At 44.6% G+C, this 132,136-nt stretch overlaps 1 protein-coding gene across 1 annotated transcript; it reads right to left on the bottom strand.

Annotated features, from left to right (window-relative positions):
- Nucleotides 1-19,730: 19,730 nt before the first annotated feature.
- On the bottom strand, nucleotides 19,731-113,824 carry FOXO1 (forkhead box O1). The gene is made up of 3 exons (XM_070380379.1): nucleotides 112,708-113,824; nucleotides 23,432-24,788; nucleotides 19,731-22,968 (listed from the first exon to the last, which is right to left on the bottom strand). The coding sequence occupies exons 1-2, from the start codon at nucleotides 113,377-113,379 to the stop codon at nucleotides 23,454-23,456; spliced, it is 2,007 nt and encodes a 668-aa protein (XP_070236480.1). The 5' UTR covers nucleotides 113,380-113,824; the 3' UTR covers nucleotides 19,731-22,968; nucleotides 23,432-23,453.
- Between the last annotated feature and the right edge of the window lie 18,312 nt (nucleotides 113,825-132,136).

The raw sequence follows: 132,136 nt of genomic DNA, 5'->3' as shown, positions 1-132,136 counted from the left end.
CAGGGTGCATCATGGTTGAGTGCAAGTGGCTTCAGATGAAAACCCGTGTTTCCTAGTTATCAAAAGCAACAAGTCCAAACAAGAACAAGGTGGCATTCTCAGTCTCACTGACCGTATCAGAGGGACAGTCATGAAACACGAGTGATTCTTTTATTCAGGGAGATCCAGGAGGCCATTTGCTCAGCCTGCTCACTCTAATCTTCATTCCCCCTGGCCTCACCTCCACCATTCCATTCCAACGGAAATGAATCAGAGTTGATCAAGACTCCAAAAAGTAGGAACTATCACTGATCATGAAACATACAAGAATACTTCTGTTTCACATTACAAGCACTAGTCATTTCCTTGTGCTCTTAAAGCTATATATTTTTAAAACTTTAAAGCTATTGCTATATACCTACAATCTTTTTTTTTTTCTAATTTTATTTTATTTTTAAACTTTACATAATTGTATTAGTTTTGCCAAATATAAAAATGAATCCGCCACAGGTATACATGTGTTCCCCATCCCGAACCCTCCTCCCTCCTCCCTCCCCATACCATCCCTCTGGGCCGTCCCAGTGCACCAGCCCCAAGCATCCAGCATCGTGCATCGAACCTGGACTGGCAACTCGTTTCCTACATGATATTTTACATGTTTCATTGCCATTCTCCCAAATCTTCCCACCCTCTCCCTCTCCCACAGAGTCCATAAGACTGTTCTATACATCAGTGTCTCTTTTGCTGTCTCGTACACCAGGTTATTGTTACCATCTTTCTAAATTCCATATATATGCGTTAGTATACTGTATTTATGTTTTTCCTTCTGGCTTACTTCACTCTGTATAATAGGCTCCAGTTTCATCCACCTCATTAGAACTGATTCAAATGTATTCTTTTTAATGGCTGAGTAATACTCCATTGTGTATATGTACCACAGCTTTCTTATCCATTCATCTACTGATGGGCATCTAGGTTGCTTCCATGTCTTGGCTATTATAAACAGTGCTGCGATGAACATTGGGGTACACGTGTCTCTTTCCCTTCTGGTTTCCTCAGTGTGTATGCCCAGCAGTGGGGCTGCTGGATCATAAGGCAGTTCTATTTCCAGTTTTTTAAGGAATCTCCACACTGTTCTCCATAGTGGCTGTACTAGTTTGCATTCCCACCAACAGTGTAAGAGGGTTCCCTTTTCTCCACACCCTCTCCAGCATTTATTATTTGTAGACTTTTGGATCGCAGCCATTCTGACTGGTGTGAAATGGTACCTCATAGTGGTTTTGATTTGCATTTCTCTGATAATGAGTGATGTTGAGCATCTTTTCATGTGTTTGTTAGCCATCTGTATGTCTTCTTTGGAGAAATGTCTATTTAGTTCTTTGGCCCATTTTTTGATTGGGTCGTTTATTTTTCTGGAGTTGAGCTGTAGGAGTTGCTTGTATATTTTTGAGATTAGTTGTTTGTCCGTTGCTTCATTTGCTATTATTTTCTCCCATTCTGAAGGCTGTCTTTTCACCTTGCTAATAGTTTCCTTTGATGTGCAGAAGCTTTTAAGGTTAATTAGGTCCCATTTGTTTATTTTTGCTTTTATTTCCAATATTCTGGGAGGTGGGTCATAGAGGATCCTGCTTATACCTACAATCTTGCTTCCTGTTGCCATCTGAAAATTTGCCAAACCGATCCAGTTCTGCATCTTGACGTTGAACCATTTAAGTGTTTTTATTTCCTAATATTTCCTGAATGTTTTTGATATATTATTGTTATTAACATCTAGTTAACATTATCATGGACAGAAACATATATTTTGTATTATTATTATTTCAAGCCTTTGAAATTTATTGAGACTTGTTTTATAACCAGTAATGAGTGACTACCAAGTAAAAGTAAGGTGCCCGCAAGGATGTACATCTAAACCAAGACACTTTGGAAAGGGAAAGAGGATGCTATTAATAATGACAACAGGGTGACCAGTGTAAGTTGAGGCTACCCTGGAGGAACTGGGATGTATCCTCATTGTATGTAAAACAGAATCTCTCCCTTAAAGCAATGGAGACTGGTAAACCCTTACTGAAGGCATCCGCATCTTCGGGAAAGCCAACAGCAATCCTCAGGCAAGTTTGCAGGGAAGACAGATTGTCTCATAATGGATTAAATGGGCCAAAGGGATAAAAACTGCTGGCTATGTGTAAGATATTTTTGTGGAAGGGACTCAAGGGCAAGGAAACAGAAGGAGAAACAAGCAGTTGAATACACAAGAAATAATCTCGCTCCTCAAAACAAGAAAGAGAATGCAAACCTCTCTGCCTAGGAACCAGCTGAATGGTGCAGCCCAGGACTGCCATGTAGCATAAACTCATTAGTCTTTCAAATCTTAAAACACTTTCGTCTTTCAAGTCAAACCCAGTTTTAAGTATTCTGTTTAATAATTTCCTTCAAACATCTAGTCACTTAGATCATTTCCTCTTAAAAGACATGAAGCCATAAAGAAGAGAAAATGGGGATTCTCACCAGGGAAGGTGTTTTCTCTGGGGGTGTTTTTCTATATTTATTTGGGAGCAATTACAGACTTCACCATCTACCCAAGCTGTCTCCAGTTGGTCTCTAGTAGGAAACACCTCTTTGGCAACAAGTCATGATCCAGTATTATTTTTTCCCATTCTACCAAGAAGGAAATGGAGCCTTTGTGAGGGGCAAATGATGTGTTTAAATTTCTGGCTTGAATCAGTAAGCAGCCAGAGTTGAGATTACTCATGCTGTAAGCCACAGCCCTTCTCTTTCAACTTTAATGGGAATAGTCAACATCTTATTATGTGAGTGTTTGTCCCAAGTTCATATTTCTTTCACACAGGGAAAGGCATTTAATGATATAAATCATTTCAAACCTATAAAATTAAAGGAGCAGGAAAGTCTTTCACATGTCCGTAACAGAGATAGTGGCCTGGAAGAAACCCCGAGAAGATCAGAGATTATGAGATAAATCTATTATCTTATGGTAGAAGCCATGAGGATCTATGAGTAATAATTTCCAACTCAGAATATCTGATGAGTGAAATACATTGAGTGCCTAAGTTAGAACCTGCTCCCAAAGTGCTCAGCATAGAATGATTATTATTGCTGTTGCTGTAACTATTTAATAAGCAATGACTTCAGCCTAAGGCTGTGGGGAAACTTAAATCTAGGGATGGAAACAGATTAATAACTCTAGAAACAGTGGCGTTCCCAGAACTACTCAAGATAATGTCCATGGGACATCCAGAGAGTTGTTTTAAATATACCCTAGCATATATAAAATAGATAGCCAATGGGAATTTGCTGTATATACTCAGGGAACTCAAACCACGGCTCTGTAACAACCTATAGGGGTGGGATGGGGTGGGAGATGGAAGGGAGATTCAAAAGGGAGGGGACATATGTATGCCTATGGCTGGTTTGTGTTGATGTATGGCAGAGGCCAACACAATATGGTAAAGCAATTATCTTTCAGTTAAAAATAAATCAAAATAAATAAGCAAAAAGAGTTGTTTCAGGGAAGTCTCTTTCTTCATTGAAGGTTTCAGCTGTTGAATTTAGAAGAGAGGATGAAATATCATCATTTTATGACTCTAATGAAATAATAATAACAATTGTCAATGGCTGCTAACATTATACAAAAGAGAGAAAGTCAAACACCATATACTTCCAACCCTATATATTCACAGAATACTATGAAATATTCTTCACAAAATTTGAACCTAACTATGATCATGCCTCTAGACCTAAGTATTAGTTTTCAGGATAAATAGGGGACGAGAAATATAATAAACAACCCCATGAAGATATGATCTACAAAATCCAAACCATAGGACACTCTACAAGACAAATAACCCAGTTTCTTCAACTGAATACAAAAAACAGGGCAGGTGGATTGGGAGGTGGGAGATACATAGCTAAGAGAGCTTCTCAGAAACATCAAAAATAGCAATATATGGATGCTATTTGCATTCAGTTTACATATTAAAATCTATAAGGAAAAAATACTTGAGAACATACTTGAGAAAATTTGAACATTGTGCTGAGTGGATATTTAATAATACTAAGAACTTTTTAATTCTTTATGTGTGATAATGGTATTGTGGCTATCTCTTTGTTATTGTTTTAGTTCTTGATTACCTATATAAACGATAAAGTGATTAGAAGAAAACATAAGAGAATACAGAAATAGGTAAAGATTTCTTGGTGAACACACAGGAAGCACAAACCATAAAAGAAAAAATGAATATAAATTGAACTTAAAACTACTACTCAAAGAGACTCAAAAGACACTATCAAAAAATAGGTAGCAGGGGTGGGAGGTGAGAGGGAGGTTCAAGAGGGAGGGGACATACATACCTATGGCTACTTCATGTTGCTGTATGGCAGAGACCAACAAAATATAGTTAAGAAATTATCTGCCAATTAAAAAATTTTTAATTAAAAATGTTTCAAAAAGAAAAAATAAGTAGTGGATTGGGAGAAAGAATGTACAACACCTATATCTGAAAATATAGAGAGAAAGAATAAACAACACCTATATCCTTTTTTAAAATAAGGTATCTTTAAACAGACACACACAAAGTAGGGTTATGTATGATTGGTTGAAACACCTATGCCTTATATCCACAATATATAAAGACCTCCTACAACTCAATAATAAAAAGACAAACAATTCAATTTTTAAAATGAGTAAAATATCTGAATAGACACTTTTCAAAAGAAGACATAAAAAAATGATCAATAAGCACATGAAAAAGGTCTCACCATCATTAATCTTCAGAGAAATGCAAATTAAAATCATAAGGAGATACCACCAAACATCCTAGAACAGCTAAAATTAAAGTGATGAAAAATACTAAATTCTAGAGAGAATGTGAAACAATCAGAACTCTTCACACATTGCTGGTGAGAATGCAAAATGGTGACAGTCACTCTGGAAAGCCATTTGGCATTTTCTTATAAATGAAAATACAGAATCTGAGAGAGAACATATATATTCACTTTGCTAACTCAATATTGTAAATCAACTATCAGTTCAGTTCAGTTCAGTTCAGTCGCTCAGTCGTGTCTATTTGCGACCCCATGGGCTGCAGCACGCCAGGCCTCCCTGTCCATCACCAACTCCCAGAGTTCACTCAAACTCATGTCCATCGAGTCGGTGATGCCATCCAGCCATCTCATCCTCTGTCGTCCCCTTCTCCTCCTGCCCCCAATCCCTCCCAGCATCAGAGTCTTTTCCAGTGAGTCAACTCTTCGCATGAGGTGGCCAAAGTATTGGAGTTTCAGCTTTACAATCATTCCTTCCAAAGAACACCCAGGACTGATCTCCTTTAGAATGGACTGGTTGGATCTCCTTGCAGTCCAAGGGACTCTCAAGAGTCTTTTCCAACACCACAGTTCAAAACCATCAATTCTTTGGCGCTCAGCTTTCTTCACAGTCCAACTCTCACATTCATACATGACCACTGGAAAAACCATAGCCTTGACTAGACGGACCTTTGTTGATAAAGTAATGTCTCTGCTTTTGAATATGCTATCTAGGTTGGTCATAACTTTCCTTCCAAGGAGTAAGTGTCTTTTAATTTCTTGGCTGCAGTCACCATCTGCAGTGATTTTGGGGCCCAAAAAATAAAGTCTGCCACTGTTTCCACTGTTTCCCCATCTATTTGCCATGAAGTGATGGAACCAGATGCCATGATCTTCGTTTTCTGAATGTTGAGCTTTAAGCCAACTTTTTCACTCTCCACTTTCACTTTCATCAAGAGGGTTTTTAGTTCCTCTTCACTTTCTGCCATAAGGGTGGTGTCATCTGCATATCTGAGGTTATTGATATTTCTCCCGGCAATCTTGATTCCAGCTTGTATTTCTTCCAGCCCAGCGTTTCTCATGATGTACTCTGCATAGAAGTTAAATAAGCAGGGTGACAATATACAGCTTCGATGTACTCCTTTTCCCATTTGGAACCAGTCTGTTGTTCCATGTCCAGTTCTAACTATTGCTTCCTGACCTGCATACAGGTTTCACAAGAGGCAGGTCAAGTGGTCTGGTATGCCCATCTCTTTCAGAATTTTCCACAGTTTATTGTGTTCCACACAGTCAAAGGCTTTGGCATAGTCAATAAAACAGAAATAGATGTTTTTCTGGAACTCTCTTGCTTTTTCCATGATCCAGCGGATGTTGGCAATTTGATCTCTGGTTCCTCTGCCTTTTCTAAAACCAGCTTGAACATCTGCAAGTTCACAGTTCACGTATTGCTGAAGCCTGGCTTGGAGAATTTTAAGTATTACTTTACTAGCGTGTGAGATGAGTGCAATTGTGCGGTAGTTTGAGCCTTCTTTGGCATTGCCTTTCTTTGGGATTGGAATGAAAACTGACCTTTTCCAGTCCTGTGGGCCACTGCTGAGTTTTCCAGGTTTGCTGGCATATTGAGTGCAGCACTTTCACAGCATCATCTTTCAGGATCTGAAATAGCTCAACTGGAATTCCATCACCTCCACTAGCTTTGTTCGTAATGATGCTTCCTGAGGCCCACTTGACTTCACATTCCAGGATATCTGGCTCTAGGTGAGTGATCACACCATCGTGATTATCTTGGTCATGAAGATCTTTTTTGTACAGTTCTTCTGTGTATTCTTGCCACCTCTTCTTAATATCTTCTGCTTCTGTTAGGTCCCTACCATTTCTGTTCTTTATTGAGCCCATCTTTGCATGAAATGTTCCCTTGGTATCTCTAATTTTTTTGAACAGACCTCTAGTTTTTCCCATTCTGTTGTTTTTCCTCTATTTCTTTGCATTGATTGCTGAGGAAGGCTTTCTTATCTCTTCTTGCTATTCTTTGGAACTCTGCATTCAGATGCTTACATCTTGCCTTTTCTCCTTTGCTTTACGCTTCTCTTCTTTTCAAAGCTATTTGTAAGGCCTCCCCAGACAGCCATTTTGCTTTTTTGCGTTTCTTTTCCATGGGGATGGTCTTGATCCCTGTCTCCTGTACAATGTCATGAACCTCTGTCCATAATTCATCAGGCACTCTATCTATCAGATCTAGTCCCTTAAATCTATTTCTCACTTCCACTGTATAATCATAAAGGATTTGATTTAGGTCATCCCTGAATGGTCTAGTGGTTTTCCCTACTTTCTTCAATTTAAATCTGAATTTGGCGATAAGCAGTTCATGATCTGAGCTACAGTCAGCTCCTGGTCTTGTTTTTGTTGACTGTATAGAGCTTCTCCATATTTGGCTGCAAAGAATATAATCAATCTGATTTCGGTGTTGACCATCTGGTGATGTCCATGTGTAGAGTCTTCTCTTGTGTTGTTGGAAGAGGGTGTTTGCTATGACTAGTGCGTTCTCTTGGCAAAACTCTATTAGCCTTTGCCCTGCTTCATTCCGTATTTCAAGGCCAAATTTGCCTCGAATCAACTATACTGAAATCAACTATACTGAAATTTAAAAAGGATAAAACTACAACAAAAAAGGAAAATATATCTATGACCCTGCAATTTCATTCCTAGATATTAATTGCAATGAAAATATATGTCCACAAAAAAACCTTCTATAAGAATGTTTATAACAGCTTTGTTACAGAAAACAGTCTAGATGTCCATTAACAGAAGAATGGATCTGTACAGTGGGGCACTCCTCAAAATCAGAATGGTTCAAGTCACTGAAGTAAGCAACAGCATGCATGAATCTCAATGTAATACACTGAGTGAAGGAAGCCAGAGGCAGAAACGTAACATGTAAAAGCCGATTTATATGAAATTTTAGAATAGGCCTGGTGGCTCAGACAGTAAAGAATCTGCTTGCAATGCAAGAGACCGGTGTTTGATCCCTGGGTGGGAAAGATTTCCTGGAGAAGGAAATGGCAATCCATTCCAGTATTCTTACCTGGATAATTCCATGGACAGAGGAGCCTGGCAAACTACAGTCCATGGGGTCACAGAGAGTCGGACATGACTGAGCAACTAACACTTTCACTAGAATAGGCAAAAAATAACTGGTAAACAATAGAAATCAGATCAATGGTTGCTTCTCCATGCAGGGAACTGGCTGAGAAGGGGCAAAATGGGATGGGATGATAAAAAACATGCTATTCCTTGATTTGCAGCTGTCCAACTGGCTAATTACACAAGTTCTGAGGATCAGAATGCATGGAAACTATGCGGCAATAAAAATATTTTAAAACTTAAAAGGATTCTAATCTACATAACTATATATTTTAAAAATATATATGAAATTATATGATGTATGGGGTTTTCTTCAAAATAACCCAGTGTCAAGGGTGAGTATACATGAAACAATTCTGACCATGAGTTGATAACTATTCAACCTGGGTGATGAGTATGTGGAGGTTCATGATACTTTTTCTTCTCCCTACTTTTATTTATGCTTGGAATTTTCCATGAAAATAGTAAGAGAAAGAGCAGTGAAGGGGTGAGGGGATGAGGGAGAGAGAGATGGAGGCAGAAAGAAGAAAAAATGGATCCAACCACAAGATCCACTTCACAGCACTGAGGACGAAACCAAAGGACTCTGTGGGGCTCCTGGGAATGGAAGCCTTTCTGTTCCCCATTTCTTGTCTGTAGGGAATAGACTCCAGCCTCCATGACCCTTCCTGAGTTCCAAAGGGCAGATTCAAACAGTTGCTAGTCAGGGAGCAGAGGGGACCCAGAGACAAGGGAGAAGAAGCCAGGAAGCAATGGGGCTGCCTTGGAGCAGGGTCCTGGTTCCACCTCAAGCGAAAGCCACGGTATCTTTGAGCTCTTCTACAGGACTAGAACCCAGTACTAGAAATCGCCTCCTCCCCTCCATACACACACACACCACAAACGGAAGATATTAGCATTCTTCTTTCTAGAGAAGATCAGTTTGACAACCTCAAGAAATTCATCAGGGGGCCACCTGAGGCCAAATTAAAGAAACCAAAGAAACTCATCAAGAGACCGCCTGAAGCCAGGTTAAAGGGCCACAGGCCCTGCATACACTCTGATCCTTATCAGCAACCTCATTCTTGAACCATTGCTGTAAAACTCCTCACCAAATCTTTCCAGGTTGGGACACAGTTTTGAGAGCATGAGCCCACTGTGTCCCCCTTTGCCTGGCAAAGAAATAAAACTCTTTTCTATTTCACCCAAAACTCTGTTTCCAAGATTCAATTCAGCACCAGTACACAAAGTCCAAGTTTTCAGCATCAAGGACACCTCTGGACATCAACGTGGCTTAAATATAGATATGTCTGTGAAGACCCCGAAAAGGTCAAGCTGAATTGGATACAGTTCCTTTGACTTCCCTGGTAGCTCAGATGGTAAAGCGTCTGTCTACAATGTGGGAGACCCGGGTTCGATCCCCTGGAGAAGGAAATGGCAATCCACTCCAGGACTATTGCCTGGAAAATCCCATGGACAGAGGAGCCTGGTAGGCTACAGCCCATGGGGTTGCAAAGAGTCGGACATGACTGAGTGACTTCTCTTTCTTTCCTTTTGCAAGAGAGATTTATATCCTACTTCGGGAGATATTTTACAAACAAAATAGAAAAAATCCAGGCAGCCACAGAGGTGGAGACTTCCCATGATTCTGGAACGTTCCCTTGTCTGGGGCAGAGCTCAGCCTGAGGACACCACCCAAATGAGGTGTCAAGGTGCTATCATCATGGACGATTGACCCTGCCCCAGGGCCAAGGCTGTTGCTCCTCACTGGGGTTTGGAACAGAGGCTCTCCACCCTGGAGCGTTCTGCCCAGGAGCTGCACAGGCTTGACCCAGGGGCAAGGCAGTGCCTGCCCAGCCTGGACCTCAATGCTCAGTATGGTAAGCTCATCTCAGAGGCGGGACAACGGGGTCCAGCTTACGTTCCTTCAAAGCTGTTGCAGGATGAGCTGTTTCTCTCACGAAGCTCTTAAAAATAAAATTAATTGGAAAAAAAAAAAAAGCTTCATTTCCAATGGAAAACAGACCCTACACAGACTGGGTTATTTTCCTCAGTCCTGGATGCACTTAGCGCTGCCATTTGGTCAGTAGGGATCACGTTGGCCGTGTTTCCAGGTCGGCCTCTTGGCTGAAGCTGCTTTAACGCCACTCCATGGTGTTACTCAGGTATGGAGCCCGGTGCTGGCAAGAGGCCAGCCCAGATCTGGATTTGCTAGCACCTCGAGGACAAAAAGCCAGTCTGCTCAACTAGTTCACTTGGCATGCCCAGCAGGTTAGGCACGGAAAAAGCCTTTTGATGGATGATGGAAATTTTAGAGTTTCAGGACCAGTTATCAGCCCAGTATTTATCTGATCCTAGTAGCCTATTTTTTTTAATATTTTATTTATTTTTCCTATGCTGGGTCTTCATTGCTGCACAGGCTACTCTCTAGCTGCAGTGCACAGGCTTCTCGCTGTGGTGGTTTCTCTTCTTGCAGAGCCCAGGCTCTATGGCGCATGGGTTCAACAGTTGCAGCTCCCGGGCTCCAGAGCACAGGCTTAATAGTTATGGTGCGCGGGCTTAGTTGTTCTGTGACATGTGGGATCTTCCCGGACCAGGGATCGAAGCCGTGTCTTCTGCATTGGCAGGCAGATTCTTTACCACTGAGCCACCAGGGAAGTCCCAAGTAGTCTATGTTTAAAAGAATACTTCGTGACATCTATTTGGTACATGTCGCTACACATCTGAAGAGGATAGGGGACTGAAAGCCTCCTGAAGGGAGATGATAAGCCTGTCTTGTGCACCACACAGGGCATTCCAGTCCTCTGCAGAGGACCGGCTACACAGGTGGCACTCAGGAGGTATTTAATTGCTGAATGAATTAATATCTGTAAACCAGCATCTCCATAGACTGGTGGTAGCTCTCAAATTCTAGTGTTCACAAAAATCACCTGGAATAGTTAAAACACAGATTTCTTAGCCGTTACCCACCACGGCTCATCCCAAGTTATTAAATCCATATATATAGATAAGTATGGGGAGAAACCCAGGAATTTGCTTTTTTTTTACAAAACTTCCCAATTATTCTTTTTTTAAATGATCAATTATTTAATTAATTGGCTGTGTCAGGTCTTAACTGTGGCAAGTGGAATCTTTCATCGTGGCTCGTGGATTTCTCTAGTTGTGGCATGCCGGCTCTGGAGCAAGCCCAGGCCCGCTGCTCCTGCTCCACAGCGTGTGGGATCTTAGTTTCCTGACCAGGGACTGAACCCATGTCCCCTACACTGCAAGGCAGATTTTCAACCACTGGACTCCCAGGGAAGTCCCCTTCAAATTATTCTGTTGCCCACGGTCGGTAGTGTACGCTTGGAGAAACACCGTGTCTTACTTCAGCAAGCTTCCCCAGGGTCTCTAGGAACTAAACTCCGCGCCCAGGGAACATCTTCCCTAGTGCGTGATCCGTGCAGAGTGGGTTTGCTCTGCTCATCTGAATTCAAAGGGAGGCTGAGGAAGAAACTTCACCAGATGCCAGGTAACCTTTCACGGAAAGTATGACACATGTAAGATGCTACTAAGATCACAAAACCTTTTGAAGAAAAAACCTTTCCCAATAATCCACCCACTTTTCTTAATTATAGTTTTTCCTCCACGAGTCTTAGAACTGCCCTGGAAAATAACATCGACTCATTCCTCAGAGAAACACTCAATTTCAACACTTTCTTTGTGCTGGGCAATGACCAGCTCTACCGCTTTCAAACATTCTGTATGTGGAACATTCCCTCTCTGGACTCTAGAAGGTGACAGGAGGTGTGCCCCTCACCCACGTGGGCAGGAGGGCTGCAGGTGGGGACATGTGAGCCAGAGCCAGGCTGCGTCTCATGATAGCATCTTTGGGACCCAAAGCTGATTCAAACTTCTCTTTGCTCTCAAGAATATTAAAAATGTCTAATCCCAGAGGGAGTATTATTGTCCATAATAAAGACTTGAGTTTTCATTCATCAAATTGATAATACTCTCTTTGACACTCAGATCCAGGAGTGGGGGATGATGGCTGAGTTTTGAGCCAACTTCTAGAGCAAACTAAGGTAACTCAGACTCCAAAAAGTATTACACAACCAAATGCCCAAGCCTGGTAACATTCCGAAGCCCTTTTTTTAGTTACCCAGAAATGACAAAGGAAATTATTTACTCCAGGAAGGTTTGCAGATTGGTGTGGCTGAGGGATCCAAGAATGCATTTTTCTGATGTCTTCCTCCCCATTTCTACTCCTGTCAGCAGCCAAGTGACAACAGAATTATTGCTAGTCATCTATTTTTTTAATCATGTGATTTTTCTTACAAAAGACAATCGTTGTTTCCAAAAAAAAGGCCCCATGATGGTTACATGAGATTCCGTACAGCTGTTAAATGCCTCCAGCCGGTCCAATCCAAGGTTTTGAAAATTATTCACGCTTTTAATGGAATTTCAATTAAGACAGAAAAAAAAGAAATCAAAAGGGACCTGAAACTTTAAAGATAATACTAATTTAAAATACAGCCCACAGGGCTCTAAGAACTGCTGAGATCTCATAAGATACATTCCTAATAAATGAAATTTTCTCTTCAGGGAGTGTTCTCTCGCAACTTCACAAGTATTTCTAAACAGAATTGTCTGACTTCAGGAAACGTCTCCTTTTTACAAAGCCATTGTTTTAGTAGGTGTGGTGAATTGAGGTAGGAAAAGAACTGTTATCTTGTAAAGGAGAATAATTACCTTCCTTTCAAAATAATACTGTATTTCAAAAAATATTGGAATATTTCAAATTAATTTCAAAAATATTATTTAAAAAGTCAGAATTAAAAAAAAAAAGCACACACCTATTTTATCTGATTCCATTCATAGGGGAGATGTGGAAATAACCCAGTGACATGACAGTAAGGCAAAGATTACAAATGACAGGGTCTTTCTTGGGTGAGGTTCTGAGAAAACAAATCAGCAACTACCTCGGGGTGACCAACTGTGTCTTTTTTTTTTTTTTAATGGAGAAGCTAGGACTGTCCCAGGATTGGCACAACCTAGCTGTTTCTATAGACATGCAACCCCAGTGTGACTGGTACATAGGGCGGGAGAGATGAGAATGCCAAAGAAGGTAGGAAAAGGCTGTGTACATTTTAGGTTAACTTACGCTGTTCAGACACCAGGCTAACATTCCTTTAGAAGCAAAACCCTCCAGTTAGAGCCGGTTCTTCCAGGAGGGCTCTCGGTAGGTCCACCGTGAAGCAAGGACTCTAGCTAAGCAGCGAAACTGACATTTCAGTCTCTGTGTTGGAAATTTTCAAGGTAGGAAGTGAGCAAAAGGGGCCTGAGCCTGGCCCAGGAGCCCTGAGAAGAGCTATGAGGAGAAAGGATTGAGCAGCCCGTGGGGATGACCAGCTGGAAAGAAAGCCAGACGTCCCTTTAAGGCATTTCATCCTTGGTCCCGTCCCCTCTCTTGCCTTTGAACTTCCCTTGGTTGAAGAAAGTGAATAGCAGCTCCAGACTTGTCCAAATACCTTGGGCTCCTTGGTCTGCTTTTAATTTGTTGGAATGTTGGCAGACGCAGACTGGCACACCCCAGAGGAATGCCTTTGGCTGTGTCCAGTGGCAAGCACTGGCCAGTTGCTTTAGGCTCACTGGGAGCTTAGTGATGACCCGTGCCAGCCAGGCCTGGTTCTCAACTTCGTGGGCTGGCGAGAGGGCTGGCTCGGAAGGACCATTGAGGAGGACTGTGATGGAGCCAGAGCTGAACACACCACCCACATGCCTGCACTTGGGAAAGGTGTCCTGAGGGGCATCCAGCCCACCTGTGCAAGGAATGACTCTCGTACGAGGGGCCTAAAGGATAGGAGGAGGTTAAGCTCTCCCTTGTTGACAAGGAAAGGAGGAGAAAGGCATTCCAGACAAAACCTTCCAGCCTGTGAAACAAAGGGAAGCATAAAAGGGAATGGTTGTTGGGTGTGACTGGTACCTAGGGCAGAAGCAACGAGAATGCCAAGGAAGGTAGGAAAGGACAGCTTAGGTTAACCTGTACTACTCAGACACTAGGCCAACATTCCTTTGGAAGCCAAACCCTCCAGCCACAGCCAGCTTCTCTCAAGAAGGCTTTTGGTACATCCACTCTGAAGCGAGGGAGTAATTCACTGGAAAGCAGTCATTTGCTGATAGGGTGAACATATCATTAACCACCCCAACGCTTGACAAGACCAGCTAATGATTGTGCTGGGCGCAATTAGCCCAAGCCTGTCTTGGCCAAACCAGAATGTCTGGTCACCATTATTTCTTGAGACCTTTCTGTGTGCCAGGCACCATGATAGGGTCTTAACACAGGTCATTTGTCTCCCTCAGTAACTCCAGTTGAGTAGGTGTCATTATTTCCATTTGACAAACCATGATGAGCCCCCGAAGCAAAATTGGCATCATTTTTTTCTTTCCCAACTCCAGAATCTTCCCCTTCTATTCTCTTGTTTAAAAAAAACCTCTGTTGGAGAATTCTGTCGGTTCAGTTGTTAGGATTCCATAATTTCATTGCCAAGAACCCAGGTTTGACCCCTGGTCAAGAAACTGAGGTCCCACAAGTGTGGCCAAAAAAAAAAAAAAAAAAAGAGTAGCTATCCCTCCTCCTAACATGTTTATTTTAGTCATTTATACTTATCAGTATTAACTCAAGAATGCTTATTTTATATAAAGTTAATAGTAAATATAATTATACTATATACTACAATGCAGGATATATGATTATGCTAAATTGTTATTGTTCTGTCGCTAAGTTGAGTCTGACTCTTTGCGAGTTCATGGACTGCAGCACTCCAGGTTTTCCGGGTCCTTCACAATCCCCACAGTTTGTGCAAACTCACATCCATTAAGTCAGCGATGCCGTCCAACTATCTCATCCTCTGTCGCTTCCTTCTCCTCCTGGCCTGTCTTTCCCAGCATCTGGGTCATTTGCAATGAGTCAGCTCCTCGCCTCAGGTGGCCAAAGTATTGGAGCTTCAGCTTCAGCATCAGCATCAGTCCTTCCAATGAATATTCAGGGTTTTCCTTTAGGATTGACCAGTCTGATCTTGCTGTCCAAGGGACTCTCTTCTCCAGCAACATAATTCAAAAGTATCAATTCTTTGACGCTCAGCCTTCTTTTATATTCATTATAAATTAGGTAAGGAATTCCCTGGAAGTCTAGTGGTTAGGACCTCACCCTTTCACTGCCAAGGACCTGGGTTTGATCCCTGGCCAGGGAACAAAGGTCCCACAAGTCATGCGGTGCAGCCAAAAGATTATAATTTTAAAAATTAAAAAGTGAAACCTCTGTTGATGCTGAGGGCATTCAGCTATTCCCCTGGGTACCTTTCCTAGGCAGGTACCCTACCTGCCACTTGGTTGGTTCCTCCCCTCAGGTAAGATTTGGGGCCCTTGAACTTGAGACTTCCTCTCCACGCCATCCCTGCTATGCCTTTTCTCGGCTCTGACATCTATTTTGCACCCCCTATGCAATCTTCAGGCTTCCTCTTCCCCCATCTTCTACCACTCTAGGGCCCCATCCTGCTTGTCAATCACTGACTATCGTGACCACACCCTAGACCTTGACACAACTTCCTGTCTCCTCCCCTCCCTGCCAACCCATCTGTTCTAGGTCATCCAAACTGCCAGCCTTTTCATGCCCTCGTTACACCCGTCAGTGGTGCGCTGGTCAACGTTTAACATGCTCCATCAGGCAGCAATATATGCTGGCATGTATGTCCGTAAGTTTATTATGAGTTTATTGATATAAAAAATACGTAGCACACAATCTATAGAGAATAAAATATACAACAGCCTCGAATTTAAACTCTATTAGGCGAATTGATTTTTGCAGCCAACATATGGTGGTCACGCAATTCAGCTGGAATTTGACAAATGCACTTGCATATCAATCCACTCTCTTCTCAAAAAGTTTAACTGACATGGGAATTCCTTGGCAGTCCAGTGGTAAGATTCTGCGCTTTCACTGCCAAGGGCTGGGACTCGATCCCTGGTCAGGGAACGAAGATCCCAGAAGCCATGCAGCGTGGCCAAAAGAAAAAAAAACATAACTGACATGATTTATTGTTAAGTCATTTCCCACTCTCGTTCAAACTGTATTTATTAAACTGAAACTTTGTTCAGCTTCAGCACCAGCAGTGGCAGCATCCCCATCATAAGATACAAGTTCAAACACCTCCAGAGTGGACAAGAGACGAGGGCATGATGAGTTTTGAGTCTTTACTACCTTTTTGTTAATTTTTTTTTGGCTGTACAGCATGTGAGCTTACTTCCAGGGCCAGGGATCAAACCAGCGCCCTCTGAATTGGAAGCACAGAGTCTTAACCACTAAGTCCCACTACTTTCGTTTTTTAATGTAACTTATTTAGTAGTAAGTTTCTCTAAGTCAATTGCAAACAACAGTGGTTTCTGAAATCAGCTCACAGGATTCCCGTAAACGTAAGCATCACTTCCTGTGAACTGGCAGTCAGGCTCCAGCACACAAGTCCCCCTCAACCTCAGCCTGGTTCTCTCTTTTCCTGTCTTAACAGGTCAGCCTATAAGGGCACATGGAGTTGGCAGTGTCTGGGTGAACATGACTGAGGTGAGGTCAAGGTCAAATTGTCTAAAACTGTCTCTCTCAATTTTCTGCATATGGGTCCACAGAGGATTTCTTGGGAAACAAATATCTCAAAAAGTTTAGACTAGGCACTTAGCAGGTTTACAACTCACTATGTATCAAGTATTTCTGGAGTTACCAAGGAGAGGTGACAGACTCTCCTGGAGTTTGGGTCTGGTAAGATGTCCACCCACTTCCTGCGTAAGAGATGGAGGCCCGCAGATGGGAATGCAGAAATACGATGGAAATGGACCAAGCAGTCCTTCTGCTTACCCTGCAGGGAGCAATGACTATGCAGAAGCCCACTAAGGAAACAGATCTCCCGAGTCCTACCGTTATCTATGCTGACACCAGCTCCTACAGGGAGGCTTTTCCAGAGAGGGGACGCCATCTGCAGACATTATCTCATCCTCCAAACCTCACATCAAACCTGTGAGGCATGTAGCAGACGGTATCCTCAACTTACCTCACCTGTGGGGAAATCGCTGCCCAAGCATCAGACCAGCTTAGTGGCCTGCCAACACTGCGAGCGCCCCGCCACCAGCACAGACTGAGCAAGTGGGCATCTCTAGTTTGTTCTGCAACCACTTTGCAAAGTGCAAAACAGAGTGCCCCCTACCCCAATTCACCAGGGAGAGAAATCCGTTTTAAAATGGCCCCCTGTGAGCCCTGTTCTAAGCAGCTAAGACCATCTTGAGGGAGTGGCAACTGTATTCATAGTGACGTTACAGCCCCGAGTGTATCTGCAGAAACTCCAGCAAGTGGGTCACCATCCTAGGCCAAGTTGAAGTTTTACGGGAACTCGAAAGTTGCTTGTCGGGGGCTGGAGCTCATGGAAGGAAGGAGAGGTAAAGAATGACTACCAAGCCCTCACCAAGCTGCCTCCTCCTTCCTGAAGGATGTAAATCTCTACTTCCCACCCATGGCTTCCAATGCAAATAAGCCTCGCTTTTTGAAGATGTGAACCTGATAAAAGTACTAAGGCCAAAAAGTTTCGTTCCGCCTTTGAGTTCATGGGCGGGAGGGAAAAGTTGTCCCACTACCAGTCGAGTTGAGGAAAGCTGGCTTCAGAAAGCTGGCCTCCATCTCCCTTTTTTTCTCCTTCACAGGTGAACTTCTTCCCAGCACAGAGCTCTCTCCTCTCAGAGCCATGTTGGCAAGCCAGGGGTCTGCCCAGAGAGCCTCTTCTCCCAGCCATCTGCAAAACTCAAAAGTTCTCTCTTCACCTTTCAGAGACCCATGCCACTCTCTAGATCCTCTGGTCAAAGGATCCAAGGGCCTACCCTTGACCTTCAGCTCACACCTCGGCTGTCTCCTTCTCAGATCCGGATGACCCCCCACCACCCAGGACTACCTAACGCCCAACAAAAACCTCCCTTTCCAGTTCCCAGTAACTTCACTCGTCTTCCAGGTAATTAAACTGGTAAATGTCCTAGGAAGCATGTATCTAAGTGATCACCGGGTGATTTCCTACACCAAAATAACGAAATAGTAAATGAGAATAAGGAAGCCTTGCATAAGCACCCTCTCATTTTGGAAGCCATGGCCCAGCCCAGCTGCAGGCTCCTAACCCACAAGGTTCAACAGATGACACAAGGTTCGATGTCTGTGTGACAGTGACTACTGCCAAGGCTGCCACTGAGGGCTATACCTCTTGAAGAGCCTTCCACCTACCTGACCACACCAAGCAGTCTAAGTTTAACCAGCACCATCATTGTTTCAGTAGGTCACACAGAGACAATAGCCAAGGCAAAGTCCTGGTGGTGTGGCAGGTTCACAGGTCAAGAAACAATCGGTCGGTCTCTGGTCACAGCAGGCGCCGAGATACTGTCCGAGGAAGGAAGTCTCTCCCTCCATGTTAACCATCCAGCTCCAACCACGCATCTGTCCCTTCCTGCTGTGTTGCTTCCTCTTATCAACGGACGTGACAACGTGGGAACCAGCCCTAATAAATGACACTTAGATGTGTGATTTGGGGTACGTGCACGGCCGGTTTTGAAAGGAGCCTGCTGGTATGCTCTGGCAGTGCAGTCAAGGCGTTTTCCTGCATTTGGACTAGATGGTTGTGTTGTGCTGGCTGCTCAGTCGTGTCCGGACTCTGCGATCCCATGGACTGTAGCTGGCCAGGCTCCTCTGTCCATGGAATTCTCCAGGCAGGAATACTGGAGTGGGTTGCCGTTCCCTTCTCCATTGGATGAGATGAGTGGTTTTCACAATGATGTGTGCACGAGCCCCAGGTCTGAGAGCAGATGGGGTTATCTGTTTTGCACTCTGGGCTTCTGACTATTGTTATTTTAAAGCAAGGGTTCCAAAGCTGGGAGGGAGGGAGGAAGAAGAAAAAAAAACCCTGAAAGCTAGACTGATCTTCCAGTGTCCACATGGGTCAACACTAGAATGACCTCAAGCAGCAGCATGGAAAGCCAGGACTTAATTCTGGTTTTAAGATGCATTTTAACCATTATTAACCTAATCCTGGATGGCTCAGCGGTAAAGAATCCTCCTGCAATGCAGGAGATGAAGGAGACACCACAGGCTCAATCCCTGGGTCAGGAAGATCCCCTGGAGGAGGGCATGGCAAATGCCATGGACAGAGGAACCTGGTAAGCTACAATCCATAGGATCACAAAGAGTCACATGACTGAACTGACACGCGCACACACAATCTAATCCTAGTTTATTCCTCGAGCATCTTCTAAAGAGAAGCAAACATAGAAACCTCCCACCTGCAGCCACTGAATGGAAGAACTGCCCCCCGCCATCCCCCTTCATGTGGCCCTGGGAAGCCACTGTTCCCACCACCACCCATCCCCGCTCGGCGACTTCCTAGCCAGGGCCCTCCCCCCGTGACCTTCAGGTATTTTTACCTTCAGCTCTGCCTACTCCAGCACAAGCTCTCCTACAACCTAGTCATTTCTGTGCTGATGCTGTGTCAGGCACGGACAGATGAAGCACTCCAGGGTGGTTTGTTATCACGGACCCAACTTGCTCTCCAACCTTCGGGGACTATAGTTTGCTTCCAGAGGGAGTGTCTCCACATCGACCCCCCTTCACCAAAGAAACACCAGATATGAATTAAGCATGGCACTGTGGCTGCCAAGGTTTTAACTCATGTGATAGCTAAACGAGAAGGGGAAAAAAAAAAAGAACCTAATAAAGAGCTTACTTTGCACAACTAAAAAAGAACGACAACAAACCATTTAAACATGATTTATGTACATTTATGGCTTTATACAATAATAGCAAAGATTGTTCTTGTGTCTGTAAGTACATCAGCATCATCAGGCACTTTTCATTGTATTGGAGCGGGAACGCAGGATCTGCACGGGTACTAAACTCGACTGGCCAAGGGTGCGGGGTCTGTCTGCGTCTGGATGGGATGAACGTGGCCAGGCCGCCAGGCTGTCACCCCCCTCAGGGAGGAGGCCAACAGTAATGCTAGGCTGTTTTGTCTACATAAACCACACTGCGTCTTTTACTGAACGATTACTCGGTAATCATTCAGCTGGGGAGAGGGGTGGGGGTGGGGAGATTGGTAACACTTATCCAGCAGCTGAATTAAGTCCAAATCATATACTTTGGGGGAACTGTTTCCATTTTGAGTGTCTTTCTCCTCCTTCTTGGGACCTTCCATTGATTTACTGCTCACTGGGATTTTAATTTAGACTTTGTCAGTTTTTCAAAGCAGACCTTTCCAAGTAACACATCGATCACCTAAATATACTCCATACGTCTATATTACGGAAACAATACTTTATATTTAAAATATCTGAATAGCTCTATAATACAATATGCTTTTAATAACAGTACAAACCAGAGGAAATAAATCAAACAAGGCTGCATAGGTGATATCATTTGCACATTTCACAAAGCAATCATGTACAATAACTGATATACTCATTACTCCAGAAAGTCAGTATTCGTACAGAAAAAGAATTACCAGAGGTCACATAATGTTTGTTTTCAAAACCGACAAGGTGCCTTTCACTGAACTTCACTGTACCCTGGAGAGCTACCCAGGATTCCTGTTAAAATTTTAACACACACACACAAAATTTGAAGGGAAAAAAAAAAAGATATTTACACAGACTCAAGAAGAAGCAACATCTTTTTAAAAGTCACTCTATGAAGTAGTAAGATTTGAACAGTGATTTTTTTTTTTTTCTTTTGTAGCTAGTTGCCTCATCAGTGAACAATGGGCCTGATGAGGCTCGGTGTGTGCTGGCCTGGGGGGCAGGAAGTGGTGGTCACAGAGGGGAACACAAGAACTGTGGCCCCAATGAGTCCGAGCGCAGGTACAGGGGGCACCGGTCAGAGGAACCAGGGTTTCTGAAACCAGACTTATTTTGGAGTGGCCAACAATGAAGATGGTTAGAGGGGTGGCTGTTTAATGAATTTTCAAAAGTGTAGAAGTCACTGTGGAAAGTAAACAATACAGCCTGCCTCCTGGAGGAAATCCATCCAGAAAACTTGTGTTCTTGTTAAACTTGGAGAAAAAACCAAGCCAGGAGAGATGCAATTCTTGGGCAAGACAAAGCCAGTGTGATGTGGGCTAGGTCCACAGAAATCAGAGCTTCCTCAAGAAGGCCAGAGGAACACTTTTGCGCACCTGTTCCTTTCCTTGTGCTGACTCTGGGCATTCCACACGACTTGAAAACACTGATGGACTAAATGGGATGCAAAGCCAGTTAACTTGGGTCTAATCAGTTATAGATAACTGGAAAATATTACAACATAATGACCATAATTATAGTTTGGGTTGCTAAAGGGGAAAGAAACTCTCCAATTCTTAATGCAATGGCTTTCTAAATAGATTCAAAGGTATAACTTACTGCTGGCTTGTCGGTTTTCAAATTTAGTGCCCGAATTTTTAAGCAAGTGCTAGTCTCTTTGGTAGCCATCTGCAATCATGAACACCAAGCACTTTAAAAATCACTCAATTTAAAAATTCCCCCGTTCAACCTCACTTTCCACAGTGCACCAAGTAATGTGCAGGACAGAAGGGGAAGGGGGTTGAAGAGTGAGTATGGACACAATTCTCCACAAGTACAAAGCCAACACCCGCCTAGACCAGGAAGAGCACAGCGTTACGAGGCAAAACTTTTGCTGAAGTTCAACTCAAAAAGGTTAAGTTGATCAAAACCCCAGCTTGAGAAAGGAGCACTGTTTTGGAGGTGGGTCTCCCCTTCTGATCTCCAAATACTACACAGCCTCCCCCCAGGAGTACTTGAAACAAAGCACATACAGGCACTGATCAGAAGATTCAATGCCGGGCAGGGATGCCTAGTTCACAAGGACAGCAGAAGCAGATGGGATTTCTGTAAAACACATACACAAAAACAAATCAAGTTCTCAACGTGAAACGCAAAATGTCCGTAACTATACATCACTCTCGTGCCAAGGTAGGGCCAGAAATGTTGGGTGTCCAAGTACTAATTACAAGGATTTTAAGATTAGTCAGAAAACGTCACCAAGGAGCATCCCCAAGTATACAAACCAGTGAAGCATGTATAAAATTAGTACTAGTCCAGTTAGAAATACAAAAGGAAAATCACGAATGCTGCTTCAAATGTCTGGGATTCCACAAATTTACAAGCAGACTATGTAACAAAGGTAGACTCGAGTTTTAAGAAAACATTACAGTTCAGTATCTATTCCAAAAATGATCTCAAGTCCCAACAGTAACATCAAAAATCATTTATATGGAAATTAGAACCATTTAAAGTGTTTGTACAAATTTGCAAATAACAAAATAAACAAACGAAGAAGAAAAAAAAAATAGAAAAGACCTGTACAAGGCTGGAGTTTAGTCTTTTTTTTCCCCCCAAAACAGTTTTGATAAGTCCGTTAATTCAGCAGATGGACAACAGGCTACTGGTTCTCCTGTGAATTATGCGGTGCCATGAACAGATGCAGAGCTGTCCAGTGGAGCTGTAGAACGGAGAGCTTGGTTCTCTGTGATTCATCAGTTCAGCAGAACACAGGTAGTACAAAACCAAAGTTTAACTTACCAAGGACATGAGACCATCACAGTATTACAAAAAGAGTATAAACTTTCCTTGGACCAAAATGAATATTAAAAAAAAAAAAAAAGCACACAGATACAATTCTGTAGCTACGGCTTATGTACAAAAGTTGAAAGCACACCAGGATCCAAAAGTCTTTTCTGCAATTATATGGTGTAGTGAGTTTGGCACTTCATTGTAATGAATTTCCAATGGCACAGTCCTTATCTGCAGCAGCACATAACCTGCAAACACTGGGCAAACATCCTGTACAGGAAGCGTCTTCGCTGCCAAGTCTGACGAAAGGAAAAAAGAAATGCGTTTTGTGTGTGTTTTTTTTTTTAAATCAAGAAAACGAAAAGGTAGGGTGAAGGACATCTTTGGACTGCTTCTCTCAGTTCCTGCTGTCAGACAATCTGAAGTACTTTTAAGTGTAGCCTAGGAAAAAACACATACACACATACAAGCATTGAAAACAACCAAATGAAAATCAATTCAACTTAACATATTAGGATGACAGACATACTTGGGGGGGGGGGTTGGGCTTTCTCAAACAGCTCTGAAATCATTCAATGGGAGAAAATTCCACTTTAAAAACCCCTTCAGCATTTGATTTGTATCAAATGTATTCATTTATTGAAGAGTTACTAAGAAGATGCAGCCTTCTGTCAAAAGAAACTCTTTAAAGCCATTAGAGGAAGCTTCCTTATGTTTCGGCTCAGAGGAGAATTTATAAGCTGCAAAAAGGGCAAAGAATGAATGATAAAAGATGCCTCTACAAGGGGCAGCCGACTGACATAAAAATAAAAAGTCCCGACCCTGGAAGATACAAGGCAAGTTACTGGGCTCCTCTCTTTAAGTCCTGTTTTCAGAAGGTCTTTTGGTATCGGGGTGCTCTTACCTGCTTGCTCGCTTGCTCACTCTCAGCCTGACACCCAGCTGTGTGTTGTCGTCTTGACACTGTGTGGGAAGCTTTGGTTGGGCAAAACGTTGTCAAAGTTAAAATCCAACGTGTCTCCGTCCATGAGGTCGTTCCGAATGATGGACTCCATGTCACAGTCCAAGCGCTCGATAAACATGCCGTCCAAGTCACTGGGGAGCTTCTCCTGGTGGAGAACGCCCATCCGGCCGTAGCCATTGCAGCTGCTCACAGAGGAGTAGCCCCCCAGGGCGCTCATCTGCATGGGGTGGGCCAGAGGCACTTGTAAAGCTGTCTTCACCGGGGCCAGGCGGTTCATACCCGAGGTGTGGGGCATGGTGTTTACCGCGTGGGGCAAGGCACGCCCGTTGACTGCGGATGTCGACTGAGCGTGTCCGGGGTGGGTGTGGGAGCTGGGGGTCATCATTTTGTTGTGAGAGGCCTGGCCGCCGTAGGCCGGCATGACCGAATTGGGGCCCATCAACACGCTCTGGCCGAGCACTCGGCTGTTGGCTTGAGCCACCCCCGGATCGACTGGCGTCATGATGTCGTTGTGCGGAGGAGAGTCGGACGTCAGCAGCTCCTTCAGGAGTCCCGGCGCACAGTACTGGCTCATGCCTCCATAACTCGATTTGTTGTCCTGCAGCGTCTGCATGGGCATCTGAGGCAGGGGGCTCATGCTGGACTGGCCGTATGTATATTTTTGGTAGTTGGGGCTGGGTGAATTCAGACTGGTGTTTGGCGGTGCAAAGGAGTAGCAGGGCGTCTGCTGCATCATGGTGCCCGGGGAAGACTGGGTGGACACAGTCAATGACGTTGGTGACGAGAGAAGGTTGAGATTATCCAAAAGGTTCTCCATGTTCTCAGGGTTACTGATCTCGGACAGACTGGGCAGAGTAGAAGCCATCTTTGCGGCAGACGGCGGGTACACCATTGAGTGCACGTCCCCGTCTCCCAGGTCGTCCTGCTCCGTCATGATGGGAGAGAGCCTCCCGCTAATGGTACTAGCGTTCGAGCTGGTTCGAGGGCGAAAGGTACTCCAGTTGTCGAAGTCGTCATTGCTGTGGGAGCCGGGACTTGCGGGCCACTTGGAAAACTGCGATCCCGGGCTGTCCCCGGCACCCTCCTGGCCCGACTGCAGGGATGCTTTTTTCTTGGCAGCTCGGCCTCGGCTCTTAGCAAATTTACTGTTGTTGTCCATGGATGCGGCTCTTCTCCTGGGGGATTTCCCACTCTTGCCTCCCTCTGGATTGAGCATCCACCAGGAGCTTTTTCCAGTTCCTTCATTCTGCACGCGGATGAACTTGCTGTGCAGGGACAGATTATGACGAATTGAATTCTGTAAAGCAGAACACCACGTCAGAAATACAAATACTGCTCTGGCTGAAGACCTAATATTACACACAGACATGTCTCACATGGAAGACACGTCTCACATGGAAGACAAGTCATGTTTTCAAAGTTTACGGTACAGATCTGTACCATCACTACAAGACAGCTCCAAAGAGTAAAGTAGTACTGTATCTTAAAAACAGTATCTGTATTTTAATTTAACAAGGGGAAAAAACTAAACAGGCATTATTATAAACACTTTCTTTTACATAGCTCTATTTTCCATGGAAATTACAGGACCTGGTTTTTAAACCACTTAGATTTGCGATGCAAATACTACTCCATTAACACAGTGCTATCAAAACCCCTATCCATCCAATCATCCCCTAGAACTACTGCAAGTTCTCTGGGGATGGTACATGCGCCACTTAACACGAAGTGAGAAGTTCTGTATTATGGGGTCCACGTGATCACCAACAAGAGAGAAAGCAAGCAGATTATATCCTCAGTCAAGACTCAAAACCCTGAAAACTAGCTAAGACCTAGGTTCATTTATGTTCTTAAAGTCCATTAGGCAGATATAGGTGAATAGAAGGAAAACGAGGCGGTGCTTGTGATTTTAATTTTAGAAAGTTGAAATACCAAGGAAAAAAAGACTTAAATTCAAGTGCTGTTCACGACCCTCTCTTCCCAGCTTCTACTCGAGCCAAAAAGCTGCCCTGGGAGGGAAGGAATGGTGGAAAGGGCAGAGAGCTGGTGGCTCTGATCCACTGAGTATGGCTCCATGACTAAGTCGTGACATATACAACCCCCAGGATGGTCAGGACAGAAAAACCAACTTTGAGCCCCTGGGTAGCTCTGCTACTCACTGGCTACAAACCTTGGGAAGCTGCCTGGCCCCCACGTGCTTTATAGCCCCCTTTGCGCTGGTTCCACGGGTCCAACGAGACAAGGTATGTCAGGAGCTCAGCCAGTGTCCACCATGGTAAATGGTTGGTGGGAAGAAGGTATCAGATCCCACCTTGGCGGGAGGGCACAAGGCACCACCCTTTCTGAGCCCATTCCCCTCCTCCTAGTCACTGGGTTGTGGGTAGGAGCTAAGTGGTATTACAAACACAAACCCGCAACTCCAAACACACTGCGACAGGAGCCAAAGACAGCGCAGGCCCCAGCAGAAGCGGTGGGGCCAGGCTGTAAGGGAGGAAGCCCGAGTGCGACTCCTGTCCTGGGTAAAGCGTGAGACTGCCGGCAGCTGGACAGCCTGCTGTGGACAAGGAAGAGGGGCTCCAGGGAAGCAGGGCGCAGCCCGGCTGGCTCGGCCCCAGCGCAGGACAGGCACGCAGCAGCCTCTCTCTCTGTGCACTCAGTGCTCTCTGTCATCAGGGCCTGGAGCAGGTTCCGGGCGTCCTGGACTCCCGGAGCAGGACTGAGCGCGTGGCCCCCACACGTCTCTGGCTTCCTCTGCCAAATGGATGCCCAGCTCCGCTGAGTGAGCCCCTGGGACCCCTGAGGCCCCTTCTCCCCGACCACGAAGCGGCTCTGGCTGGATCTGTGGTCACCCAGAGATGCAGCCACAGCGCCCACATCCTCATCGCTGTGGGACTCAGATGCTTGAGTGCCAATTACTGTGCCAGAACAGAGCCTCTGCACGTGGAGCCGGCCGGGGCTCCACGCAAACCATGAGCTCACCATCTCTCTCATTTAAAGGAGATAAAAAACAAACAAAGAGAAAGAAAAAGAAAATAAAAATCTCTCTTTCTAAAAGGAGACGCAGAAGTCAGAATGGGTCCAGACAGTCAAGGCTGAGAAATCTACATTTCAAAATGCCCTCTGACCCTCTGTCCTACATTCCACGCGAGGATTGCAACACAGCAGCCCTGGGACAGCCCTTCGGCCAGGCCCAGGCGAGCGGGGTCGGTCACGGCCCTGGAAGGGGGCTTCCAGGCTGGATGCTGGGCAGGCATGTACGTGGGTGGTGGGGTGGGGCTTCTTCTGTTCCCAAGACTCTGTCCTCTTTCTTCCCGCCTATAGACCTCACCCCAAATCCAGACTGGAGCCCCTGAAAGAGGCCAGGAGCTGCATCTCCCGCATATCCTATTCCATCCCCGTCAGATTCTCCAAACCCTACGGGGAAGGTTTCACTGACACAGACACAGACACAGACAGTGCTTCCGTGCTGGCCCCCAACCTCCACACACACACACACACACACACACACACACACACACACACAGTGCTTCCCTGCTGGCCCCCAACCTCCACACACACACACACACACACCCCCCCAGCCTCTACATTCCTCCTCAAAGAAACAGGCCTGCTCCTGGGGCAGACCTGGAACTGAGTCTGTACAGGCTGGAAGTCTGGGCATTTGCACAATATTCCATCATGACTATCTTGTTCTTTAAACACAATAGAAACACAGATAAGCTACGATGGAATCTCTGGAGGAAAGGAAGCTTGACTCCTGTCCCTGTCACATTTGGTTAATGATGAAGGGGGAAGATCTTCCTAGATAGTGGCTTCCTGGCTGTCTGTACAGCCTGGGGGGCAGGGGCTGGTGGTGAGGGACACAGCTCTATGATACATATAATTAGGTCAGATCATTTGTAACTGCAACTGGGGGACACTTCCATTAAAGATGGAATCTTTAAGAAGCTCAGGAAGAAAAAAAAAAAAGGCCAGGAAGTATTCACTAACTGGGCAAGACACACACTGGCTTACCAAAAATGGGGGAGGGGGGGCGCGCGTGGGGGTGCACACGGGGTGTAAGCAACCCCTTACTTACCAAGACTTTATGCTACATACTTTCCTAAGAGGACATTTCAGGTCACTCTTTGAGTAACAGAGCTGTCTCCTAACTTTACCAACAACTAAAAAAAATTTTTCCCCAAACAGGAAAAGGTTTGCTGTGCAGGGCTGGTTACATAAATTCCTGTTTTTCACATAGCCAGCAGGACACTAAAGAAGCTATGATAATCCAATGGGAGGAATTGGAGTGGGAGATGTTGAGTAGGTAAAGCTTGAAAAAAATACATGTCTCTAGTCATGATGTTGGGCTTCCTGGTGGCTCAGACAGTAAAGAATCTGCCTGCAATGCAGGAGACCAGGGTTCGATCCCTGGGTCAGGAGACAGAGGGCGAAAGAGGAAGAGATGATTGGATGGCGTCACCGACTCAATGGACATGAGTGTGAGCACGCTCCGGGAGATAGTGAAGGACAGAGCAGGCTGGCGTGCCGCGGTCCATGGGGTTGCAAAGAGTCGGACACGACTGAGCGACTGAACAACATCAATTCATGATGTGACGTCTGCAAATCTCAGCAGGACGCAGTGGACACGGCCGAGGTGGGGCAAGCGTGGTTCCCGTGACCTGGGCAGAGAGCCACACGCAGCCAACAGGGCTCTGAGCTTCAACTGGGAACGAGTATCACGTGAGGAGAGAGGCAGGGTGTGAAGACAGAAGCGCTCGCGCACTGCAAACAGCTCACCCAGATCCCGAATGTTCGCCCGAGACCACCAGAGAGGAGGAGCCCTCAGCAACTCCCCTGCCACTAGCTGTCGTCTCCGCTGCATGTGCCCCTCGGCTGCCTGTCCCCTGACCCTCCCTCACCATCTGCGTGCCTGGCCACCCTGAGCGTCGAGGCAAGTCTATGGGGCAGCGGCACCCTGGACCCGCTGCACCCCAGCCAGGGCGCCCCGGCTTGCTCAACCTGCTCTAGTGGCTGTTTCTAGCTCACGGGTTCATTCCGTGCCCTCTGCAGACCAGATTCCACACCTCTTGAAGGGTAAGGGTTTTTTTTTTTTAATCTTATCTCAAAGCTCATAGAAGACGCCTTACACACAAGACACACTCAATGAACGGCTGTTGACCAACGTCCCAAAAATATCACAGGGAAGGTGTCATGCCATCCACTTCTTTTCTCTGTCCATTCGTGCATCGCTTCATGCCAAGTAACTTTCATTAACACTGGGGCTGATTTATGCTGGGCACAGTGAGGGACGTCAGAAGGAGCTACTCACAGAGTCTGCCTTCTGGGTGTTCTATGATCTACCTGGGGAAGGAACCAGTCCACCTAAATGGCCACTCAGGACAGGAAATGTACAAAAGACTGTCCAGGAGCCTTGATGTTTTCCTGCCAAAGGTCACCACTCCCACCCCACCCCGCCACTTCTGTCTCAGCCCGACTGTCTCTTTCTTCTGAAAGCATTTCCCAAGAACCCATCCCATTCTGCAGCTAACACACGGCCTGGTTTGCTCACCACAAGCACAACTCTGCTCTGCCTGGCTTCCTACAACCCTGTGAGTTCCAGGAGCTTGGAGACCTGGGCTGTCTTCTTGGGCACCGTACCCTCACAGCTCTACTACCGAAGCATCTACTGGATAGATGAACAGATCTTACATTTACAGGCTGTTTTCAAGATTAAATGAGATAACAGATGCCCTTAGCTCAACCGATATCAGCCGCTGTTTTGATTAGGATAATGGCTGTGTTTCAGCAACTCATGCATATTACAAACATCGGTCTCATTCTCATTATTCCTTTATAACTAGATTATTATAATAGTTAAATTATTCCTTTATAATGAGAATGAGACCATCACCTCTCAGCCACCACTCTTCACCCCAATTTCTGCTGGGCATTCTAAGACTACTCTGGTCTTTGTGTTCAACCAAAAACAAAACCAGCAACTTAAAGCTGAATACATCCTGCTCAGGATCCCCTGGGCCTTCATATTTTACACCTGGATTTTACTTTAGCGCTTACAAACCGCTTTCAATACATCATGTCTCATTCTATCCTTGGAAGAGTCCTGTAAGGCAGGTTATCATTGGCCCCATTTTGAAAATGGGAGCACTGAGACTCAAAAAAAGAATCTCCTGCAAAATGTCTCTGCGTGCACCACCACTGCCGGCTGGAAAAACCATGTTTTGGCTTCACCATCATTAAGAAGAATCACAGGAACATATTACTTAAGACTGAGGTTACCTGTGTGCATCCTTGAGGGAGCGGAAATAATTCTGTTTACAAATACTAGTTTAGAAAGCTTGTTTTCTGCCTCAACGAGTAATAAATTTACAAAATATGATTTGTTTTTAATTCTAACTGGTTACTCTTCGTGGCAGGAAACCAGAGCAGCTTAAGTGTGAATTTCAGACGTGAGTGTTGCCTCGGGGAAAGCGTGTGCAAAGAGGCTGTGGGAACCCACAAGGAGAATGGAAAGGCCCTCAGTAGGCCGCACAGCCCAGAACTGCCCATTGCCCCCACGGGAGGGTGGGTGTGAACAACAGCCGGCCAGCCAGACAAAGAGAACTTCAAACCCAGACGCTGGGACACATGACTAAATGGACTTGTTGTTCCAGAAATTCTAGAAATTCTTTCAAAAATGCGAGACAAACTAGATCTTTCCCAGAGCGTTTTATCGAATTCCTGTGAACTCTGTCCGTGTGTGCGATGCCTTCGCAGGCTCCCGGCGTGGACGTGGCTCCTCCTCCTGCTTCCTCGCTTTTTACAAATCCCTTCCTGCACTTCCAAGAGCAAAAACAAACCAAGGAGAAAGTGGGAGTAATCTCTGTTCAGCAGAGCTCCCGTCAGAGATGAGAATAAAACAACTCTGTAAAGCAATGCATGGTGCTTGCAAACAGAAGGAAACGTGACCTTTTTGCCCATCCTTTTTTACAGGTGATGGTGACAGACTTATGTTACCAATCGAAGCATGTACATTCAATTTTGGAAAGTGCTGTAATGGTAGATCTGCTGTGGAGGGCTTGATCTACTACACGTGTTCACGTTAGGCTCCGGCACCCAGCTCTTCTTCTGGAAAGCTGGTTTCACCTCCCCGAAACCTGCCCTTCTTGCCTGCAATCAGTGGCCCCCAGTCTGCACTAGGATTCGTGCTTCCCCAGGAACCTTTGTGGACAGAGGCCTCACAGCCTCATTAAACTTGTGAGCCGGAAAGTCCTGGGAAGGTCACCTGTCCTCACACCCTTATTTTGTATTAGGGAAAATAGAGTTCGGAAAGATTAAAATGCAGATGGAAAGCTCATTTACAAAAGGCAGGAACCACGTGGTGCAGAAGCCCTAGACGAACTGTAAAATCAGAGTCAAGGGCATGCAATGGCCCTCCCCTAGACCAAACCAATCTCAGCTGCACATTCTCCAAAGGCTATAGGTGCACATTTAGCTCCAAAAGCAGCTTTATCTCTGACTCAAATCACTTCAAAGGAAGGAAAATATGACTACATTACATCAGCTTCTACTAAAAAAAAAAGCATATGGCAGACTATGCTCTCATGTGAAACAGAACCAAAAAGGCAAATGTAACATCTCAGAAGTTTCAGGTTTTCGGGGGCAGTGGGGAGGCGGAGTCCAAGGTCGGACGGTGGGCTCCAGGTCTCCCCACGTCCTGACACCCGTGACACAGCAGCGCCATGACACAGGGTCACTGGGGACGGAACGGCACCCTCTCCACGGAGAGTGCTCAAAGAGTCACCTGGCACAAAGCGGGGAAATGAAGGTTGGCTATTTTGTGATAGGAAGTAAAGGGATGTGTAAACAGGAATTTTTTTGGCCATCATGAATGGTTACAACTTGATTAAAAACCATTCATCACAGACTTCCTGTTCAACAAGGCAGCCAGCCTTCCTGAGGCTGTTTCCATGTCCTTGCAACCGAGCTGCGACCCTTCTTTGACAGAGAAATTGTTCTCGCCCCTTAAGAGGACTTTAAAGATAGAGATCTGGATCGTTTAACTAGTGTGCTCGCTCAGCTTTGGGGGTGATCCCTGTCAGAACCTGTGTCGTCTGCGAGGTTGTTCAAGGAGAGAGGCGCGCACACTGCTGGCTGATGAACAGCTTGTATTCGGGATGGCAAATAGGAGAGGGGAACTTGCTTCCTCGTCTCTTCCCACACTGGCCAAGAGGAAGCCTTGCAACAGAGAACCAGGCGATGCTCCACAACTGGCCTGATCCTTAATAAGCTTGTATTCGCCAGAAGCCTCAGTGTTTCAGGGCAAATCTTCAGCCACTAACATCAGATATTGAGGACTTAAGGAAAAATCTTCAGGATGGAACAGAAATTTTACTTGATGATATTAAAACTATGCCAAGCTTTGGCTCCTCCGAAGGTCGTAAATGAAAAGAAGCACAGTGTTTCCCCGTGCTGTGCCCTAGAGGCAAACTGTGTGTCAGAAAGCTGTATTTCATGAAAGGAAGGGCACAGCCCTTGATTTTCAGGATGTGAAGACCCATGCCACGCCATGTCCTGTGTTCTACACACAAGCAGAAACTACGAACTCCAAGAGGCAAAGCCCCAACATTCCAGGTGAGCTCGGAGCCTCAGAGGCAGGCACCTCCCTCTGTTCCAGATGCCGAGGCATGCACCTGAACCCCTGGTCCAGGTACAGTCTCCCCAAGAGCGGCTGACGTGGAGCCCTGCTTAAGCAAAGCCTGGAAAACAGAAACCACCTCCCACAGTCACACGCTTGGGCTGGAGGTTGCCATGGGAGCCAACAAGGCCAACTCTCAGGTGAACGTCATCACCCCTGGCTAACAAGGTCCCAGGGGTGGATATACAGAGACTCAATTTCATTTAGCTAAAACTCTCTTAAATACCTCAAAAAGGGGGATGGGGGTGGGGAGAGGATGTGTCGGCTACTAAGGATTTCAAAGTAGAGCTGGTTTCTCCTGGGATTAATTTAGTTCTAGTGCAGCAAGCAGGCAGCCCCGGCCCTTTAACCCACTCACTGCTTCCCCAGGGAGGCACAGGGGCCGGAGGGCACTGCCAAGTCCATGGCGGGGAACCACCACTCCCCACTTTGCCTGTCGGCTGACCAGAAGGACCCCTTCCTTTCTGAAAGGTCTTTTTAGTTAACTGCCCAGAATAGGGATTTTTTTTTTTTTGCTGCTTTTGCCTAATGACTGTTTCAAACACATAAGGCCCTACCAGAACAGAATATTAAGAGGAAACTCATTTGTTGAAGCGATTTTTCCATTTGCCTAATGAAAGTCTTTGTCTATTTTATAGGCCATACCATTTATCGAATCTGCAATGGCTTTATAAACACGCTGCTTTACAAATGCAATTAACTACCTTACATATTTGGCTACCAGAATGAGCCAAAACAAAATAAAAACCAAAAAACAAAGAATACGTTAGGATTTACTTTCTTCTGGTGAGGAATTTAAATCGGGCATACAGTGAAACCTCATATAGCATGAGTTTGATCCATCTTAAGTTCTTCTAAACAGAACTAAGTGAATCTCAAAGTATTTGGTCAAAGTTAGTGATGAGCCCATTAAACCTGTTCATGTTAAGTAAATGTTTATCCAAGGTGTGCACCTAAACTGCTTACAAGAACCAACAAAAAGCTTTACGAATGTAAAGGCGATGTTGAAACTTGGGACAGATTAGAATCTGCAGGATAATATCCCACAGATAGGATGTACTGTCTTCAATTGCCTTTTACCCTAAATATGTTAATATGTTCACTGTCTACAAAATGCTAGGAAAAGATGAATCCACTGAATGCATAATCTACTTACGAAGAGCTGGTACACACAGTAAACAGAATTACAAAGTACAAAATCTAGGTTTATATGGATTTTTTTTTCCTATTTTGGAACTCAAATATGATAAATCTATTTGAGTTAATAGATAATCTAGATAAATAGATAATCTAGATAAATCTATAAAATAGATAAATCTGATAAATCTGAGTTAATAGATAATCTAGATAAATAGATAATCTAGATAAATCTATAAAAATAGATAAATCTAGATTGCAAAATGAACAGCAAGTTGCAATAAAATATGCCACTCTGAACCACACATTATTTGCAATGGAGCTATACAGAACCTTGAAACCAGCTTTCGGGCCATCATTCTGGCTAAGGAATAAAGCAACAATGATTTCTTAAGTACACATTGTTGTGGGGCCACCCCAAAAAAATTCTTCAGAGCTTGTCCCAACTCAAATAGTTACAAATATTCACTGACTGACCCAATACGAGCAAAAACACTGGGCCCATTTACTTTAAGATAAAGCAAAATTCCACCCACCATGGGAGACTGGGCTAGCCAGAGCAGTCCCCACACCCTGCAGACGGCAGGGATCCACCTCGGTGAACAGATCACAGCCCTACTCCCCACACCTTCCTTCCTTCCAAACGACAAAGGCTTCGTCAGCACCAGCAGGACCCATGCCAGTTCAGAGACCCCAAGCTGCTGCTGCTGCTAGGTCACGTCAGTAGTATCCGACTCTGTGCGACCCCATAGAGAGCAGCCCACCAGGCTCCCCCATCCCTGGGATTCTCCAGGCAAGAATACTGGAGTGGGCTGCCATTTCCTTCTCCAATGCATGCATTCATGCAAAGTTGCTTCAGTTGTCTCCAACTCTGTGCGATCCTATGGACAGCAGCCCACCAGGCTCCTCCGTCCACAGGATTCTGTAGGCAAGAATACCGGAGTGGGCTGCCATTTCCTTCTCCAAGAGACCCCAAGAGAACCCCCAAAACACATCAGAAATGTAGCTTTCCATTAAGTTACCTAAGTGCCTACATATACGGGTCCCTCGGGGCCTTTCATAATGTGTCCACCCCCAAAGCCGCACCTTCTCACCAGCACAGCTTGTCCGTGCATGAGGCTCGCGCCCAACCTGAGCAGCATCTGTCCGAGGTGCTCCTGCCGCAACACGGTGCCGCTCTTGTCTGTCACCTATGCTGTGAACAGCATTTTCACATCGGAAAACTGTGCATCAACTGAACAGAGAAGGAGCCCCAGAAGCGGTCCCCTCACTCTGCACAGTCACTGACACTCCACCCGAAGTAACACATTTATTAAGGGATGCCTACAAGGACCTGCAGCCTAAGTCAGGCCTCAGGTCAAGATTAAGGCCAGCTCTCGGAGAATGTGCTTCACCAAGACCTTCCTGGGCTCAGGGGGCTGGAAGGCTCCAAATTGAGTCTGCCCTGGAACCTGATTTAGATGACCTGGGGACATCCTACTAGGACTTCTGTGGATTCCATTATTTTTGAGCTTAGCCTGAGTTAGACTGGTCCATATTCCAGAGAGAAGAGAGAAAGAAAGTCAAGTAGGACAAAGTGAAGTGAAAAGTGAAAGTCGCTCGGTCGTGTACGACTCTTTGCGACCCCAAGGACTCTCCATTGGGTTCCAGAGAGTTGAACACCACTGAGCAAGTGAACTGAACTGGACTATACAGTCCATGGAATTCTCCAGGCCAGAATACTGGAGTGGGTAGCCTTTCCCTTCTCCAGGGGATCTCAACCCAGGGATCAAAGCCAGGTCTCCTGCATCACAGGCGGATTCTTTACCAGCTGAACCACAAGGGAAACCCAAGTAGAACAAAAAGGATCCCCAGCTGAGTGATTGCAAACCTTGCCCATCTGGAAAGCTCTCCTTGTACTAAACCTTTTACTCTCACACTGCAGTTTGAACTCATAACCTCTTTAGAAACATGAATGACAAAGTCAAGAGTCAAGAATTAAAAGCATAAGACTATGTTTACAAACCTCCAAAGACAAAACCTCACAGCTACTTCTGAATATCATTTTTAGGAGGTGTTGATCTCTTCAACTGCCCTGGCTACACATATGCATTGTTTTGCGTTGAGAAAGCAAGGAGAGAATTTTGTACAGTTAAGCTCTATCTTAAATACTAGAGGGAAATGGACAAAGGAAGAATGAATAAATGATTATATGAACTCACTTTCTTAAGGTGAGTCAAACCAATGGAGAATGAGAACTTCTCGCCCGAGCCCAAAGTCTGTGGTGGTACACCTTAAACTCCTCTTTGGAACTTTAGTGCTCAGTTTTCAATTTTATCACTTTGAATTTTGCCCAGAACGAACTGTGAATAGCAAGCACTGTGGCTGGAATCTTGCACAGGGCACAAAAGTTTTGTATCTCTTCTGAGCTACTGAATTCAAGTTCACTCTGAACCACTGCTACAATTCACCACAGTATGTTAGTACATTCGGGGTGCCTTTCCTCCACTTTGTTAAAACTATGCATTTGCCAAAATGCTTCAGTATTAGGATCTTCGCAGAAGAGTAAAGGTTTATACTCATGTCCAAGTTAGGCCATTTCTTCTGCATATGAATCTGAGCCAGGTAGGTGACGCCCTTTACTTTACCATCATATAACCCAAAGAAGCATGGTGAAAAGGTAGTGACAGCACATTGGGAAAACACAATATTTATTATTAAAAATGTGAAAGATGCTAAAAATTTCAATTTCTAGAAATCTTTGATCATCTAAAACAAAAGCAAGATTTTCTGGATTTTGTTGGGCCCATTATTAGACACTTAAACTATGAGCAGTGAGATAAGTCTAATTTCAACTCCTCTCACTTTGTTCTAAACAACAGGTTAGTGTCTTTGATATTAGTTTATTTCCTTTCTATTTTTTTAAACTACTTGGAAAACTGAGACAAATTCTGAAAACCCAGTTAAGACTGTTAGAGAGATTAGAATTTTAAGCAGGTGAACTAAGTTTGAAACACTCACTCTTCACTGCACCTCTAACCCCAAAGGTAAGAAGCTTTGTATTTTAACCATTTTGAAAGTCCATGATACATTTCTATCAAACAGTTAATGAAGATAGGCGCCAATACATTGGGCAACTATTTTGGTCCTCGAAGTAGCCATAAATTAAGCAGGAGTAGCATGAAATTTTAGAACAAAATATTTTCTTTACAAGAGTCTTCAAGGTTGGGTTATCTGTGTTTTTATTTAATTACACAGACACCCGACTGTTTCAAAAGGACCACAAGGCCAGTCAGGGCTGGAGCAGGACGTGTCCGGTCAGCTCTGCCCTAGTGGATACCAGGGCCGTTTTGCTCTTGGAGGGATGGAGGGGGCCAGGGTACCATGGATATCACAGGACCCAAATCAGTCATTTTTATTGCGAATACAAATGGAGGATAAACTCTAACTTTCATTTTTATCATTTAAAACTCCATCCAAAATTTATCAAGAAATCAAACAAAGCTTGGTTGAAGTGGGTCTACTGCAAACTATTTAAATCCAGACCACCTCAGAAATTAACATTTCCATTTCCATATCAGTAACATAAATCAGGGTCTTCTACAATGTCATTTCCATTCAACAAGTATTTATTGGGCCTCTACTGTATACTAGGTACATGGAAAAGCAAAGTAACACATGCCTCCCAGGCTGACAAACGATAGGAGGCACACGCTCAAAACAAGGAAGGAAAGACCCTGACCTGGAAGTGGGGCGTGAAGAAAGGCGAGAGTCAGACCTCTGGATGAAGGAGAAGGGGTTCTCGATGTGAGTGCAGAAACAAATAGAAGGTGATGGGCATACTGTGTAACAGCCTCCCAGATGGCTCAGTGGTAAAGAATCTGCCTGCCAATGCAGGAGACAGGAGTTCAACCCTGGTTTGGGAAGATCCCCTGGACAAGGAAATGGCAACCCACTCTATTCTTGCCTGGAGAATCCCATGGACAGAGGCGCCTGGCGGGCTGCAGCCCGTGGGGTCGCAAGAGTTGGACATGACTGAGCAACTAAACCAGCACCACACACTACAGAACGAGCTCTAAAACCCGAGAAACCTGGATTCAAATCCAAACCTGAACACTCCTGGGCAAGTGACTTACAACCTAACAAAAGTTTTACCTTACTGAATCACAGTACTAAAATGCTCAGTGCGTAGACAAGTTTGTGAAAAGCACTAAAAATGTGTTTGGAAGAGAAAGAAGGGGTAAATGTGGCCGTATTTGAGTTCAGACGCCAAAAGAGGGGGAAACAAGATGGGAGGGGACTTGTATTAATAAAAACGAGCTAGGAGCCTGTGTTTCATCCCACATGCAATGCTCAGGAGATCAAGTGAAAAATCGGAATAAAGTTATGACATGAAACCTAGAGGAACGAGCCAACCTGTCTTCCCACGAAACGGCAGAAGAGGAGACTGTGTCCCCGCTTGAAAAGCAGATATTAATATTTTTGATTATCCAAAAACTTAAGAATGTGAGGGTGTCTGTATTTTTATGTGCACACAAATGCTTGCTGATTAGCAAAAGTATCTCGGGAAGGTGCTGTCTTTGTGTGGTTCTTCCTCACCTGGAAAACTGTCCTTGGTTCAGATCACCAAGGTTCAGATCACCCCAACCTCACCACAACCGGAGGTGGCTGACCGGAGGTGGCTGCAGCTTGTGTGGAAAGGCTGAGAAGCATCATCTCGAGGACTCCATGCATCTTTCTCTCTAAAGCTGCTGCTGGGCTTTTTTTTTCTCATGATTCTAACGCTGCTTGGTGGTTCTAAGACTCATGGCATGATCTCAGAAATATGACTGATTTTTTTTTCATAGTCAGAGAAGGGCAGGATACTGGAGCTGGGACCATTTGTTTTGAAAACAAATTCTAAAAGTCGTGAAGTCTGCTGTGTTTTCATATTTTTATCCATCGTTCACAACATTTGGCATATGAACGGCGTTCTTACTCTTTGAGAGGTTTATTTTTGTTTCTTGAGGTCATTGTCTAGGCTCAACCATAACATCTTTCAGGGTGTTTTGAAAGGCTAAAGGGAAATTAAAGGAAATAATGCCCTACAATGTAACCATGGACCGTTCAACATAAACAGGGATAAAGTTGCTACAGATCACTCAGCTATTCAGTACCCTGGTGGGTGCATGTGAGATCCAGGGCCAAGACCAACCCGTGGCTGGACGGCAGTGGTGTGAGGATAAACAGATGGCGTTTTCCCCCCAAACACACTCCCTCCACCACACATCACACATCACCTCCATTACCGTGGAGCACACACCACCACCCCCAACCCACACACACACGAAAAAGGTCTAAATCTTGGCAACTTAATGTTCAATGGCGAACTATCCAGTCAGAATTTGATTATACAAGTACATGATTCTGGATAAAAACCCTACCCTCAGCAGAGTCCACCCTTTCTTCTTCCACAGCCCAGGGGCCCTGGCCTCCGTCTGCTTCCCTTGCTCTCTGCCGCTGAGGAACACTTGCTGAGAAACACCACACCTTTCGTTATTAACGTCCCATCTATTTCACGGCACTTTCTCCCAACCGTGGCTCCCTGTGGGATCATTTTATTCTCCCCATGAAAACAAACAGAACCAAACTAAGCACTTCCACCGATTCAGAGTTTCTATCTTTTGGATTTTAAAATACTTTATGTGAACTTTCCATCTACATTCAACTCCTGAAACAGCTTAGCTGAGGTGAGGATGAAAACAGGAAGAAAGAAACTAAGACAGAAAGAAAGAGACCCAGAGAAAGCAGGGAAGGAGGGTAGCAGGGTGGGGAGAAGAAGGGGGCAGGGGGAGAGAGACGGACGAAGGAAGGAAGGAAAGAACATCGAGTATACTGCCCAAGGATCAGGTCTCAGAAGGTGGACTTGCTTCCTTAGTTTGAGATTTCGGTGCAAAATATTAAATCATTCCTGCCTGGCTGGAACAATGTCTCTCAAAACAGAAGAGTTCTGCTAAGAAGCTCTGCTTCTCCCAAAGCAGAGGGCTGACTGATAGGTGAGAAGGACGCGGAATCTGCCACTCGCACCTCCACCATGCTCCCCACACCCGCCCCCGCCACAAACGAGCAATCTCCAGAGAGCAACAGAAAGCGGCCAAGGCGAATACTGGATATTAAGGACGAGCTGGGGGAGGGATGCTGACACACAGGGCCTCCCTCGGGGAACGGGCCTGGTCCAACACCTGCCAAAAGGCAGCGGCACGCTGCTCTGGGTCCAGGTTTCTGCAGCCCGTCCTTGCCAAACAGAACAGCTGTCACCCAGGCTACAGTTCATGAATCTTTACCTAACAACCCTGACACGAGGGCCTGGGGCGCTGATCCTGGTTGCGTTATGGTTCAAGTCCTGCTCCACACAGCTCCAGCTGAACTGCTGACAGTGACAAGGTGACAGACAGGACTCCCCACGACCAGCCTCTACCCCACCCCCACCCCCAGGGGAGATGCTCTATTCCTCCAGCTCTCCAAAGGTGAGGTGTCCCTCTCCCCACAGAGGTCGCCTGGAGCACTTCCAGAGTAAACACTGGACAGAGCAGCACGTTCTGGCCAAGCAGAGCGTCTCCAACGTCTGAGCCAAAGCAAGGACTCCTCAACTTACACTGGACTCCCAACTGTAGGGTTTTTAGAGCCTTTAATATGCTAACTTCATGTTCATACACGAAAGCAACACAAAGCAAAACGCAACAGCCTTCATTAACGCGGACCTTTTGTTTGTTTTGTGGGTGTGATCACGTGCACCCGCCACGTCTCTGACACTTCCTGACAGACCATGCTGTGAAACCAATGTTTAGCGGCAGGCACACACTTTGGGAAACGCTAGTCGACTGGCAAGACAGTGGTCAAGGGAGTGAAGGTCTGGCTCTAACTCTGTATAGACGACTCTGGACAAATTTCATCTCCTGTGTCTCTCCGCTTTGTCCTAACTCCAGAGAGGAGCTGAGCCGGGTACAGCGTCTTCAGGAAGCACACAGAGGGTACTGTGCACTTGTGAGGTCTCAGGATCATGCCCAGGGTGGAAGGGCAGGCCATCCGAAAGCTGCTGAGCTGCCTCCCAAAGAGCATAGCTGTCCCAGGCGCCCCGGGAAGCCCGGGTGCTCGCTGAAGCCTCCCTCTCTGAACGATGCAGGAGACACAGACTCCCCTGAGCAGGCCAGGAGACTCAAGACTGCGGGTCCCGCACAGACTCTCGCCCACGACCTCACAGTAAGAGCCAACATCTTCAATAATACACAAGGCAGACTTACGAAGGGGCCAGAATGAGCCCACTCTAATTTCAATTCCAAATCCCTCCCACCCCTCCTGAATGCTTCTGTGGGAGGAAGGAAGGCAAACACCAGGTACAGGAGGAGGAAGAAGGGGAGGAGATGACAGGAGGAGAGCATGATAGGCCGATTGTTCAGAAGACAGGGGAATGGAAAAAATGATTTGATTCCTAAGAAGTCTCCTACGTCAGGAAAACATACCCCAGCCCTGGCCGTGACACTATACTGGGTAAGAACCATGATGTGAGCAGGGAGCCAGTTTCCAGGGTCATGGAAACACAGTCCGGAGGAGAGGGAGCTGCACACCTGCTCGCCTAGTTAGTACAAGGCGTTAGCAGAACTACTGCAGAACTAGCCTGGGCAGAAGCAGCAGCCAGGATTGGAGGGCTCATTTACATACATTTGACGAATGCCAACGATCATGTCCCTGAGACCTCCAGTGCGTATCAATGTACAGCAGCTAGTATCAACGGTGATCTTCACTGCCCGTTACATGGAATCTGTATGGTCAACTATTTCTTCTACAAGACAATCTCAACGAACATAATGATGTCTCTCAGTGGTGAAGGCAATGGGGATCTTTACTTTCTAGTTGTACATTGTCTTTTTGCTGTTGTTAAAAGAAAGAGCACATGTAACTTTCAAAATCAGAATAAAGCTACTTCCTCTGGGGGGCAAGACCAAAAAAACTCTGCCTGTTCCTCTTTCATTTGTTCATTCAAAAAAACTGATTTCATATCAAGTGTCAAGACCTGTATCATACCACACACACACACAAATATTTTCATAGTCAAATAAAGTGAAGTTCACAAACTATATCCTGGGATTTTTTATTTTTTCAGGAAACAATAGTTCTTTCCTTAAGCAGGAAGTAGAAAAAAACAAGTTCTATAACAAAACCAGTCAAATATGGTGGCTGGGCCAAAGAACCTGAGCCTGCTGTCATACAAACCAGATTCTAACAAGCCAGTCCTAGCACTGAGTGAACACGTGACCTTGGATGAGTCACTTCAGCTCTCCATGCTTCTTTAATCACCTCATCTGCAAAATGGGGACAGCAGCTGCCACTTCAAAAGACTTTTCATAGGAATTAAAATGAGATAATCACACAAAGCACTTAACAAACACAAAATGTCAAGCAAACGTCGAGCCGCTGAACAGAGGCAAGGCAAACCTCAAGTCACCACCCTGCACAAACTCAAAGAAAACCGAGCACTGGTGCGTTTTTTTAGGCAAAACACATCCCTGGGCACTGGGTCTTAATGTTGATCCAACCATTACTAGCAGCAGCAACAAAAGACGCTGTCACTTGGAGGTGAAAGTCATCCAGGGTATGATCAAGCAAAGTCAGAAGCTCAAAGACACTTCAAGCTGCCAAACTACTCCTTAGCCCTTGTCCACACACAGACACGATGGCTCAGATGGTCAAGAATCTGTCTATAATGCAGGAGACCTAGGTTCGATCTCTGAACTGGGAAATTCCTCTGGAGAAGGGCATGGCAACCCACTCCAGGATTCCTGCCTGGAGAATTCCACAGACAGAAGAGCCTGGCGGGCTACAGTCCACGGGGTTGCAAAGAGTGACTAACACTTTCACTTTTACACATAGACACACCAGGCTAATGTAGTTGGCGAGACATGGGCACCAACATTCTGAAACCCAGCAGGAGAGGGTGCTGGAAGAAATACGAAAATAAAATAAAATCAAGTGCTTGGGCATGTCCTCAGAGAATACAGAAAGGCATTTGGGCTTTTCCAGAGTATAAGAGGTGTCTGGAGTGGACAGAGCACCACAGAACATCTCTGCTATGTTTTGTGACCCCCTTCCTCCATCATGGATAAATCCGGAGGAGAAACTGCTTGGAGGCATTTAAAAAAAAATAGTGAACAAAAATAGAGTCCAACATCCCTCACACTTGTTGCTGAAACACATTCCTTCACCTTGGAAAGACAGTCAAGAAAACTTGTGGAGAGCTGTCCTCATACAATTGTACAAATTGTGTTTAAATTGGGAAGCCAGCTGCTCCTTGATCAGTCATCCTTTTTATCATCAACAGAACTTTAATTAGCCCCCATCTGCTTCCTGTTTTATACCACAAATTTTAACTTTCACCTGTCTGGAGCCAAACTGTAGTTAACTACACCCATAGTAAATAAAAACACTGAACTTTTCATACAACACACAATTAATTTTCATTAAGTTGATACTGGGCTATTCAAAATAGTGCCTGATTCAAGTCAACTATTTTCCCATAAATGACAAAGTTCTATACTAAAAATTCAACAGAAACTCTCTCCCACCCACATCTTCTTGCATTTTTTCCATTAAGAAGGTTTTCAAGCTGTCTGGCTTCAATTTCCTGATTTTACTGTTAAGTATGGGGCCATGTCAGGTCATGTAGTAACAATGGCTCAATCTCACACACACAATGCTGACTTTAAAAAAAAAAAAAAAGTTGCAGAATGATACCTACATTGACAACATTTATATAAATGTAAAGGGGGGGGGGTGACTATATAGGATTTATGGGCCCTCATACATCAGCCCAGCCAGGGGACAGGCTTCTCTAAGAAAGCCAAGAGCCCACCTCTGAAGCAGTAGCCGCCTCTGGGGAGACAGGAAGGCACGGAGCAAGGTAGGTGGCATCTGTTAAAACCGCGCGGTGGCATGAGCACTGCTGCTGTTTAGTCGCTCGGTTGTGTCCAGCTCTCTTGCAGCCCCATGAGCTGCAGCCTGCCAGGCTTCTTTGCCCATGGGATTTCCTGGGCAGGAACACCGGCCACACTAGCCTCTGTGTACTTCTAGATGCTGGGACTATTTCATACAGTTGTAAGCCAAAGCCAGAGGGAGGGAGCTGCAGTCAGTAAGCGAAGGTGAGCCGGTGCCCTATGCCTTCTGACCCCACTTGAGAGCTAGGATGGCACTGGACACAGCTTAAAAAGCTCCCCCAGATTCTCATGCCCTCACCCTTTGGAAAGGCCGAGTAACAGTCCACATGCCTCAAGGGCAGGCACCCCACTCACTCATCTCGAAACTGCCAGTGCTTACCTACCCAGTCAGGACCCGAGATGTATTATCTGAGTCAATCAATAGACAGCACAAGAGGATTTCTGTGCTGCTATTTCCTAGCCCAATAACCAAGCACATCAAGCCAATTTACCTTTCTTGAAGGAGTCTGAAAAGATGATGAATGGTTACCACTCCAGACTAATGACTGCCGACTTCTAGGAAGCATGTTGGAAACTGAAGCCCTAAAGCCCGTGGCTCAGAGGTTGGGATTCAGCAAGTTCAGAGTGGGGCCCAGGGCTCTGTATTTTAAAAAGTCCTAGTACTGGGACTTCCCTGGCAGTCCACTGGTTAAGACTTCACCTTCTTACGCAAGGGGTGTGGACTGGATCCCTGGTTGGGGAGCTAAGATCCCACATGCCTCATGGCCAAAAAGCCCCCCATAAAACAGAAGCAATACTGTAACAAACTCAATAATGACTTTTAAAACAGTCCACATCAAAAAAAATCTTTAAAAAAATTTAAAAAGTTATAATACTGAGCGTCACAAAGTTTGAGAACACTTGGACTAGCTTCATGTCCAACATTCCTTCTTTCAGTTCTAATATTCTAAGAAAATAACTCAACTGTGTCATTCCAAGAGATTCTGATTCAACAGGATGAAAAAGTGAAGCCCCAGAATATTTTTAACAAGCATCTCATCTGACAGCCAAGTCTGAGAAACACAGTGTTAGTGGTACTTTGCAGTCACTAACACCAAATAATATAAGGCAACTTACGGTATGATGTTATTTCATAGATAAGTTTAAAAAGGATGATTAAAAATATAATTATATGGTTATGGATAAAAGCCACTGTGTTCTAAGATCAAATTTTAAATCATCGTTTTTTTTTCAGAAAGAAAAACAGAAGCATCGTTAGTGAATGAGGACGTGTCAACCTCACCTTTCAATTTCCTGGAATTTTCCTCCCCCACTTTCCTCTTTAATATATAGTATTTCCTTTGGACACACACACAGCCAGCTTCACAATGGAGTCTTTACAAGATCACGGCTGCAGATACCAACAGGCCAGCCAGCGACTCTGTGGGAGGGACCCTACTGCAGCCTGATTGCCCCCGCTTCCAAGGTTTCTGCTCTGGCCGAGAAAGGATAATCACTTCTTATCAAACACTGATAGCACCTAAAATTCCTTCTCCTTTCTGACACGCCATCTGACTCCAGGGTGGGGGCAGACATCACATCTGCTCGGGAAATCACCAGTGGAATGTACTTTCATGGGAGCAAAGGTTCTGGCTCACAGCTGACCACAGGTCAGGAGAACCTCAAATTACTGCAGAAGAAAAGGAGCTGAAACCCCATCCAGCAAAGTGGATGCAAGCAGCCGCCAGTTTTCAAGGGCTGAAAGCAAAATCTAGATGACCAAGATAGCCAGAAAAGTTCAACGTTATCCTGGCTAGGATGTCACATGGACTCACTTGGCATCAAACATGTAATTTAGCACATGCTTTTAATAAGTTCATGTGTAAGATAAAACCAATCCAAAAAGGGGCTGTGTGCCCAAGGGAAGTGTGGGCCCCCTCCTCCCGGTCCACGACCAAAAGCCATGTCTTCCATATACAGAGACATCCACTTCCCCCTCTAACTCCAAGGTGACTTCAACATGAAGGTCTTTTAAGAATAAATGTGGAAAGGCCCTCAAAAATCTGGATCACAATCCACAAAGTAGTGAAACCAATCTAGAGGGTGAAGGCGAGCGATTTTTTTTAATTAACACAATAGAAAGCTTTTTTATTTTGTAGAACTCTTGTGTCACATGTGTACACATGTACACTGAGTCATACTAGAAAATGGACTTCTTACTATGCATCAGGCTTGGGGGGAAAAAAATGAGAAAGCCACAGAAACAGAAAGAAAGGTACTCCTTACCAGAGGACCCGCTTTCCCTCTCTAGGAAAGGCCTAACGACAGAGCCCAGTGAAAAAGAACACGGTTCCGTCCCCGGGGTTTCCGGGAGATAATACCCTCAAAACCTTCAGGGAATGCCCACGCGGTGCAGGCGGCAGAAGGGCCTTGTCCCCGATGTCCTGTGAGAGGTGGCTTACCATCTGGGCCTGGGAAGAACAGAGGCAGGGAAAAGGTTGTGTGCTATCATGTTTGACTTCTTTTTTAATCAGGTAAGTTCTGGCCGAGCTACTTTTTCATCAGGAGAACGAAACGGGTGCTAAGCCTTCATAGGCTGAGATTTCAAAGAAATATTACTTAAGTGTCCATCTTTCCTTCAGGGAGGTGCAGAGTCAGCACAAGAAAACCATGGCTAGGGCAAGCAAGAAAAGTGAATTTAGATTATGTTTACAAGCCAAGGGAAGGAGAAAAGAAGACGCATTGAACAAACCCTCTACTGGAAACATTGCTGAAGTGTTTTGAAACTGAAGATTATACCACCACTTAAGATATTTTTTTTCTCTACTATTTTGCCCAGCATATTACAAAACTGCATCTAGGCCTGAAATAGCAGATTGCCTCAAGAGCAAATGACAATATTTGTACCAGAAATGTTGGCAACCAGCAGCACAGATGGGTTTCTGCACAGCAATCTTCAAAATGGGGCTCCGAGAATAACTCCACCTACTGCACCAATGCTAAATTGCTGAATCCAAAGTCAGAAGGGCTCATTATTCCAAATTTTCTCCACCACCTCCTTCCCCAGCGCACGTGTACCTGCCTGACCTCCTCTGCCTGGGAAGAAGAGCGCAGAACAAAGAAGAAAAGAGAGAAAGAGCAGAGTCGAGTGAGAAGGTCCCCGGGCACCAACAGGTGGTGGATGGTCAGTTATCCACAAGCAGCAGGATCACACAAATAATGGAAGCCAGTTATTTACATGAACAGTTTTCATCTTCCCCTTCAAATGCAAGTTTTTAAACACTGTACCCAAGTTTCATCTCCTCTCCAAGGCCGGGTACCTTGGTCAGGTGATGTCATTTTTGTTAGACTTGAGAACGGAGGGAGGGACCAGAAGAATTACTAGGATGGTCCCAAAGCTACCCTTCTGCACCTACAGCATAGCTCAGTGGACAAAAACCAAACCTCCTTCAAACCCCCGAAGAAGAAGAAAACAGCCACCTTTAAACAAAGGAGCTGGCACCTCCACGTCTGCTCTGCCTGCCAACTACGACGTGCTGTTCTCTCCCTCCGTTCCTCTGCAATTTCTACCAAATGGTCTGGAAAGGCAAATTAAACATAAGTCTTCACTTAAGGAGACATTAATTATGAAACCCATCCAATTAAAGCACTGTCTCTGGCAGTCACCCTATCCTTTCCCTGTCTCTGAAAGCGCCCAGAGGGTTGGCAGTGGAAATGGGTCTCTGCCTTTGCGCTCCGTAGGCTGACCTCCAAGCAAACCAGAGGGCCTGCCGCACAAAAGAGAACAAGCGAACAGACTTTTTTTCAGGTTAGGACGGTGCTTTTCAAGTTACATAATGCAGAGGGCAGAAGACGGCAACGTGTTCCGAGTTCCCGCACGGTCTAAGGTGGGGGTGGCGCAGGAGGCCTGCGCTCTCACAGAGCAAACTCAAGTATTAACAAGCTTAGGGCTTCCGGCAGACAGAAGCCCTACATTTAAATACTTGTTAATTTAATCCTGAAGAAACCAAGAGTGGAGGATTAAGGGAGTGCTAAATCTCCCACCCTTCCTCCCCTCAGACAGGCTCTGATGATAATTCCACGGCCTATAAGCAACAGTTAGAACTGGACATGAACAACAGACTGGTTCCTAAAAGGAAAAGGACTATGTCAAGGCTGTATATTGTCACCCTATTTATTTAACTTCTATGCAGAGTACATCATGAGAAACACTGGACTGGAAGAAACACAAACTGGAATCAAGATTGCCGGGAGAAATATCAATAACCTCAGATATGCAGATGACACCACCCTTATGGCAGAAAGTGAAGAGGAACTCAAAAGCCTCTTGATGAAAGTGAAAGTGGAGAGTGAAAAAGTTGGCTTAAAGCTCAACATTCAGAAAAGGAAGATCATGGCATCCGGTCCCACCACTTCATGGGAAATAGATGAGGAAACAGTGTCAGACTTTATTTTTCTGGGCTCCAAAATCACTACAGATGGTGACTGCAGCCATGAAATTAAAAGACGCTTAGTCCTTGGAAGGAAAGTTATGACCAACCTAGATAGCATATTCAAAAGCAGAGACATTACTTTGCCAACAAAGGTCCATCTAGTCAAGGCTATGGTTTTTCCAGTGGTCATGTGTGGATGTGAAAGTTGGACTGTGAAGAAGGCTGAACGCTGAAGAATTGATGCTTTTGAACTGTGGTGTTGGAGAAGACTCTTGAGAATCCCTTGGACTGCAAGGAGATCCAACCACTCCATTCTGAAGGAGATCAGCCCTGGGTTTTCTTTGGAAGGAATGATGCTAAAGCTGAAACTCCAGTACTTTGGCTACCTCATGCGAAGAGTTGACTCTTTGGAAAAGACTCTGATGCTGGGAGGGATTGGGGGCAGGAGGAGAAGGGGACGACAGAGGATGAGATGGCTGGATGGCATCACCGACTCGATGGACGTAAGTCTGAGTGAACTCCGGGAGTTGGTGATGGACAGGGAGGCCTGGTGTGCTGCGATTCATGGGGTCGCAAAGAGTCGGATACAACTGAGCGACTGATCTGACCTGATCTGATCTGATACTTCTCAGGGATTTCTTTGGAAGGAATGATGCTCAAGCTGAAACTCCAGTACTTTGGCCACCTCATGTGTAGAGTTGACTCATTGGAAAAGACTCTGATGTTGGGAGGGATTGGGGGCAAGAGGAGAAGGGGACGACAGAGGATGAGATGGCTGGATGGCATCACTGACTCGATGGACATGAGTCTGAGTGAACTCCGGGAGTTGGTGATGGACGGAGAGGCCTGGCGTGCTGCGATTCATGGGGTCGCAAAGAGTTGGACACGACTGAGCGACTGATCTGATACTTCTCAGGAAGGTCAGGTACTGTGGCGAAAGGACCTCTTTCATTACTAGGTCTTGATTCAGCTAATGCTGGATAAGCCAAGTGATGTCACAAGTGAAACAAAGTTCTCTGCCTTCCTTTCCATTTTCCAGAGTTAACTAAAATCCAAGTAAAAATGAGGGTGTTAAAGCCTACACAACGGCCACTAGCAGAAGCAGACAATCTTCACAGAATCCCCAAGTCCCGGGGGAAAACTCTTGTAAGCTTTGGAATGGGCTTCCCTGGCAGCTCAAATGATAAAGAATCTGCCTGCAATGCAGGAGACCCGGGTTCGATCCCTGGGTATGAAAGATCCCCTGGAGAAGGGAATGGCAACCCACTGCACTCCAGAGTTTTTGCCTGGACAATCCCATGGACAGAGGAGCCTGGCAGGCTACAGTCCACAGTGTCGCAAAGAGTTGGACGTGACTAAACAAGTAACACTTTCATCTTATACTTGAATGAGTATATCAGGTTTGGAGGGGAATTTACTCCAAGGCAGAAAGACACCCAAAGACGACACTGGAGAGCAGTGTGATCATTTCCATCTAATTATCCACTGAACCTCCTCAGGTCACCCTGGTAGAAGGTAGGAGCCTCATCAGAGCAGTCCTCAAGCGGACCTGCTCTGGAGAATTCAGAATCCACCACGAAGCAACCTCCCTGGTAAAATAAAAGGCAGGTCCACCTCTGTCAACCAGACAGGGATTCAGAGATGCCATTGGCACCAACAGCCCAGGCGACAACCAGTCAGGGCGGACCATCCAGAAAAGCCACAGGAGGACCCAACACTAAAAGAACCCTCAAATATTCCCACCTGTTCTCACACACAGTTTCATTCAGTTCTCATTCACTCTAAACAAGAAAAGACTGGCGTGAAATTTACATTTTCTTCCCAATCAAGGCCATCCTCACCCACAGCAACATGGAATTTAAAAAAAAAAAAAAAAAAAAGAAATTACATAAGCAGTCAGTATTATTTTTAGAAACAACTTTCATTTCCATTTCAACGTACTTAAAATTCAAAACTTGCTAATAATAGAAAGCACTTCAGTGTCACTAAAACCGGAAGTTGCTGCAAAATAAAATATGGTATATTTCAGAGTCAAATTCAAGGATCCCATGTTGTAAAATATTTGGTCTCTGTTACTCTTTCAGCATTCAATTTGTAAAAAGGAAACATGTTCTAGTCTGGTTAATTAACCAGTAACAGAAGTCAAGTCATGAATGCTGCTGCCTCCTAAATAAATCAGAATAGATACCCTCTGAGCTCATTTGGTTTCGGAGCCCACGGTGGCTCCGCCTGAAGTTGAGAGAGAAGGCATGTACTCCTGGGTGTCAGCAGCAGAGGCGTGCAGGAGTGATCCCGCTCCCGGGACGGGGGCAGGCCACCAGACTCCTGGGGCTGGTCACGGGGGCATGGCTGGGCTGACAGCAGAAGCGACAGGTGTCTGAGGGGCGTGTGGAGACAAGGCGAAGATGCGAATGCTGGGAACCCGCAGACACACACAGGCCTTACTCTTCTGCCATAATCTGCAATCAACAAGCTTTAGTAAAAGCCTGCAATCCTACCTCTGGCAGCCTCTCTCTGCCTACTGTTCGTGGCCCCTACCCAACTCCTCCCAGTAGCAATGGTGTTATTTTACAACCCCTCCAGCAAGTCTGAAAAATGTAACAGATTCGAAAGCCATCCTCTGTCCCGGAAGAGCTATCCCAGCACGGTGGCAGAAAAGAGACTCTCTCAGGTAAACAAAAAACCTATTTTCACAAAACAAGGGATTGGATTCGACCAGAAACGGCTAATAACATCTAAGACAAAGGATGCACACAAAGCACAAGAAAGAGGAATTCACACCACGGCCTAGATGCCACACACGGGGAAATCTTCTCCTTGTTGAGATGCCCGGGTCTCTTCTTACATAATAACTCCTAGCAGTTACTGTCCCTAAAATAAGCTTTCTTTCCCAAAGAACCATCATCCAAATGTCCACCCTTTCCACAACTAAAGTCACTCAAGTTTGAGAGAAGTGTTCACCAGTCAAGGGTGCAGGATGGAGACAAGACTGCCTTCCGTGGGCTCTGCTGGCCAGGCAGCTGGGAAAAGGCACTTCGTGTCCAGCGGGAGGCCGCTGAGCTGGCAGCCAAAAAGCCCGGCTCTGCCCAGTGTCACCTGCTGGCCTGGCAACTCAGACCCAGCCCTAACCTTTCAGGCTCTTCAAGTAAACTGGAAGCCCCCAAACATCCTTCAGTTCCTGTAGTCGTCTATGGGTCTAAGAAAACTGGGCTCCATTTTGGTAATTTAGCCAATTCTCGGGAAATAGAGGGACCTAAGAAAACCCTGCAGGGTGGATGCAGACTACATGCCAAGCTTGGAGATACCGTGGTTGGGTTCCAGACCACCGCGATAAAGGGAACGTGGCAATAAAGTGGGATGTGCAAATGCTTCGGTTTCCCAGTCCACACGGAAGTTATGCTTACACTATCCTGTAGTCTATTTAAAGTGTGCCATAGCATTATGTCCTACACATATATATATATATATATATCTTCTTTTAAAAATAATGCTGTTGAAAAATGGTGCCAACAGACTTGCTCAACACAGGGTTGCCACAGCCTTTCACTTATGAACACGCACTATCTGTGAAGCGCAGGAAAACAAGGTACGCCTGTATCCCAAATGGGAACCTAGCCAGCCTTCTAAAATACAGAAACTCCAAACCGGAACTAGTGAAATCTAAAGATGAAGCCAAAACAACACAAACCCAGAAAATTCAACAGACAGAACTGAGTTTTCCATCCTCACAGCACAGGTTAATCCCAGTAGTCTCAAAGTCTCGATTTGTTACGATGGCTCAGACTGGCTGTGAAAGGAAATGCGATGAGGATGGGGAGACACGATGAAATGCCAAGCCAGTTTAAAGAACACATCCAGAAGTGGACTAATGCCTTCTGTGCAGATTTTTTTTTTTTTTTTTAAAGAAAATCAAATTGCTCTGGGGAGAGCAGTGGACTTAACGTTAACTAAACGTTTTGCCTGGCACATGACAATTTTTCATTTAACATTCCATTTTACAAGCTGCCCAGCAAAATCCTCTTTTACTTAACATCCACTCCTCCATTCTTCCTTTTATTCCCTTCAGGTTTTCAAGGTGGTGTGCGTGTGTGTGTGTTAATTGCTCGGTCGTGTCTGACTCTTTGGACCCCAAGGCCCACCAGGTTCCTTTACCCGTGGAATTCTCCAGGCAAGAACACTGGAGTGGGTAGCCATTCCCTTCTCCAGGGGATCTTCTCTGGAGATGGAACCTGGGTCTCCTGCATTGCAGGCAGATTCTTTACTGTTTGCACCACCAGGGAGGCCCCTTTCTAAGTGTTAGATGTCGCTAAAAACACCACGTATAGGTTCTAGAGCTCTGCAGGGCTGGAGCGTGGCTGATGGGGGCAGGATGAGAGTCCCAGGCAGAGAGGGTGACACTCAGTGGGTTCGTCAGAAGTCCATCATTTCTGCTCTGCAAATCCACTGAGAACCAGAGAGGTCCCTCTGCCAACAAGTATGGAGGATGGAGGGGAGCACTAAGAAGTCCAAGAGGGAACGCAGACCCTGGAAGAGGGTGGGTCGGCCCCTTGGTGCTGAGGGACGGCAGTGATGTAGACAGATTCCTTGAAGCTCCCACTTTCTGGACATAGAACACGATGACTAGGTCCAGACATGGTCCAGCAAACTGTGGCTCACATGGAGAAGGTAAGCATCTCAAAAGAAGAAACCGTCATTGGCACTGAGCTACAGCCACACTGGGCAGAGCTGCCAACCAGATGGAGGTAAAAGAATTGTGAGCAACCAAAGTCCCAGAACCAGTCAAGGGTAGAGGGGCCGAGGAGGTGAGTACTGACTCGTCCTTCCCCAGCAGGCCAACTGGGGAGAGCACCCACGACTACTGAGCATGACAGCAGAGTGCAAGACAGAAGAAATTCGCAGTTGTTGTTGCTGTTCAGCCGCTAAGTCATGTCCGACTCTTTTCTACCCAATGGACTGCAGCACACCAGGCTTCCCTGTCCTTCACTCTCTCTCAGAACTTGCTCAAATTCATATCCACTGGGTCAGTGATCCAACTATCTCATCCTCTTGTCCCCTTCTCTTTATGCCCTCAATTTTTCCCAGCCTCAGGGTCTTTTCCAATGAGTTGGCTCTTTGCAGCAGGTGGTCAATGTACTGGAGCGTCAGCATCAGTTCTTCCAATGAATACTCAGGGTTGATTTCCCTTAGGGTTGACTGGTTTGATCTCCTTGCAGTCCAAGGGACTCTCAAGAGTCTTCTCCAACACCACAAGTGCCAATTATCAATTCTTTGGCACTCAGTCTTCTTTATGATCCAACTCTCACATCCATGCATGACTAATGGAAAAACCATAGTTTGACTGTATGAAACTTTGGCGAAAAGCGATGTCTCTGCTTTTTAACATGCTGTTTGCCATAGTTTTCCTTCCAAAGAACAAGTATCTTTCAATTTCATGGCGGCAGTCATTGTCCGCAGTGGTTTTACAGCCTAAGAAAATAAAACCTGTCACTGTTTCCACTGGTTGCTCTAGCTGAGTAAGTTAAAGCTCTGCAAGTAGACTAAATGCAACAAATCACAAGGCTGAGTTCTCACACTGGCATCTTCACGCGTCAACATTCCACGTCTACACGCGTCGCTCTTCTCAGCTGGGTATATCACAGTGTGCAATCCCCATCTCATTCCATCATCATGCCACTCTCACCTCCTCTTCCAACAGCTCTCGGGTTACTTCTGCAGACAAACCAATTTAAGGACGTGTGAACCTGCCATCACTTTAAAAATAAACTTTTGTATTAAAAATCAAAACTCTGGACACAGAGCCAGTTGCTTCCTGCCCACTGCACAATTTGCTTTGAGAACTAAGCCTATAATGTCTTCCAGGGAGTTATCTTAAATGCTTAAAAGCAGCAGATCAATCTGTATTTCAAAGATCCAGAACAAAGAACAGTCTCTTTTTGAATAGCTGTGAAAGCAGAGAAGAAGCAAGACTAAACCAGAAGAGTGCCCGATGACTACATTCCCCGGGAACATTTTCTGAATAGCTCCGATTCTACAACTGGAACTGCAGCATCAGGTGACCCCTGCCTTGGATGTAAGCTCCCGGGACTAAAGCTCAGTCTGACCCTGTCTTTCTGCAGTGCTCAGCACAGTTGGGAAACCAAACTTCCAATAACTGAGGAGGATCTAAGTTACTCCCTCCTTCTTTCCAATTTCAATGGTCCTAATTTCTATTTTCCAATTCTTTACTGCTTAGCAGAGATGGCAGGTCCTTACTGTCTTGCCATGAAATATTAAATATAAGGGACATTTCCAGGTCTCACATTATTAAACATAATAAAAAGGCACATGGCTGATGATATTAACAATATAGTAATACACAATCACTTCACAACAGTTACGTTTATAAAACTTAACACTAATAAAATATCTACTACGCCTCAAGAATAGGAGGCATTTTGAATGAGATCATTTAAAATCAAAGACTTGAGGAGGAGAGGTATTGAACCTTGGATCACACACATAATACACTCATTAGAAAAGAGTTCACTTTCAGGGTCTCAAGCCCCAGTATTCAATCACTCAAAGAAGCTGCTGTTTTCTACCTACATGATATGAAAAAGCTTTTATACAGACTACAAAGAAAAGCTATTACTACTGCAATAGTGTGCTTTCAAAATATATTTCAAGTTCAGATATGAACTCTGGTAATAAATACAAACTACTGAACATCCCAACCTGGGATATCACAGGTAAAGAAAAGAAAAAATTTAGCTTTCTGTTTGTTACTTCTTCAAATGGCAATTTATTATATGAAGAATCCTCCAGCTTCCAGTAAAATCTACCCCCATATAACAAGGATTCAGGACTCTGGATCCTTCTTTGCTCCTTAATTAGATGTTTCATAGGCTTCCAAGTGAAACTCAACAAGTGGCCCTGAGATCATCTGCACATAGCCAAACAACACGAGCCGCCCTGTCACCATCCTAGAGCACTGCCTAACGAGGTTCCCTTAGACAAGCCTCACTTGACAACAAGCCACAATTCAGTTAAATACTGGAGTGATCCGAGATTTCCTGATTCCTCTGAATTTGGAGAGGATGCAGGGAACCCTCCTCCCTAAAAATGGAGGAATAAAGAGAGGTAAGATTTCATACAGGGGTGTCTTCTGTTTGAAGGGCCCCCAAGAGAAAGGGCGCTGCATCGTTACCAAGTGAGCAATAATACACACTCAGATGCATTCACGAGCTTGCCCCCGAGTCCTTGGCAGTAGATAGACAGTGCACAAAAACTCCACGCTAGTCACCTCTATGCTGCTCTGGAGTTTAAGGAGGTCCGTGAACGCGGGAGGAGCAGAGCAGAAGGCAGGGCACTTAGGAGAGTAGGGAGGATGAGCAGAAAGAAGGAAGGGGTGTTGGAAGCACGCGCAAAAGCGGCCCCGGGCCAGAAAGAGCTGGCTGGAGAGAGTGGAGATGGGCTGGTAAGGGTCTCTGGAGAGTCAGAATCCCATGCCTTCATTTCAGGGGTGAGGAAACAGGCAGTGGTCACAAAGCCAGTAAGCGACAGGAATCAGCCCGGGCTGCTCAAGTCTCCCTGCTGGAGAAGTCAAGATGCATGGACCACAAAGGAAGACGTGCAAACCACACGGTGCAGAACAGCTTTCTACATGTTCACCTCACACTCCCCTCCAAGGAAGAGCACAAGATGAAGGCAGTAGAAAAGTTGTGCCCCAGGAGGAGGGGCCGTCTGGACCATACCGCTGGTCACTGAGCATCTATCTTCAGTGGCACCTACGAGAGACATTTGTAATTGGGTTGTGGTTGTTATACTCTTAAGAGGCCAAGATCAAGTCCTCTCCCCAAATAAAGGAACACCCTAGTAACTCTGGGGCTTCCCTGGTGGGTCAGACAGTAAAGAATCTGCCTGCAACATGGAAGACCCGGGTTCGATCCCTGGGTTGGGAAGATCCCCTAGAGGAAGGCATGGCAACCCACTCCAGTGTTCTTGTCTGGAGAATTCCATGGACAGAGGAGCCTAGTGGGCTACAGCCCACGGGGTCGCAAAGAGTCAGACAGGACTGTGCCTCTAACGCTTTCACTTTCACTAGAAACTCTGAATTACAAATGGAGAAAACTGAGATGGCGTGATCAAGAGGTTTAATAAAGGTCAGGCTTTGCTAGAAATGGCAAAATGCCCCTTCGGTGCTCAACAGCTGGATTTCTGTTCTTTAGGGCCTGGCTCCAAAAATATGAGATTATATTCTTGAAACAGGCTTTGTAGAGAAGAGAAAAATCTTCATTCAACAAGCTTAACCATTAACTTTAGGGTGGCGGGGGTGGGTGTGGGATGGGGTGGGGGGTGGGGGAGAGTACCATAAAATCCAGTGCTTCTCATATTAACATGCACAGGAATCGCCAGGGAATTTGTCAAAATGTAGATTCTGATTCTGCAGGCCTGAGGTCAGGCCTGAGATTCTAACAAGCTCCTGGGTGATACTGACGCCACCGGCCCCGTCCATGAACCATACATCGAGCAGCAAGGCCATAAAACAACAAGAGGTACAAAAACCACATTTCAACGAATGTTTATCTCACAACTCAGACTGCTGGCTACAAAACAGTGACATGTGAGTCTTTCTCCTCCTGATGAGTGACAGGCTCTGCAGAAATGTCAACACAACTTCTTGGGGGGGGGAGGCGGGGTTTTAAGTCCAACAAGTATACACAAAAGCATTCAGCACATGGCATTGTGATTATTTAATACAAGAGAATTTGCTCCGGGTCTGTTGGCGGCGGGGAGGGGATCATAGCCTCTGTGTTTGTCATACAAGAAACAGAGAGTAAAGGCTGGAGACACAGAAACTGGTTTAAGTCCTCCTGGGTGGTCACATGGACCATGTGTTCATTTGCATGAAAGCTAATCCCCCTAGTCGCACTCAGAATGGGCCCTGCTTCGCCTTCCAGGAGTCCCATGGCTTCTGTTGTGACAGCCCACAGGAGAGCCTGGGCTTAGACCACGGAGCGCGGCTACTCTTACCCAGGCATTTCTAGAACACCTGACGCCACGTCTTTCCACGGTCTCATGTGCTGTAGTGGAAACGTAAAGCTTTCTGAAGACTATCTTACAGTCTTTGCGGGCTATTCCACACCTGAGGAACCCAATTTTTACAAGGAGCCTTTAGGAAGCAAAGTAGCTTTGGAGATCTGAGATTTGGAGATCTGATCCAAATCCCTGACCGTGACGAGTTACATGACCTTGGGTAAATTATTCAAAGCTTTCTGTTTCCTCGACTATAAAAGGAGGATAACAGCCACCTAGGGAGGTTTCAGTGAGCTCAGGCATTCAGTGGCCGGCCTGTGAGGGTCAATGGCACGCGGACCACCAGGACCACCTTCTCCAGCTGAGCCAGGCAATCCCAAGCTGCGCTGTAATAAACACACGCATCACTAGTGGGCTCTCTTCTCAGTGACCTTATGCCCCGGGCCAGCAACAAGTATAAATCACCTACTTTTTAAACATCACTGAGAACTCCTGATTCCTCTGCACTCATCTAACCACTGTGGTATGGTAAGAAGGAAGACTGTAATATTTATTGTCCCCAGTGCCATCTTATCATTAATCCTCCCTGCATGCCACCTTCCCCTTGCATCCTCATCCTGTCAGAAGACGGCTCAGCACCCCAAAGTGGAAGAAGAGAGGCTGTCCCCTCACCTCATCTCCCCACTATATGTCCTCCCTGAGCCAATAGCAACTGGTCTACCCAGCAGAGTGTGAGAAGGAAAAGGAACTGGCCTTTCCCTGCCAGTTCAGCACTGACCACACGGGAAGGCTACTTAAGACAGCAAAACCAGGCAGAGCATGGTTTACAAATAAATGAGTGTGATTAATACTTTAAAGAAAGCTGAAGAATTGATACTTTTGAACTGTGGGGTTGGAGAAGACTCTTGAGAGTCCCTTGGACTGCAAGGAGATCCAACCAGTCCATCCTAAAGGACATCAGTCCTGAATATTCATTGGAAGGACTGATGCTGAAGCTGAAACTCCAATACTTTGGCCACCTGATGCAAAGAATTGACTTATCTGAAAAGACCCTGATGCTGGCAAAGATGGAAGGTAGGAGGAAAACGGGACGACAGAGGATGAAATGGTTGGACAGGATCACCGACTTGATGGACATGAGTGTGACCAAGCTGCGGGAGTTGGTGATGGACAGGGAAGCCTGGTGTGCTTCAGTCCGTGGCGTCGCAAAGAGTCAGACACAACTGAGCAACTGAACTAAACTGAACCGAATGCTTTAAAGTCCACAGTATTCCAATATATATTATCTCACTCAATCCCAACAGTAAGCCTGTTAAGTATTTAAAACTGCTCTTCTTATTACCATCATGACAGATAAAGGCTTACAAACAGTGATAAATGAAACAAGTTCATGGCCACCTTCTCTCATTCGCTTAAGACGGAGGTCTCCCCAGGAAGATGGTGGGGAAGACATTCCAGAACCACCTGCGTCACTCAGTTGCACACATCCTTCTGACAGAGCCCACTGGAGCCCACTCTGTCAGCCTGAGCTGCACCCGCTCTAGGTCATCAGGCTCCGTAAACCACAGCTCACCAGCTGTGGGCCCTTAATCATAGCCTTAAGAAGGTCTCGCGCGCTGGAATGTAAATGGCAACGCTGAGTCAAGGGTGAAGCTGAAACCCTACATTTTCCCTCGGAGCAGGCAGGGCCCTGCTCTGTGAAGCACCTTCCCTTGAGCTCGGGATTCAGAGCCGAGCAGAAACAGCCAGCTGCACAGGCAAGAGGACCGCGCGGGGGCCTGTTCACCAGCGTGCGAGCTGCCTTCCCCCTCCCTCTGCCCACACACCCGGCCCAGGCTGAAAGGGCCTTTTCAAAGGCATCGGAGGTGCTAGAACATCTCCGCTAAGTAATTTAATAATGAGCATCTGGTACTTGAGTCCCAAACAGAAAGGAATGTGCCCGGGAGCTGGCGGGCTGAGCCACATTCCTCCTGTCACCCTGCGGCAGCGGGCGGGTGGGCGGGCTGCAGCCGTGCTAGGGACAAGCCTTCTGACAGCTCCGCCTGCCCAACATCAAAGGGCCAGGTCGTGTCTTCAATTTGTAACTTGGGACTTTTTTCTCAGTTTCAAATCACAGGCTGACAGAGGTTACAGGCTGACGGGGTAATAAAATCATTCTGTAGCGAGTCAAGAAAATGACAAGCAAAAGGAAACAGCGGGATAAAAGAGGAGAAGGGGATGGAAATCTACCACGCAAGAGGCAGAGCACCAAGCAGTGAAGCTGGCTCTTCAAACGGCACAGGGCACAGTGGTGGTGATTCTGCCAAGTATTGTTCACGGAACAGAGTCACAAATGGGCAAGGGCTGTGTCCAACTGGTGATATTTTTTTTTTAAAGGAAGAACATTCACAAATGATTCCAAGTTATTTCTCATTTTCATCCCCCTAAAAATTCTGGTTGGATTCACAATCATGTCCACTGATACAATATTATTTGCCAGAGGCAACAAAAATAAACACATGAAATCAACCAGTCTTGCCCACTAGCATTAAAAAAAAAAAAAAGAAAAATCATATAACACCAGAACTTTAAAAGACGAGTCAATACTTTTTTGAATGGATTCTTTCAGGAATATTTACACAAACGTGGCCCACATGGTCACTATCCACCCAAATGTGAGGAGTGGTTTTTCATGGGCTAAGCTGTTCCTGTTTGGCCCTTTATAGTGTCACATCCCTAAACCTGAATATGCCCCTGACTCTGTGCTAGTTAAAGTGTGGTTTGGGGACCAGCAGCCTTGTCCAGGCGCTGGTTACAAATGCAGGATCTCAGCTGCGCCCCAGACCTACTGAGTCAGAACTATGTTTGAACAAGATCCCGATGATTCATATACACATTGAAGTTTGCTAACCACCATCTCAAAAGATGTTTTATTATTTAAAAATCATTTAAACCCATTTTAACAGCTCTGCTAAGAAAGTCTTCCTTACACGGAGTTGTAATTTGCCCTCCCATATGTCCCATTTATAGATGCTTCCTGGTAACTAGAATACTCTTAGGCAAAGAATTCCAAACTTAAGCCTGTTGTGTGAAATACTTTTAAAATATACTCAAAGTTCTTTTTGTTTCTGTGTGCAGTGCATGAGAGAAGAAAAATCTCTCAATTCATTCTAAGCTATCCATGACACACCATACAATATTACTATTCCTATTGAGGATCAAAAATGTACCCAATAAACAAAAATAAAAGCAAGTATCCACATTAAATAAGCAGTATCAACCAAGCAATAAACACAGCAATTCAAGTGAAAAAGGTACCCAAACTGTCTCCAAGACAAAATTATTTGCAAAATTCATCTTGCCAGGGAATATCTGCTATACAGTTCAGAGTGAAAAAGACAACTTTTGTTTCCCCCCACATGCCAGTCTCTGCCCTCAGCATTTTCAACACTACTGAATTTAAGCCGTATCACAGCCCCGTAAGATGGATACCGTTTTAAGTCTATGTTTTATTGATGTTTAACCTACATATAGACGAGCCCTGAAATCTGCTGTGTACAGCTCGGTGAGTTTTTACATCTGAACACCCTCATGGAACCACCCCCCCAGTCATTCCCAGCATCAGGCTCCCGGCCGCACGCAGTCGGCAGCCCCTTCCCCACAGGTTAACCAGTCATCTGGCTTCTAGCAGATACAATAGTTTTGATTGTTTACTGAAAGTCATATAAATAGCACCAGGCAGACGTCACCTTTTGAGCCTGGTTACCTTCCTTGAACAGGTAGGTAACAGGTCTAGAAGGATCTACCTAGTGTGGCTAGGGAAGGGGAAGGCCTTGCTGGGGGAACAGAGTGAGCAAAATAACTAGGAGGGAAGAGAATGTCCTGGAGCACGAAAGCAGGACTGGTAGAGGAGTCTGCAGGAAGGAAGTTGGAAAGGTGGGCCTGTTGGATGGTGGGTGGCCGTGGATGCCAACAGAGAGTGTGCAAGTGTTTGATGGGGTGATTGACATAATTAATGACAAAACTAAAGTGACATGTCAAGGAATCTGATGTCACAGCTTGCCCAGAGGCGAGTGGAGGAGGAGGAAACTGGAGGCAGCAAGCCCAGTGTAGGGACCCAGGTACCAGACGGTACTGACCACAGGGGAAGGGAGGGAGGAGACACTCCAAGGCAGCCTCCGCTGTGGAAGCTGGAGTTGATGGGAGGAGTTTTCTCCACGGCTCCAGGATGAGACTTCTTTCAGCCAACCAATAGAGAAGTCAGGAGGGGAAACCAGTTTTAGGGAGGAAAACACCCTGGGTTTAAGGCCATTTGGTCACCTGGCTGGTGGACAAACGCGACTAAAGCTCAGGAGGAAAGATCCGAAGATGTCATGTAGGAGGTGATGAACAAGAGAGCAAGAATTAAACGCTGTCCAGAAACCATGTGTTTGAATCAAGGCAGCTGAAGCCAGTGAGAAAAGAGGACCACCCCGAAACAGCATGAGGTACAGGACTGCACCCTGGGGAAGACTCACAGGAAAGAGGAAAAAGGAGTGTGCAAAACAACGACAGCAACAGCGCGGGAGCAGTATAAAACCTAGAAGGTGGTAGAATATACTTAGCAGCAGTTCCCACAACAGCACTGCATTTAAACACTCTTTTTCTCAAGTATTTGTTGCTGTTCAGTCGTGCCCGACTCTGCAACCCCGTGGACTGCAGCACGCCAGGCTTCCCTGTCCTTCACCATCTCCCAGAGTTTCTCAGGTATACCCACTGAAAATCCTGAAACCAGATTCTCTAAGAAAACGCAAGGCACTTTAGAAGCTTCATTAACTCTTTCTAGCATCTTCAAGGTATTACTTTGCAAATTACTGTCTGGGTATGCTAAACTTAGTAAATTATTGTTTGGGTGAACTAAATAGTAGCCTAGCGCTCTGAAAGAGTTAATGGGGCTTTCAAACTATCTAATTTACTCCTGAGGTGCTCGTCATACTCAGAACTCTAACTCGACTTACGTATCACCAAGGATGATTAAATCCACTAAAAAACTGGGCATTCGCATTTCAGTCCAAATTGAAGCTAACAGATTTTTTTATTTAGGCTTCCCAGTCATCATAACAACCACAGTTCAGATGATTAACAACCAATCAACAGTGGTCTTTCATAAAGAAAATCCACTACAAAGAAAAGCTGAAGAGAGACAGGAACATAGAAAAGTGCAGAGCAATGTCTGCAAGGTGATAGTGTGTGGAAGCAGGATTCGAAGGTGGGTCTGGTCTGGGTATAATAAAATCTGCCCTGGCCTTCCTTCTCTGCACTTGTTTTCCCCCTTTCACCAGATGACAACTGCTAAATCTGTTTGTTAAAGCCCAGTCTTTGGGAAATAGTAAGTGAAAATTCCTAAGAGCAGGTATGTTTCTTTTCTCTAAATGATGACAATAGATAATAAAAAAAGGAAGAATTTAGCTTTGGATTTAAAGCTTAATTTTTACTTGCTCGAGTCACTTCCAGTTATGTTGCCAGTGATAGCATTTTATGTTATTCTCTGATTGAACTTACTTTATTAATCAGAAGCAAGTTGGCCAAGTTTATACATAGCATTAAGCGGAGATTTTTTTTAAAAATACTGCATGGAAAAGAAAAGGGGAGCATTACTAAAACATTGTTTTCTTTCATTAAAGAAATATGGCTCTTTTCCCTATTCTTTCAAATGTCTTTTATGATTATGTTTTTTTTAATTATAAATACAAAGTCGAATTAGTTCACATCAAGTCTTCAAGCAAATCTGAACAAATCAATGTTTTGAGCTGCCCAAACACACTGAACACGGATACTTCACTAAAATGTGATTCTGAAATTCCCATTAAAATTCACAGTGGTTGAATGGTTTTTTGTCAGACTGTCACTTTTTGGCACACGTTTTCAAAGATGTCATTCTTGCTTTGCTATATAGAGCAATAACTAGTCATATCTTTATAAAAACACAGTTTTATCATTAATATCTTCATTTGAAAACTAGCTTGAAATAGAAGTATCACCAAAGATTCTCAGTTCAGACCAGTTATGAAATCTGAAATTAGTACCATGTTTTCAAATATTAAGAGATTATAAAGAAACAAGGTAATCGGAACCCTATTATGAAGGTACATATATTACTGTTATATATGTAATATACAAAATTTCATTATATAGCTTTCAGAGCACACAGAAAAAGAACAACACAGACCTTAACAAAAAAGTTTAGTCCCATCGTGGTAGGAACAAATTAAATAAAGTTTTTTCAAACTTTTTTAAAAACTAAGTGCTAATCAAATGACCAACCTATCCCTTAAGTGCAGGCAGGGTTACGCTTCCTCTCTCGAACTTTCTGAAGATGAATCCAAGCAAAGGGACAGGGCCATGCACAGGCAAGGGACAGTGAGTCTGCACACTCTCTGGCATTGGTCATCTGCAAAGCCCTAAGCCTGCTGCACAGAGAAATTTTCAAAAGGAGTAGGTATGTGAGAGAAATAAAAGCTTTTAAAGGAAATTTGAAAAGCCTTCCTTCTCTTTCTCCCCAGTCTAACTCTTGAGGACAAAAAAAAAAAAAAAATTTTTAACTTTTCAAAGCATAAAACTCATTAACACAGATCCCTAAGGGATTAAATGTGGAGGATGGGGGACAATGTATAACCAATGCCAAATGTAAAAGAGAAAGAAGTCCATACAAGCAATACAAACAATTATTTCAAACACCAACGGAGTGAAAGTCGCTCAGTCGTATCCAATTCTTTGGGACCCCATACAGTCCATGGAATTCTCCAGGCCAGAACACTGGAGTGGGTAGCCACTCCCTTCTCCAGGGGATCTTCCCAACCCAGGGACTGAACCCAGGTCTCCTGCACTGCAGGCGGATTCTTCACCTGCACCAATGGGAGAGAAATGCGAGATTTCGTGCTAAGTCTATTCAGTGGTGTCCAAGTCTTTGCAACCCTATGGACTGTAGCCCGTCAGGCTCCTCTGTCCATGGGATTCTCCAAGCAAGAATACTAGGGTAGCCATTCCCTTCTCCAGGGGATCTTCCTGACCCAGGGATCAAACCTGTATCTCCTGAGGCTCCTGCATTGCAGGCAGATTCTTTACCACTGAGTCACTAGGGAAGCAATGGAGAGACACTTACCTTCAATCACTAATAGTGCTTTTTTAATGCTATTGTTTTTCTACACAAAATCATTTGAACTGGGGGTGGGGAGGACTTGTTTTAATTTCATCCTAAACAGTACATTCCATCTAGCAGGCATCGTTTGTTTACACAGCCCCTAACACACCACCTTTGGCTACTAACTGGCAATCTATCCTTTTTCAGGATTTGTACCAGAGATTCAGGAGTAGATTAACAATCTATTCTTCTTTTAGCTGACACAAGTAAAGATGAACCCAAATGCAAAGCAAAACCAAAAAACCACACTATGAAGCTCACCTACTCAATGAGCAGAATATTCTACACCTTACTCACAGTACCATAAAACTGGTACAGAGGTCAAGGTCCCAGGCTAGAGGCAGTTCTGTGTGGGATGAGTAAGGGATGAATGTGAACACTCCACCCACAAGTACCCAGCACACGCTCACTCACACACTGCCTCAGTCACTCAGCAGCTACACCACAGTTAGGGCCATTTCCCCAGTTTTAATTGAAGGCATTGGCAATAATCCTTCAAGTCTCTTTGAAAGCCTTACTACGCCTGGGCCTTTTATTTGCATTTCGGACTTTTCCTAGCACATGCCTGAGATGATCTATCATTCCAACACAAGGTAATGAAGAGAAACAAGACATATCCCTAACAATGTGGCTTTTGGTGGTCAAAGTTTTTAATACCACAGGTTAAAATACATTTGTCACCCAATACAATCCCAGATCAAAACTGGAGTTGGCCAATTAACTTTAAAAAGGGAACATTGAAGTGCACAATTTGTTAAAACTGATATACAGGCCTTAAACATTAACCTTAAAATAAATACATGCAGATGTGTGAGGTGAGGCAAAATCTTTCCTTTGAGACAGGCCCCATCTTCCTTATAAACCCACAATACACCATCACCAAAGGTTTACAACATTGATTTCTTTAAAGTGGCTTCCCTCGTGGCTCAGATGGTAAAGAACCTGCCTGCAATGTGGGAGATCTGGGTTCGACCCCTGGGTTGGGAAGATTCCCTGGAGGAGGGCATGGCTACCCACTCCAGTATTCTTGCCTGGAGAATGCCATGGACAGAGGAGCCTGGCGGACAGTACATGGGGTCACAAAGAGTCGGACATGACTGAGAAACTAAGCACAGCAAAGTGGTAGAATCTACCAGACTACTGCAGAGCAATCTAACTACAGAATTCTTCATGCTTTCCCCCTTATTTTTTATAGGGTCTGACCACACCTAATTTATCAGCAATTTATTTCCAAAGTACCCAACTTAGTCTTCCTAAAGATAGTTATTTCAATTCATATTTAATGGATTCATTTAATGTTTAACTACTTTCTTTTATTAATTGGGAAAGCGATACAACTACATAAACATGTCTGATAAAAGAGTTTCAAGAAAAATGAGACCCAGCTGGTGTACCAGAGGGTAGCGTGAGCAGCCAGAGGAAGGTATATTTCACGAGGGAATGCAGAGCATGGGTTCACGTGTGTGTTGCTCAAGCACCAGTCGACCACAAGGCCTGATCCTGCATATGCTGGCATTACCACCAAATTGTACACGTTTTTTTGTGCATCCAACTCTTTGCGGACCCATGGGCTGTAGCCTTCCAGGCTCCCCTGTCCATGGGATTCTCTAGGCAAAGATACTGACGTGAGTTGCCATTTCCTCGAACTTCAGAGAGGATCTTTCCGACCCAGGGATCGAATCCCCGTCTTCTGCACTGGCAGGCAGATTCTTTACCACTGAGCCACCAGGGAAGTCCCCTATCACCAAAGTGGACCACAGACATTTATCTGCCAGATAGGGGTAAAGACAGGGAAGAATATGGGATTTCTTTTTTAAGGCTCAATTTATGTTGATTGTGACTGAATTAATCTGAAAAGTTTCACTTCCATTAAAAAAAAAAAAAAAAACACAAAACTTGCCACCCAAGAAGCACTAATATTAACACATTAAATGTGTAAGAGTCGAATGTTACTTGTTCCTACAAGTCCATCTTCTGGAAAAGCTGAAGAGTGATACCGTATGTGTATGTGCATGTATGTGCATGCTCATTGCACATACGGCTGCATGCAACTCAATTATCTCATAATTAGCTTGGTGCCAGATAAATTGTTTTTTTTTTTAACTCTCCTGGGGTGGACATCCACGGTATGGTCTTCAGGGAGGTCTCGTGGCACAGTTCTCTTCCCTCCTGCTCTCTGTATTAGAGCTGACTCAGCGCCCTTTAGCCCAGTGTCACCCTGGGACCAGGCAAGACGTGCCAGCGCGGATGAAAAGATGACAGACACGCAACTGGATGCTGCAGACACTGAAGGGGAACGCCACTTAATCACTTTTCTTCTTCAGAAATGCCCTAACAGGCAATGTGGCTCTACACCACACAGCTCTGTATTTGCTCACACACTTGTAAAGATAACTGTCATCCCTAAAAACTGTCCTGTGTAGAACAAAAAGCCATGTTCTACCAGGTTAAGATGTGATTTTTTTTTTCCAGACAGAAATCCAAAGTGTATTTACTTAAGAGAGCAAAACAGCTGTATGTTAACTCTTTCTAAAATCCAGCTGGTTCCTATTTGATTCGAACACTTTCTCCTGGTTCTTAAGCTGCTTCAGGAATGCAGTTTCTGCTATGAATAATCACATTTATTAAACACCATAGAAACTGAAGTCTCTGTTTCCAAAATTTAAAAACTGCTAAGTATTTCTTGATTTAAAAAAAAAAAAAAAAACTGGATTGTAATGTTTTATGTCACTCAAAAAAACTATGATTCTTTTTTAAATGAGATTTAGCATTTTAAAAAATCTTTGAAATGGACATGCTGAATCTATAATAGTAAAGGAACTGACGTTCCCAAGAAAAATAAGTATGCTCAGTTATGTCAAAGTCCTCTTAATACAATTTAAGCAGACAAAATTGGTAACTCAAAATTTCCAACACAATAATTAACATATTTTTCTTGATAAATTATAATCCTGTCCTTATTTTTAGTAAGCAAAAAAATACACTGTAGGAAAAAAAAGTCAATACTGAATGAAAGCCAGTTACTGGTAGTCACAGGAGTAAATAACTAAATAGAAAAATAAAACTCTTAATAACACATGATCATATCATGTTATTCCTTGATCAAGTGGTTATTTTCCAGGATAATTCCAGTCTGTTCTCTGATGCTCAGTCATAAATCCAAGCAATCATAATTGGCACTTAAAAAAATTAATTAACAGCATTAATGTCAGCAATAATACGTATGAAATAGTTCCTTCTCGATAATTCCTGACTCTTGATTACAAATGACAGGGACGGGACAAGGCACCCACTTAGCATGATCTCTAGGACCCACCTCCAGCTACACTGCACGTCTCAATTCCCTTAACATACAGGCTCTCTCCCACCAACAGCCCTGTGTTCGGGCCGCTCCCCCCACCCGCCACCTCCTCCCTGCTCGGCCCAGAAGCCCAGAAGCGGGGTCAGACTGCTGAAATTCGACTCGCACTTCTACTCCTCCTCCTGGTGCTTCCACCCCTGAAGCCCCAGTGTTCCCTGTCACGTTGCTCTCAGGTCATTGCCCTTAACACCTGTGCCGTCAGTGGTTATCTAAGCCTTGACCCGTGGTGACCTCTGAAGGCAGAAGTTGTATCATCATCGGCTGCACAAGGCGAAGGAATAATACCACTGGTGATCCATGGAGAGGCCGGCTGGCAAAACCAACCAACGAGTGTGCGGAAGAACGCCACAAGTCACACCAACAGCGCTGTCAACACTCACCGCTCAGAGATGCCTCTTACTACCAGCTGACGAGTGCTTAAGGCCACCTAGCATGAGCCTAATAATCTAGATGTACGTGGACCGAGCAATAAAAATACCAACAAATCTGAGACACCATGAAAGACATTCTGACACGGCACTGTGGTGGAATTTACTGAAAGGCATGTTCTACTTAACCAAAATACTGTAAGAACAACTTCTCTCCCAAGTGTAAGATAGTGAGATGAAGCACACGTTAAAAACTGAAGAGCAAAATAACAGCCACTACTACAGTGAACAAGGTGTTTTCAAACACCCCAAGGAGACGTTTTAACCAAACTGCGGTGGTATCAGCCTTCAACCCTGAGACTCCGCCACACCCATCCTGTCACCTGTAGCCACCATCTAGTCTAAAACAGCTGATTTCTGGGCTGGGCCACACTTCAAAAGCAGTACACCAGCTCCTATCAGCAGAGAAAAAGGTTTTCATCGACTGCACATCATGTTCTCTATTTTTTGGAAGGACGGTGGGATGAGGCAGGGTGCCAACAGCGGTGGAGGAAGACGGTACAGGCAGCTGTCCCGGGAGACTCTACCGTGAGGTGGCCCCCTGCCCCTCCAGCCTCCCCACCCATGCAACTTCCTCACGGCCACTCCTAGTCCCACTTTGTATAAAAGCCCATCTGCTCACATCCCTGACCCTGCTTCAAACCCCCCTGGTTTCCTTTTTCCATCAGATAAGGATCAAGTTCGTGTAAGCCTCTCAGACCTGACCCTGCCTGCCTCTGCAGCCTTGTTTCACCCTGAATCTCCCTTCAGACTTCGTACTTGGACTCCCAAAATGTACTGTGTCCTTTCACGCTTCCAGGAGGCTCTCAAGAGAAAGCCCTTACGTTCCTCCCCGGGGACAGCTCCCTGTCCCTTCTGAATGCAGGGAGGGCACTGCTATCTCCTGTTTTCTTGTCCTGCACCCTGAGTGCTTTGCAAAATGCAGGAGCACAGAGCATGGAGTCAAGAGTACGTGACGTCTGAGCACTGGCGTGATCCTGGGAGTACTGTAACATTCCCAACGCCCTGAGGCGGACAACTGTCCATCCCAGTCATATGAAGGAGCACCAGAAAGCCCGTGTTCTCCTCTTAAAGACACTTTTAGGCTACACCCTCACAAATTTCCCAGTTGAGACTACAGGGGAGGCACTGTACTAGGCACTACAAATGAATGGATGGATGAATGAAAGACAGACAGACAGACAGACAGATAAGGCACTGTCTCCACTCTCAGGAAGCTGAGTGCCTACTGGGGGATTCTATAACCCCTCAGTACAGCCTTCAGTAATTATTTCACATTTTTAGTACAGTACACACAGACGGTAAGTCTCTCCACATTCGGTGCCTTTATTCTCATCCACTATTTAACCTCCTTTCCCTACTAAAGTCATCCTCTTACGCTTGGATGTTTCCCAAGTTTTACACCCTTATGACACATGGCAGCATAAAGGTGGACTGGAGGCGCCAATAAATGAAACCTGCAGTTATAGCCAGGGAATGGAATCTCAATTCTAGTGGTGCAGAGAACTACGAAGACTAGCCCAACATCTTCATTCTACAGAACAAGCAGCCCACGACAGGAGACGAATAACCCAAATGCCTGGGTCTCCCAACAGATTACAGCTAAACCTGACTTGGAATCGAGACCTCCTGCCTCAGCTCCATTCTTTTTCCCTCTGTCCGCTCTGCCCCTCAACCGACAGTAACATGTCCCCTGTGTATGTCAGATTCAGACCACAGTCACAGGAAAAGCTGAACTGGTATTTCTTGAGGGCAGAGGAAAAGACAAAAGCCAAAGGCAATGAAGTAGCACCAAAGAATCTCCTAACCAAAGGCTTCCTTCAGCTGCCAGCATTTTTCGAATTTGTGGTAAACAGAATCATCGGTCCCAATTGTTCCAATGTGGTTACTCTCATGGCCCCTTGCTGAAGTGTACTTCTCTACTCCTTGATTTCAGGCTTGGCCATATGGCTTATTTTAGCCAGCAGGGGCAAGGAATGAACTTGCAAAGTAAGGCTCCCCTCTTGTGCATCTGCCATCACCCCAAGAAGAATTTACCCCAGACGGTTACTTACCTGCCAGTGGGGGCCTCAGAGTGAGAAGCAGAGTGAGCTGCCCTAGATAACTTCATGCAGGTGAGCAAGATGTAGAACAATACATGCTTACAGGTGTACAGCTCTGAGATGTCCGGGTGGTTTTTTACACAGCAAAGCTGACTGATAAAATGTCTTATTTATCCTCAAGCCAAAAATGCTTACTTCTGGTTATCTGTCACTGCTGCATCCCCTCAGAGTATTCGCATGCTGTCAACGTAGAAACTGATTTACTCTCTTTTACTTCCATTTTGCTAATTTCTTGAGACCATCTCTTATTTGAATTATCTTCAGAAAAGAATCCTGTTTCCAAATTAAAGTGTTATCTCCAAGTGCTTCACTGATTCTTGTGGTAGGTATTATGCAAGTGGGAGAAAAATGTATCCTTTCAGCATAATCTCATGAAATGCCTTGTCTCCCTTTAAAGCAGTAAGATCTGTCATGATCACTATTAATTTAATAAAGATAATTTTCAGCTCATATGATAGATCCTACAGATAGGTGGGAAGGGAATACATGTATCTTTCAATGTAGGTACTAATAAAATTTTCAAGGCTGCTTTAAAGCCCTCACCCGGAATAAATGCTAAAAACACCAATTAAAAAAAAAATATATATATATATATATAAAGGTCCTCTAAATCAGGGTTACATTAAACAATGACATTCAATGTAAACGTCGTTTGATTTAGCCATTTTCTGATTTCAGCACATACCCTGATGTTGTTAAAACTACTCCAATTTAATTATCATTATCATTTGTAATTTTTGAAGCTCAGTAGACTTGAAATAGAATTACATTTGGATAACAAAACCCATTATGCAATAGAGTCATCTGGAGGGTAGAACACCACACTGGAATCTAGGAATCTACAGCTTATTTTGTCTTCTGCTTGCCAGGACAAGGTTAATTTGTTTCCTTTACTCTTTTTTCTGTCTTGCAAAATGAAAAGGATATTATTTCCTCTGAAAGGACATAATTTCCACTTTGTATATACATATATAACATGTCTAATATATTCATTTACTATATATGCACAGTATTATATACCTGGAATGCAGACAGAATTATGTATGAGCAACATATATGTGAGTCCACTGATGGGACACCACAGATTTGAGGGCGTCTAACTTTTGATGTCAAAGCACTTTATGATCTTAGGAAAGAGAAGACTAATTTGTCCATTTTGGACTGCAGATAGTTAACTAGAATTTGACCAGGAAGACAAAACGAAACATTCCTTCTTGTTCTGGAACCAACACCAGTAGAATAGCACTATCTTCAAGGAAGACTGGATTTGTATAGATCAACCTGATGTCTAAGGACAGCCTGCAGGAGAGAAAAAAAAATCCTCAAGGGTTCTTAACCTGGAGCCTGTGGGTAAAATTCAAGGGATTTAAGAAAACTTAGATGGGGGCGGAGGGGTGGGGCAGGGGAGAGACTTACATTTTGATATTTACTAACCAATCATTGAAATTTAGCATTTCTTTCACTTATGAAAAGAGCAGTGCAACACAGCATTAGCAGTACCTGTGACTGTGACACCAATGGAAATAGCTCTGTCAAAAATTCAAAAGACTATTTCTTACTTGCGATGAGTAATTACCTAAAAATTATGGTGCCTTGCCACTAAATCCTGTTATTTTAATGTATTGATAAAGAAGCACATGTCTTAACGAGTGACAATTCTGGTAACTGTGTTCGCTATAACTGGTTTTCTTTGCCATCACATGCATTGCACCCACCTACCACATCCCTCACTCCCCAGTCTTCATGAACGAAGGAGCCCAGGGCAGGGAGGGAGACAAGCACTCTGGGGAGAAGAGAAGAGATAACGACCTATATGTGTGTCTATAGCAGTGAAATTAAAAAACGGTAATTATGATGAGGCATCTGTCTGTTTGGCACCATCTAAAACCGGCAAGCAATAATTGTCCAACAAGGGGGTGTTTAGTGTGTGAGGTTTAGGACATTGTGCCAGAAAACCTAAAGCGTCCAAGTTGTAAAACTCTGTAATAAGCAGGTAATCCTAGGCCCAGCGTCCAAGTTTCTGCCCTAACCTGTTCCTTATGATTATGATTTTAAAACATCCCAGTGTCAGCAGGTTCACTGTGAGTCAGACCTGAAATAATAAATGGCTTATTTTCCATCCTGATGGAGGAAATACATCACGGCTCATTGTGGCTCACTTAACTGAGGCTGTTTTTACAGGAAAATATAAAAATAACTAAGTCATTCTGCCTGACCACTTTTATTTTAACTTTTTTTTTTAAATTAACAAAGCTCTTTACTACATCCACTTTAAAAAGAAAAAGCATGTTTTCAATATAAGTTGCAAAAACAATACCTCACAAACATCTAGAAGGAAAAGTAACATAAACATTCAGAAAGAAAATTAAGTTTTTGACTAAGAAATACCCTGGCGGGCCAAGACAACCAATCAGATGCATTCACTTCATCAAGATAAAGTGTTGCTTATTTAAACTGTCAACCATGTGATAATGCCATTAAATGACAGTCAAAATCCTTCACCACTATTTGCTAAGGCTGCCAGGTTTTCGAAAACTACATTTATTTATACACAAATATAGAGACACATTCCAGAACCCAAAGTCTTAGCTATTGCACCCTCTCAACTAGAAGCTGATGGAAAGGTGACATCGTCACCAAAGGTGAAGACTTATTCAATGACATTATGCTGCAAGCAGACTGCCAAACCCATCATGTCTGTGGATAAAATAACTAGAGTGAGTGAGCAGTATATTCTACGAACAATGAGCTGATTTCGTCCTGCATTTCAACACTTTCTGTGTGACCTTACAGAGTTCTAGAGATCACTGATGCCACCGCTTCAGAATGTAATCTTGTTTGCTACCCAAAACTCTGCAAGAGTAGTTCAGTACATTTGGAGGAAAAAAAAAAAAAAAGACATCATCACTGCAGCCAACATTAGGTACAAACTGCATACTTCAGGATCTGACCAAATGATTGAGAATTACATATAAAGTACTCAGTGTGCAACACATCTGAAGACAAAATGAATCCACAGCTCTGCTGACTTACTACAAGGAGAGGGTTAACTTTCATTCCATTGCCTTGAAATGGTGCTAAGAGGCAGAAAAACCCGCTGGGAGCGCCCACTGACTTACCTGCCCATTCCCTTCTCACCCGTGTCCCTGAACATGGATGGGGGAGTATGGAAAGAAGCCATGAAGGCAGACGGCAGAAGCTTCATTTCAGCATGTTGTTGCTCCCACTTTCAAATAAGTTTTATTAATAAAAGGCAGAAACTCTACATACAGTCCATCACAAGCCCTTCTGTCACTCTCCTCCCATCACTGTTACAGTGTTACCGACAGTTTAAAAAAAAAGAAATATTAAGAACTTTCTTTGGAAGGAATGATGCTAAAGCTGAAACTCCAGTACTTTGGCCACCTCATGCAAAGAGTTGACTCACTGGAAAAGACTCCGATGCTGGGAGGGATTGGAGGCAGGAGGAGAAGGGGACAACAGAGGATGAGATGGCTGGATGGCATCACTGACTCTATGGACGTGAGTCTGAGTGAACTCCAGGGGTTGGTGATGGACAGGGAGGCCTGGCGTGCTGCGATTCATGGGGTCTCAAAGAGTTGGACATGACTGAGCGACTGAACTGAACTGAAGAACTAAGGGTCTAGCTTTTGCCCTGCCTTCTGCAGGAATTACCAAGGGCAGGGTCCTTAGGTTTTATAGAGGCTTAGCAGGAAAAAAGCCTTGCATTCAGACATTCCAATTCTCCCTCTTCTGTTTATTAGCTGTCTCCCTGTGGAGACCGATAAAATCTGGCTTCACCACCTCTCCCAGGGGTCCTGTAAAGTTCAAGTGGGACAGAGCGTGGCAGGCACACAGCACGTCACACACTCAAATATTAAGAGATCGTGCCATTTACAGGGGGAAAAATGTTACACGGGTTTCATGCATCTGTAAAAGAAAAGTATCAGGATGATACCTCAGGTTTTCAAACTTCAGGGAGAAACAAGAGAAGGGATTTTTTTTTTTTTTTTTTTTTTTGACCACACCGTGTGGCTTGTGGGATCTTAATTCCCCAACCAAAAATTGAACCTGGGCCCTCAGCAGTGAAAGCTCAGAGTCCTAACCACTGGACCGCCAGGGAACTCCCCAGAAGGAGTTCCTGATAGATATATCTGCTGTGTTACACACACACACACACACACAAACAAGTGCAAGCATACTGAACAAAATGCCTTTCAAAAAGAAGGCTGACCCTACAATTTCTATAGCCAAGAATTGTTAAACTCCCAGGCACAAAATTTCTTGTTGTTCATTTTAAGTCAATTCCATGACTGGTTTATCAACCAATCTAGAATTTTAATGTCAACTTTTTAAAAAAGAAAATGACCCACAGACTCTGCTTTCCCTTTCCCCATATTCCTTTCATCATCAACATAAAGGCAAAGAACTAAACTTCTACTGGTCACAATTTTCACAAACCTCCTCTATGATCTCAAACATTTGAACCTTGAGATCTTGGGCTAAAAAGAACATCTGATGGGAATAAACTCTTATTTCCCCATCAGGATTATTACTAGGCCAATGAAACACAGCCGAGTGTAAGAGTCCTCTTCTGGGGAGTGGGGGGCCCCGGCATGTTGAGAAGGAAGAGACAGTGAAAAGGTCAGTGGCCTGCCACCTCTCTCTTCCTGAGGCACACAAGGATGTGACATGCTGACATGTGGTTAGCAAGAGGCCTCTCCTCCCTTTATGATCTGCTTCTCTACCCCATCCCCAATCTAAATCAATTTTTATTTTCAGTTAAAAAAAAAAAAAGTTGCCACACATAGAGGGACTTTAAGTAATCACATCAAAGTCTGGAACTTCAAAGATGCAGCTCCCACAGCAACAGAAGCTCGGCTCCCATCTGCAGCATGAGTGGTACTATGCACACCAGCGTCTCTGATCGAAGACCCTGATGAGTGTGTGGGCAGCGGGGCCGACACACGCACTGTGAATCTGGGTTTCCTGACCCTCGCTTGGCTGAGTTGAGGCGGGTGATTATGGGGCGTGAGCATCTGCGTTTGAAACAGGTCCCCAAAGAGGAAGCACATTCAGGTCACTTGAACAAACACGAGCGCAGTCACACCAGAACCATCTGCCGGCCTGCCCGGCAGCCCCGCCCCTTCAGTTGTACAGTCTTCCGGGCCCGCAACCAGGACCTATGCGACAGCTTTGGCAAGACTTAAAGTTGGACCCTCATGGCTTGTACCATGAAACGGCTCATTTTTCCAAGAGCCTTAACAGACAGAAGGGAAAGTAAATCAAGTAAAATCAGAAAGAGAAAAAAAACTAGCATGTGACCCAGCATCTGAACTACTAGTGGTTACCTTTCCTCTACCAAGCAACATAGTGGTTTCCAAAGGTATTTCCCAGCAATTCTACTTCCTGATTTCAGTAGCCACTGTTTCAGGAATAAGAACAAAATTCAATACAGAGGCGAATGTTGGAAAAGTCCCAGGGAACTGACCCGGCCCAGTGGTTATGGGTAAGTTCACCCGGCCATGCCAAGATGCTTCCCAAAGCCTAAGTGTTTGCTGTAGGCTTGGTCCCCGTCTTGAGTTTAGGCGGGTTCCATCTCCTTTGGTGGCTGGAAATTTTGAGGCCAGATACATTCAACTACCAGGAAATGACACGAGCTAAATGCACTTTAGGAAGGCAAGAGCACTGGTGGGAATATGACCCTCTGTTTCAAAGCACGATCCTGCAATATGATGGCACCACACTTGATTCATCTGAAAATGATACCCAGAATGTAGCCTAAGTTACTCAAGGTCACTAGAATTGCAAAAGACCTGTAAGAGACCAGTCAGTCTGGCCCACCTTATTTTGCAAACAGAAAACTAAGGAACAGAGGAGACAAATTTTCACGCAGAGGGTCTTGTTCCTGAGAGTGAGGCTAGACGATCTTTGGTGTTGTGCTGTCCGTGGAAGACACACAGGCCCTGGGCCCTGCAGAGGAAGAAGGACACGCCCAGCAGTGCTCCTCCCATCTGGTGGGCAGCCTTCCAACAACCTCGACCACTCAGAAAGCATTTCTCCTATTCAAACAACTGTGAGTCAGAGAAGCCGGGGCAGAAGGAAAATGAGGAGAGTACTAATCTGCAGAGCACAGAGACCATCTGAGACCCTCGTCCAGCACCTGCTGGATCTAAATAACCTGAGTATAAAATAAGGTCAGTTATTTAGCACACTCTATTACCCAGGTTCTCCTGAGGCCTCACTCGATCCTACGTAGAGGACCATTTTTAAGGAGCTGGGAGACCAAACAGTGCACAGCTGAGAAGAGGTGCTTCAGTAGCCCCAGAGGACACCACGACACAGGTGGAAAGTAAAAAAGTGGATGTTCCCAATGACCACCCCAGTCACACAGTTCGGCAAGAGCATATGGGCACATGAGACGTAGAGGGAAAGCACGCTCCTGCGGCAAATGGTTGCTGGGCACGTACACGTCCTGGGTTCAAAGGCACAAACAAAACACACAGGCGATGCTTGTCCTTGTGGAGCCCGGGCTCTGCAGGGTAGATGGACAGAGCAAACGCAGTGGATCAGGTAGCAATAAATGCTGCGAGGGAAAATAAAGTGGGGATGGAGGCGGCTATAATTATCAACAGAGTGGTCAGGGAAGGTCACGTGGGAAAGGCGACATCTGAGTGAAGGAGGCGAGGTGAAGGAAGTCAACCGTTCAGACACTTGGAGAAGAGCGTTCCAAGCGGAGGTGAAGGACGGCACCAAGGCCCTGAGGCAAAAGGATGCTTGGCCTGCAGGAAGGTCAGTGTGACCAGAGGGACATGAAGGAGGAAATGAGTTCAGAGAAATGACTGGGGGTCAGGCTGGGGGAGGAACACTGGAGGAACCTGGGCTTGCACTCTGAAGTAGCGGGGCGGTGGCGGGGTGGGGAGGGTTAAAAGAGGGGTTGTGAGCGGAGGACTACTCTGGGCCTTCTGGGAAGAGAAGCAGAGCAGAGCAATTCTCTGCTCACAACCTCCCCCGCCCCACCCCCCGGGGCTCCTTCTGTGCAAGCCAAGGTTCCTCCAGTGTTCCAGAAACCAATAGGTGCCATGACTGTCAAACTCACATTATCTGCATTTCTAGGTATTCCATCCAGAGTAATTCAAGACTTAAGGACAGCAGAAGTACATGTACAAACTCGTAACAAACACTCCTCGCGCTTCCAATCTCCAGAGTGGTGTTTCGTGTTAGAGGATTAGATTTTGGTGGGTGACTTTCCTAAACTGGGTGATGAGGCAGAGAGCAGAGTGAGTGTCATCTTATTGACGAGCAGAGTGACAACTGAGAACAGAGTGGGAGCTTTAAAACCAAGAGCCTTGGAGACAGACAGACCTGGATTCGATTCCAGGTTGTCCTTTTCATTAACTATGTCATCTACCTAAAATAGCTAAGCCTTGATTTCCACTCGGAAGAAGGGGAATAGCAGCATTATCTACCTTATATGGGTGGAATAAGAATTAGAATCGCACTCAGAATAAGTGGTGCTCAGTAAAAGGCAGCTATCTCATTAGCTTGTCTCCAGCTTAAGCTTGATTTTTATTTCTACTGCCATTCCAGAAGTAGAAAGCAGTACAAAAATGAAGTTGGCTGCACTCCTTAAAGTCCTGAGAGAAAGACTGGTGGTTATCTACATATGCGTGAGCCTCCTTAAAAGAAACTTGATGGATTAATAGTACTCTTTAGCATTATACAATTATTTGTATATAGTATTAAATATGATTTGTATAATTTCTCCTAATTAAAACGCTTGGCATCTCTCTTATGTAATTGCCCATATTCCAGCAAAGATTTATCCTTCATTTTAAAATCTCAAACACACAACTGTGGTTAAGAGCTAGACTTACAGATGGGATGTTTATTCAAACCAAAACCTTTGATTGAACTGGCTGAGTCTCAACATGACACCCCAAGATATCACTCCTTGGGTGATCCATGGCCTGGTCACCTATGGAGTTTCCTTCTTTTCTGGCAAAGGCAATTCTGCTTTTCCCAAGTCAAAGACACGTAAACAAAAGATACCAACCTTTCGTCAATTCCACATTAATTTCACTTTTAGCTAGCCGGTTTCCTCAACTGTGAACATGGTTAAATAGCAGGTAGTTACTTCAGGACTGCTGTGATGATTAAAGAAGGTAATTAGGTTGTATGCCAGGCACAGAGTGATGAAAAACAAAAGTGAGCTATTTGCTGTTATTACTAATATTACTCCTGTTTTTGCCCATTCTGCAAGAATTCCTAGAGCTTGTAAGGAAGCATGGAGGAGGAAGGGAGCTCCTTGTCCAGATAGGCGACTCCTCGGGGCATTATCTGCTTGGATGGTTAGAATCACAGATCTAAGCCTATGCCAATCATCTATTAGGGCTCGAGTAGGCTGATGGTTAACACATTTATACAGCCAAATTCTCAGCTGAAAAAACACCTTTTATCAAGAGTACCACTTAATCGAAACAAAACAACCTAATTTGCATTAATTTACCTTTCCACTAATCCTCCAATGGGAGAGTTAAAAAACAATGAACCACAGGTAAAGGAGAAGAGGAACAATGGAACTAAGTGGCTTCTGAAAAATAACGCAACCTTTATATTGAAATATATTTCCCCAACTATCAAAAATCTGACCAGAAAACATTAACCCGCTAGAAGACCACTCTACGAACACAGGCTTTTCTCAGTGGTAGTGGGCATCATGTGGGACATTTGTCCTTACTGGTGCTGACTTGTTAACAAAGCTCTTCACTCTATGTGTATATCTATCTATCACATGATGAAGCAGAAGGCAGACCAGCAAACCCGCTAATGACAAGCAGCAAAATAAGATAAGGGAAAATCAATAGAAGAGTTAATTTACACAGGCAAATTAGAATGCTGGGCTAAAAATCAAGGTAAAATTGAAAGTTTAACAGAGTTGTTAAAAAAAAAAAAAAAGACATGAGATAGGATATTCCTTATATGCGGAATCTGAAAAAATGGTACAGATGACGTAGCTTATTTACAAAACACCAAATTAAAATAAGTAAAACCCAGGTGGTCCAGTGGTTGAGACCCAAACTTTCATTGCTAAGGGTACAGGTTCAATCCCTGGTCAGGGACCTAAGATCCCACAAGCCATGTGATATGTCCAAAGAAAACATAAAAAATAAAATAAAAAAATTTTAATTGAGACATTTATGTAAAAAACAAACTTATGGTTACTGGAGGGAAAGGTTTAAACTGGGAGACTGGGACTGACACACACTACTGTATATAAGATACACAATAAGGACCTCTGTATGGAACAGGAAATTCTACTCAATAACCTGTGATCACCTATATGGGAAAACAACCTAAAAAGTGTAACTGATTCACTCTGCTTTACACCAGAAACTAACACAACAGTGTAATCAACTATACTCCAGTACAAATTTTAAAAGATGAGAGAAACTGGGGGAAAGTATGTTTGGAGGTAGTCAGAGAAATGTCTGATGACTGCAGGCTTCAGAGGAAGCATCGGAGTGATACAGATCCTGAATAAGCTGTTTAAAGATATAACCTGCAGAAACAAAGTATAGTTTTCAGATCACAGGAAAGTCCCATGTGCTCAGAAGAGGCCATGTAACAGCTAAAGGACCAGTGAGCTCTTTATTATCACTTAAAATGCACACGAGAGTACCTGTCAAAAGGAGAACGGAGGCGGTTCTGCAAACTCGGGTCAAAGAAGTCCTTACCTCTGGAGACAGAAAGGGACTAGGTGACCCTCTCTAGGAGATGCTGAGAGGAGATGCGACCCAGTCTCAGCTCTGAAATCATGCACCTGGGAATTGCTGCCATATCACAGCCTCAGAGCACCAACAAGAAATAGATCAGTAACGTGATCAAAGTTGACAGCCGCTAATATTGCTGCTTTTAACAGCAGACCACTCATGAAGCTCCTCTGACCACAAAGAAATGATGGAACACAGGCGCTTCCCCAAAACTTACCAGAACCCACAGCGGTGCTTTGCTTTATAACATCTAAAATTGCACCGAAGAACAACAACCACTTACGGGGTTTCTCCCACCCTATCCCACCACTGATAAACTTCTAGAACTGATTCATGTTGTATTATGAGTAAGGTACTCTGACTAAAGGAGAGGGTGGGCAACCATCTCATCATAAATTAAATGGGGGTTAGCCAGGCAAATGGCAGGAGGACATTGTGTATGAGTTTCAATTCAGTTCAGTCGCTCAGTCGTGACCAACTCTTTGTGACCCCATGGGCTGCAGCACACCAGGCCTCCCTGTCCATCACCAACTCCCGGAGTTTGCTCAAACTCATGCCCATCCAGTCGGTAATGCCATCCAACCCTCTCATCCTCTGTCGTCCCCTTCTCCTCCTGCCTTCAATCTTTGTCACCATCAGGGTCTTTTCCAATGAGTCAGTTCTTCACATCAGGTGGTCAAAGTTCTGATAGCTCATTTGGTAAAGAATCCGCCTGCAATGCAGGAGACGGTGGTTTGATTCCTAGGTCAGGAAGATCTGCTGGAGAAGGGATAGGCTACCCACTCCAGGATTCTTGGGCTTCCCTTGTGGCTCAGCTGGTAAAGAATCCACCTGCAATGCCAGAGACCTGGATTTGATCCCTGGATTGGGAAGATCCCCTGGAGAAGGGGATGCCCACTCCAGTATTCTGGCCTTGAGAATCCCATGGACTCTATAGACCATGGGGTTAGCAAAGAGTGTATGAGTTTAATACTTTTTAAAACTTAACAACTCCACTCAAAATATTTTTTGGAAAATTTTAAAAGTGTATGGAATCATCCATTTTCCCAATCTCCTTATAAATGTGAAAAGGAACATATGATTACAACTTTCAGTGAGATCGTTTCAGTAAAGGATGTAACTATCTCACTGAGTACGCCTAACAGTTTTTCATGTACATAACAAAGAATATGTCTGGCATTTCATTAGTTAGAAATTTTAATAATACCAGTATCAGCAGATTTGTGTCTATGTTCTAAAGTCCCTTGTCAAACAATTATAAAACATGGTTTTAAATGCTATTTGAAAAATAACAAAAAGTGTAGTAACAAGGTTTTGATTGGATAAATTTAAGTCAGAATTCATGAAAGTATTACTATTGTGAAAAGTGAACTGTTAGTACAGACAAAACTGATTAAAGCTCTAATGCAATAGAATTACCACGGTGAACTGAAAGAAACACAAAACAGTAAATTAATCCCACTTAAGCAAACAAAGGACTTCCCTGGTGCCTCAGATGGTAAAGCTTCTGCCTACAACGTGGGAGACCCAGGTTTGATCCCTGGGTCAGGAAGATCCTCTGGAGAAGGAAATGGCAACCCACTCCAGTACTCTTGCTTGGAAAATCTCATGGATGGAGGAGCGTGATAGGCTACAGGCCATGGGGTCACAAAGAGTCGGACACAACTGAGCGACTTCACTAAGCAAACAAAAGTGGGAGGGGGAATAAAAGCATTGCCACAGACTATCATACATATGGCATGTTGATAAACTGTTTATTATGACCGAGAACCAATATGACATCGCACAAATACACTTACGATTAAGTACAAAATGTGTCATCTGAAAACTCTCACTCAACAGGTCTCCTTTCTACTTAAGCAAAATATAAACATGGCATCAGCAATCTATACTGCTTGTAGTCTCCAATGCTAACGGATCACTTCTCCAACAAACACAGCAAATTCTGACTACTGCTCAGTTAAGTATCCACAGTTTTCCACCATTAATGCTCAGGATGGAAGAGTAGAAATCCAAGTGTGGCCTAATAGAGAATTTTGTAAGCTAGAGTTTAGAACTGATGCTTCCAAACTGTGGTGCTAGAGACACTCTTGAGAGTCCCTTGGGTTGTGATATGAAACCAGTCAATCCTAAAGGAAATCAACCCTGAATAATCATTGGAAGGACAGATGCTGAAGCTCCAATACTCTGGCCACCTGATGCGAACAGCCAACTCATTGGAAAAGACCCTGATGCTGGTAAAGATTGAGGGCAAGGGGAAAAGGGGACAACAGAGGATGAGATGGTTAGATAGCATCACCAACTCAATGGACAAAAATCTGAGCAAACTCCAGGAGAGAGTGAAGGACAGAGAAGTCTGCTACAGACCATGGGGTCGAAAGAGTCCAGCTTGACTTAGCAACTGAACAGTAACATAATACGTAAATCTACATTAACTAAGGCTCAGTTTAAAAGTCTAATTCTCCACAAAGAAAGAGAACACGGTTACATGATCTTTTGATAATTCTGCAAATTAAAGGAAAATACAGCTCATGATAGGTAATTATATGGACACCAACCTTCCCACAACCATCTGAAGACAAGTCTTCGCATGCATACCATCAAAAGCAATTCAGGACATGAGAGATTATCATCTCTATTTTACAGATGCAGAAACTGAAACATGAATGTCTAAGTGACAAACGTGACCAGGGATCAGGGACCAGGGCGAAAAGCCTTTTCCATCTTTACTACTCTTTACTTTAAAACCTAAGACTATTTTATAAAATACCTGGTTCTATATATTCTATTCAGATATAATAATAGAATCACTGATTTTAGGCATTGCCATAGACTAATGTAAGTGATAAACACTTTACCAAATGGAAAACCTAACAGTTTCTAGAGCTGCCCTGTCAGTGAGAACTCTCCTGCCCCACACCCTGCAATGTTCTTTGCATTACAAGGATTATAAAAATAACTCTTAGTTAAGATTGCTAAATTTTCCAGACTCTACTATATGGAAGATCCAGAGGTAACTCCTTGACCTTAGTGAACTATTACACACGCACAGAAATGATAACTAGACTACACAGGCTACATAACAAAATTGTAAACTCCACCTATGCCTCTCTCCGTTCAAAGCCCATCCTTAAGGTGAGGCTCTGCATATGGTCTCAGCTGGAGCTCTTGGCCTATTTTGCCTTGCGGGGCCATGCACTTCCCTAAAACTTGGTACACTAGACTCAGCCCAAGATGACACCAGCCTTAAAGCTAAGAAGACAAACCTCCCTCCACCTAAGGCTGAAGAGTTACCAGCTACCAACCTGTGCCCAAGGGTGACTTCACTGCAGAGGCCCTTCATGCAAATAACTTCAATCTGGCCACAGGCTCTAAAACTCCTAAGATTTCACAATCTCTGTCTAAACTGGAGGTGTCACAGTGTCCATCAAGTATGCAGAAATGAATACATACACCTCGGAGACATAAAAATGCCTTCCCAGTTTTTCTTTACTTCTCCCGCCTCCTCTTTCACTATTTCTTTTCCCGATCACGAGCCTTACTGGGACGCTGCAATGTGCTCTGCTCTCGTCCAGTGCCATCTACAGCCAAGTAACTTCATCAGTATTTCCTCCCCCTACTTGGCCCCTCAGAGCCAAGCAATGCGGCCACTACTCTCAACCCGCTCTGCCTCCCCCATGCATCTCACACCTGTTCATCGCCCCCAAGTCCAGAGGATCCTATTTCCCCACCTGCTCAAAACCCTCTGACAATCTATAGAAGTTGTACTCTTCCAAACTGTCAATTGCCTAAAAGATGAAAAATGAGGAACTGTTCAAATCCAAGGAGACTAAAGAAGGTGATGCTTAAGTGCACGTGTGCTCCTGCACTGGACTGTACCATGAGAAAAAGCAGCTGTGATTAAGGACGTCATTGGGAAGCTGAAAAAGCTGGAACACAGAATAAAAAATAGGATAAACAAGGCTGTATTCCTGAATGTGGTAGCTGCACAATGGAAACTAAAAAGCTTACACTTGTTCTTTGAAAATATACACTGCAACATTAAGGAATAAAGCGACACCATTTATATCAGCTACTCTTTTTAACTGGAGTATAGTTGATTTACAATCTGTTAGTGTCTGTTATATAGCAAAGTCAGTCAGTTATACATATACAAATATTCACTCTTTATATAAGCTACTCTTGAACAAACTGGGGGGAAATGTATGTCTACTATATAAATTTACACACACTCATGCATATATATGGGACTTCCCTGGGTGTCCCCAGCAGTTGTGTACAGATGTGAGAGCTGGACCATAAAGTAGGTTGGGTGCCAAAGAATTGATGCTTTTGAGTTATGGTGCTGGAGAAGACTCTGAGTCCCCTGGACTGCAAGGAAATCAAACCAGTCAATCCTAAAGGAACTCAGCCCTAAATATTCACTGAAAGGACTGATGCTGAAGCTCCAATACTTTGGCCACCTGATGCAAAGAGCTGACTCAATGGAAAAGATCCTGATGCTGGGAAAGACTGAGGGCAAGAAGAGAAAGGGGCAGCAGAGGATGAGATGGTTGGATGGCATCACTGACTCAATGGACATGAGTCTGAGCAAACTCCAGGAGATACAGTGAAGGACAGGGAAGCCTGGCGTGCCACAGTTCCCAGGGTCACAAAGAGCTGGACACAACTTAGCGACTGAACAACATCAAATGCTTATATACATCAGAATGCAGGCAAATGTGGCAGATGTTAAAAACTAGTAAATCTGGGTAAAGAGTGTGCAGAAGTTCTTCATGTTATTCTTTAAACTTATCCTTTGAGGGGACACATAAGGAAACTTCGATGTGATGGGTATGTTCATCATCTTGACTGTGGTGAAGTTTCACAAGTGCATATGTGTGTCAAAACTCATCAAGGAGCACAGTAAATGAGTGCAACAGATCACTGTCAGTTATGCCTCAATGAAGCAGTTTCTTAAAAACACATACGCACAGCCCTTTGAGGGTTTCAGTCTTCGTGAGCTCTCTCACAAAAGCATCTCAACACACTTTGTGTGTGTGGCCCTCTCATCCCTCTTCTGCACTTTTCACCCTTCCTTCCCACAGTCCTGAAGAACTCGCTGTGCTGTCTGAGCTTGCCTTCTTCCCTCCTTTTGTTCATTCTTCTACTACTTCCTGGAAAAGGGGGAGTGGAATTTGAACTTACATGGCCTAGACTCAACTCTCATCTGTATCCAGTCACACGCTCAGTTGGCAGCCCAGCTCCTAGCCTGAGAGGTAGGGATTAAGACCACCTACAGTCCAGACACAGACGGGGGACTGGTCCAGCGGCCGAGGTTCCAGCTGAGTGAGGTGGAGAGATGAGAGAGTTCTACAGACTGAGACACACACGACAGCATCAAGGGTCATTACCTGCACACATCTGAAGCCTGCAGGCTCAACCCTCTTCCCCACGTCTTCTCTGAAGCAGGCTCACCTCTCCCCTGAATTCACACAGTATTAGAGAGACACTCAGTGAGGCCACCCTAGGTTGGCCAGGTTCGTCAAAAGGGCACGCCATGAATAAGGCCCACCTATCTCAATTCCCAAGTGTTAACAGCCTCATCTCCATGTGTCCTCCTTGCACAGCAGAAGAGCGCAGTATCTGAATGCAATAATCATACTGAGTTACAATGATTAGATCCTAATCACTGAAGGAGCTCAACCAATAAATGGCAATGAATAGTTGTAATGGTAAGTTCTGAACTGCCTATGCCTTCATGCACAACCTGAGGATGTACAAAGCAGCTGGATGTGGCCCCCCCATTCTCAGACTGAGTTGTGAGCCTTGGCTAAAACCTGGGAGGAGCCCACAGATCCAGTTTCCCTGTGGCCATCTGGTTCCACCTGGCCCTTCTGAGGCACTGAGTGCTGTAAGAGGAAGCTACAAATGATGGGACTCTGATAAATATGCACTGGTGGAGCGAGTACACATCATTCAGAAACCAGGGGACCTAGAAGGCGGATGGGAACTGGTGGTCAGGAAGCCTCTGAAAAAACAAGAAGCCGAGTTAAGGCCTCTCTCAAGCTCAGCACTCAAGCTCATCAGCATATGGAATGACTGGAACCTCTAGCTACGTCATACTTAGGATTTTTAACTCACTGCTCACTACTTTAAAAACACTGATATCTTCTTCCTTTCTATCTTCAAAATGCAAGGGAAGAAGGTTTAAAATGTAATTAGCTAGATCAGGAGCACCAGACTGGCCAAAATGCCAGGCATTTTGTTCTAGGAATTCAAGTACTGTTAATTTCAACAGCAAGAGGAACCAAAACCTACAGAATCTGATTATATAGAAAATCTGCATGTAGTTTATACACACGCAAGCCAGGGGAATCCTCCAAAACAGCCTGGGCCAGTTTTATCTTTGTTCTTACAGAAGAGCAAAAATGATTGGTCAACACTGGAAAAACCAAGGCAGGCTTGTCATTTAATGGGTGGTCTGGTAACCAAGAAAAGGGGCTAAACAATCTATTCATTCCCGAGAAGTCCTGTGAAAGCTACACGCCTTGGCAACAGCACTCTGTCCTTTTCTTGGATTAAGTCTTCTGTATTTGTTAGAAGGGAGGAAAGTTGCCTTGAGGTGTAACACCAAGATTCCTCCTGGGCCCACTCTGCTGGAATGTGGTTCAAAAGGAGACGAGAAAAAGAACAGAAGAGACGATGCCTCCATACAGGTGTGACTTCCGAAGCCCTGAGAGGCTTGCTCAAGTGTGGGGGGATTTTCTGCCTGACATAAACGATGCTGTGGGGGTAGATAAGAGAGGAAGAATGAATCCATTGCGATGAATAAAGAAAAAAATGAGGAGAATACAAAAATAATCACTGCCGAAGTCATCGCTCCAGAGTTCTCAATCCTGCGGGGCTGAGAGGCCGGGCGTGGGGAGCCGCTGCAGGTGGGAGTCGCACTGTGGCAGAGAAGGGCTCCCCGCCGACACCTTTAAGCTCCAGCTTCGCAACACAACCTGAGTGGACCTCACAACCGGAGGGTAAGTTTAGCGCCACCGTTTTGTAAAGCAGAATGTGACCTCCCAGTATACACCAGCATTAACTCCAAAGGATCCAAGACCTTAATGGAAGAGCTAATGCTATTCAACTCTTAGAAGGAAATGGAAATGGAAATCTTTGTAACCTTGAATTAGGCAATGGGTTTTTTCTTTTTTTTTATATTTATTTATGTATTTGGCTGCTGTCGGGTCTGCTTGCATCACACGGTATCTGCGTTGTGGCATACAGATGGTCTAGCTGGGGCAGGCGGGCTCCGGGGCCCACGGGCTCAGTAGCTGCAGCCAGGAGGCTTAGTTCACTTGCTCTGCATCATGTGGGATCTCAGTTCCCCAATCAGGGATCGCACCTGAGTCCCCTGCACTGCAAGGTGGCTTCTTAACCACTGGACCACCAGGGAAGTCACAGGCAATGGATTCTTAGACAAAAGCACGAGCACCAAAAGAAAAACATAAATAAATTGGGCTTCATGTAAATCTAAAACTGGTGTACTTTGAAGAACACCACCACCATTTTCTACACCCATGTTCATAGCGGCATTACTCACAATAACCAAAATCTGGAAGCAATTCAAGTATCCACTGACAGATGAATGGATAAACCAGTGTGGTACATACACAGAAGGGGATATTAGCCTTAAAAAGGAAGAAAATTCTGTTCTATACAACAGTCTCTGTTTGAAAACGTTATACTAGGTGGAAAAAGGCCAGTCACAAAAGGACAACACCACATGAATCCTTTCATGAGGCACCTAGTACCTAGAATAATCAAATTCAGAGACAGAAAGGAGAACGGTGGTTGCCAGGGAACGAGGCTGGAGGGTATGGGGAGTTACTATTTAATGCATCAAGAATTTTTATCTGGCAAAATGAAAAGAATTCTGGAGATGGAGAGTGGTGATGGTCGCACATTACGATAGCACTTAAAGCCACTGAACTACATACTTCAGATTGATTCAGATGGAAAATTTATGTGGATTTTACCAGTTTTTTTAAGTAGAAGAAAAAAAAAAAAACCATACCACCACCAAGATAGTGCAAAAGCAACCCACAGAATGGGAGAAATTATTTGCAAATCATATTGATAAAGGACTTTTATCTAGAATATATAAAGAACTCTTAAATCTCAATAATAGAAAATATAAATAACACAACTTTTAAATGGGTACAGAATCCAGGGAGCTCCCAGGTGGCCTAGTGGTTGGGATTCAGCGCTTTCACTGCTATGACCCAGGTTCGATCCCTAGTCCGGAACTGAGATCTTACAGGCCACGTGGTAAGGTCAAAGGAAGAACAAAAACCTGGAATTCTCCAGGCAAGAATACTGCAGTGGGTTGCCATCCCCTTTGATGATCCCCTGGAGAAGTGAATGGCAACCCACTCCAGTATTCTTCCCTGGAGAATTCCACGGACAGAGAAGCCTGGCGGGCTACAGTTCATGTCAGACATGACTGAGTGATTAACGCTTTTAAAAAATAATAAATAAGTAAAGAATCTGAATAGAAATTTCTCCAAAGATGATATGCAAATGGCCATTAAGATGCGCAACATCATCAGTCATCAGAAAAGTGGAAAACAAAGGCACAATGAGGTACCACTTCATATCCACGAGGATGGCTAAAATAAAAACAGTAGTAACAGCCAGGGTTGCCAAGGATATGGAGAAATTAGAATCCTCACACACTCCCAGCAGAAATATAAAACGATGCAGCCACTTTAGAAAAGTTACCATATGACCCATCTATTCCACTCCTAGGTATATATCCAAGCCAAGGGAAATAAAAAGGTATGTCCACACACCAAAAACATGACACATGAGTGGTCCCACAGCAACATTATTCCTGACAGTTTAAAGGCTGAAACAACCTCAATGCTCATTAACTGATAAAACGTAGTTTAGTCATACAGTGGAATACTATTTGGCAATAAAAAGGAATGAAGTGCATACTACAAAAATGGGTGAGTCTTGAAAACATCATGCTAAGTGAAAGCCAGTCACAAAAGATTGCATATTATATACGAAATGTCCAGAAGGGGCAAATCCATAAAGACAGAAAGCAGATGAACAGTTAGTAGCCTAGGGGTGAAGTGTAGGGAGCAATGGAGAGTGATTAGTCACGGTGACAGGTTTCTTTGGGAAGTGATGAAAATGGTCTACAGTTGACTGTGGTGATGGCTGCACAATTCTATGAATATACTAAAAATACTGAATTTTACTATTTAAATGGGTTAACTGTACAGTATGTGAATGATATCTCAATGAAGCCACTATGAAAAAAATATAATGTGAATGTCTACCTATATGCCTTACCTAAAAGATACCGAGACACAATAACTCTCTGAATGGTAAAGGAAAAAATTCACAAGTCTCCTTAAAATCAACTAGAGGAACTCAAACCACTGGCCCAGGCACACCTCATCAGCAGAAGTGCCTGTTGTATGTATCATGCCCAGCATCCAAGGTCATTCGAATAAAGTGACAAGGCACTGTACCCAAGCACCTCGCTCACTATCAAGGTTGGAAGCTTACTCATGAGAGGTTCCTTTACGGTCCAGGACTTGACTACGACTCCTGAACGTCAAACTGTTCTGCCCACATGACAGATAGGCACGACAGCATACCAAGGTGTGTTATTCCATAGCTATGACTTAACAGCAAAAGATAAAGAAGGCTCACTTTTCTAATTAAACTGCCCATGATAAAGTCACCTCAGAGTTTTCCCAATGACACCACAAAGTCTCGTCTTATGTTGGGGAAATCTTCAGGAGAAGACTCAACAACATAACTGGTTCATGTCTACATGAGTACATATTTAATTATTTGGCTATATAAGCAATAACAAATCTCACTTAAGACATTAAGAAAGTCTCATGTTCAATAAAATGAATATAAACTTAAGTTGCAGTAGAAAACATGTAATTTATAAGTGAGTATCATTACTAAGAAAAGTGGCTTTGGTCTTATTTAAAAACAAAAGTATAATTTCAACGTCACTTTAACATCATTCACTAAAATCTACGCCTCTAAACATAACTCACGGAGAAGGCGATGGCACCCTACTCCAGTACTCTTGCCTGGAAAATCCCATGGACGGAGGAGCCTGGAAGGCGGCAGTCCATGGGGTCTCTAAGAGTCAGGCAGGACTGAGAGACTTCACTTTCACTTTTCACTTTCATGCACTGGAGGAGACGGCAACCCACTCCAGTGTTCTTGCCTGGAGAATCCCAGGGACGGGGGAGCCTGGCGGGCTGCCGTCTATGGGGTCGCACAGAGTCGGACACGACTGAAGTGACTTAGCAGCAGCAGCAGACATAACTCACAACACTTGTGAGTCATAACCAACCTTACAGGGCATCTGGCATTGTTCTACATGCTTGAAATGGAATATTAGACATCAGAAATGCTTATTATTACAGAAGAGCCTTTCAACCAAGAAATCGTAGGCCTACTTCCACATTAACTAACCAGAAAGAGTTTAGAAAAGTATTGCTTCCCATTCATCCTGCTTATTCAATTTTTCCTAAGAAGATAATAGGGAGTGAATTCAAGGTAATATTTTTCTTTAGGCCATGTATAACTTTACAGAACCATTACATTGCAAGCTTCTCTTAACATTAAAAAAGAAAAAAATGTAATTACTTCCAATAAAAAGCCTTTTAACCCAGAAGGGCAACTTTTAAAGACTTAATTACAGTTTAATATTACAACACACTGGACTGAGGAGGAGACACTTTATACACTGCCAGCATTGTTTAAAAAGAAAAATTACCATGGCCAGTTTTGTTTTTAGTCAGCTTCGTAATTCGCTTGTCAGGCACTAGTGAAATTTTTGTAATCAGGTTTATAATCCTTAAACAAGTATCTTGTTAAGACTAAAATGAAACGGAATCCTGCCAGAGAATTTGCATATAAAAAAACTTAAAGAAGATGTCATGTCTGGGCGATTCCCTGAACTAGATTTCTTACCTCTAACCACTGCCCTCTACAACTGGGCAGGGCTGGTCCCTTGGGCAGGCAGGGCCTCTGGCCCACGGCCAGCCACGCCCTGATGAGGGAAATGGCTTTAGGGAGTGCTTCACCCTCCACCGGGGGCCCACCCCTACCGGCCAAGGGGCCTAAGACAGCCCTAGCCATGGAGATGCAGGGCACTCTAACTGCTGCTCCCTTCCTGGGGACCCAACATGCGCACTTCCCAGGCCCACAGGAGCACGTGTCTGCAGGAAAAAGCTGCAGGCTCAGCCCTACCTCTGCCACAACAAAGGATACAATCTCAGGCAAAGTTCTTCTAACTCTCGGGGTCTCCCGATGATAACACTTACCTTGCAAGGTTTGCTGAGAGAACTAAACGACATCTCCTAACAAAGCTAGCACAGTTCCTGTCATGAGGTACAAGCTGAATAAATGACAGTGATTATTAACTCCGACATTCCTTGAACAATGACTGTGCCAGGCACTGGTTTTTTAAGCACTTTACAGGTATTAACTAACATGGTTCTCAAAACAACTCTCAATCATTATTATCCTGACTTATAGATGAGAAAAACTGAGGTCAAGAGGTTAAGAATTTCACCCACCAGTCAGGCCATCTGGATCCAAAAATCAAGAAAAGAAATATTCCCAATTTAATGGTTATCAGCCCGTCAACTAGTGACGGTATATGCAACAGCTATGGATCCTAGTGTGAAAAGCTTACAACAGGGACCTCCTCTGGTGGTCCACCTGCCAATGGAGGGGACATGGGTTAGATCCCTGGTCCAGGAAGATTTCACATTCCGAGGAGCAACTACGCCTATGCTCCTAGAGCCTGGGCTCTGCAACAGGAAAAGCCACTGCAGTGAGAAGGCTGTGGATCGCAACTTGAGAGCAGCCCCTGATCACCGAAACCAGAGAAAGCCTGCATGCAGCAACGAAGACCCAGCGCAGCCAAAATTAAAATAAATAAATTTTTTTAAAAAGCTTCCAAGAGGCCCACATTGGGATTTCACCCTTGACCCAGCTGTTCCTACCTATCAAACTTTAACTCAAACAAGTCAGCCTCATCCTTCTGCCTTCTGTTATGTTCTGCTGCTACTGCTAAGTCACTTCAGTCATGTCCGACTCTGTGTGACCCCAGAGACGGCAGCCCACCAGGCTCCCCTGTCCCTGGGACTCTCCAGGCAAGAACAATGGAGTGGGTTGCCATTTCCTTCTCCAATGAATGAAAGTGAAAAGTGAAAGGGAAGTCGCTCAGTCGTGCGCGACCCCATGGACTGCAGCCTACCAGGCTCCTCCATCCATGGGACTTTCCAGGCAAGAGTACTGGAGTGGGATGCCATTGCCTTCTCCGTCTGTTATGTTCTAGTCTATGCTAAATAATAGCTGCCATTTATAAAAGACACTTGTACACACCAAACACTGCACTAGAGTATTTCATACTTTTTGTATTCTCATAACAACTTACAAGAGAGTTCAGTTCAGTCGCTCAGTCATATCCAACTCTGCGACCCCATGAATCGCAGCACGCCAGGCCCCCCTGTCCATTACCAACTACTGGAGTTCACCCAAACTCATGTCCATCGAGTTGGTGATGTCATCCAGCCATCTCATCCTCTGTCATCTCCTTCTCCTCCTGCCCCCAATCCCTCCCAGCATCAGAGTCTTTTCTAATGAGTCAACTCTTCGCATGAGGTGGTCAAAGTATTGGAGATTCAGCTTCAGCATCAGTCCTTCCAAAGAACACCCAGGACTGATCTCCTTTAGAATGGACTGGTTGGATCTCCTTGTAGTCCAAAGGACTCTCAAGAGTCTTCTCCAACACCACAGTTCAAAACCATCAATTCTTCGGCACTCAGCCTTCTTCACAATCCAACTCTCACATCCATACATGACTACTGGAAAAACCATAGCCTTGACTAGACGGACCTTCGTTGGCAAAGTAATGTCTGAGCTACTGAACTGAACTGAACTCTCTTGTAAGTTGTTATGAGAATACAATAAAGTATGAAATACTCTAGTGCAGTGTTCGGTATGTACAAGTGTCTTTCATAAATGGCAGCTATTATTACTTTAGCATAGACTAGAACATAGTAGGCAGGAAGGATGAGGCTGACTTTTCTGAGTTAAAAGTTTGATAGGTAGGAACAGCTGGGACATAAGAGAGCTACTGTTTACATTTTTCAGAGGAGAAAACTACAGCACAAGTGAGGCCCGAGTGACAAAGCTGCTAAGTGCGAAAGGTAGGAATCATCTGGGGCATGTGACTAGCTAACTCGAGTTCTTACCACTCTAGAATACGGACTTCCTCAGCAACGATTACTTTATGAGAATAACTGTCACATCTATGGTTCAGATAACCAACACTACAGAATTTCAGGAAAAGCGTATGCTTATCTGTAAACTACAGATGAGGATAAAAGGTTTGAACCATCACATTTCAGGATCACTTCCAGGTGCAGTCTGCATTTTTACCAACAGTGTCTTACTAAGTTAACAGTGATATGTTTGTCTACTTTGTATCTATGTTTTTTTTAATTCTTGGAATTTCTTTTTCTGCCAGTATAGTTCAGCAGCAGAGAAGACTGGAATACTGTGGAGGATTCTTTTCCTTCCTAAATCTAGGAACAGCATGGATTGGTTTCAGTTAGGTTGCTGAAGCTAAAGCTCCAATACTTTAGCCACCTGATGCGAAGAACTGACTCACCGGAAAAAACCCTGATGCTGAGAAAGATTGAAGGCAGGATGAGAAGGGGACGACAGAGGACGAGATGGTTGGATGGCATCACCGACTGGATGGGCATGAGTTTGGGCAAGCTCCAGGTGTTGGTGATGGACAGGGAAGCCTGGCATCCTGCAGTCCACGGGGTCACAAAGAGTTGGACACAACTGAGTGACTGAACGTAGTACAATTAATAGAGAACCAGATAATTTAAGGACCTGGTAATTTAAAAGGTTGCTCTAGAAAAACACATAAAGCAATATGAAAATCTCTGGCATAATCATCATCTAACTTACAGAGGAATATTACAGTGACGTATGAAAACATAATAAGAATGAAAAAAAGAAATATCTTTTGGTCCTCCTCAAGAAAAATGTAATATGCTGTTTTCCAAATGTTTGTTTCCTATCCATTTATGTGGGAGGAACTATATTCAACTGTTTCCAGAGAGGAGGAAACAGAAAGGAAGAATTCTGCCCTAAAGAGCTCCCAGTCCATGGTGAGACAGGAAGCAAGAGACAAATCCACGAGAAGGCGCACCCATCACAAGGAATCAAAGGCAAGAGATCCCTTTGGATTGGGATTCAACTGGGAGGGAACCAGGAAAGGCTTCGTAAGGCAGTGAGCAAAAGAGGCATTGTGAGCAGAGGAAGGAGGCCATGCAGGAAAGGGGGGCACTGCCAACTTCCATCACACATCAGTGCGCGAGGACCAGGCGTGGGCAGAGCGCTCTGCCACCACACACCCGGGGGCACCCAGGATTTCAGAAGGCAGCAACTGTCCAAGAAAACTCATTCCCTCTTATGACAGTACTGAAAAGAACTGAAGCGAAGTATATTCACGCCAGGAAGAGGGAGGAAAAAGTTCTGAAGTCATTTAATAAAACAATAAATGAGGCTTCCTCGGTGTCGGAGTGGTAAAGAATCCACCTACCAATGCAGGAGACTGAGGAAACTCGGGTTCGATCCCCAGGTCAGGAAGATCCCCTGGAGGAGGGCATGGCAACCCACTCCAGTGTTCTTGCCTGGAGAATCCCATGGACAGAGGAGCCTGACGGGCTACAGCCCATGGGGTCAGACACGACTGAGCACACACAACAACACAACAACGATAAACAACAAATAATGAGATTTTAGGGCAGGAAAAAAACAAAGGGAAATTTTACATAGAGCAAGGCTTCCCAATCTCAGCAGTACTGAGGCTTGAGGCTGGATGGTGCTCTGCTGGAGGGCTGCCCTGGATGCCCCTGGATGTTTAACAGCAATCATGGCCTTTCCCTTCTGGGTGCTAGCAGCCCCACCCCCAATTGTGACAACCAAAAAATTCTCTCAAATTGCCAAATATTCTTGGGGGCAGGGGGTGCACAAATCCCTTCCAGTTGAGAACCACTGGCCTAGTCTTTTGTCAGGAATGCAGAAATACAGACGTGCCTCGGACACACTGCAGGTTCCATTCCAGACCACCAAGATAAAGCACACATGCAATAGTGAGTCACACGCATCTCTGGGTTTCCTGGTGCATATAAGTCACGTTGACACTGTTGTTACTGCTGTTCAGTCGCTCAGTCGTGTCCAACTCTTTGCGACCCCATGGACTGCAGCACACCAGGCTTCCCTGTCCTTTACTATCTCCCAGAGTTTGGTCACACTCATGTCCACTGAGTCCGTGGTGCCATCCATCCATCTCGTCCTCTGTTTATTAAGTGTGCAACAGCATTACGTCTCAGAAAATATATACATACCTTCATTTAAGAATGCTAACTGTCATCTGAGCCTTCAGTTGTAATCTGTTAGCAACAGTAACATCAGAGATCACTGATCACCGTAACAAATACAATAATGAATACTTTGTAATACTGCAATAATTTTTTGCAATAATTGCCAAAATGTGCCAGAGACACAAAGGGAGCAAATGCTGTTGGGAAAATGCCATCAAGAAACTTCCTCAACACATGGTTACCACAAACTTTCAATTTGTTTTTGTCTTAAAAAAAAAAAAAAAAAAAGACGGCAGTATCAGCAAAACGCAATAAAGAGAAGGGCAATAAAATGAGGTAAGGCTGATCTTGGAATTTTTTCCTTCCTCTCCTCAATCTGAAAAATCTCTCCAGATAAAACAGGTAAGAGGACAAAGGAGACGGTAACCTTTGTCTTCTTATGTAGCAACCCCAAGCTCTTAGCCTTCACAACAATCCCAGGATGTAGTATTCTCATTTTACAGATGAGGAAACCTATATCTAATGTTAACCTGCCCAAAGTTCTGCTAAGTTCAACAAGCCTGAATGGATCTGGTGACAATACTCCAGGTTCTAAACGCTACTGCTATTGCTTCTCAGCCTTTCGGCTAAGATCAAGTGCAAACGTTACTGCTCCAAGGGGTCCTTTTACTTAGGTAAAGAGAAATTCCATTATCTAAATAAAATGAATATTAATAACCTCCTATAAAAGCCCATACTAAATTAAATGGCACAAATCCTGTCCATCTATTAGGAACTACTTGTTCAGGAAAAACCTAACATGTTACCACTTCACACAAAAGCAGATGGGAGAAATAATTGCTGTGGGTTGATGCCATTTGCAAGGCTGTATGGGAAAGGTAGGGAGGAATGAACACCATTTGGAAGGAGGATCTGAAATTAAGCGGTATCTATCCCTGAAGCATGGCTACCATTTCCTCCAAACCACAATCCTCTGGCCAAGCAGCTCCCAACGCAGAGGACTTTCTCTCAACAAGGGGCATCCTAGAGTCATACCGACCCACTGATGGCCTCGTAAGGCCCCAGCCTTGGAATGGAAACAGGGCCTGCTGGTAAAGAAGGCTGACCGGACCTGGTCAGGTAAGAATTTGCCTCATATCCTTGTCCCTTAAATGAGGGCTCAACTGCCTTCCTGAGGCATAAGCTCGGCCCAAACACAAGTCTTTTCTGTCCAAATGGGTCAGTTTTTGTTCTCTGTTAACCCCAGAGCATCCCCAGGCCAAGTCCATCATTCCCCGTGCAGGAAGCACTCTTCCTCCTAAGCGGTGTGCGATGGAGTAACAGAGCCCACAGAACACCCCAGCACCCACCAGGCCATCTGGTGAGGAAAATATGGGCCAAAAACTCCTTTCTGGCACACTGAGAACCATGATCGGGTCACTGGGTCACTTCTCCAAACCCTTCATTAATCATCACCACAAATGCATGCCTTTCCCTCCTGAGAGGAGCAGAAAGCTCACTACCCCAAAGGCATACTATACCAAACAGTCTAGTTAACTAACTGAACAAGCTAGCAACGTTTTGGTCTTAGGATCGTCACTGTGTGTATTAACTGTTTGGATGCTGAAAAGTAACTGATCACCTTATCCATTAATTTTATCTTATTTCCAACTTTAAGTCCTAGTTTTCCTCCAAGATCCCAATCAATCATTCTCTCTGATACAGCAAAGTGAAGTGGTTAAGAGTCTGAGATCTACAATAAAAACCCACCAGCATCTCGCTTCTCTCACTTACTGTGTGACACTGGGCTGTTTATGACTCAGGTTCCTCATCTAAAAGATAGGAACAGTCAATTTTTATAAATTATCTTTGTTCAATACTTGGTATTGTCATATTTACAGTGTTTGCCAATATGTAGGGTTTAATTTTTTTTTTTTCCCGGGTTCTGAATGAAGGGGAGCAGATGTCCCTGTGTTGCTGGGAGGCCCGGGTGGCCTGCTGTTCAGACGGCGATCCTCGGGGCGCTGACCCTCCAGGGCCGCAGTCCGTCTCGGTGCAGATGGCCTGCCCGCCCTGCCTGCTCCTCGGCGCGGGGCCCGCGGCAGCCGGCGGGTCGGGGGCCGGAGGGAGCCGTCTGCGTGGTTGTGGGGGGCTGGGGGGATAGGTCGGGGAGGGGGCCCCGGGCGGGAGGGCAGGGCCAGCCCCGCGCACAAAGGAGCCCTGGCGGCGGCCCCTCGGAGGACCAATATGTAGGGTTTTAAATAGTATATTACAGTTTTAATTAGTAGTTTTCTGGTTACTGATGAACTGGATCATCTTTTAAGGTACTAATTGGTCATCTGCTTTTCTCTCTCATATAAATTGCCTATTCATACCCAGTGTTTATTTTGGGGAAGAGTTGTTTGATATTTTCTTATTGATTTGTGGGAATATTTTTAATATTCTGGATAATAATCCAATATACCTTTTATTACATGCTGCTGCTACTGCTAAGTCGCTTCAGTCGTGTCCGACTCTGTGCGACCCCATAGACAGCAGCCCACCAGGCTCCTCCGTCCATGGGATTTTCCAGACAAGAGTACCGGAGTGGGGTGCCATTGCCAGAATACTTCAATTCTGACATAATAAAATGCATCAATCCTTTGAAAAATGGGGATAGTAATGGTAGCTACTACCTTTCATGTTTATGTGATGGCTTGCCTGAATCCAATATTCTCTCTCTCGAGGAGGAGGAGGAGGGATGGAAAATCTCAAACTTCATTTTCATTTCAAAAACCTTAATGCTCCTAATAAAGGCATGTGTTGCTTAAAATTTTAAAAGGTAAAATATAAAGGCAAAAAATAAATTACACATATTTATACAATTTAAATACAACCCACCTGTAGTATCTAGGGATATTTCCTTCCAGACATTTCACACAATTGGAAATTGAAACTGAAAGATATATCATACAGTTGAACAAGTTTACATACAATTTTACTCTCTGCTTTTTCATACTGCCAGCTATTTTCCTGTACTATCAGAGGTTCGTCCAAAACACAAAACCAGTCTCCAGAACACCCTTATTAAATTTGCTACAGAATTACTAGCAAAGTTTAGGAAAGAAAGGTCTAGTTAGCCATTTTAGCTTTCTTTGGTTCTACTCTTTTTATCGAAACACATTTTTATATACTCAAGACGTCCAGAAACAAAATATGAAAGCCCCAGGCTCTCACCTACTCTAAATTTCAAGTCCAAGTATTTTGGCTAATGCCGAAACGTGTAATATGGCCTAACTACCTAGCTCCCTGCTCTGAGCACCTCAAAGTGCCCTCCAAGTACTCCCAGTGTTATCATTAGCCCCATTTTACAGATAAAGAAGCTAATACAGCAGAAATGTGACTTGTTTAAATATGAATTATCTGTTTACCCATCTAGAAACAAAACCTGGGACCTCCTCTAACAGTCACTGAAAAATCACAGATCTGGACTAGGCTCATGAGGGCATTAGGAAAAGCAAATGCAAGAGGGAATTCTGATGGCTCTGTAGTGACCTCAACACCGAGTCTCAAACACCTTGATGGTCTATGGGCATCCTCCCAGGGGTGTAAGAAGAGATTCTAAGTGTGTTGGCACTGGCCAGCCAATTATTCCCAACAACCCGTGATTAAAACAGGACGAATGTTCCTCTCCTGCCTCAGCTCATCCCAGGTGGAGCCAGGTAAGCGAAGCCTCCAGGTGGACTGACAAGGAGTGGGGACTCTACTGTTTTGAACAGAAAGGGCAAAGGTACTGACTGGGAGGACCAGGGAAAAGGCAGTGATAAGAGTGAGCATCAAATCCAAAGGACACAGAGACGCACCCGTGATGGAAGAATGTCTGCATGCATACAGTACTGGCTCACGAGCTTAAGTGATTTATAGGAGCTTCACGGCCTTAGTATTGGAGATCTCAACTCCATAAAGCCTGGTTTGCCTGGGTCAAATCTCTGCAATTAACAGGGGCAGCATTCTCTCTCCTCATTAAAAAAACAAAAACAACACAACCCTGAGATTTTAACTGCTTTTACTAACTGTAGACTTCTCCAGTCTGCAGTGTCATATTCTCTAGGCCCGAAGCTGAAATTTAAAACTTCAGAATGTGAAATCAACCAACACTACCCATCTCAAAAATCAATCATTTCCACATTTAACACGGATGGAGCAGGAAGGTTATACAATTCGCTAAGCCAGACTCTGGCTAGAGACAAAGTTCAACGTTCACCACTGAAAAGCAAGAGGACACACTGGAGCTCAGTAAAAACAGCTGATGACAATATACACCTGGCACAACGCTGATACGGCTAGCATTACTCATCCTGCACTTTGGTGTGGTTCTCCCTTCCAAAAGGCAAACACAGGTTAACTACACCGCACGGAATGGGATGAATGCGCAGTGCAGAAAGTCACATCTACACATTCAGACTATCCCACATCCAAAATGTTCTTTCCTTCCATTCCCCTGACTACTTAACAGTACAAACTGTAGTTTAAAAAAAAAAAAAAACAAGACAGGCAGACTAACAGGTTTTTAGCATAAAGGGCTAAAATACACTGAGTTGCTTCCATTAAGTTTATTCCCCAGTTACTTGCCTCCTTGCAGATCTCCTCTTCACAGGTCTGGCTTAAGGTGGGGCTCCTACTTCCTTCATTTGAGACACAGGACCACCGTCCTCCAAACCCTGATGAGAACCCAACGCAGGCCTCCCAGCCCTGTTCCCTTACCTCTCTTCTATGTCAACGGGAGACACAGCATCCGAAAGTTAGCACAGGCTTTCTCTCAAGCCACCCGACCAGAAGCGTGCTGTCCTTGGACAAGGGCACCGCCAGCCCCACCGTGTACTATACTGGTCATTCCCCGTCCACAGACAACTGGGTTTGGGGTTCGATATTTTGACAACGTGTACAAATCTTAAGTCCTTGGGAGTGTTTATTAAGGAGTTGGGAATGGTCAACTGGGAAAACAATTATGGGAGCTGGCTTCAGGTACACGAAGGGGAAATAAAGTAAGCTGATTCAATGAAGCTCCCACGTCCAGACCCAGGAGCAAACCAGGGGCGAGGAGGGGAATTACACATCAACACAGAGGCTCAATACAGAAATAAACTTTTTAGCAGGCTGGGTGGTAGGGATTCTCAAAATCTCCAAGTGGCCAACCAGAGGCTCACACAGCAAGCAGCGCTTTTAAAATTTATTCAACTAATAACTTCATGATTCCTCGTACCTTCTCTTACACAAAGCTCAGTACACTTTAAAGGCCTTGAGCCAAAAGTCAAGAACGAGGAGATGAACAGGAATGCCAACTCTTTCAGGTCACCTCTACACAGACAACCTCCTTGTTGTCTGTTTCAGACACAAATCTCCTTGTAAATACTTCTGAATGGGATCAGATCCATCAATGATTTAGGGACCATTTCCAATGGCAGTCGTAAATACAATCAGGTTGCTGGAACCAGCAACAAACTTTAAAGAAAGGTCTCACCTAATAAGCTGGAAAAATGTATTCAAAACAAATGAGGGGGCTGAAATGAGAAGGAAAGAAAGATGCGATGAAAAGAATGGGGGGTGATGATCAAAAGCAGCACTATTTTAAACTATTTTAAAATACGAGCTCAGAAGGCTGCACGAGGCATTCTTCATTTAGTGCATAACTGAAAACAAAATACAGTCCCCACATCGTCACTGTTAACTAACCTACCCTGGGTATTGACCTCAGATGGGGAATGAGAAAATTAAATGGCAGGCCTGCTGGTGGGTTACTGGGAGGTAGGGATACATTACGATTTTCTGTTTAAAGTGCTTACAGCAAAAGGTGACTTTTAAAAAGAAAATACTGTAAAACTCTGACTTCAACAGTTTCTCTCCACTTCATCAAGTTTCAGATGCTAAATTTCAGATGCTAAATGTCAGACTTCATGACAATTCAAAGGGGATAATTTTTGATGTCAGTTTTTACTACATTCAGGAAACATAATCACACACGTAAGCTTTTAGTCAGCAGCAGCCAACACTCCCCTCCTCAGGGAGAGGTGCAAATACGTCTCCCCTTTGCAGTTGATGGCAAACTTAGGGCTGGTAAAGACATCACGAAAAGACAAGCATTTTAGTTCTCTTTGCCATGTGTACATAGATGAAAGAAGAGTTCAAAGACCCTAAAACGTCGAGCTAGTCAAAAATTTCAATCCAGATCAGAGAAAATAAAACTAAATACGAGTATAGTTATTTTCTCAGGATTTGGCACTACTTTCGTAGGCTCAGACTCCTAATAATAAGCATGCCAACTGTACCACACCCAGAAGAGAAAACTAATACCCTCTTTGTGCGGTCCAATTTTACTTTTTTCCTGTCTTCCTCCACCTCTGACTGCAAGAGCCAAAATGCGTACTCCCCACACTATCACAGGAAACAAAGCCAGGGAATTCCATCTAAAGTGAAGGATGTCAAATGGCCAAGCATGCCAAGCAGGATGTCAAAGGTCATGCCTCGTGTTTGACCACACAAAAATACAACTAAATATATTTATAGACTGAATGAGTTACTGTAAATCCAAAAGCTGCAACCTGGTGAAAAAGGGCAAAAGGGACATTAAACTCAAAAGGGTTTAAGCCTACAGGGGGGAGCTGTCCCGGTTGACTTTCAAGTTCATTTGCACAATAAATGTGGTCTGACAAGTTATTATGCTCTTCTCGGTGGGCCCCATGCAGGTCTGCAGAAAGGTGGCTGCCGGCTTGTTTCAGGCCTGAGGAACGAGACAACAGCCCAAGGCAGCAGGACAGCTCATCTGCAGAGGTGAGCTTGTCTGCAAAAGGCAGATGGAGGACTTGAAACTCTGCTTAATAAAATTCAATGTCATTTTTCTCAGTGAGTCCCTCAAACAGTCTCAGCAAGCCACCCAGAAATGAGTTTAATGGGGCACATGATTTAATGGGTGGGGGGCTGTCTCCATTTCCAATCCCAGGGGTGGATTCAGAGAGTTAAGGATCACAAAGACTTTAGTCATGAAAGGAATCCCTCTGAAAGGGTTTAAGTTTTTGTGGTATCCTTCATTACTTCTTCCTCCCAGTGCTCTTTCAAGAGTGATTTGAAACACCAATGGAGGCGGGGGTGTAAATGAGGCATAATTGGCGGCCCTGAGTTGTCAACTGCAGTGCAATCCATCTCAGCTCTAAGACTTCCAGGACTGAAGGTGTTTTCCCTTTTCTCTTCTTGGCTTTTACACATAAATACAGGCAGAGGTAATGGGCAGTCTAAGGACACAGCCATCAACAGCTTGTCTTTGATTAAAATGTCTCCATAATTTCATCACAAAAGAAATTAAGCAGGAATTCCTTCTAGGAACACATTCAGCATTTCAAGTGACTCAAGATAGTTTACACTATTCGATGGGAGCACATGGCACAATAATCAGTATTTTTAGTTTTTTTTCATAGAAATATAATTTAGAAGGCATGCAATCAGAAAGTCTGAAACTGACTTCAAACATGCACCTATTGTTCGTGGAGAAAAAACTACTCAGCATAAATATGAGCTGCCTCCTTATCAATATCAATATTCCATTTTATTCTCTATCCCCTACCCTTCAGTGCAAAATAAAGCAATCACATCAAGGAATGCAAGGGCACAGACTTAATATTCAAACTACTCACCAAATGGCTTGTAACTCAACTCAGCTGAACAGATTAATTTAATACTGACTAGAGTCAGACACCACAGTGAGAAATTCAGGCTGAAAAGACCATGAAGAAGGGCAGCCTCTGAAAGGCTGGTGACAGACAGGGAGACAAGCCCTCAGGCACAAGGACCCACCTAAACACTGAAGCGTGGGCAGAGGAATTCTGGAAGCTTCTGACAATCATGCTTCTAAAATTTTATTTAATAAAGTGACTTCTGCATTTAAAAAAAATGTTCTTGGTACAGTTCATTATCAAAAGTATCAAAATGGCATTTCAAGAAATATAGAGCACTTTAAGGAAACACCTCAAGAATATTAGAATATAATATTATAGGACTACAACAGAGCAGGGGGATCACAGCTGGAGAAATACTCATTATAGAAACAAAAAAAGAGAATGTAAACTGCATCAAAATGTGTCTCATTACAGGAATTTCTAAATCTAGAAAACTTCTTTCTTTGGTATTAATTTTTTAATTATCCCACGTATTTCAGAAGATAATAAAAACAACAATAAAAACCATTACAGTGACCTTCTTCTAAAACAGGTCACCAAATACTGTGCTTAACATCAGCGTTCCATCATAACCTGAAAGCCTGCACATTAATGCAAATGCATATAATAAATATAAACCCAGGCCCTATGTTAAGTAATTCTACTCCAGGAATTCTAAAGGGTTCAGGAAATCACTTTGGGTAACAAGAGTCGGAGTACAGGAATCTTTCACATTCAGTGCATGCAAATGTCACAATGGGCCACCAAAGAGAAAATTAAATTCCAAAAGGCTGAGGGAGAGAGACCAATACAGTCGCACAGATTATAGAGAACTCTCTCAGTCCTGAGGATTCTTTCATATTCATTGCATGTAAATTTCATGACGGCATGCATATCTACCCATCCAGAGAAAAAAGGTTTACATTCAAGTTTAGAGAGGTGCAGCCAGCTAGGTTACCGGGTATACAAACAACCTCAGCTGATATTTACAAGTTCAGCAAGTTCCCCTTGGCTACCTCCTCCTCCGACCCCTTCAAGGCTGGCCTTGCGGAGCAGACAGGTGATGCAACGCCTGCCTTTAAGGTGGCTGGGTGTCTCCAGTATTCAAATCACAGTATTGGCGGGCTGAAACCTGACAAGGAACCCTCGCTGGTGTGACAAATTGATGATCCTGCAAATTAAACATTATAGAGTAAAGAACATTTCAAATGCACCTATCTCGCTGCAACCCTACACTAAGGAATAACTGCAAAAATTCATGTCAAAATAGGAGTGCGATGAAATCCACTGTCTCAAGAATCTGCCAAAATAAGACCCTCTGGCTAAACCATATGCAAACCATTTCCTTTTACCCTTGCTTCCAAACAACCAAACTGTCTGAGGTATGATATATATTTACTTCTATAGACCATTTCCAGATATTTATGTGGTTATTTTATTTTTTTAGCTTTGAAGGGCAGACAATATTAACAAGTCTAGGAATTAACGCAATTCAATTTTTTATCTCTCCAAATTGGACTTGAAATTCAAATGCAGTTCTTTTCAGGTAGACGCTCTTCACTCTTACCCTCAGCATCACTACAAACATACTGCCACCTCATTCTGTGGGCAGGCACTTCTCATTCAGACAAGAGAGGTCGTCCCTCAAGCCACCTACATGGCAGGCTTCTGAGGCATGATATTGGTGGAGGAAAGCACTTATTTTTTTAATTAAAATAGCAACACTGATATGGGAGGGGGCCGTGCAAAGAGGCAAAGCTAAGTGCCTCCTTCTCCCCTTCCTCCTCCTGCACTAGGCAGGCCTCTGTCTTGGCTTGAGTCCAAATAAGAGGGGGTTAATCATGCTCTTGGAGAAGGAAATGGCAACCCACTCCAGTGTTCTTGCCTGGAGAATCCCAAGGATGGCAGAGCCTGGTGGGCTGCCGTCTCTGGGGTCGCACAGAGTCGGACACGACTGAAGCAACTTAGCAGCAGCAGCAATCATGCTCTTTGAGACTTTTTTACTGCAGGTACAAAATACAACCTCTGAGGTCCCCTCCCCCTTCCTGAAATCAGGTTCCTTTAGCTACTTTCAAATTTTTAACTCAGCAAACCAATCATGTAGGCCCCTCACTAGCAGTGCAAAGGCAAGCTGTGTAACAACTCAGGGTCACAGCCGCAAACAGAAAAACATTTCTTCTCAAACCCTGACTGTGCGTGCCTGCTTTGCAATGAGTCCTGTCTGACTCTTTGCAACCCCATGGACTGCAGCACACCGGGCTCCTCTGTCCAGGGACTTCCCAAGCAAGAATACTAGAGTGGGTTGTCATTTCCTATCCCAGGGGATCTTCCCAACCCCGGGACTGAACCCACATCTCCTGCCTTGGCAGGCGGGTTCTTTACCACTGAGCCACCTGATTCTGATTCTTATCAAATCTCTAATTTAATAAAAGGAAAGATTCACAAAACCATGACCCATTTTCTAGATTCAGAAGGAAAGGCAATTGAGAAATAGCCTTCATCAAAATAGCCTTCATTTGACTTCATCAAATGAAGGAAAAACAAATGGACACAGGCCACCAGCTGTGCCAACCCTCTTTCTCAGGACAGCTCTGCTTTTAATCAGGTGAGCTGGACAGTATCTCCAAAGCTGTTAAGATCACGGGTCTGTCACTTCAGCCAAACAAAGAACGATGCTACAATTAAGACAAATATCATCTAGGGGAGAAAATTAATCAAGGCAGAAAAAGACTTTCTTTTTAGGTCAAAGACCAATGCAGAGATTATAGAACCAAGTCACAGTCAAGAAGGTGGCAGCTTGGGCATCTCCATGCATGTGGCTGGCGAGGGTTGGAGAAGAGCAGGACCTGTCAGAGGCAAGAGAACATGCCAGGTCACACACGCCCATGGGCCACGTGCTTTGGAGGTGACATTCTCTTCTCAAAAGACGGTAGTGCCACCCACAATCACTAAGAACTGAAGAACTCATATGACTTTGTGTCAGCAGGAACGGGCCACCGTGGAAGAAATGACCTGTCAAGCCACAGACCTCCGCAATGACTTCTGACTCTGCCCAGAGGGAGATGTTTTACCTCTCTCTCTGCTTATGGAATGAAAAGGCCAAAGACCTGGCCAGCAATTTTCACCCTCACTCGATCTACAGAAGTTGAGAGGGGGAATAAAATTAAGACTGACCAATCGTTTCCTAGTTGCTTTTGACTAGATGACCCGGACATCGTTAGCAATCACACAAGAGGGATGACCCGCTGTGCTGTGAAAGCTATTTCATCTAGGTGGATGGTAACTTACTCATTTAACAAAACCTCACACTGGTGAACTATGTGGTCTATTTTTGCATCACTGTCCTCCTCCCAGCAGCAGGGTATCTTCTGAATAAAGTGCTGTCTGCTACTATAGGTATAAACACACAAGTAAAACAGCTTCCTATGTTTCTTCAACGCCTGTCATTTCTAAAATGGCTAATAAGCTTTAATATATCTGTATGTCTGCCTTTTGATATGCCAGAGTTTTTACTATATAAACCTCTTAGTTCACCAAAAGGCTAGTCAGACTCACTCCAAGTATTCTGAATTCTTGCAGTTATGTCTACCTTCCTGACATTAATTTGGGGTTTAGTCTATCTAAATTTAACCTCCTCTGGATCTGTTGAAACACCTCCTTATAACCTTCTTCATCCTGTACTTGGGTTAGTGGATAAAGATATAATATAATGAGAAAGTTATTAAGGATAGCTAATATTTAGCTAGTATGAGAACTGACATTTAAACTGTAAAGCAACATAACTTTCACTCATAATTGCTGTGGGTTTATTTAAAGACTGCTAACTTCAAGATTTCTCATTAAAAAAAAAAAACAACTAAGAATTACACTCAATCAGCTTTCTTCGAATCACTCTGTCCCCAGGACACTGGGCATGAAAGTTGATTTTAAAGAACAAACCAAGCAAAAAGCTAAATATTTTATAAACCTCTACTAGTCACAGGAAGTTGATTCTGTTCCACGTATTACCAAATTCTGTACATCGGTTTTAAATCAAATGCAGCACATTGTCTTTAAATTGCATTCCACGGGCCTCTATATTTACATGAGAGCATATTTCTGAGAAATTGTATTTAGAAAACTAAAAATGTAAGCCTATTTTCACAATTTATTATATTAGAAAAACAAAGATACAATCTCATAGAAAAAAGTTGGCTTCTATTATTTTCATAATGTATCTAAAGTTCAAGTTCAGTCTGACAGCAGGCTCTGCTTCCTATACTTTTCAAACCTTCCCCATGTGCAGCATGTATCCATCTCACAGAGAAACCGTGCTTCCCTATTTTCATGGCCTTATGAATGCCAACCCATCATTCCAAAAATAAATTTTAAGAACTAAGACTGATGGGAAGATGGATGTGCCAATGGACAAATATATGATAAAGCAAGCTCAATAAAATGACAGAAGTAGAAACTAGATGGCAGGTAGATGATGTTCAGTAGAGAATATTTTATACTGAAATCTTGGGAGAATAACATTCCATTTTCAAGGTCCATCTCAATGGCCAACCCAGAACTCCACTCTTCTCAAAGGCACTTAACCATGCTACCATGTATCATAATTATTACATGTCACATCTAACCTCCCTACAGGATCCACATCTGAATCATTTTTCTATCAATCAAATGCCTCTAATATAACAACTTACACATAATAATCATTCAACAGATGGGAAGAAAATACTATGACTACAGACTGAAAATAATCACTGTTCTTTAGCTGTACTACTAATAAAATTATCCTCAGGTATTAGATGAGAATAATTGCAGATTTAGCTTTCCAATTTTATTGGGCCTAATACGGAAACTAGCTCACTTTTCTTTCTTTTGGTTACAGCAAAGCTACATGAGGATAGATAGGGGGGATTGCAGGGGAGAGGTGACCCAAATGCTTTCCAAGTGGCAAGAATAACTCAACCTAAGACTCAGCACTTTCAGCACTTAGCCCACAAGTCCATAAACCATAGACAGACTGAGTGGAGTAAACTGGGATGCCAGTGGAAAAAGAAAAAAAGAAGTTGGGTTTTTTTTTTTAAAGGTTGAACCATATGACGTCACCAGTGTACAAATAAGCATTTTCATGTTTCTTGTGTTCTGTATAAGACTACAAAAAAAAAGGTAATAATTATCTCCAGAGACTTTCTGTGCCTCTGACTTGAACATTGTTGGTCCTTATTGGTAATTAACAAAAAGGGAGACTCCATCAACACTTGAGTGCATTTGTACACAGAGTACCCACTGAAATAACAAGCCTTTACCCCTCAGACACACCAAAATAAACACTTTCAGGTTCATCTGGTCCTCTCTGGTTCACAACTGAGTAACAATCTACCAACTTCAGACCTCTGTGTGCACCAGGGCAGGTGGGGGACTGGGCAAGTCTTTGCAAACTTTTACTATGAAGGCACACCTTGAACTGCAGAAGCAGGGCTGGATCCGCTCCTTGAATGTGGAGCGCAAGTGCAAACTCCTCTCCTCTCTCCCATCACCATGGGGCTTACACAGCCTTTCTAAGAGGATCCCAGGAAGCCCCAAAGTTATGGCACACAAGGACCAAAAAAAAAAAAAAAAAAACCAGCAGAGTCAATTCCTATGATGCCAGGGTACTGGGTCATTTCCAAGAGCAGAGGGTTCCAGAAAAATGCAAACAGTTCAGGCTTCCCAAAGAAATTCCAGGCTAATACAGACAGCTGTTCTCTTAGAAAGTCACCCAGAACTGCAGTTTAGGAGCTTGGATCAAGAGGTTAGAGAACAAGGGCAAGCAAAACGTTGGGGCCCTTCCTAGCAGGGGTTCTAAGCAACCACTGGGTATTCACTTCTCCCTCCCCATTTTCACGTGTGTGTGTACTCGTGTGCGTGCGCTCAGTAGCTCAGTCACATCGGACTCTTTGCAACACTATGGACTGTAGCCCGCCCGGCTCCTCTGTCCATGGGATTCTCCAGGCAAGAATACTGGAGTGGGTTGCCATGCCCTCCTCCAGGGGATCTTCCGGACCCAGGGATTGAAGCCACATTTTTTGCGCTGGCAGGCAGATTCTTTGCCACTGCACCACCTGGGAAGCACCCACTTAAATGATGCCCGTGCGGTCCATGATAGCTGGCAATACTCGTGTCCATTGCCGGTGCCTTACAATTGCCTTACAGTAACGGGGCGGGGGGGCTATAGAATGTCAACAAACGTTAACATATTTTCAAGTTTCCATGAGACATGAGAATTAAAAATGCCTTCTTTCTAGTATTCACGTTTGTCACTTAAAAAAAAAGCTGAATATCATTCAAAAATAGAAGCCACCCCTCCCACCTCATCTCCCCAAGGATTTACCAGAAGACCAAAAGTAAAATAAAAATGAAGCTCTTATGAGGGGCAATTAAGTATTCATATTTGACATCTATTTGGGAACTTCTGAACAAAACATCTCAGCCACATACATGTTCACATAAGGCCCACATACCTTTCAGCCTATAGCAAATAAGACATCACACTTTCTTGCATTAGCCCCTTTCCCAACTCTCTTTCCTCATGCTCCTTTCCTCAAACACATATATTGAGATTTTCACCTGACGGTAAAACAGGTTTTCTTTAAGGTTAATTTCAATAATCCTCACAAGGTTCTGTCAAATGTAACTGTGCAGTAAGAAAGCAGCCATCACACCTGCCATGGAATCTCTGTGGCTAAATTACTCACCTGCAGTTTGAAAGCCCTTAGAATAGAACAGGTAAGAATTTTTAAACATTATGAGAAAATGCACCATCAGGTCACAGACCAAATTAAAGAAACTTCATTCCAAAATAAAGACTATCTCAGGTAGCTCATAGTAAAACAATTTTAACAACTGTTAGGTCTTACTGTTGAAGTAAGCTATTAACCTATATTAACTGTTTCAAATAATTTCAAATCAAAAACAAAACACAGAGCCAGAACTCACAATATTACTTCCCAAGCTCTAGAAAACTTTCTGTATGGGAAGAGAAAAAAAAAAAAAAAACAGATCATAGAAATGAAGTTTCACTATTTATAAATACTGTACATGGTTTAAAAGATCCCGGGTTTTCCAAAAGTCTCAGCTTCCACTTTGTGTGTAGCCTTATGACAGCTCTAAGCAATATTCAAACAAGTATAGAGAAGATTTGGCATACCATTCCTACAAATACAAATGCATATCCCACAAATAAAACCAGTCTTTAAGGAATCAGAAGTTTCTGAACTTTTCAACAGCTTTCCAACTATTCTGTCCTATGCAAATCACTTTCAAATTCTCAGGCAGGCCTCAGGAAGTAAAGCACAACAAACTATATTTAATTAAATATTCAATCTAATTCCCTACAGTAAATCACAGGAAATAACTTAGTTCCAAAGCAGCCTCTCCTAAAGCAGTCAAGTTTGGGTTGATCTGCATTTTAGAACTGAATTTTTTTTCAAGCTAAAAGTCATAGTAAAATTTCTCCTTTTTATGAATCTTTAAAACACAGCGAGTCTTTCAGATCTGAGAGTGAAACCTGGTTTTAACAAGTAACTCATTTTTATGAAAACTCCAACCAGAAGACGAGTTATGAGTTAGAAAACGCTTCAGGTTGTTTCTTTTCTTCTTAAAATACTCTTTTACTCAAAGTGAAAATGCACTTGCTGTAATCTGACTTGCACCAACTGACTGATACACCTGAAACATTTCCTCACTTGAGAATGGCAGCCGGCTCCCTCCCAGCGCCCACGAGGTTTCTACTCGGAGCTGCAACTGCTGGGAGCTGCCACTGGGCCTCTAATTTTGGACCAATACTTCTTACTAACATTTAACACATCTTCCAGCTCTAAGCAGTACTTTTACATTATAATTGCATTTGGGGAAAAAAATTAAAACAAGTAAGAACCTAATATAAATGACTGGGGGGTTGATTTTAGACTTAGAATCGTTTATTTTTAAAGTACTTAAAAAAAAACCAAACTAAAAACATTTAAGTTATATTCCTAGTTTAAGAATGTCTTGACTTAAGGCCATATGAGAGGCGAAATTAAAGATAATTCCCAAACTTTGCCTTCCCCTATCTTCAAAGAAAGGCACTCCAACAAGCTGAAGTAGGCTGTATCCATTTCCAACGACATGCAAAAACGGTGTTAAGTACATACTGTACTCTGATTAAAAAAAAGGGGGGGGGGGCGGCGTTTAATGGCAAATGCTTTATAAGAGCTCAAGTAGAATTGATAAATAAGTCAAGCACTTAAATTCAAATGTTAAACTAAAACTGAATTTGGCAGACATCCTCTAACTTAAAAGAACATACACCGCGCGTAAAGTACAGAGGCTCTTTTTACCTCTTAGAAGCACTTGGTAAAATTGCATGTAATGCCTAGTAATGAATGAGATTATATGTGAGGCTTTTACTCTAAAAAACACTTCGGAAGAAATAAGATCCTGGCTCCTTCTCCACGAGTTTCAATACGATGTGATCAACTTAACCTTTCCAACACACATTAACCACTGGGATGACACTGTATGTAAAACCACCTTGGTGTAACAAGTGCGCAGCAAAGAAAAATACTACGCTGTACAGTCCAGATGAGGAGCGAGGAAGGAGTCTAGATCAACTACAGAACCTTCACATCCATCCTTTCACCTGTGACACTGAGAAACTGCCAGATTCTGGAAGCCGCAGGGCGGACGGAAGGCCGGTCAGCCTCCCAGGAGCCCGCCCTCCTGAGCACCCCAGGGCCTTCTCCACCTCTCGGTAGGGATGAACCTGCCCCCTCCTGGGTCTCTCCTGGTGGGTCTCTGTCTTTCTCTCTCTCCAGAAAGGCAAAAAGGGCCAGAGGCACTTCATCTACAGGGTCTCCATCGATGCAGGAGGTCCCTCCGGTTCCCTAGATTCGAACCTCCACTCCAACTCCCCCAAAACACTGGTCTCAAAGCTCTCCGCCTTGCCTCTCGGATCTGCACCTCCGTGCTAAGACGGAAAAGCAACAGAGGACACATGTTCCAGCCCCGGTCATCCAGGGGAGCCTCTCTGTGCCTAATTAAAGGCCTTGAACCTAGGGCGAGGCCAAGGTTGCCGGGCACTTCCTGCCGCGAAGCAGCGCTGGCCTCGCCGCCCCGCGGCCCGGGCCCGTGCTCGGGCCCGGCGGCGCGCGCGGCCAGAACGCGCTGGCCCTTTAAAGGCTCTTGCTTCCTGCGCCCGCGGCCCCTCCCTCGCCGTCGCCAGCTCCCGCCCCCGCCAAGGGTCACACTTGAACTTTAGCTTGCCCCGCGCGGCCGGGCGCCGGCGCTTCGCCGGCGGTGGCCGCCCCTTCGCACGTGTCGGAGGCGCTACCTCTGGCTGGGCGCGCCCGGCCCCCGGCACTCGAGGCCACTTCGAAATCCAATCAAAACAAAACAAAATGCACGCTGGCCTCCCAAAACGGCGAGTTCGGCCCCGCGGGCCTCCCGGCTGGCGCCCTGCCGGTCCCCTCCACCTGCAGCTCCTTTCTCGGGCGGCGGGGCTCCGAAGCCCCCATCGCCGCGCCCTCCTCCGCCCCGCGCGGCGGAAACGGCTCCGCGGGGCGTCCTGGGGCTTGGGGGTGGGGAACGCGCGCCGCGTGGGCGGCGGAGAGCCGCCCTCACCCCCGATGTCCTGGGGGATTGGGGGAGGGGGGTCAATATGAGCAGCGGCTTGAGTCCGCGCGAGCCGAGGGGGAGCAGTTCCCAATGAACCCCCTGCACCTCTCTTTCACGGGCGAACTTTTCTCGCCGCTCGGAGGTCCACTTCTTGTAGTCCTTTTTCTCACCCCCTCTGGTCCCAGCAAGCCCCTTCCCTGTCCGGCTCCAACTCTCACTAGAGCGGGCGCACACACACTCATTCCTGCCCCAGCCCCTCGACGGGTCCCGGGCAAGCCCACGACCCACCTCTGCCACTCTCGCCCTCACCCTGCACGCGCTGCCCGCGTGCCTTACACTTTCAGGCCAAGCGAACTTGTACCAGCGGGCCCCCGCCCCCCGTCCTCCTTCTCTGCCCCGCCGCGACCTCAGGCAGAGGCCGGCTCCCCCCAACACCTACCCACCCCTCCCGCTCCGGCCGTGCGCCCGGAGGCCGCTCACCTTCCAGCCCGCTGAGCTGTTGCTGTCGCCCTTATCCTTGAAGTAGGGCACGCTCTTGACCATCCACTCGTAAATCTGCGACAGCGTGAGTCGCTTCTCGGCCGAGCTCTCGATGGCCTTGGTGATGAGGTCGGCGTAAGACAGGTTGCCCCACGCGTTGCGGCGGGACGAGCTGCTCTTGCGCGGCTGCCCCGCGAGCTGCCCGCCGGCGGCGGCGGCGGCCGCGGCGGGAGGCACAGGCGGGTGCTGCGACAGCGGGCCGGGCGGCGGGGGCTGCGGCGGCGCCGGGTGCAGGCAGCCCGCCTCTGGGCCCTGGAAGTCGCCGCACAGCCCCCCGGTGGCGGCAGCTGCGGCCGCCGCCGCCGCCGCCGCCACAGCCGCCGCCGCCGCCGCGGCCGCCGCCACGGAGCCGGGCGCCTGCTGGAAGTCCCCGCTCTCCTCCAGCAGGCTCAGGTTGCTCATGAAGTCGGCGTTGACAGCGGCCGCCGAGGCCGAGGGCAGGCCCGCGGCGCCGTCGGGGTTCGCCGCCGCGCCGCCCGACGGCGCCGGGCTGGAGGTGGCCGAGTTGGACTGGCTAAACTCCGGCCGGGGCAGCGGCCAGGTGCACGAGCGCGGCCGGGGCAGCGGCTCGAAGTCCGGGTCGATCTCCACCACCTGGGGCGCTTCGGCCATGGTGACCCCCCAACCCTTCCCCCAGCCGCGGGACTTGCCCAGAAGTGAGAAAAGCGCAGCACCGGGCAGGGGGGGGTGCCGAGGGGAGAGAGGGCGCCGAGAGCCTGTCCGAGATCTGCGGGAAGGGGTGAGGTCGGTGCAGCGAGCGGACGGAAACCGGGAGGGAGGCGCGGCGGCGGCGGAGTGGAAGCGCGAGCCCAGAACTTAACTTCACGGCTCCGTCCGCATCTAGGCGCCTCCGGGTCCGCTGCACTGACGGGACGGCAGGCCAGAGTCGTCGGGGCCCCGACAGCGCTGGCGTCGCGCTCCCCGCCGAACGAAGGACGGACGGACGGACGCCGCGGGCCGCTCGCTCTCCCCAGGCGGGCGCGACCGCGGCGCTGCTGCCTGTTGAATGCGGCGGCGGCGGCAGCAGCTGCAGCGACTACGCGGCCGCCCCGACTTACGGGATCTGCCGCCGCCCCCCGCCGGCGGCGGCGGCGGCGCGCGCGCCGGCCCGCCCCTGACGGACGGCCCCTGCGACCAATGAGAGTGCGGCGGCGCCGCCCGGGCCGCCAATGGGCGCCGGCCTTGGGCGGGGCTCGGTTTTCCACGGGGAGGCGGCAGTGGGCTGGTGGGGGGTAGTGCGGTGTTTTTCTATTTGACATGCACGCTCGCTCGCTCGCTCGCTCTCTCTGGTTTTTTTTTTTTTGGCTCTCTGTTATTATTTTCTGGTAATTCTCGAGTGTTTCTGTGAGTCTTTCGCCCTCTCAGTGTTTTGATTGCTAGGAGGCAAACCAACGTGGAGGCGGCGACGACACTTTGTTTACTACTGAGGAGCCCAGCCGAGTACTCGGGAAGCCCGAGTGGAACGAGCCGCCCGCTTCGCCTCGACCTGCGCTCGGGAGCCCGAAGCTGGGCCGGGCGGGGGCCGGGGACGCTCGACTCTCAGGGGGCCGCCGGGTGGGTGGGTGCGTGGGCGGGCGGAGGCGGCCTCGTCAGAGTTCTGCTCACTCGCCCCCTCTCGACTCCGCCCACGATTTCTCTGCAGAGAAACGTGGGCAAGTCGGTGGGTTTTGTTTTTGTTTGGTTTAGTTGGGTTTTTTTTTCCTTTCCCTGCGATGTGTCGAGTTCTCCGGCCCCGGACGCGGGCCGCACACACGCGTGTCCCCATCCCCGCGCGGGGCCGGGGCTGGGGCTCTGACTGCCGAGTTGGCGCGGAGGACCCAGCCGCCGCCGCAGCGCCGGGAACCCACCTGTCCGCACCCGCGAGCTGAGCCTCGGGGGTCAGTGTAGACTAGTAGGGGGGTTGGGGGTGTGGGGCGCCGTCGGCCAGCCGAGCCGCCCCGAGCCGGGTTCACTCCATTCTTGACCTAAAACTAGAAATGAGAGAAGGGGGCTCGGCGCCGGCCGAAGACGGTTGCTCATGCACACGCACCCTGAGACCGGAAGGCAGCCTCAACCCTCGTGCCCTCCGTGGGAACCTGTTCCCCTGGGCGGGAACCTCAGACTGTCCACTGAGTCAGTCCGGGACGACGGGGAAGGCGGGGTCAGAGGAGAGCACTTAGGGAGAGCCTTGTCACTTTATTACTTACTTACACTAAGTTCGATTGTTTGCTTGTCATTGCTTTGCTATTTAGAATGCAAGTGCTGAGATGTTGAGAGGTGAAAACCTAACAGGGGACAGAACCAAAGGCTTGGGGCGCAGCCCTGCCCCACTCATTCCCAGGTGTTGCTTTAGGCTGCTTGTCCCGCGCGTGTCAATCACCGCCCCTCCCATCCCACCCCACCTCGCTCCATCTGGGCTCTAGGTCCAGGCTGTCCTGCCAAGATCAGTGGGGGCCAAAGGAAGACAATGGCCCTTGTGTCTCAGGGAGCAGAAGAAATACTTGTCAAGTTTTGTTTTGCTTTTTTTAGAAGGAATATGGAAGGCATTTCCTTTCAGAGAGATGGGATCACTGAAGATGTAAGACTGACGGTAGAGTTTTAAATATCTTTGTCCAAAATGACAGCTTTCAATCCACCACCACCACCCCACCCCCCGGCAAAAAAAAAAACTATGACAGTTCTTCAGTTGAAAAAGTGGCATCTAAAGGAAAGGAGGCCTATTTTAGAAAAGTTTGAAAAGACTTAGAGAAAAATTTGGTCCTCGTTGACATTCTCACCCGTCCAAACTCAGATTTCTTCATAATCCGATTATCACAACAGCTTCCTACTGATACTGGGGGTGGCTGGGGGTCGTGAGCCTGATGGATTGAAAATACGTTTGGCTCCCACCCCACCCCCCACCCCCTCCTGTGGTCTCTGCGTTTACTATCAGATTGAGACTGTTCCGGCTTCCTCAGCTAGCCGCTAGAGGACCTCAGTAACCCAGATGATGAGCCGAAAGGAAGGCGGTAGTGTACAACCGCTGCTACCCTCTACCTTTCCGACTACGCTTTATACAGGCAGCCCCCATTCAGACGGCCGCACCCTACAGATAGGCGGTGCCCAAGTGGATCATGCCTGGCAAAGGAAGCCAACTGCAAATTTGGCCTTGCCTTCATTTCAATTCCGGTTTTTCAGGACCTCAATTGGAGGAAGGTATTTGGTTAAGGGAGTTTTCTTACAGACTTTCTCCCCAGATCCTTGAAATCTTCTGAGCTATCATGCCCAATTGTTCCTTTAAATGACAAATTCGCTTTTATTTGGTCTTTCCTGAGTACCTACAGCACCAATGTCCCTGCCACATGGTTACAAAAAATTAAAAATATATATTTATAGCTGCCTACCATACCATTGTATGTATCAGTTTACTCACCCTTGCTGGAGGACATTTCGCTTGTTTCAAGTCTTGAGGGATCACAAACTGTTCTGTAATCTCATAGAACAAAGAGATTTTGCATATGTGCAAGTACATCCACAGGAGGAATGTCCAGAAAGATCACTGGGGTCAGCAGTCAAGTGCATTTGTAATTCTGAGACACTGCCAAATTGCCCTCCATTATGGGTGTATCAGGATGAACTTTCTATTCAGCTAGACCTAGAGGATGTTAAAGTTGGAAGAAAATCTGGAGATCATCCTAGAGGTGAGGCACCACGCAATGAACTGAGACACAGCAAAGTGAACTGATTTGCCCAAGTTCACATAAGTAACAGTGATGCTGTCAGGGTTAGAGCTTCAATTTCCTGCTTTCCCATCAATAATCTCAATACACAGAAAATTATAAATACTACATAGTACCAATGTGGGCTTCCCTGGTGGTTCAGACAGTAAAGAATCCGCCCACAATTCGGGAGACCTGGGTTGGATCCCTAGGGTTGGGAAGATCCCCTGGAAGAGGGCATGGCAACCCACTCCAGCATTCCTGCCTGGAGAGTCCCACGAACAGAGGAGCCTGGTGGGCTACAGTCCATGGGGTCGCAAAGAGTTGGACATGACTGAGCAACTGAGCACAGCTCAATCCCAAGGTATCGATAATCAGAATAAAACTTTGTGGTGTATTTCTCAGTCGATCCCATAGGTTTTAGTAATTTTACTTCGATGAAATTACTGAGCTAGAAGTTTTGATTTAAAAGATTTTTTAAAAGCTGACACACACAAAAAATGATAGTGATAGTAAGATAAAAAGATTACAAAATGAGTTTTGTGGGGTTTTGCGTTTTTTTTTTAGTCAAAACATGTAAATGTTTTCTTTGAAGGATGGCGAAGGATTTAGGTTGGCACTAGTTCTTCTTAAGAGAAAAAGGTTTATTTATTTTCTCCTTCAGTTTTTTGTTTTTTTTTTTAATGGTAGCTGTTTGTTTTTAAGGCTTTTTCTAATGATTCTCACTTCTTAATAAGTAAGTGGGAATCATTATCATTGGTGCGTGTGGCCAAACTGGGAAGAAAAACATTTCATGTCAGGTAAGAACAATTAAGATGAAAAAGGAAGTTTATGCTCACAAAGTCCATCTCACAAACCATAGTGATATTCTTTCCTCTGCCGCTTTTCAGAGTAGTTATTACATCATCCTTGACAGGAAGACTGAGGGGATGGTTTCCTTTGATCAATTCCCAGGCAGAAATTTCTATATTTACCCCTCACCACCACCACATTGATCTCTGGTTTAAATTCTTACTTGTCAAAATAGGTAATTTAAGTCCACTTTAATGAGTAAAAAGCTTGGATGCTTATTCTTCTTAAGTGGATGGCACTTCATACTCCACCTTGTCTTCCCCAGAATTGTTCATTTTCAATATTTTGTCTGAATCATTAGGATACACTGCTATCAACTAAAAACAGTCTTTCTTTCTTCCATTTGCCCATAGAAAATAATCACCTCAAACAACACAGCTTTGGCTTCTTAAACCCATGTCCTGAAACCTGGCCTATAGCAAATATCAGAAGTAGTCATTCATTTTTCTTGAGGAATAATTATCTTTGGATTTTCTTATTCATTCAACAAATATTTATAGAGCACCTACTATGTACAGGCTACGTGCCATGCATCTCAGAGTACCCTGTTTAGATGGCAAATTCGTTGAGGTCATAAAAGAGTGAGTGAGTGAAAGTCACTCAGTCGTGTCTAACTCTTTTCGACCCCATGAACTGTAGCTCCTCTATCCATGGAATTCTCCAGGCTAAGAGTATTGGAATAGGTTACCATTTCCTCCTCTGGGGGCTCTTCCTGACCCAGAGATCAAACCTGGAACCCGAGTCTTTGGTATTACAGACAGATTCTTTACCACTGAGCCACCAGGGAAGCCCAGGTCATAAACAGTTTATGTTATTTTGCTTTACATGATATTTGATGTCAGAATTAAAACTGTGTCACTCTTTAAAGAATCAGCAATGCATCTTGACAATATTTTTTGAAGGAATTACACAAAAAAAGTATTTCATAGATACAAGGAGTGCTGAGGCAGAAAAGAATTGAAGTATTATCATAGTCACCATTTTGAAGAAAGATAATAAGATGAGGTAAAAAAAAAATGAATAAATGCACATCCACACGTGTTGGGAGTATGAGCTCTGAGCACCAGCCTTGGAGTTCGGATGATCAAAAAATACAGGCTACATCAGATTGTCTAATACAAGTGACACTCACTAATCTGTAACTGGAGACAAGCACTGGGCAAATCATAAACCAGAGACCCAATATTTTCAGTTCTCTTGTGAAGATGTTTGTCATCTTCAATAAATTCTGTTCCTTTGCTTTGTTAGTGAGAGGCTAGTTGTGGGTCCCTACAACAATACTAAAAATGTATTTGGAGATAATCTAAATGACCAACAATAGAGAATGATTAAAGAATGACATATTTGTTCAGTTCAGTCAGTCGCTCAGTCGTGTCCGACTCTTCGACCCCATGAATCTCAGCACACCAGGCCTTCCTGTCCATCACCAACTCCCGGAGTTCACTCAAACTCATGTCCATCGAGTCCGTGATGCCATCCAGCCATCTCATCGTCTGTCATCCCCTTCTCCTCCTGCCCCCAATCCCTCCCAGCATCAGAGTCTTTTCCAATGAGTCAACTCTTCGCATGAGGTGGCCAAAGGATTGGAGTTTCAGCCTCAGCATCATTCCTTCCAATGAATACCCAGGACTGATCTCCTTTAGAATGGACTGGTTGGATCTCCTTGCAATCCAAGGGACTCTCAAGAGTCTTCTCCAACACCACAGTTCAAAAGCATCAATTCTTCGGTGCTCAGCTTTCTTCACAGTCCAACTCTCACATCCATACATGACCACTGGAAAAAGCATAGCCTTGACTAGATGGACCTTTGTTGACAAAGTAATGTCTCTGATTTTTAATATACTGTCTAGGTTGATCACAACTTTCCTTCCAAGGAGTAAGCGTCTTTTAATCTCATGGCTGCAGTCACCATCTGCAGTTATTTTGGAGTCCAAAAAGATAAAGTCTGACACTGTTTCCACTGTTTCCCCATCTGTTTGCCATGAAGTGATGGGACCAGATGCCCTGATCTTAGTTTTCTGAATGTTGAGCTTTAAGCCAACTTTTTCACTCTCCTCTTTCACTTTCATCAAGAGGCTCTTTAGTTCCTCTTCACTGTTAGGTAGAATCATATATAGTCATTTAAAATAAAGTGGACCAAGCATTCGCAATGGCATTGTGACAGTACTGGTGATAAGATATTTAAGAGGTTGGAGATATCACTATTGGCTAAAAATGTTAGCAGTGGTTGTATCTGAGTGATGGATTTATAGGTGCTCATTACTGAGCCCACAGAAACCCCTCCTTTTACAAGTAAGAAAGCAGACACTGAGAAGTTAAGTAATAAAGCCCAAGGCGCTGGGGTCAGAATTCAGGCCTCGTACTCTTGCCTGGAAAATCCCATGGATGGAGGAGCCTGGTAGGCTGCAGTCCATGGGGTCGCTAAGAGTCGGACACGACTGAGTGACTTCACTTTGACTTTTCACTTTCATGCATTGGAGAAGGAAATGGCACCCCACTCCAGTGTTCTTGCCTGGAGAATCCCAGGGATGGGGGAGCCTGGTGGGCTGCCGTCTATGGGGTCGCAGAGTCGGACACAACTGAAGCGACTTAGCAGCAGCAGCAGCATTCAGGCCAAAAGTCTTTCTTTGTATCGCACTGCTTTTCACTTTAACTTTCTAACTGGAGGTTTTCAGATCACTAATGAAATTCAGCCTATTTTAAACACTAGATCTCAACTATCTTCAAAACAATAAAATTAGTCTCCCAAACTCCCAACATTACATTTAAATTTTTTTCTAATGTTAAGGACTGCAAGTTGCCCTAAAAATGAATGGGTGGCACATGCAATCCCAAGTTCTTTGAATGTCATGAATCTGAATTTTGCATGCATGCTTGCAACACAATGTGTTTTTACTATTTTATTTCTGTTTCATGTCATATTAAAGCTCTTAGCATGCTTCCAAAAAGGGGGGGACATATGTATTAAATAAGAAAAAGCTGCCATCTAGATCACAGATGGTACTACATTTTTGGCAGAAAAGAAGTTTAAGAAAGAGTCCTACTTATTTACTTGGAAAACTAATTTGTATGAATGTTCACGTTAAGTAGTAAGAATTAATCACCGTGTTACAATAATCCATTTTTTCCAATCAAACTGCCCTATTTCCACAACATAACAGAAGGGAAAGGGAGTCAAGTGTGATTGTAAACAAACCCCTAAAAAGAAAGTCCACAACAGTAATAAAAGAATGAAGCAAGAAGAAACAGCTAGCATTGTATAGTGACTAACTAGGTTGCTCGTCATTTGTTGATAAAAATCAATAACAAGAGGTAATGACTGTGTAGTCAGAGCACATGTGTTTTTAATATGATATGTGTAGTCACCGTCTGTGTCAGTTACGTTGTGGAAACAGGAGGTAAGAGTTTATCAAATTTCGGATTTGGCTGACTCACAGGGCCCACCCATATGTGAAGTCTGCTATGCCAGAGAATAAACATAGATGAAGAATGAGTATTTCTCTGGGATATCAGGTTTTTATTTTGTGGTAAATACAGCCTTTAAGACACACAGAGATACTCTACATTCTAAGGTTTAACATTTAAAAATGGAACTTCCAATTAGTTGATCACCGATATCACGCTGGAAGAAAAAACTGATTTGTCTCCTGTGATGCTGTGTGTACGTTAAATAATTTTGTGTTTGAGCAACAAACTGAAAACAGAACATTTGACAACTACATGGCACGCTTGCACTCCAGAAGATTCCAACCTGGAAAAATTCTTTCTACAACCCAGAACGAGGCTGGGTGAGATCCCACCCTCCTGTTTTTCAGATTTCTCTATCATCTGAAATAAGATGATATGTATACTGATAAATATAAATATATATTTCTCACTTCAAAATGTTTTCATTTCTAAGTCATAAATCATTCTTCACCCAGAATCAGAATATACACATTTTCTTTCTCCCCCAGGGTTAATAAAAACTACTATTTTCAACAGTAATTATGGATGAAGTGTTATATAGCTATTATCTGAATCAGTCCTCAAACCAATAATGTAGAAATTATTAGGAATTATACTTTATAGAAATTGAAACTGAGGTACAGAGAGCTAAGAAACTTACTGAAGGTAAGTTTACTTACTTTAGAAGCTTATCTAATTGTTATCAGACTTGAACCAACTACTATCAAAATCCAGAGCTCGTCACCTGTTTCCACACTTTCTGCCTTTGTAAAATGTTGGGGTTTTCTAGAGGCCTAGAAATTAACCAGAGATTAATTTGATGATTCCATTTTTTCTTTCCAGAAAATTGAAATTTAAACATATTAGGGGGTGGAGGGATCTTTGTCAGCTATCAACTCTGCCTGAAACCAGTTTAGTTTATGTTAATGAAGGAGTCTAGAGATAGACTATAAATAACAATAATAATGCTGATGTTTGCATTTGTATAACACAAATTATGTGGGGGATTCCAAGCCATTAGCACTTGCTTATTTGAACAGACAGCCTCAGACCTTCTTCAGTAAGAGCAACCTGCCCTTCCGGAATGGTTGGCTCATCTGAAACTCTTTCCAAAGCTCTCCTAAACCTGAATAGACATCAAACCAAATTCAACAGCTCTCTTGAGCTCTATCCCCGACGAAGAAAGTGGTTAGCACTGGATTTTTATTGAAAAGTCATTCCACATATTGAAACAGGAGGTAGATGAGCCCCTCACAGGGTAAAGCAATTGAAGATGCCTTTTCTGGTGGATCAAAACTCCAAGATGAGAAGAGCAGGACAATTAGGGGAGGAGGAAGGGCCCTGCCCAGACCACACATTTCTTATTCTTGAGGTCAAGAGACCTCCCCAACCACACAAGTGCAGAAAGATTCCTTGGAGGTCAAAGGGAAGTGATGCTAACTAATGCCAGGCTTACCCACAGGCCTCTTCGGTAAAATCCATCTTGGCTAAGAGATGTGTGTGCACAGCTGGGAGGATCCTGACGTATACCAAATATGGAATGTGTACCAAGGAAATAAAAATGACTGGACAAAGGAAACCCGAAAGAAATACCCCCATAAAACTAATTCAAACTGCCACGGGGGCACAACTCAGCGACACTCTCTCCCTGAGTCCGCCCGTATGTTTATCCACACATACTGTACTTTTTTTCCTGTTAATAAATACTTGTTTTGTTACTTTCCGTCTCTGTGGAAATTCTTTTCCGCAAAGCTGAAGGGCCAGGGCCCTTGTCACCAACCCCTGGTCTAGTGGCTAGGATACATGCTTTCACTGTCTCGACCCAGCCCAAATTGTGGCTGGGAACCCAAGCCCTGCTCCAAGTCATTGCAGGCCCGAGGCCACCCGAGATCAGGAAGAGCTTCAGAAGCTTGGACTTAGCTTAGAACAAGTGAGCGTATATTCTACAGTTCAAATGGAGGACCTTATTCCCATACTATTTAATCCAGCTCTGTTTGCTGAAAGCACTGGGGACTGATCAGAGCCATAACGTTCACTTACATGAGACAGTAGACAAAATTAAGAGCAAAACAAAACCCTTGTGTTCCTCTCGACCTCAAAGTGAATTAGAAAGTGCCCTCTCCTCTCCGCCATCAAGTGAGCATAAAGTATCAGGAATATTTGTAAAGCACCTGTAGAAAAACTTACTTTGGAAGTGGGATGGGATCCTATCTTAATGCCCCCAGTTTTCATTAAGAAAGCATGAGTGGAACACCCTTCGGCTGAGAGTTCAGGAGGCGGTCTCCTGTCTTCACAGAGAAGTATCTGCCACCTCCTCAACCCACAGATTGCAGGCTGGCATTAGTCAGAAGAGCTTATCTGTGGCTACCTTCCCTTCAGCCAATTTAAATTACCAATGAATCACAGAAGGAAAATCACCCCTCCGTGCTCTCCCATTTCCAGGAGATATCCTAGTTTTAATTAGCTGATGCATCCAGTTCTGAGAGTCGGAATATGTTGAAGATTAATGCAACTTTTATATGATTATTGAGTAAAGTCAGTAAGATCATCCAAATATATAATCTCTTTTCTTGAAGAGCTGTATATTTGATGTTTTGCTTGTCATGGTAGGCACAGACCCTCAAGGCCTGGGGAAGCAGGGTGGAGAAAGGAGTAGGATGCCTCCACCTGGGTAAGAGAGCAAATCACATGTGTGGCTTGCTCATCTCTGCCGAGGCTAGTATGAGTAGAAAGTTGCGGACAGAGGAAGAGAAATATCATATGTCATCCCTTATATGCAGAATCTAAGAAGAAAGGATACAAGTTAACTTTTTAGCAAGACAGAAATAGAAGAAATAGCAACCTACTCCAGTATTCTTGCCTGGGAAATCCCATGGACAGAGGAGTCTGGCTGGCTACCAATCCATGGGACCTCAAAGGGTCAGATACAACTTAGTGACTAAACAACAACAACAACATTAAGAATCTAAGAAGAAATGACACAAATGAATTTATTTACAAAACAGAAATAGACTCATAAACTTAGAGAAAAACACTTATGATTGCCAGCAGGGAAGGATAAGGGGGAAGGGGTAGTTAAGAGAGTTTGGGATTATAGGTACACACTGCTATATTTAAAATGGACTTATTGGGATTACAGGTACACACTGCTATATTGAAAATGGACTTACTGTATAGCACATGGAACTGTGCTCAATGCTATGTGGTAGCCCGGATGGGAAGGGAGTTTGGGAGAGAATGAATACATGTATATGTAGGGCTGAGCCCCTTAGTTGCTCACCTGAAATTATCACAGCATTGTTAATTGGCCATGTGCTGAGTCGCTCAGTCATGTCCGACTCTTTGCACATTGCAGGCGAATTCTTTACCTTCTGAGCCACCAGGTATAATCAGCTATATCCCAATACAAATAAAAAGTTTAAAATATAAAAAGATTTGTTAAAAATGTAAAAAAAAAATTTTTTAAGCTGTGGAAACACAGTGATTCTCATAGACCACAGTAACTGTTTTAGCAAATATGCAGTGCTGTTGGTCCTACCCTGCAAAATATGATAAAATGAAATCACCAATGGACTGTCCAAGAAAAGCAGCAAAGCACAATCAACTAAAGTTCTTTTACTAAGTAGTGTTCAATTTATTCTGCATTTTGAATTTTTATCTTGGTATTACTTGCCACCTACATACCTCAAAGAGGTATTGTAAGGATTAAAATAACATCTTAAAGTGCTTTGAAACAGGGATGAAATGTTTGTTTTTTGACATCGGTACAACCTCGTGGGTAGGTTTTTGTTACTAGACAAATGACTTCGGCTTAGGTAAACACATGATTTCTAAATCACTGATATTTGTTCTAAATCCTGCTATGGCTCCTTCATGTTTCAAGTGTTACGTACATTGGTTGCCCAAATCCAACTGATTCTTTGTAAATTAAGAGATAGTATGTATAACATCCATGGAATGTCATAGCAAGAATTTAGGGAAAGCCTCAAATCTCAAGGGTTTTCATTACTTCTCCATTCCCTGCAGCTGAGTATTAAAAGGAAAAATTCGTGGAAATGACTTGAGAATTCTGAACCTTCGATGCACCTTTTTATATAGCCTGATATACCAAAACATTGCTATAAAGGCTTTAAAAATCCTGTTACATTATTCTTGATAGTCTCAGCAGGCAATTAAAAAGCGGTTAAAAATAAAGTTAGCTGACTCATTTTGGTAGTTTAGCTGATGATGATTCTGACAGCTTCATTTAACAGATAATGTTATCACAGAAAACAGCACAACTTCAACAATAGAGCAAATTTTTCTAAAACAATTGCAAGAGAGAATTGATACAATATATTCTTAGTTTTCTGCAGTTCTTTTGGGGAGTGAAATTCTTAAAAACTAAACCCACTCAAACACCAAAATGTATTTTATAAGAGTTAGATGTTGTCTCTAAGAAGCATAAAAGCTGGAGATGAGTGACTTTCTCATGTAAACAAAACAGTCCTAAAAAATTAGCTCTCTTTCAAAAAAAGAAAAACATACAGAACAATAACAGCAAAAAGTATTGTACTTAAAGGCAATTGGAATAAAATGGCTTTTGAATCCAGAATCTTTTTTCCTAGATGTGATTTAAAAAAAAAAAAGACTATTAAAACACTAATTTAGGAAAAGGGCAGTAGCTTAATTTTAATGTTCAGTTTTAAAATTAAAAAGAATTCACGTCTGTTCGTGTAGACATTATTTCTAACATGAAACACCACCTGTATTATCAGATTCTGCAGTTATTCCTAGATTAGTTATTCTTGGCAATGGTATCGTAAAACTATGTCTCAGTCTCTGGTTTGTGTACACACACACACACCCACACCCACAGGCGCACACATTCACGTTCCTATGTATACACACCAGAATTCTATTAAAAGATTGTAAATGCCACCTTATTTTCACAGCCCAATTAAAACATACAACAAATTTATTCACCAATAAACAAAAATTGACGAGAACCATGGAAACCTCTTAAATTGGAAATCAGGAGGACCTGCCTGAAATTAAGAAACAAAAGAAACTGCTAAAATTACACAGTGAAGGTGAGAATTTGTAATGTAAATGTTAACCCTGAACACTCTAGAGGTGTGAAAGTTTTTTATTAGCAACCTTGCTGATAAATTCTTGAACCGGTCATAACAGAAAAATTACTTTTAAATGGGTCGTGATGAAAAAATTATTAAGGTGGTCATAATGGCTAAAGTGGGGCTTCCCAGATGGCATAATGGTAAAGAATCTGGCTGCCGACGCAGGAGACACAAGAGACATGGGTTCGATCCCTGAGTCGGGAAGACCCCCTGAAGTAGGAGATGGCCACCCACTCCAGTATTCTTGCCTGGAGAATTCCATGGACAGAGGAGCCTGGTGGCTACAATCCATGGGGTCACAAAGAGTCAGACATGAATGAGCAACTGAGCGCACACGCACACACACACACAGAGCCCTAGAAAACTAATCCACTGACTAAAGGATCAGTTACGTTTTTCTAAAAGTTAGTATAGACCTTTAACATTCCACCGGGGGACTAAAGAGCCTTAACCTAAAAATGCAGTTAAACAAATAAAGCCCTAACTTGAGAGCGAAGTCTCAACCAAATCCATGCTGGTAACAAATGGTTTATGAACAAGCAGCAGGGTCAGCATTAGAGGAACACACACACTAGAACTTACTGTGTTCCAAGCACTGAACCATATAAACTTATTTACCTTCCACAAACCCTGTGGGGGACGTACTGTTTGACAGGAGGGGGAACTGGGACCAGGGACGTTGAGTAACTTGTGCAAAGTCACCTAGCTAACAAGGACACCTACCCAAGCAGTTGCTTCCAGAACCTTTGCTCTGAACCAATAATCCATGTGGTTTCTTTAGTTTGTAGATCTAATATCTATTGGACTTCCTTGGTGGCTCAGACGGTAAAGCGTCTGTCTACAATGCTGGAGACCCGGCTTCGATCCCTGGGTCAGGAAGATTCTCTGGAGAAGGAAATGGCAACCCACTCCAGTACTCTTGTCTAGAAAATCCCATGGATGGAGGAGCCTGGTGCAGGCTACTGTCCATGGGGTCACAAAGAGTTGGACACGACTGAGTGACTTCACTTACTTACTTACTACCTATTACCACTCTGTCACAAACCCAATACACGGCAGGGAAAAGTGGTAGAAGTTTAAAGAAACTACACTCAAATTCAAACACCACTTTGAAGAAGTGATGCTTTTCAAATGTGGTGCCGGAGAAGACTCTTCAGAGTCCCTTAGAGAGTAAGGAGATCAAACCAGTCAATCCTAAAGGAAATCAACTCTATTCGTTGGATGGACTGACGTTGAAGGTGAAGTTCCAAAACTTTGGCCACCTGATGCAAAGATCTGACTCTTTGGAAAAGACCCTGATGCTGGGAAAGATTGAAAGCAGGAGCAGAAGGGGGCGACAGAGGATGAGATGGTTGGACGGTATCACCGACTGGATGGACATGAGTTTGAGCAAGCTCTGGGATATGGTCAAGGACAGGGAAGCCTGGCGTGCTGCAGTCCAGGTCGCAAAGAGTCGGACATGACTGAGCGACTCAATAGCAACTCCTTACTCCTCCAGGCAGCTTCCTTCTCTGAGTAATGGGAATGGAAACACTGCTGTGAGGCTCCACTGAGGTAATTATATAAAAGTACCTGCAGGTGGGATGAGCCCCAGGCATTGCAGATGCATTTACAAGGTCTGAGATTCTTTTTAAAGATATTCAGAAGGGCTGTCTGTTGAGTGAAGTCCAGCATCCAGCGTGGTTTTAGATCCACCAAAGACTTAAATCCCCTTCCAGTTAGTCTCGTATCTGTAGTGCAGGAGGGCTCAACCGTGCCCACCCGCACAAGTCCATCACTCCTTGCTTTCAGTAAACTGTCCAGTGGACAAGTAAGAACAAGAAGGAAAAAGAGGTCCTCACTGTCTTCTTCACCCCCAGAGGTCTTCTCTCCCTCCTTCACTAGGATTCTGGAGAGCCCTTAGAGGTATCACATTTAGGGATGTGGATGAAAAGCATTTGTGCAAGGGGGCTCACTGAAAGAAAGGGAAGGCCAGCCTATTGAATAAGGGAAGGATAGACCAGACCCTGTGCGCGTGCACAGTCGCTAAGTTGTGTCCAGTCTTTTGCAACCCTACAGACTATAGCTCGCCAGGCTCCTCTGTCCATGGGATTTCCCAGGCAAGAATACTGGAGTGGGTTGACATTTCCTCCTCCAGGGGATCTTCTGGACCCAGGGATCAAATCCACGTCTCTTATGTCTCCTGCATTGGCAGGCGGATTCTTTACAACTCAGCCACCTGGGAAGCCTGGGAAAACCCCATGGACAGAGGAGCCTGAGGGCTACAGTACATGGAGTCTCAAAGAGCCAGACACAACTGCAAGATTGAGCACACACGGACCAGACAGTATGGCAGTCCCCTCAGGAGCCTACAGAACCAGAAGAAGTTGCTCCCTCCCACACCCAGATAAAGACCATTCGAGCTCCCAGCGCCCCCCAACCCCTCCAGGTCCACGAGGCTGCAGGCATCCTCCTGCAGAACCAGCCTTCCCTGGAGCCGGCCTCCCACGTCGCCGTTGGATCCAGTCTGTCCAGACTGTAAACACTGGCTGTCCAGATAACCTCTGTGCAGGCTGCCCGCAGCCTGGGCCTCTTGGACTCACTACTGTTAAGCTGAGTTGTCAGTCAGTCGCCCTCCTCTCTCAGACTTGTTCTCATCCCCGTTGTCCAGGCTTCTGCCGTCCACCTGTTTGGGTCAATGACAACATGTCATTGATTCCCTTTCTGGACTAATGTTAGCCTCTTGTCGGGGAGAGAAACACTCTTTGGAGAACCCGCTTTTGAAATCCACACTCCCCACACACGCTGGCATTCCTCTCTGCTCACGTTACTGCAGCTGCTCCCGTGTCTGGATCTAAACTCTCATCTTGTGTCTGGTGCAGCTGAATTACCTTGTCCCGGGAGTTTTCAACATCTCGGCGGGGACAGAGCGCAAGCCTATCCCACTGGAGACTAGCTGGGCCAGGCACTGTATTTGATAACAATCTCAACATATTCAGTGCCATAGGAATTTCTCTCCCCTGTGCTCCTAGTTTCTTTCGATACTGCTACAATTTGCAGAACAAACAACCAGAATGCCACAGGCCAGGCTAAATTCAGGGCACATTCTCTAACTCTGCAGCATAGCCAAAGAGACATGCATGGGCTTGCTTTTCCCTCTCATGGAAATAAACACTCCTAGAAGCTTAGCACTCACTTGTTTAGGACCAGATGTTCCTTCACCTCGTGGTGTTGGTTGTTCCTGACAGTAAAGAGCAGGTCGCTCCAGGTCCAGGCTGACCAGGTCAGTGTGGTACTGACACCCAAGAGTGTCATCTGGCCATTCCCCACCATATACTCTTGCCATAATTCAAGTGGACTGTCAAAGGGCCCAAGCCCAAACTACCATCTACCTGAAAGTGATTACAACCTAGGATTTTTAAAAAATATTTAATAGATTTTTTTCAGATTTTTTTCCCCCTGTGGGTCACTTTTTAAAAAGTCTTTATTGCATGTGTGACAACATTGCTTCTGCTTTATGTTTTGTTTTGTTTTTGATCATGAGGCATGTGGGATCCCAGCTCCTTGACAAGGGATCAAACTCAAAGCCCCTGTATTGGAAGGCGAAGACTTAACCACTAGATCACCAGGGAAGTCCCAATTCAGGATTTTAAGGTTATGTATTCTAGACCCTGAATTGGAAGGACTGATGCTGAAGCTCCAATACTTTGGCCACCTGACATGAAGAACTAACTCTTTGGAAAAGACCCTGATGCTGAGAAAGATTGAGGGCAGGAGGAGAAGGGGATGACAGAGGATGAGATGGTTGGATGGCATCACAGACTCAATGGACAGGAGTTTGAGCAAGCTCCAGGAGTTGTTGATGGACAGGGAATCCTCTAGTGCTACAGTTCGTGGGATTGCAAAGAGTCAGACATGACTCATCGAATGAACAACAGCAAGACCATCACAGGATATAATGGACCACGTACAGCTGGGTCTTGCCATTTCTTTCCATCTGAGGGATCCCCATACGTAATTGTCCTCAGTCGTTACGGGGTGTCAGAGAGCCAGCATGAAGTATTGTGTCCACAGTTTCACTGATTCCAAACATATTAATCACAGCTGTCACATTAGTTTTTACACAGAAAAGGATTCTCTCTGCAAACTTAGCTAAGAAAATTTGCTAGCTAGCTTTGATACTCTAGTTGAGCTGTTTCTCTCCCTTGCCATTGCCCTCCATCATTTCTGATTAACCTGATGGAGCTAAAGTTGCCAAACGTGATTTTTTTAAACATTTAACAGCAATGTTTTAGTGCCCCCTACTGGTATGTGACATTCTTAGTCCATTTGCAAAAAAAAAAAAAGCTCACTTATCTTTTTAAAGTTCATAAAACAGAAAAATAAGTCTTTTTGAGCTTTAAAAAATTGCTTAATTTTTATACTATATTAGTTCAAAGCAGTATAAATACTCCACCATTCTTGTTGTTGTTCATTATACAGACATATTTTAACATTAAGTGTCTTATTTACATCTTTCTCTGTATCTAATTTTTAGTTTGGGTGGAAAAAACTATTTTGGAAAATGGCTCCTTTTTATTTAATTAGAAAGCATACTCATTAAGAGAGAATTTCCCTTACATCCTCACACCCTCTCTGAGGCTGCTTATTAGTCTAAAATAGAACTTTTGTTTCACTTCAGAAAAAGGGAGGAAGTAAGCTTTGGTAAGTAGGCTTTATTTTTTATTTTTTAAGAAATATTTATTTGGCTGCACCAGGATCAGGCGATGGATCAGTCTTCAAAGGAAACTGATGCTTTGGATCTTCATGAACAATGATACTGGTTACAGAGGCAGTCCATCCTAAAGGAGATCAATCCCAAGTGTTCACTGGACGGACGGATGTTGAAGCTGAAACTCCAATACTTTGGCCACCTGATGCAAAGAGCTGACTCATTGGAAAAAGACCCTGATGCTGGGAAAGACTGAAGGCAGGAGGAGAGGGGATGACAGAGCATGAGATGGTTGGATGGCATCACTGACTCAATGGAGATGAGTTTGCGTAAACTCTGGGAGTTGGTGATGGACAGGGAGGCCTGGAGTGCTGCAATCCATGGGGTTGCAAAGAGTTGAACACGACTGAGCGAACTGAACTGAACGGAGGCAGATTGCCGAACAGCCATTATGATAAAATCCAAAATCCCTGTGCAGAGAGTAGACACACTCCTCATAAGAGATAGAGAACAGACCAGAGATCAGTGGACAGAAGACCCACTAGAGGGCACGGGATGTAAGGCAGAGATGTGGGTGGGGGGTAAGGGTTGGAACCAGAGTGACAATTGATTAAATATGGACAGAGTCTTGTCCTTGATAAAACAAACCCTGTTTTAGATAGTAAAATAATTTGGGAACAACAATTTGCACATGGGAATCTTTTTTTTTTTTTTTTTCCTCACGTTATTTGGGTAGAACGTGCAATCAACTAGGGCAGAGGGAGCCCATAATGCTTCAAGCTCTTGTTAACTCTTAGCCAAAGGGGAGAACATGTAAGCGAGGGTGTGAGACCACTCCACAGTGCTCCCCAGCCTACTGGAGCTTGGTCTGCCCTGAAAGGTCCCAGGGGCCCAAGAGGGGAAGATAAGCAATGACTTGGGGTTTCCACTTCAGTCAGTGAAGGGCGGGCCTGTTTTTGCAAAGCTCGAGGGAAACAGGAGATAACTTCATGTCAAAAATGGGCCAAGGGAAACCTTTTCACCTAACAATCTTCTGCCAGATCTGGAAAATTAGCCCTAACAGTGAAAGCTGCCCTCAAAGTATAATGTCCTCACAAAGAGCAAAATTTCCCAGGAAATTTAAATTGCCCCAAATATTCTCCTCAAGGATTTTTGAAGCTGTTTTCAATCCTTTAGATTTGATCTTCTACTCAGACTTTTTTTTCCCTTCTCCTACTTTAAATTTTAAAATTCATTGGAGGAGCATTTGAGATACATTTGTCATATAACTTTTATTTCTGTCATTTATTTCCACCTCTCGCTTTTAAAATCTTTCAAGTGAGACGCGAACATTTCATCAAGGCATATACTTAAAATGTCCAAAACCATGGAATGTCTCTGTGTGTTCTGCCAAAATCTTAATTCTAGGTATTTTAACTTCAATTTTAATAACTGCCATTATTAGTCATACTGTGGGGTGGGGGGAAATGCCGCCTTAACTGACAGTTCTTCTCAAACCAAACCTACCCATTATAATTTTGCAGGAAGTAGACAACTTGAAAACTGTCTCCAGGGCCTGTTTTTCATAAGGTCAGAAGCACATTATA

The sequence above is a fragment of the Bos mutus genome, chromosome 12 (genome assembly GCF_027580195.1).
Source record: "Bos mutus isolate GX-2022 chromosome 12, NWIPB_WYAK_1.1, whole genome shotgun sequence".
In the NCBI taxonomy this organism is placed as follows: domain Eukaryota; kingdom Metazoa; phylum Chordata; class Mammalia; order Artiodactyla; family Bovidae; genus Bos; species Bos mutus.
This window is presented reverse-complemented; position numbering and strand designations above follow the sequence as displayed.

Coding starts and splice junctions, on each gene's coding strand:
- FOXO1 (XM_070380379.1), bottom strand. CDS start 113,379: ATGGCCGAAGCGCCCCAGGTGGTGGAGATCGACCCGGACTTCGAGCCG. Junction 24,789..112,707: donor ACAGCTCAGCGGGCTGGAAG/GTGAGCGGCCTC, acceptor TCTGCTTTACAG/AATTCAATTCGTCATAATCT.